General features: G+C 34.8%; 20 protein-coding genes across 25 annotated transcripts; 12 read left to right on the plus strand and 8 right to left on the minus strand.

The window, feature by feature from the left end:
* The first annotated feature begins 3178 nt into the window (after positions 1 to 3178).
* Positions 3179 to 6028, plus strand: LOC105177824 (uncharacterized). The gene is made up of 9 exons (XM_011101080.3): positions 3179 to 3413; positions 3573 to 3757; positions 3873 to 4148; positions 4236 to 4294; positions 4533 to 4569; positions 4662 to 4733; positions 5041 to 5191; positions 5286 to 5441; positions 5520 to 6028. The coding sequence occupies exons 1-9, from the start codon at positions 3228 to 3230 to the stop codon at positions 5889 to 5891; spliced, it is 1494 nt and encodes a 497-aa protein (XP_011099382.1). The 5' UTR covers positions 3179 to 3227; the 3' UTR covers positions 5892 to 6028.
* Positions 6029 to 6899: 871 nt separating this feature from the next.
* On the plus strand, positions 6900 to 11771 carry LOC105177822 (uncharacterized). 3 transcript variants are annotated; one of them, XM_011101078.3, is made up of 3 exons: positions 6900 to 7417; positions 8312 to 8811; positions 10709 to 11771. In XM_011101078.3, exons 1-3 carry the CDS (start codon positions 7336 to 7338, stop codon positions 11567 to 11569), a joined length of 1443 nt encoding a protein of 480 aa, XP_011099380.1. In that variant the 5' UTR covers positions 6900 to 7335; the 3' UTR covers positions 11570 to 11771. The 3 variants fall into 3 exon arrangements, with proteins under 3 accessions (XP_011099380.1, XP_011099381.1, XP_088741432.1); XM_011101079.3 differs by having other exon boundaries at positions 6901 to 7417; positions 8230 to 8811; XM_088885306.1 differs by lacking the exon at positions 6900 to 7417 and having other exon boundaries at positions 8224 to 8811.
* A 3164-nt stretch (positions 11772 to 14935) lies between these two features.
* LOC105177821 (protein SHORT-ROOT-like) lies at positions 14936 to 17281 on the minus strand. The gene has a single exon (XM_011101076.3). The coding sequence runs from the start codon at positions 16737 to 16739 to the stop codon at positions 15219 to 15221; it is 1521 nt and encodes a 506-aa protein (XP_011099378.2). The 5' UTR covers positions 16740 to 17281; the 3' UTR covers positions 14936 to 15218.
* A 3463-nt stretch (positions 17282 to 20744) lies between these two features.
* On the minus strand, positions 20745 to 25680 carry PUB49 (plant U-box 49). Its single transcript, XM_088884823.1, has 11 exons — positions 25312 to 25680; positions 25163 to 25225; positions 24944 to 25047; positions 24188 to 24279; positions 24005 to 24094; positions 23824 to 23899; positions 23370 to 23737; positions 22197 to 22453; positions 21816 to 22104; positions 21224 to 21334; positions 20745 to 21125 (listed from the first exon to the last, which is right to left on the minus strand). Exons 1-11 carry the CDS (start codon positions 25437 to 25439, stop codon positions 20916 to 20918), a joined length of 1788 nt encoding a protein of 595 aa, XP_088740949.1. The 5' UTR covers positions 25440 to 25680; the 3' UTR covers positions 20745 to 20915.
* Positions 25681 to 28134: 2454 nt separating this feature from the next.
* LOC105177819 (uncharacterized) lies at positions 28135 to 30001 on the plus strand. Its single transcript, XM_011101073.3, has 4 exons — positions 28135 to 28434; positions 28823 to 28970; positions 29197 to 29267; positions 29362 to 30001. The coding sequence occupies exons 1-4, from the start codon at positions 28231 to 28233 to the stop codon at positions 29596 to 29598; spliced, it is 660 nt and encodes a 219-aa protein (XP_011099375.1). The 5' UTR covers positions 28135 to 28230; the 3' UTR covers positions 29599 to 30001.
* Positions 30002 to 30374: 373 nt separating this feature from the next.
* APK4 (adenosine-5'-phosphosulfate (APS) kinase 4) lies at positions 30375 to 33020 on the minus strand. Its single transcript, XM_088885301.1, has 8 exons — positions 32822 to 33020; positions 32341 to 32709; positions 32115 to 32255; positions 31615 to 31764; positions 31396 to 31514; positions 31224 to 31308; positions 31090 to 31136; positions 30375 to 30872 (listed from the first exon to the last, which is right to left on the minus strand). The coding sequence occupies exons 2-8, from the start codon at positions 32570 to 32572 to the stop codon at positions 30774 to 30776; spliced, it is 873 nt and encodes a 290-aa protein (XP_088741427.1). The 5' UTR covers positions 32573 to 32709; positions 32822 to 33020; the 3' UTR covers positions 30375 to 30773.
* A 1683-nt stretch (positions 33021 to 34703) lies between these two features.
* Positions 34704 to 36637, plus strand: LOC105177817 (Translation protein SH3-like family protein). The gene is made up of 2 exons (XM_011101071.3): positions 34704 to 35251; positions 36254 to 36637. Exon 1 carries the CDS (start codon positions 34794 to 34796, stop codon positions 35232 to 35234), a length of 441 nt encoding a protein of 146 aa, XP_011099373.1. The 5' UTR covers positions 34704 to 34793; the 3' UTR covers positions 35235 to 35251; positions 36254 to 36637.
* A 1489-nt stretch (positions 36638 to 38126) lies between these two features.
* VDAC2 (voltage dependent anion channel 2) lies at positions 38127 to 41837 on the minus strand. Its single transcript, XM_011101069.3, has 6 exons — positions 41622 to 41837; positions 41465 to 41532; positions 39288 to 39398; positions 39124 to 39210; positions 38833 to 39041; positions 38127 to 38699 (listed from the first exon to the last, which is right to left on the minus strand). Exons 1-6 carry the CDS (start codon positions 41668 to 41670, stop codon positions 38393 to 38395), a joined length of 831 nt encoding a protein of 276 aa, XP_011099371.1. The 5' UTR covers positions 41671 to 41837; the 3' UTR covers positions 38127 to 38392.
* A 1399-nt stretch (positions 41838 to 43236) lies between these two features.
* Positions 43237 to 47991, plus strand: ACA2 (calcium ATPase 2). Its single transcript, XM_011101068.3, has 7 exons — positions 43237 to 43744; positions 44214 to 44268; positions 44357 to 46305; positions 46405 to 46563; positions 46712 to 46883; positions 46962 to 47263; positions 47359 to 47991. The coding sequence occupies exons 1-7, from the start codon at positions 43571 to 43573 to the stop codon at positions 47605 to 47607; spliced, it is 3060 nt and encodes a 1019-aa protein (XP_011099370.1). The 5' UTR covers positions 43237 to 43570; the 3' UTR covers positions 47608 to 47991.
* A 257-nt stretch (positions 47992 to 48248) lies between these two features.
* Positions 48249 to 53493, minus strand: HEB1 (ARM repeat superfamily protein). The gene is made up of 5 exons (XM_011101067.3): positions 52169 to 53493; positions 51551 to 52015; positions 50424 to 51461; positions 49516 to 49678; positions 48249 to 49402 (listed from the first exon to the last, which is right to left on the minus strand). Exons 1-5 carry the CDS (start codon positions 53231 to 53233, stop codon positions 48420 to 48422), a joined length of 3714 nt encoding a protein of 1237 aa, XP_011099369.1. The 5' UTR covers positions 53234 to 53493; the 3' UTR covers positions 48249 to 48419.
* A 1703-nt stretch (positions 53494 to 55196) lies between these two features.
* LOC105177812 (cyclin-D5-1) lies at positions 55197 to 57298 on the minus strand. The gene is made up of 5 exons (XM_011101066.3): positions 56841 to 57298; positions 56659 to 56745; positions 56260 to 56551; positions 56040 to 56173; positions 55197 to 55925 (listed from the first exon to the last, which is right to left on the minus strand). Exons 1-5 carry the CDS (start codon positions 57087 to 57089, stop codon positions 55725 to 55727), a joined length of 963 nt encoding a protein of 320 aa, XP_011099368.1. The 5' UTR covers positions 57090 to 57298; the 3' UTR covers positions 55197 to 55724.
* A 9064-nt stretch (positions 57299 to 66362) lies between these two features.
* On the plus strand, positions 66363 to 68600 carry BT4 (BTB and TAZ domain protein 4). 2 transcript variants are annotated; one of them, XM_020699324.2, is made up of 6 exons: positions 66363 to 66648; positions 66755 to 67012; positions 67126 to 67256; positions 67370 to 67676; positions 67793 to 68106; positions 68197 to 68600. In XM_020699324.2, the coding sequence occupies exons 1-6, from the start codon at positions 66646 to 66648 to the stop codon at positions 68321 to 68323; spliced, it is 1140 nt and encodes a 379-aa protein (XP_020554983.1). In that variant the 5' UTR covers positions 66363 to 66645; the 3' UTR covers positions 68324 to 68600. The 2 variants fall into 2 exon arrangements, with proteins under 2 accessions (XP_020554983.1, XP_011099367.1); XM_011101065.3 differs by having other exon boundaries at positions 66364 to 66648; positions 66752 to 67012.
* A 2735-nt stretch (positions 68601 to 71335) lies between these two features.
* On the minus strand, positions 71336 to 75273 carry FH6 (formin homolog 6). Its single transcript, XM_011101064.3, is given in 5 exon segments — positions 71336 to 72496; positions 72580 to 72821; positions 73222 to 73421; positions 73502 to 73947; positions 73949 to 75273. Coding segments are annotated over 5 exon segments (2676 nt in total). The 5' UTR covers positions 74972 to 75273; the 3' UTR covers positions 71336 to 71731.
* A 6867-nt stretch (positions 75274 to 82140) lies between these two features.
* On the plus strand, positions 82141 to 84293 carry LOC105177809 (O-Glycosyl hydrolases family 17 protein). The gene is made up of 3 exons (XM_011101063.3): positions 82141 to 82605; positions 82704 to 83864; positions 84056 to 84293. The coding sequence occupies exons 1-3, from the start codon at positions 82551 to 82553 to the stop codon at positions 84085 to 84087; spliced, it is 1248 nt and encodes a 415-aa protein (XP_011099365.1). The 5' UTR covers positions 82141 to 82550; the 3' UTR covers positions 84088 to 84293.
* An 82-nt stretch (positions 84294 to 84375) lies between these two features.
* LOC105177808 (uncharacterized) lies at positions 84376 to 87402 on the minus strand. 3 transcript variants are annotated; one of them, XM_020699189.2, is made up of 5 exons: positions 87212 to 87402; positions 85965 to 86074; positions 85806 to 85878; positions 85475 to 85540; positions 84376 to 84761 (listed from the first exon to the last, which is right to left on the minus strand). In XM_020699189.2, the coding sequence occupies exons 2-5, from the start codon at positions 85994 to 85996 to the stop codon at positions 84678 to 84680; spliced, it is 255 nt and encodes an 84-aa protein (XP_020554848.1). In that variant the 5' UTR covers positions 85997 to 86074; positions 87212 to 87402; the 3' UTR covers positions 84376 to 84677. The 3 variants fall into 3 exon arrangements, with proteins under 3 accessions (XP_020554848.1, XP_088741517.1, XP_011099364.1); XM_088885391.1 differs by having other exon boundaries at positions 87171 to 87402; XM_011101062.3 differs by lacking the exon at positions 87212 to 87402 and adding an exon at positions 86332 to 86804.
* A 6416-nt stretch (positions 87403 to 93818) lies between these two features.
* LOC105177807 (phototropic-responsive NPH3 family protein NPY5) lies at positions 93819 to 98777 on the plus strand. The gene is made up of 5 exons (XM_011101060.3): positions 93819 to 94585; positions 95015 to 95585; positions 96189 to 96258; positions 96725 to 97894; positions 98020 to 98777. The coding sequence occupies exons 2-5, from the start codon at positions 95524 to 95526 to the stop codon at positions 98557 to 98559; spliced, it is 1842 nt and encodes a 613-aa protein (XP_011099362.1). The 5' UTR covers positions 93819 to 94585; positions 95015 to 95523; the 3' UTR covers positions 98560 to 98777.
* A 1206-nt stretch (positions 98778 to 99983) lies between these two features.
* On the plus strand, positions 99984 to 105485 carry LOC105177806 (casein kinase II subunit alpha-2). Its single transcript, XM_088885228.1, has 10 exons — positions 99984 to 100379; positions 100471 to 100600; positions 101766 to 101960; positions 102633 to 102790; positions 103615 to 103705; positions 104045 to 104110; positions 104466 to 104548; positions 104634 to 104697; positions 104771 to 104839; positions 105250 to 105485. The coding sequence occupies exons 1-10, from the start codon at positions 100036 to 100038 to the stop codon at positions 105307 to 105309; spliced, it is 1260 nt and encodes a 419-aa protein (XP_088741354.1). The 5' UTR covers positions 99984 to 100035; the 3' UTR covers positions 105310 to 105485.
* An 11443-nt stretch (positions 105486 to 116928) lies between these two features.
* On the plus strand, positions 116929 to 119524 carry LOC105177805 (putative N-acetyltransferase HLS1). The gene is made up of 3 exons (XM_088884422.1): positions 116929 to 117667; positions 117794 to 118017; positions 118438 to 119524. The coding sequence occupies exons 1-3, from the start codon at positions 117479 to 117481 to the stop codon at positions 119300 to 119302; spliced, it is 1278 nt and encodes a 425-aa protein (XP_088740548.1). The 5' UTR covers positions 116929 to 117478; the 3' UTR covers positions 119303 to 119524.
* A 6433-nt stretch (positions 119525 to 125957) lies between these two features.
* LOC105177803 (uncharacterized) lies at positions 125958 to 129650 on the plus strand. The gene is made up of 7 exons (XM_011101054.3): positions 125958 to 126218; positions 126403 to 126546; positions 127255 to 127353; positions 127834 to 127910; positions 128026 to 128134; positions 128251 to 128579; positions 129327 to 129650. Exons 1-7 carry the CDS (start codon positions 126149 to 126151, stop codon positions 129417 to 129419), a joined length of 921 nt encoding a protein of 306 aa, XP_011099356.1. The 5' UTR covers positions 125958 to 126148; the 3' UTR covers positions 129420 to 129650.
* Positions 129651 to 135410: 5760 nt separating this feature from the next.
* LOC105177802 (LOB domain-containing protein 37) lies at positions 135411 to 136742 on the plus strand. Its single transcript, XM_011101053.3, has 2 exons — positions 135411 to 135828; positions 135924 to 136742. The coding sequence occupies exons 1-2, from the start codon at positions 135645 to 135647 to the stop codon at positions 136385 to 136387; spliced, it is 648 nt and encodes a 215-aa protein (XP_011099355.1). The 5' UTR covers positions 135411 to 135644; the 3' UTR covers positions 136388 to 136742.
* Positions 136743 to 140271: the final 3529 nt, after the last annotated feature.

Consider the following 140271-nt stretch of genomic DNA (forward strand, 5'->3'; position numbering starts at 1 on the left):
GTACTGTGTGGCCCACAGCTTTTGCTATTGGGTTTGAGTGTATTCAAATTTCAAAAAATTTTACTTTTTTTTTTACTATTGGCTCAATTATTAAAAATAATTATTTTTTATTAAAAAATATGTAATTGGATTTCTTTGTCAAATCGATTATTATATTTCTGGGTTATTGACAGAGTTTTTTATTTGATGATTTATGTTTTCTATAATTTATTCTACTTTTGTGGTGTTGAAAAGACTGATGTTGCACATTTTATTTAAAATATTGAGGAATAAAAAATTATTAAAATATTTTAATTTTTTGCCATGAGAGAGAGAGTCAATTTTATGGTGTCACGCATATTGATAGAAAAATATCATTTAAAAAAATAAATATCGTTCCAACTTTGCTTTCTCGTTGCGATACTTAAAGATCATTTAAGTTAAAATGTGAAACATCAATTCTTTTTTCAACTTCATATATTTAAATGAGATGGGTAATAGGATAAAAATAGTTGAATTGATCTTATCTTTAATTATAATATATATAGAGGTGAGTAATGAAGAATAATAAATAGGTGTCTTGGGAACCTATTGGGCATTGGCAGCAGCGGCATCTACTTCTTTAGGAATGATAGAAACCAATGAAAATTTGAGGGGCAAAGTAGAATGGCAGAAGACGTGGCCCAACAATTTCTGGAAACTAAGCGTAATCGGATCCTGACTGAATATTTGCAGAAGAGAATACAATATTATACTCTTTATACAATATGGAAAATCCATTGGTAGGTGTTAGGGGACAAATGTTGATTGGAGCCTATAGTAAATATGCGTAACTTAGACCCATTTTTGCAAATTATACTATGATCATATCTGGCCTTTATTTAAGTGAATTAATTATAATTGGACTTTTCAAAAAATAAATGCCGCAAATATTATGGATTATTTTTATTATTTCATAAGCCGAATAACATTTAAGTTTTATAAAAGAAAATTTAGAATTAATATATCAGGACAAGAGCGACATATATATATTAGTTTTAAGTGTATATTTTAAATGATTTTAATGTTTTGAGAACATGCTATATGGGAGTAATGATTTATATGATGAATTTATTAAATAAAATGTAAATAAATGAAGAATCTCATCCATTCAGCATAGAGATGAATCCGCAATTAATAGATATGGGATTTTCTCATTTGGAAGATAGACCTTGCCGAAATAATTTGGAAGACAACTTTCCAAGTATGTACAATCGAGTGATGGCATAGAGTTGTCAATCGTCAAAGCGAGTATGGGTGATTATAAAATTATTGATACAATTGTGTAACAACTTTCTCATTATGATCGAGTCTAATAATGATAGCAAAATTCAACTATTTATAATTGATACATTTCTTTTATGGAAAAGGGTTGTGTTATTTTACGATTTTGGTAATTTTCATTATCTATCCACAAATCTAACAAAAAGAGTCTCGTGCGAAATTTTCAATTCAAATTTAATCGTATGGGTTTGCATTTTACTTATCAATTTGTTATCTCATTATTTATTGTAATTTACAGACTATGAACGAACGAGAAGTACAAAATAATTATGAATATAATTGTCATTCCCATATGATTGTATCAAGTACTAAAAGCCTTTTACAAACATTGGTAAGTTTAAGTAAATTCACTTATACCATCAACTTTGGATCTATATGGTCTCGTTTAGTTTGTGTGAATAAACCAGATAAGATTTTTATTATATATAATCACGCATTTGGTTAGCATTATTACAACATAATATTAACAGCGAGTCCAATCTTATTTTAAAAATTTATAAAATAATTTTTTTTAGTATATACATAATTTAGGAACGATCTTCGGAATGATTGACAAAATCGTTACAACCATAGTATTCCTAATAAATGACAAATCCGTTCCTAAACATATTCCAAAACTAATGACTAAATATTAAATATTCCGTTCCAAACTATAATCGTATAACAGTTACAACACTATATTCTAAATAAAGAAAAAATCATTCCTATGTCTATTCTAAAGTATGGTTCAACTTCAATTCCAAAGACCGTTCCAAAGTACATCATCTTGACACACAACCACTGTGCTAAATTTATGTTAATAGTATTGCAAAAATTGTTTCAAAATAACTAAAAAAAAGTAATCCAAATAAAGAAATTATATTTTTATATGGTCACGTAATTAGTAACTGTCATTGTACCTGTGGTACAAATGCAGGTACAAATTAGGAACAATCTCTCCAAAACCATTCATAATTATTTGTAACATATCTATTAGGACGGAAGAACTCTATTCCATAACCGTTTCAAAAGCTGGTCCAAAGTAATTCATCATTAAAAAGCCGTTCCAATTAATAAAAAAATAATTCTTAAATTCAGTGCAAATTCCGCAATTTTTTGTAGTGATTAATAAAAAGAAAGAAAGAAAAATAATTTATCAATTAATGTAAATTTTAAAAAGTTGAATAAGTTAGTTATTTTATCATGAAGTATATTTTTGACTTCACAAAACATTGATGCGACAGTATCTTTAACTGTTATTTGTGAGTGTTGAAAATTTTTTCTTTTTATATTAATACTGATACTAAGACTAAGGAGTGTCCATAAATGTTTATACCCTCAAGAATTGCCTTTCATACGCGAATTGGTTTTCCCATCACAATTCATATTTCATCTTCTATTACTTTTTATATATGTGATTTGTATAAAATATTTTTTAAAATAAAATTGATCAACGTATTCTTTATGTACGTGTCGTATGTATATAAATTAGAATAAAAAATATAATAGAAATCATAAAGAAAATTCAATTTACTTCAGAAAATCTAATATTTTCCTGTTCAGTGGAGAGATTCTAATCCAGGTTGGATTTGATCGAATTTGAACTAATTATACACTTGTTATATGATTGTGTACAATTAAAAAAAAGTGATTAATTACATAACAAGTATATCACGCTTATTTTATAATTAATTTGATTGGATCAAACTTGATTTGTATAAAATTTTCCAAGCAAAACAAACAAATAGGAGGAGGGAGTGTTGAACCAAAACTAAGAAAAGTTAGTTACAAAAAACAAAGGCCACAAGCTATTCTTACCTTACTTAGCAAGTCAGCGAATTCGTTTTCCACCCTCCCTTTTCCCCAACACGTTCGTCGACTTCCTCGTCTATTATATTACCCATTCCAACAACGTTGAGATCCCACCACACAGCATCACTGAAGCAATGTCTAAATCCAGTGACAACGCCATCCCCTTTGTGCTCCTCCTCGTTTCCATCACTCCATTCACTCAAAACTCCCTAGTCTTCGGATCCACACTCTCAGACCGCATTGCCAGAAGGCCTGATCCATTGCGAAAATTCAAACACTACGGCCGAGATTATGATATTTCCGACAAACATTACTGGGCCGTATGAGTTTGTCGTCATTTCAACTTCTTTCTTGTCCTGTTTTCATCCACAATTAATACTCTATCTAGTCTAGTAGTTATATATGATAATTAATATATGTTTATTGATCATACTCTGTTTTTGTTTTTTCTCTTTCCTTTTTGCCTCCCAAATATCCAGTCTACGGCATTTACAGGAAGTCCTGGTTATGCAGTGGCAGGAGTTTGGTTGCTCTCTGGCTTGGGTTTTGCAGTTTTTGTAATTGTCAAGAATTTAAATGGAAGTGCATCTCCTGTAGTTGATCGTCCGAACTCGTCGAATTTGATAATGTTCTTCCTTATTGTTCTGTTTACTGTTTTTGCCATGTAAGTTCTTGCTCTTGTCCAAACCAGATCGACTGATATCAGTTCAATTACATTACAAGACAACTGTAATGAATTCATCATGTGATTAGTTTTATTTTTTTTTTTGGAATTGTAGAAGTGCTAGCAGTATCATAATTGCAGCAAACCAGAAGTCACTGCAGAGGGCTGAAAAGCTTGAAGATACTCTATTTGGTGCTGGTGACGATACTTCCCAAACCATAGGAAAAGTTAGAGCTACGTTGTGGCGCATGCAAACTTCTCTACTCCCATATGACTCGAAAACATGCGCTCTACTGGATCTGATAGGACATCGGCTGAGAAAAGGATCGTTGAGCATTCACGGTTTTGTGGGAAGTACCAGAAAATCTTGTGACCGAGCTATTCATACATTGTAAGAATGGTTCTTAGTTTCGTTCTAATATGGATCCAGACATGATTTATAACACTTGAGTAATAACATTCCTTGTTTTGTTTCCAGCTACTTGGTGAATCTTGTGGTCGTGTCGGTTAACTTGGTGCTTTTAGTTGCTGGATTAGGTGAGTTTCGTTGTCTAGTTGTCCGTAATATTTGTAATTTAGGTATAGAACATTTTACATGTAGAAAAAAAAAGCTTGATTTTGGACTCGTGAATATGTGGTGTATATATATATGTTAAATTTGAATAAATATTAATTCTCAATGTCTACACTGCCATTTTGATTATCTAGTTTTTTTTCTGACAAACATGTAACAAAAACAACTTGGTTAGACTAATGGATTGCTGCTTTGGCTCAGTTCTGATTGCCTTGCATTATCGTCCTGGTATTATAGTGTAAGTGGGACAAAGTAATAATGTTTTGTGCTTTCCTAGATTTTCCTCCATCAAATTTTGTTCCTTCTTTGATTGCCTTTTCTGTGTCTCAGCTTAATCTTCTCTTGTTGGATTCTGACAACTTTTAGTTGGATTCTAACCGGTCTGGATTTCTTCTTCTACACGTGAGTACCTAGTCTTTGAGGTTAAATGCAATTTACGCCTGTGACATGTGCAATGAGCAAATATTATTATAAAATAAAAATTTGCAAATTTACCTCGTGTATAAAAAAAATGAAGCAAATTACCCCTATCGAAAATACATGAAATAATTTGTTTTATTTTCCAAAACACAAAAGATAATTTGTTATTTTATTCTTTATAGGGATTTCTCATGTCACTGAGGGATAAGTTGCCTTTTCCCCTAGTCTGTCTTAATAAGATTGCTCAACTGTTGATCTGACCAGGTATATGAATTGAATTCATCTACAGTTTTGTTGGGGATACTTGTTCAACTTTGACGAATTACGTGGAAGACCCCCGAAACAATAGCCTTACGGACATGCTTCCTTGTCCAAAATCCGCGGATTCTGACAGAACTTTAGGACAAATTAATCGCAGTGTTCATGATTTCATTGCTGAGGTACTCCAAGAGTTACTTGTCAGAATGATGCAAAACGTTAACTTTCAACACTCCTCCTTGTAACACGTTCTTGTCTCGCTGTCCCCTTCTTCAGATAAATTCAAAAATCCAAGAAGTGCTTGCAAGCATCGAAGGAGACGAGCATCAACCGATCCCAGAAATTTGTGACCCTTTCTCCGCTGCACCAAATTTCAGCTATTCACCTCAAATTTGTCGAAACGATTCCATCCAAGTCAGAAATTTACCAAATGTAGGCCATCAGACAAACTTGATTCTTGCTTCTTACATCAAGAAACACACTCCGACATTGATTCTAACATTTTCGCAGGTTCTTTCAAGATTCATATGTTACGAGGAAAACACTACAGAAAATTGCCAAGCAGACGGTAGATTTCTGCCCGAAGCTGTCTACCCTGTATCTTTAGCTTACTGTCAATCAATTCAGGATTTCATCGACATATACCCTGATATGTCGGGGCTAATGAAATGTTCCGCTGTGAAACAAGCTTTTGCGGACATTGTCCAACGACAATGTAAGCCTATGAGGCGGACAACGAAGATGCTATGGTTGTCGATGTTAGCCTTTTCCATTGTTATGGTGGTTGTGGTGTTGCTGTGGTCTGATAAAACCATTCGGGACAGGAGAAGGTGCTCCGTTAGGTGGTCCATTTTTCATAGACAAGTACATGGGAGTTCATAGTTAAGTTTTGCCAAAATTAATGTTGTAAAGGAAATTCATTGCTGCAAATAAATGTATATATACTTGAAGCCATGATGTCGCAAGACCAGCTTGGTTTAGCATATAAATGAAAAATATGTGACCATAATACTTCAAAATTTTGTGTATTTTCTCAATTAAAATTTTCATTTGGTGGTTTTATTTTGATGAGATGAAAAGAGAATATAGCGGAAAATGGGTTGGGGAAGTGGAAGGAAGCCGGAAGGGGACACTTACCAACTTTATTCTGTGACAGTGTCATGTTTCAACTAATGATTATTGTATTTCAAGATTCCTCTTTTCTTAAAAAGAAAAAGAATATGTTTGCTCGATCTTTGCGAATGATGATTAATTTTGTTGATGGAATGTAAGCAAATGGACAATAATCTTTGTCCTTGTTGTAACACACTACACATAAAAAAAACAAAAACAAAAAATAAGTACATAGTAGTTATTAAATTACACAAACAACTCATGTTATTTATAAATTACAAATATATTTTTTAAAATTATAGTTATAATTACAGATACACTCCTTGTTCAAAAATAAAATGTTACATAAATGCTTTTTCGATACATTTCTCTAACACTCCTTGAACAATATACTTATAATTTTACAAATAATAAAAATTATTTATATAATTAAATTTAATATAAAAATATCGATACAGTTAATCATTATTATTATTACAAAGCAATAAAGTAGAGAAAGCAAAATAGCACCTTTCAAGGACAACCGTGTATTAAAGAAGTTCCCTAAAGTTGAGTAATTTTACAACCTTATATTACTTCCTATATTGAACAATTAGCAAAAAATATTCAAATATCCCATATATGTAAATAATCTGAGTATACATCCTAGAACTTATCAAGACAGGCAGACACGTCTTTGATCAAATCATAACATTTAACCTTATCTTATGCTACCCCTAATTAATCTTGAAATAAAAGCATCACCATTCAGGATTCTGACACCATTTTACTTCAAATTATTACACCCGTCCGTCCTACAATCCCGCAGCTGCTTACTGTCTTTAAGCATCTCAAGTCCAAGGCCTGTCTTCATTAAATAATCAGCTTATAACGAGGGGAAAAAGATTCAATCTTTATTTTTATTTTTCAAGAAAATGCTACATTCAACTACTCTGTACTGTATATATTGTCATCTCTTATGGTAAAAGAGCTGTAGAGAGAGGGGGGGGGAGTGGAGTTGTGTAGGTCTTCCGTCAGTCGCAATCACGATCAATCCAAGATCCAACAAATAATCAAACTCACCTCCAAGTTTCTCTCTTTTACTCATCGACTCCCATCAATATTCTCTTCTTGTGCACGCTTTTCATCAGGAAATCTCAACAGGGTTCTCGTGATTTTTGAGAAGGAGAATTACTAGCTTTTGTTCAAGTAGTTTCAAGTTTTTTTTTCTTTTATGGTGACGAAAATCAAGAGAGCTAACAGCAGCAAACCCATGTCCAGAAATTCTTTTGTGTTTCTAGCAAGGTTCTCTTCAGGTAAGCTTTCTTGAATTTAAGTAGACTTTGTGAAGTTTTACTTTATGCTTCTTCTTTACCCTGTATTTCATTCTGATCTTGCTTGGATTTCTGTTAATGTATCTTATTGGGTCTGACCTTGTGGGATTCCTGGATAGTGTTTTGTTTTGGTGGGGATCTGTTTGTGTTTGTCAATTCGGTGAAATTTATATCTTGAAACTTGCTCGCGAATCGCGATTGGGATTGTTTTTCGTAGTGTTTGAGGTGTGTGTGTGTGTGTTAACCTCTGTCTGAAGCATATGCTTATAGTATGTGGACGTGTTAGGTTGGCACGAATGTTTCTGCTATTACCACTTTAGCAATTCCGTGAAGCTGATATTTACCAGCATAGAATGTGTGAGACATAATTCTTTCCTAGTTGGTGTTGATGTCAATACCTGTTATCTCTATTATCTCTATTATCTTATTTGTCATGTTTAATTGGTAATAGCTATTTGAGACTTTCAAAAGTTACGATTTTCAACTGATCAGATTGCTAAATCAAATTATTTGACCAAAGCGACAAGATTATTTAGAATTATTGCGTTTCAGCTTGGCTATGCACTTTGTGTTGATCCGTTCATTCTTGTATATTTTACAGGCCTTTTAGGTGTGTTTGGAAACTGGTTTTCTCTTTCATCTTATGGACAGAACCAATGGGTTGTAGGATAGGGTTAAATGCTTTGTGTGTCTGCAACTTTTGTCCAGGAAAACATTGAATTATGTTGTAAACAGGATCAGCATTGTCATGACTTTCATTTGGACCTCCATTTGTTGTATGTTTCTAAATGCAGCATTGTCTTGAAGATAGAAAAGGCATCAAAATGAGGATGAGAAACAAATACCGGAAACCAACTACTTTGCATTGCAATGCAGGAAGCAGATGCTCGACTTCTACATTGGTGTGGAGCCTTGTCGTTGTCCTCCTTATGCTTCACTTATACACCTTAATTTCACACACAGATGTACAAAGTAAAGAGATACACAGGGATATGAGCCACCGCATACTATTACGTGAACTAGAAGAGGTTGAGGAGGAAAATATACAAATGCCTCCACCTAGGAAGCGATCTCCACGTGCCGCTAAGAGGAAACCTAGGCGACCCACTACCTTGATTGACGAATTTCTTGATGAGTCTTCCCAAATAAGACATGTGTTCTTTCCTACTATAAAAACGGCTGTGGATCCCATGGTGGATGCTGGCAACGACAGTTTTTACTATTATCCAGGGAGAATATGGCTGGATACTGAAGGAAATCCTATTCAAGCCCACGGGGGTGGTATTCTGTATGATGAGAAATCCAGGACGTACTACTGGTATGGAGAGTATAAAGATGGTCCGACTTACCACGCTCACAAAAAAGGAGCAGCACGGGTAATTTCTGATTCATGATCTATGTTTTAACCCATTCTTGAAACATTCAGAAGTTACGGTATTATTGAATGAATTACACTGTCACTGCTTTTCAGGTTTCATTTTTACTGCAGACTATAAATTAGATAACTCTTTTTCTTTGAGGATGCGTATGCAATGGGGGATTATCCTGCACTTATCCACATCTGCATGTTTTTACCTGAGGGCAAACTGCATAGTGCAATATTAGCTGCTGTCACACTAATTCCTCTGTTCTATGTGTGCCTCACTTGAACATTATGGCCTACTTTCTCCATACTGATTGTCTCAATGCTAGATGCTAGTTTTTCATTCACACTCTAGTTTCTTAGATAAGTATTTCTCCTTTCCTTTGACGTCTCTTGATGAGATTTTTATAACCACCTCTTACAACCTATTTAGTAAGAACTCAAAGAGAAAACTATTTTCAGGCTGCAATGTGTAAGGATTCTTGCATGACTGTTATGAACTCCAGATATATTGATATTATTACTGTTCATCTTGTAGACCCAAACAAGGTGAAAACTAAATAAGATCGGTGGTTCTGCTTGTCATCAGGTATTGATAAGAGTTAATACACCATTGGATATCTTAGTCTGGCCCATAGTGGTTGATAGAGTTTTAAAAGACATAAGACCTTTGTTGGAGGCATTCACTGGATGGCCTGTGAGCTTTCCTTCCCAACATTTTTTAAAATCACTGTATAGCATCTAGAAGATACTGTTCTGCACTTCATAAGCTTTCTGACTTTCCCATGTGTCTGTCAAATCAAGGAGGCGAGTTTGGGTACTGCAATATAGAAAACTGCCTGTTCTGGATATTCCTCACCAGCACCACAGAAGACAAATTGTAGCTCATGAACCTATTGAAGAGGGACCAACCTGGTGTCTTTTGATGCATCATGTCCAAGTTAGTCAGGCTGATAAAACACTAGTCTTTAGATGAAAACACGAAAGCGGGTGAATATTTGGTAGAAGTAGAAGAAGTATTGGACCTAGTTATATGGAGGTTTTGATGGTCAGAAGCACTAGGTTATTCCTTTAGTTGGTAGTTCTAGGTCAGCTGTTCTTTGTTGCTTCCAACAATCTACCTTCTTATTGTCTCAACTTGGAATAGTTCGTTCAAGGTATTATACGAATGTGATCCACTCCAACTTTCAGTTTCAGGTGATGACTTCAGAAATTGTCCAATTAATGATTTCAAATTATCTTGGCATGAGCTACCTAAATAAACACGTTTGGTGGTTGTAAAGATTTGGAGTCTGGACAAGACAAATTGGAATGCCTAGTGAGAGCAATGGTGGATGCAGGACCTAAGCATATGGGGTCCAAACTTATGTTCAGAAAGAAAGGAAAGAGATATTCATCAGAATAATATGGATCTTGGTGGTAAAAGATATGTTTTTTACACAGTTGGAAAATTTTCATTAGAAACACGCATATGAGCAGTGAGGCACAAAAGGCTTGCATTAAAATGGAACAGGTCAACTGGCCTTTCTGCCAAATTAGGTCAATATAGTCTCTTTTCACACTAATATTACATAATAGGATTCAAAGATATGTATATATCAAGTCTTCTTATCCGCTCACTATAGCTTGTTGTGGACTCAAAATTTGTGATTGCCAAATCAAACCAGCAGCTTCTGTTTCAGATATGCTGCACCCAAATAATACCCTATCTTCACAGTTTGTATGCGAAACATGTGTTGGCCGTCAACTATACATCACAAGTATTTGCTTTATAATTGCTTAGTCTTCTGACAGAGAGACATATTCTTATGAACTGTAAAGGGTTCTGCATAGTGGATGCCAACTGAAAAAGGACAGCAACAATGCTAATCCTTTTGTTTCTCTGATAAAACTCATTTTCCTCCGTTCAGGTCGATGTTATTGGTGTTGGTTGTTATTCTTCCAAGGACCTATGGACATGGAAGAACGAGGGTATTGTGCTCGCTGCAGAGGAAAGAAACGAGACCCATGACCTCCACAAGTCTAATGTGCTCGAGAGGCCAAAAGTAATCTATAATGACAGAACTGGAAAATATGTAATGTGGATGCACATCGACGATGCGAACTACACAAAAGCCTCCATCGGTGTAGCTATTAGTGACTCGCCTACCGGTCCCTTCGACTACCTCTACAGTAAACGCCCCCATGGGTTTGAAAGCAGGGACATGACAATCTTTAAAGACGATGATGGTGTTGCTTACCTCGTTTACTCATCTGAGGACAATACCGAACTTCACATCGGCCCACTCGATGAAAATTACCTCGATGTGACACATGTTGCGAGAAGAATCCTTGTGGGACAGCATCGAGAAGCACCGGCTCTATTTAAGCATGAGGGGACATATTACATGATCACCTCCGGATGCACCGGCTGGGCTCCAAATGAGGCTCTTGCACATGCAGCTGAATCCATTATGGGGCCATGGGAGACAATGGGGAACCCCTGCATCGGTGGAAACAAAGTCTTTCGACTGACGACATTCTTTGCTCAGAGCACATTCGTGCTGCCTTTGCCGGGGCTTCCTGGTTTGTTTATTTTCATGGCGGACCGGTGGAATCCTGCTGATCTGAGAGATTCAAGGTATGTATGGTTACCTTTAACGGCGGGAGGAGCTGCCGATCAGCCACTGGATTACAGTTTCGGGTTCCCGTTGTGGTCCAGAGTATCGATATATTGGCATAAGAGATGGAGGCTTCCTGGTGAGTGGAGTGGGATGAAAATGAAATTGTGAAGATTTTGAGAGCTGACTCATTGTAACATAAATCTTTCTTCTTTTGGGGGTTTCCTCTGTTATTCTTTGCACTTTTGTTGTTGCGACATAAGCAGGATACTTTAGGCTTACACAGCTTAGTAGGGATTAGTTGCAAATTGTTCCGACAGTTAAGTTGATGTATTGCTTCGGCCTTCGGCTATGTTAATATGATTCAAGAGTATAGAGCTGGAGTTGGTCTTTTTGCCGGTCCAGTATTAGGCTCATATGACCGGCCCAAATAGAGAAGAAATTTGGGCAAGTTGGACTGATTCGGATGCTAGGCCCAATTTATTCAGTGATTGAACTCTGTTATAACTAAAGCAAAAATATCCAACTCATAAAGTTAACTATTAAATGATAATATTTTTTTTAACAATTAAGAATTTAAATAAAATAATTGTTTAATATTATATCGGAGCGTAAAATATTATTTACAGCCCTGAATTATAGACAACATTCAACATTTTGGATTTAGTTCAACTTTATTTAATTTCATCTTCATTTTCTTACTAACTTTTCCCTTTTTATTTATTCTTTATCTTCTCAACCAACCCACTTCAACTACTCTCATCACCCATCTTTAACTATGTCAATTTCTTTAGGTTTGGTAAGTTTGAGCTAATCAATTGTGAATAATTAATGTTTTGAATGTGATTAGTATACCATTTCAAAAAAAATGAATAATTCTATAAAAATATAATTACATTTATCATTCATGTACTTGACTAAACTATTGTTTGCCTCAGATTTGTATTTTACATAGTAAAGTTGGCTAATTAGTAGTATAGATACACCTCATATTATAAACAAAATATCAATTAGCAATTTTGAAGTTGGACTTAAATGACAATAATTTTGTGTTTTGTGACAATATAATTAGTAGTGATATAAATCGTTAGTGACATATCTATAAAATAAACAAATACGATTACAACAATTATTTATTCTAAATTACAACTACATTTCCTAAAATTTGGTATAATTATGAATATCCTCTCGTTGTTTTGAAAATTACAATACCCTCATCAAATGAAAAATAATTATGCAGCCCCTAGACGGTAAAGTATAAATTATTATATTACTCTTTCTAATTTAAACAAACACATTTGAAAAAATATAAAAAACTGAGGATGGGTAAAATACATGAAGGATATTAGTCCATAAAAATATTTTAAAAATTCAAAATATATTTATATATATACTTATAATTTATATTCCAAAAAGACATTTCGGGCAATTCACCACAGAAATTGGATGGAAACCAAATAAAAACTAACAAATTGAGCTTATTGTTAAACAAAAATAAAAATCGACGGGAATCTATAACTTTCAGAAAATGAAGGCATTTATAATTATATCAAATATTATGAGAGTCGGTTGTAATTTACTCTAAAATAAATGATAATATTATAATTGTCAATTAATTAATTTTTTTTTTGGGGGGGGGGGAGGGGGGGTGGGTGTTTCTATGTTGAAGCAGTGAAGAATGCAATTGTAAAAGGAAAGAAGAAGAAAAAAGCAAGAAATGGGGTTTGGATGTTTTCTTTCAACTTTCCAAAAATTAAAGAAACTTGTCATTAGTCACCATCCATGCCTGAAAGCAAATTGTGTGGGTAGCTTCCGCTTCCACCCAAAGAAAAAGACAATATTAGAAAATACCCCCTATAGAAATGCACCTATTCCATACGCACCCCAAAACAAAAATCTAATCCATTATGCACTCATCACTGTCAAACTCCCACCTGCCCCCCATTTCTAGTACTGTGCAAAACAAACACCCCCTCACTTTGGTAATTTTAGTTCTCGGATTCAATTTGATCAAATTTAAATTAATTATATAGTAAATATATTAATATATAATTTAAAGAAAATGATCAATCACATAACAAGTGTGATACATTTACTCTATAGCTGATTCGATTAGTCAAATTTAATTGTAGCAAAAATATTCTTCTCACTCCTCTAACAAAAAATCAAATGCTTTTTTCTTTTCATAAAATTTAAAAGGAAAAGTGGAAAGTCACCATACCTACATTTTCTATATATATTATTTATTATTTATAGAAAATGAAAAGGGATAGGAAAAAGGTAGTGGAGGAGACAGGCAATTCCCTCTCACCCAAAGATTAAGAAATGTGAGACCCTTAAAAGAAGTTCCCACCATATATAAATATTTTAAGTGGGCCTAAAAGTATTACCCTATTTTTTTCCCCTTAATTTATGATGCAACATCACTATGGAAAAGATTTTTGGTCATGGGCCCATCTCTACTCATCCCTCCAAAAAGTTTCTATTTTTATTTATTTTTTGGATTACATGAATATTGTCTAAAATTAGATTTAATTATATAAATATTTTTTATATATATATATTTTTTTATAAAATTACAGACACATTTTTTATGAAAGTGTTAGTATAATGTATCCAGTGGGTCATGTGTATAAAGTTCTGCCATTAAATAAAGAATATACTTGTAAATTATAATTACAACATTAAGGAATGTACTTGTAATTAAATAAAAAAGACAAAAAATATCAATATAATGTACTTGAACGAACAGCGTGTAAGGATTGATTCACATTATTAAGGTAGCATTAAAAATCAAGTATAGTGTATTTAGATATGAAACAAGTCAAATATAGCTAATCAACTTACTATATGAAAAGATATATATATATATATATATATATATATCAAATTTGGTGGGATTAATTTAATAGTGACTAATTCAAATTGGTAGGGATGATGGGCCAAAAATACGTACTAGTAGACAATATCTATAAAGCGTGTTTGCCACTATGCCCATAATTCCACTAATGACTAAACACCTTTTGATGGATTCCCAAACACCCCCCAACTCCATGGCCGTCCTAAGATTCTATGGTCCCAAACAAGATAACGACCTTTTTTGAAGTTTAACTAAAATCCACAATTTATAACTCTTTTTGTACCTCTTAAGATGATATCATCTCCACATACCTAATACCAACTCCATTAAATTAAATTAGAACATTATTACACTAAATAAGTTACATGTCAAATCAAAAGTACAAACAAACTAAGGAATACATACATATATATATATATGCAATCATGTAGCTATAAAAGAAAAGATGATTTTCATTTCATGAATATGGGTTGTGCTTTTATTTTGTCCTATCACTCTTCCCATTTTGCTTAAAGGGGCACTAGAATTCATCCATCCTACCTTTTGAAATGGACACTTAGATCATTAATTTATGATGTGACAAATATATACATATGTATAATAGTTTTATTTGATAATTGCTCAAATTACGTTGAGATCATTGTTGTAATAAAGAGTGTGTATGTTGACATTGATGATGATCAAGAAAATTGAAAGCCCTTAACAATCTTTGCAATTAGGATGTGAAGATGATGAGAAATTGGTAACAAGATTAATGAGAATTAGTTACTTCATCAATTCTATGCAATCCAAAGGGGGAAAAATAAAAGTGAAAAATTAAAAATTAAAAAGAAAAGCCAATGATACCTTTTCCTATTTTCCTTCAACAAAAACACTTCAACTCCATAGATGACATGCACGTGCCAAAGCCACAAGTCACGTGGGACCCTCCACCATTTTTCTTGGTGGGAGTCTGAGTCATCAAGGCTTCCATGCACTAGCCCACACCACCGGCTGATCCTTCCAGGAAAGGAATATTCCGGCGGAGTCGTCCGAGCACTGTGCCATTGACCACCCCTCTTTGTACCTCCTCAACAGGGCTCGCACATCATCGCACACCTCTTCATTAAAAGGAAAAGGAGTGAACCCGCCGGCATGCAGGCGGTGGGACCATCGTGCGGCTGCCTCCCGCCTCTCAACTGACTCCTGTGGCGGGCACGCCACAAGGTCCACGACGGCGCGTCCGGCTGCCCTCTCCAGCATCAACCGCTCATTGCTTGTTCTCGGAAAGCTCTCATCCAATGCCTCAAAGTAAACCCTAAACCATCTCAAACATTCTTGAAAACCCCTGAGAAATTCAACCCCGTCAACTCCTACATCAAGATCAGCTTCTTCTTCAACAATGGTGACAACCCGAGGTTGCAGTCTTCTGAAAATAGATATAAAAAAATCCCTACGATTACCAGTTGTCGAAACGGAATGTAAGGCCCCAACACAATTGATGGCCAGGGCTTCATCTTCTTTGATGTCCAATTCAGCTAAGTTCAACTCAGATAGATCACCAGCATGGTGTATGACGTTGAACTTAAATGGCACGCCCATGAGCCGCGCAAATTTTTCCATCCTGCTGCCTATCTCTTTCATGACCTTTTGCACCGCCGCGGCGCCACCAGTTGCGCCTCCGAATTTGCTGGCCACCACGGTGGTGAGCCTCAGATGAGGGGTTTCTTCGGTACGCGTGGCGATGGCTTCCAACAAAGTAGGCCACTGCGTGCAGTAAGTGTTGCTGATGTCAATTATATGCAACTTGCTCTCACCATCAAAAGCCTCCATTATTGCACCATTACAAGCAACGTGCCCAAAGGTAGCCCAGGGGCTAACTTCTTGAAATTTCAGCACCATTTTTCTTGTAGACTCGAAAGAACAAGTTTTTTCAGAAGCAGAGATCAGGGTTTGGTAAGTTCGCTCGCCGGAATCCGTCATGCGGCTGAACAAGGCCTGGAGAAAGTAGGAAGCCAACTTCTGATCGATATCCCCATAAGGAGAACTCAGCTCGTTGAGCATCCACATCAGCTGCTGAACCCGTGCACTGTTTCTATCAGCTATAGCTTTTGCCGTCTCCAAGAGAATATCATGAGCCCACTTACTGTTTTGGCCGGAAAGTGAGGCTGCGAATTCCAGGTTCACGTCACGTGCCGGAGAGAAGGAGAACTGATCGGCGGAGGATTGGTCGTAGGCATGGTGGTGAGTTGGGGTGGCGCTGCCGGTGGTGTTGGTGGTGGTGGGAGTAGCGGTGGAAGGCTGGGGGTGGTGGTGGTAAGGATTATAGTGTTTGGAAGAAGAAGAGGAGAAATCTTCATCATCCATGAAAAAATTGAAGCATTCTTCGTCGTCTTGGTGGTAAGGGTTTTGCCTAGAGGATCTAGAGCTGCTGGAAGTTCTGCTGGAGTTGAAGGACTGATCAGTAGATTGGAGGCTGACTAGTCTAAACAAAGTATCCATCTAATCAAAAGACCCACAAACATGAAATAAAAATTCAACCTTTGTGTAAGTGATTCTGATGGAATATTAATATTGTTGGAGTGGTTTTTGTATATATATATATATATATATTTTAAGTGAAGAGATCAGTACGTATGTATGGGTTTGTGATGGAGGTAGGGGAATTGAATTAAGAAGGGGTGGAGGGAGGGGGAGAATCTTGAACTTGGAATTTTGCTAGCTTAGATAAGCTTTTGCTCCTAAAAAGATGATATGGGGAGAGAGAGAGAGAGAGAGAGAGTCTGAATGAGAAAAACTTTGCTTTTCTTTATAGGGAAGATGTGTATGGGGAGCAAGAATGGTGGGGGTGGGGTATACTTTACAAAAATTCTAACAAATTGAAATACAGAAGCAAGATATAAAAGTGGAGTACAAAATCCAACTTGAAGCTAAATGGAAAAAATTGTCTGACAAATTAAAGATGAAGAAAGTGAGGGAAAAAGATATATATGTATATCATGAAAGCAAATGCCTCATCACTACTGTTTTTACCTTTCAATTCCTCTATAGTCGTATCTGTAAATGTATAAATATATACACACATATATTGAAGAGGAAGAGAGAGAAAGAGAGAGGAGTAGGTAGTGGGTGCAGGCGTGAGAAATATATATATATATAATGTGGGGGTTTGGGGAGGTGGGGAATGAGAAAAGCTGCGGCGGGGCGTGCATGAAGATCATGATCAACTCCACCACCACCACCATCACCACCACCACTACCAACATTCCTTGCTCCCCAATCCCTCTCCAAACTCTGCCAACACTTGACTACTTTTTTCCCTTTTTATACTACCTTCCCAAATACCCATACGTACATCCATCCATCCATCCCATCTTCTTCTTAAACTTCTTGCCTTCAAAACATACCATATAATACACTTATACTCATCTCTTCAATCAAGGCCATGCTCCTCATCACTTTTCTCTCCGCCCCATGTATTTATATCGCCCTCCCGTTTATGACCAAGTTAAAGTTGAAAACACTACATTCAAATTTTTAGATCGTTCTTTAATAATCATATAACAGTAGCGGAACTATGTGGTAGAATTAGGAGTAGGAGCCTTTGAAGAGATGGTGTGTTTGTAAGTAAAACGTTGTCATAATGGACAATAATGATTGGAGAAAATTCCATGTTTGGACTGTTGTTGTCTTTTCCGAGAATTGAGTAATATTATTGGGGGAGGGGGTTGGGTGTAGTTTCTATTGCAGACAAAATTGGGGACAGTACGTAGTAGTAATACCATCACAAACGGACACTGCCTCCCAAAATCCAAGAAAAATGAATTCATCATCTGCTCACAACCAAAATTTCATGATCCATTTAGTTTTGGGCAGCAGCAGGGGCTGTCTAGTAAAGTCATTTACATTGCCTGAAAATCATCTCCAGAAATATTCCTTGGAACCTCTGCTGCTGCTCCTTTCCCCACGAATTAAGGGACACATACTGTCTTTCTTCTTTAAGTTGAATTGTTAATATACATGATGAATAGGTGAAGTGATGCGTCATACATGCATCTGAAGTACGTACGATGAACTTTGAGAGAAGTGACATATGATGTGCCCGAAGAATGAAGGCGATCATCAAATTAGAATTGTACAAACACTGTGGGCATGGGATGACAGTTTCTTCAGTTTTTGATGTTTTAATTCACTTGAGGTGAGAGTAGAGATATACCACCCAAGTGAGGGACAGTCTTTCATAAAATTGAATCAATTTAGATATGTGAAATGATTTTACCTCACTTTGATTTGAGTATGTTATGGTGATGGAATCGACATTTGAATAGTAGTTATGATTCACATAGATATTCTACAAACTCATGATAACACCCAAAGAGAACAATTATGTGGTCGCCTCTATTCTGCCTTTGAACTCTCAAAAGAATCAAAAAAAGAAAGGAGAAAAGTAGATCAAATTGGTTGGATTCGAGATCCTGCCCAAGTTCAAATTAATTGTTTAAAAGTTTTCAGCTGAGGTTCTTTCGGTACAGTACATCAATATCATACTTTCACAAAAGAGGTAAGTTTAACAAAATGTCACAAGTTAAATTAACAAAATAAATGGAATTTAACAATTTAAAATTCAAACAATAGTCGTGAATTTATCGATCAGAAAATGTCAACCTTCCAAATATTGGGGCAGGAGCGTGCGACTTCAGGTACCAAATAAAGATATAGAGAAGGAATTATAGCAATTGAATAAGCAGAATAAAGCAAAGATTCCTTTTTTTGCTTTTGTGGAACTGGTCTTAATAATATAATAGCGTATATATTAATCAGCCGGAGGGGGCAAAACGAGCGTATGATACATCAGATGGCCCAAACTTAAAAAAATATTTGTAGAATATTGAGAGGGCAGCATTTAATTTATGTTGATGTTGACTAGGAAATTAAACAAAGCACAATTGATACTAATAAATTGAGGGCTAAAGGTGGTTAAAAACTCTGGTCCAATGTATCCATTGAATAGAAAACTGATAACTTAGTATTGTTCCCTGCAAATCTCTAGTCCTTTGCAATTTTATTGTTTCTTTTTTTTGGGGGGTGGGGGGGGGGGGGTATGATAAACAATCATAATATCCTATTAATTTCATCCATTAAGTCTTTTTGTTTTCCTCTTTTTGGGGTTGTGATGTGGAGGCGGCCCTACCTTAGGTGGGGTGGGAGGATAAAGCTTCCAAGACCTGAGACCTAAAAAGAGGGTTGGACGGACCTAACCCTTTTGCTTTTGTAAAACAAACATCAAAGAAACAAAACATATCATAACTCGGATTCAATTCCCCTGTTTTATGAAAAGGTTTCATGAGAGAGTGCTATCCTACCATCTAAAACCTGTAACTCGTTTCAATTTCGTTTTTTAATAATTAGATGCAATTTCAAGGCAAGAGGGTTTATTCAATCACCACTTTACTGGATAGTAAAGGGACAACCCAATTTCCAATTTCCCTGTCATCGCTAAATATTTGGCTATTCCCCTTTTCTAATTTCTTTCCAACCAAATACAAAGTTTTGCCAGTTTCATCACTGGTCACCCACTACTTAAATGGTCGCTATCCCCCGCTGCTTGACAAAAAATAAGTGGCGTTCACTTTTTCTACCCCCACTTTCCTTCAAGTCCACTTCTAAACAAAGGAAAACCCAATTTCATTTGCATTTTCCATTTCTCTCACTTTTTTCCTTCCACACGGTTCCTGCCAAACCCAAAGTGGGTTTCACCTGCACAGCTTCTCCTTTTTTCCTACTAGAATAGACTCACTTTGTGAGGGGACAATTTCTACTAGTGTGACCCACAATAAACGAGTGGTCACCACTATCAAATGCTTGTATGTATGTCACTCCTGGCCTGCAAAAGACCAGCTACTCAAGACGCCCAGAACAGACACTAAGCAAGACTTTCAATCACTACATAGCATGGCATACAGGTTAATGATTAGTATTGTATCAATCCTGTGCTCACTTCTCTTCCTCACCAAGGGAGCTAAATCACTTTGGCAAGCTCAGGTCATTGCTAGAAGCATAATATTGAAGCGAAGGACCACTAATGATACTCTGAAGTACCAACAAGTTAATGCTAACGGAAAGAATTCCGATAGACCATCTCCTATGTTCAAGCATTATGCTTTTTTAGTATGGGAAAAGTAGATGTTGCATATAGAAAAGACTATAAAGTATGGTCAACGGCAAGTTGCTGCGGAGCCTGCAAAGTAGGATATTGAGTGAACAAACTATGGAGTCCAAGATACTCTAATTGTAGACAGCAATAAGAGTGAAGTAATATGAAAGTGTCCATATACTCACATAACAAGTAGGGTACTAATCCATCTTGCAGTCCAAAAGTAGTATTAGTATTTTACTTTTTTTTTTTTTCTAGAACTTAAAAATTGAAGCACATAGGATGGACAGGTAAGACATAATATTAATGACTGCCAACTCATCTCGGTGACCAGGCAACACTAATGGTAAGAGTTAGTGAACATTCCTCAAATTACGAAAATAAATTGCGGAAGAAATTTGGTCACCCAACAGATGCATATGAGTAAATATACACCAGTCTAACCCAGTAGCTCATTTTCTTACACAGTTCAACTAATCTGTTGATGATATATCTAACAGGAGATACAAAAATAATTGAAAATCTTACCAAGAAGAGAAATCTTTAAGTTCTCCACTGGACACCCCCAATTTTCTTTTCTTCACTACAGATCCAGCCTGTGCATCAATATCAAGACTGGTGGCAGATGCAGCCTGACTAATCCTTGCTTTCAGGTACTTCCCAACACCACCACCAAGAGCAGGAGTCTCTGTTGATCTTGTCACTGGATTGCTGTACCATGAACCAATCTTATCCTGAAAGTATTAAGAAAGCATGTCAAGACAGAAAACAGGTGTAACTTGAACTGCAAAAGAAAGACATAGTAGCAACATCAAGCAGTATCAAAACTAACATTTTCTTCATCCTCAACTTTCTTCTCCTCATTGGTCTTCCCTTCCTCCTCTTCATCAGATTCAGCGTAAGGATTGACATATACTTCTACACTAATAATCTTAATCTCTTCCTGAAAGGGCAACAAAAGAAAAAAGACACAAGTAAAAAACTAAAGCTAGGAAGTAAAATTCCAACGCAAGGTCTAATTCTAAGAGTAACTTAATCACAAACATCATGTGAAATAAGATGGACAGTGTCAGCAAGAAAATCAAAGATGAGATGAAATCAGCATAAAGTAAACCTACGATGCAGTACAAAATGCATTAGACATCCTAACGACTATGGAAATCCTCCATATTGTAGCTCCAGCAAAAGCTCGAGCATGAACTTGATTTCATCATGGTAAGCACCATATTGAAAAGATAAACAGTTAAACACTAACGAATGCAACTTTACCATAAGAACAAATGGAACCGGAGACAAAAAAAGAATAGGTTGGATTGTATTGCATGACGAAAGGGATGATTTGTATATAACGGGATCACCTCTAGGCAAATGGCAGCAAAATAAAGATTGAAGATGCAAAATAGATCAGAGTATAGAATACAAACCAAAGGTCGGTCATCATCATCAACAGGTACTTTCTCCATTGCTGAAAGGGTTGGCAAGCCTCCAACAACCATTCCAAAAACTGTGTGTTTGAAGTTCAAATGATTTGCGGACTTGTACAGGATGAAGAACTGCGAACCATTCGTGTGAGGACCAGAGTTCGCCATACTAACAACACCTCTTCCAGAATGAACTAACTTGGAGTTGAGTTCATCTTTGAAGGGCTTCCCCCAAATCGACTCACCTCCTCTTCCAGTCCCAGTAGGATCTCCACCTTGAATCATGAAGTTTCTGTACATCAGGTGCAACATTACTCAGCATCGAAATCTTAAATTAAAAAGAAAACTCCAACTACTTAGATTTGCCTAAAACAATCAAAATACCTTATATTTCTATGAAAAGCGACTCCGTTATAATAACCACGTTCACAAAGAGTGATGAAGTTTTCACATGTTCGTGGGGTGATGTCACAATGCAGCTCAATGTTCAAATCACCATGCGTCGTTTGCAGCCTGACATAACCTTTCTTCTTGGGATTTTTCTCAACTTTAATATATTCATATTCATTCTTGGTAACAGGATCATAAGAGGTAGAAGTGAAAGATCGTGAAGCAGCACCGGTTGTGAAACGACTTTTAACCTGAAATTTAAAATAAGCAAAGAATCAATGGATGTTCTCAATAAAAACATGGAAAATGAACCTAAACTACTGCACTAGAAAGATGTGAGCAAATCAAAACTAGTGGCAATCTGATCATAGCAAACATTATAGATTAAATAGATTCACAGAAATCAATCAACTTCGGGTTAATTAACATCTGCCGGCTGTCGCTAATGAAGTCAAACCCATGGTATCATAACCACTACTAAAGAATAATACCCTTAACCGCTTAACCAATAATGTATTGATATCTGGACTGACCCTATATAGTCGATAATAATATTTCCCGATTCCTATCGCAAGACTTAGTCAGAGGCCCATTGAAAAAATTTATATGATCAGTCTCTTCCTTTAGATTTTAATATAAAATTTTCCTTTTTTATTTACTAAGCAACATTTAAACATCTTCAAGGTAAGAATGAGGTAGTATTTCTGAAACTTACTTTTATGAGCAAAAGGAAAGCAAAGCTAGCACTTAACTCAGCATTTTTAATTTAAAAGACTGCTTTACATTCTCTCACTGAGTATAGCTTTCAGATTTCTGAACATTTTGCATACATTATAGGAAAGAAAATGAATCACCTAAAAGTTAATAGTGGGAATCCAGACAGCCACTGCATCTAAAGAACCCAATTTCTCTGCAAAGCAGATAAAATCTTTTTGTTCTTTGACAGATTCTAACAGAGAACTAGTTAACATATAAAATTGGCGGCACAAGGCTCATTATGGTTTGGTTAAAACTATACCTCTGCAGCTTAGCGTCCAGGAGGAAAAGTTCTATGAAATTGAGCATCTACATCTTGACTGACTAGACACCAATGGTTTTTAGATACAGTGTTCCAAGAAAAAATTTTATGCAGAAGAAACATACAAATAGAATTCTCAAAGAACTAACCAGCTTCGCATTTACGGGGGCCCTCTCACCAGCCATGTGCATCGCTATGCGAGCAGCAGTTTTTTGACTAGCATCAGCCTTTGCAGCAGCAGCACTTCTTCCATAAACTGCAGCAGACGCAGCATCTACAATACTGAATGTCTGCTTGGGCTTCTCATCACTTTTTGATTCAGCGTCATCCTTGATACGTGATCTTGCAGCTAAAATGGCTGCAAGAGCTGCAGCTCTTTCATTCATAGCCTTGCTCCCACCACCACCATGTAAAGCGATCTCCTTACCTTTTTCAGTTCCCAGCTCCTTAAGCATTTGCTTTATATCCCCAGTAACATTTATGTTATAATACGGGTCAGATTCCATTTTCTTTAGTTCTGTCATATAAGACCAAAATGAATTACAATTGTGAGGCACACACAGAAAGCAGGTCCAAAATATATCAAAAGTACCGCAACTTCACCTTCGTCGTCAACTTTCAAGTTTTTCTTCACATGATCAAAGTCAGTAAGAACCCTGCTATCAAGTGCATTAGGATTCTACAAGGAAAATTCAGAACACATATTAGAGTTACTCAATATTGCTTCTGAAATAGAACTTGGATATCTTAAACTTCAACCTAGAATGGTGAAATGAATTCTTACCTGAATAGTTATAATATCTTCCTTAGTGAAGGGTTCATCAGTGAGAAGCTCCTTCCAGTTCTTAGTTTTAATGTTTAATTCCTTAATTGCCTAAAAAAGCAACAATTCTGATGAATGAAAATAAAAATACACGCGGTTAAGGGAAAGGTATTAAACAACTTAGAAAACGTAAAAGTATTGTACCTCATGACAAAACACATTGCCAGTAGTTTTGACAGCAACTATGTGTGTGAACTCCGTAAAAACCTTATTTAGAACAGGGCAATGATACTCTCCTACAAACAGAAATTTGTGTAGAACTAATTACAACAAATACAGCAACTCAAAGTTTCAGAACCACTGACTGTTAAGAGATCAATGTCAAAAACAATTAAAGGTCCTTAACTACATGCTTTTGTTTCTTCAAGCTATCATTTTACCATCCTGTTCTCTGACACAGCAACAAGAGGTCTATTTACTGGCTTCACTAACCGCTTGCAACCAACTCTTTTTAATGCAAGTTTCATTTGACAGGGAGATCAAGTGCCTTATGTCTAAGCTATACCAATTTGAACTTTTTACAAGTCCCAGATAGAACTTACATGGGCTATTTAGTCGCCTTGCTTAACTAGCTGCAATCATGTCCATTTTCTGTTATATCAATTTGTGCAATTTATGTTGAGCAGTCAAGAGCCTTATGTATAAACTAGAGAAAAAATTGAATGTTTAACTAACCTAGATAAAGTTATAGTCTGTGTACTGCATGCATTTCCCTTTGTCTTTCAGTAACATAGAGTCACCAAGACACTTAAGTTAGAAAAGAGAAACAATTTCATAGACACATAGTTATATAAATAAATATATATACATGTTATATTCATGAGGAACAGAAAGAGAGAGTGCTCCAGTTTAAATTAATATGTCAAATCGTATACCAAGGTTAAAGAACAGATAATTTACCTTCAGAATTCTTGTGGAAAGTGAGTGAAATCAAATCCTCCTGCTTGAGCGGAGCTCCAGTTACTGGATTTCTACCATACTTCCGGATGTATGGAATTATGTGCCTACACGACACGTCGCAGATTCAGCAGAAAATCCATCACCTTCCAGCACCAATCCCAACTCACTTAAAAAGAAAAAAGAATAAAGAACAAAAACTTGCTTGTGGGAAGGACTTACATGATCTCAAATACACTGCCATCTGCAGTGCAAACGGGGACTTCAAAAGGCGTAAACGTGAGACTGCATCAGAAATCAAAAAATCAATTAATAAAAAAAAAAAAATACACGGCACGGGAAAAAAGGAAAGGAAAAAGGGGGATAATTACGCGCAGCAATAGAAGGGGAGGCGTTTGAAAGGGGTGCCAGATTCTTTGGATTTGGCGCCGCCCCACTCCGTCGCCCACTCCGTTTTCGTTATGAACATCCGGTCTTTGCTGTGCTGCTTCTTCCCCATTCCTGCAGCTTACTTGAGTTGTCAGTGAGGTAGAAGTTCGATCGAGACGGACTAGGTTAGGGTTTTGGACGGATTTAAATTTAAATTTCGTTCCGAGAATCCGCTGTAGGCTGAAAGGCGGTGCAGATCACTACAAGTGAAAGTCGCGGCCTTCGACACGGTGGTGTCCGCTGGCCCGTAGATTTTTCTCCAGAGTCCCAATTGGATTCACTTTAAATTACTCTGACCGCTCTGTTTTTAAACTCTTTCAAAATAAAACCCGTTAACCGTACCGTTTGGGTTTATGTCTGGAGTTTTTTGTTTATTTTGTGGGATTTGTGCAATAAAAAGAGAAAAATATAGATAAATAAATACATTTTAGAAATACTGTTTATATTTTAATTTACTTTTTATTATAAAAATAAAATTATTTAAAACAAGTGTTGCATATTTAATTATTCAAATGAATAACTTCAAACTTAAATTGATTGTTTTAATAATAAATTATTTGAATAGATTTAAATAATGTTATATTATAAAGTATTTTTAAAAAATAATATTCCATTCAATTTTAAAAATTTAGAGTTAATATTATTTAAATGGTTAAAATAATATATTTTTTAATGAAAAAAATACACAAAAAAATATGTATAAATTTAAGATGTAAAAAGAGCTCCTCAAATCCATCTTTCATTTTCTCCAATTTCAAAGATCTACAAAATCCCACTATTAACTAATTCAAATTTATGAATTTGAATGCAAATGTTGATAAAAATTGCAGCGAAAATCCTCCTTTTTATTGCTTTAACGAAAGTAAGAAAATTACAATCAAACAAAAATAAATTATTTATAATATTTTAGTAAAAATGTACATTGACAACAAAAGTCAGTTATTTTAAGGCATAATTTTAATAAATATTATTAATTTAAATCAATTATACCATATCGGAAATTAATTATTATAATGTTCTTCTATTCTGCAAGTCAAAATTAATAGTTAAGATAAATTGTTTGTATAAGTTAATTATTCAAATATTTTTCTATTAAAAAAACTCAACAAAATCATCTCAAAAGTAGTGGTGGATTATTTCAATAAATAACATTATTGTTCATTAAAGAAATCTAAAAATTGATTATTGCATGAAAACAAATACTTATTGTTTTCGTGAATAAACGGCAATTTTATTAAATAAAACCAGAGACCAAATTAATATTATATGTCCATAGAATGCCTCGTACATTAACAATTGACAACTTCTACACTTGCATTCACCCTCAACCATTTATTTTTTAACCTGAAGTTAGTATCAATTTGGCAGTTGTTGTAAACATTTGACTCTTAATAACCAATGCCACCAATTCATGATGACGGAATGGTAACCCATAGTCTTCGGAAAAATTAAGAGTGAATTGTACAAGTAAACTACAGCTTCATTACACATCAATCATGATTTGATCACTGATAATCAAGCAAACTCATCTTTCCATTATTCCTTAATTTTATAATTATGTAAGATATGTCATAATGATCAAGAAAAGAAGCTAAATTAAAGGAAAACATAAAAGGAAATCAAATTCTTTCCTTAAGCCACGACAAGAGATCAAGACTATACTTGAGATAATGCAACAAGCAGCGGGAGATGGCCGGAGCAACTGATCGGAAGATGAGAAGAGGACCATCCAATCCGTGCTAAGACATGCTCTATCCAAGCGCTTCCTAACTGTGTGAGAATTTTATCCCAAGTAAACTGAGGTCCGAGAATTCAATATCTAATAAGCTTTTTTTTACTAAAACCCGACTGAAGTTTTGTATTTGCCGCAGTAGGCGAGGAGGTCCCCCTTCTTTATGAGACTGATCTAATATCTCGTTGAAATCACCGGCACAGAGCCATGGTCCTTGAGACTGAACATGTAAAGCCGATAGCAAATTCCATGACGCCTCCCTTTTGCTAGTGTTAGGTTCTCCATAAAAACTCCTAAATATCCACATCATATTCTCATCAATATGAATAGAGACATCAATGTGATTCTTTGAGAAATTTTAAAGTTGAACCTCCATGATTTTATCTCACAATATGACCAAAGCTCCACTTTTTCTGAACTGATTCTACACTAAAACCATACATATTAAGCTTTCATTTCATATTATCAACTTGGCTAGATGAGCACTTGGTTTCCCAAAAAAAACCCAAGGTGGGGCGGTGTTTCCAGATAAAATCACCCAGGGTTCTACCTTGACAGTTTCAGACAAGGAAACTCATAATGGTTGACGGGATTGCTCGGCAGTCTCCGCCATAGTTAATTTTTATAGAGCTTAAACACTACAATTAGTTTCATAACGGTCATTTTTTAACATGTATTTTATCTATTTAATCAATTTCAGATAAATGAAACATATATTTTCTTTTATTATGGATTGACCTGTAAAATATGCATAAAACTCAATTTTAATATGAGCTTACGAATTTCTTATGTTAAAAATATAAAAAGTTCAAATTTATTATGAACATATAATTTGGAATTCAATATTAGTTAATTTATTTTGAACTTTTGATTGATAATTTATTCTAAAATTTTGATGTGAACATTTACCAAGTACTTTATAAAACTTTAAAGGGTTTAAAATAAGAAAGTTGCAGGCTACAGGGACGTTTGGATAAACTTCGGAAACTTCTTGGGGCACAAGTGAAATTTTCTAAAGTTGAAAAGAAAACCTCAATTTGCGGTTGGCCGGAAATGCTATAATGTGCAATTGCTCATGTGGTGGCGCTGTCTAATACGAAGCTAAGCACTACGACTACTCAGCCCGGGAATGGGCCGTAGTGGGAGCAGCAGCAGTAGTGGAGAGGAAGACGGGGACGCTGAGTGGAGGGCCGCCATAGATTCCGTGACGGCCGCCGCCACCTTTAGTAAGCGCGACTCCAACGGCTTTCCGTCGTCTTCCAGCGGCCGTGCAATCCTTGAAGACGAAGAAGAAAATCCCAAACCTCAAAGTATCAAGCATTACCAAATCAAGGTGTCTCTTCTTTCCAAATCTCGGCGAAATGGAAAGAAACAATTGTTAATTTATAAACCCCATTGTTGCTTCATTCTGATTTCAATCACTAAAAAGAGTTCGATATACCTCTTAAACTGGCACTCTGTGGCAAGAATCACTGACCAGTCATATGATTATGCTGAAGTTGCATTTTTCAAATTGATGATGTTTGTTTATGTGTTTGATTTTTGATCCGGTATATTCTGAAGTTTTTCTATACCCATATATCTCAATGATTGCAAACTGTATCACTAATTTGTCACGACGGAAGAAAAAATGCAATCACTGCACACTGTAAACTGCATCACTCTCACCAGTAAGTGACATGCTGTTGGTGACCATTTGTGTATTAACTTGTCGAAGACAGGCACTAAAGTTATTGGACGATTTATTAGACAAGACTATTGAAGTGGTCACAAATACAACTCCTGTTCTGGAGAAAGATCCTGCAGAGAATGATGCTGGAGTTCGACTTTTCAAAGACGCCTCGCCTGGGATAGTGTTTGATCACATAGGTGTGGAGATGTCAACTTATTATAAGCCCTGCAGCCTTCTTTCCGCATAAATTTCAATAAGAACCTCACTGGGCGAATGTTTAAGTATCTTCTCTCTTGCTCAACTTGCACCTTAAGATGTGGTCTTTAGAGTGGAATATTTGTTTGCTTTCCCGTTAGGATTCAAATTTTGTTCCAGTTATTGTTAACTTCTGTTTGATAATAAAAGTTATACTTCTGTTACCAGTTGAGCTTCATGGGCCGAAAAAGAAACCAAAACTTGTTCCAGGTGAAGAGCTAGATGAAAAATCAAAAAAGGTGCTCTTATCTCTGAATTTATCTGACTCCTCAACTTTCTTCTGTGTTTTGACCTCTTGATGAGCCTAAGTAATGTTTCATGAAACTTTTGTAGTTCAGGAAGAAACTTCAATCTGCTGCTGTTGAAGGGGCTGATATAATTGCTGCAGCAAGAGCTGCAAGCCAGAAGTCATTAGCTAAACTTGAAGCTAGAGAAGCAGCTGCTAAGGTGGCAGCAAAAAGAGAGGAAGAACGAGTAGCAGAGCTGAAAAAGATTAGGGGAGAAAGATGGCTTCCTTCTGTAGCCAGACAAATGGGCATAAGCACTCAACGGCATAAACAGAATACTTGAATATGGCCAGCATTCTGCTTATGTTATGCACTGGAGTCCTGTGTGTAGCTAGTTCTTGCCCTATCTCTCTGTACCTGCCCTCTACTAATTTCTGCTTTCATCATGGTGGGATTCCATCTCATGGCTAAATTCAGCTGTACAATGAGCAAAGTCCAGTTCCTTCCTTCAGCCATTCTCCCGCAAAACCTGGCAAAGGATAGGAGTATCATTGAGCTCTGTCGTCTCTCTGAGTCACTTTGTCATAATGGTGCGTTCTTGCAAATTGCGCTTTCAATTACGTTTGTAAGTTGGAATTGCAAACAGACAAATACTTGCATAACAGACACCTTCCCCGCAATGTGGATCTCAATTAGGTGAAAGAGTGAAGCCAAAGGAATTACTAGGAGATCAATATTTTTCACTATACCTGTTAGTTATTTTTTCCATGATAATCAGTCTCATTCTCCAATTTGAGAATGTAGGTTTTCGACATCAGACAACCAAGTTCTGGCCCAAGTTTATCGAAATCCACTTTCCTGATTGGAAAAACTCTACTGAGCCCTATAATTCGTGGGTAGATTTAGAAACTTTTAACCACTAGAAAAGCATAGTTCGGATCAAGGATTGTGCCCATTGATTGTTCTTGATGGCTGTTTGCTGGCAACATAGGTGGATGGTTTGTTGGTTTACTGCTCTTTTAGAATAGAATTGCTTGTAATTGGCAGCAGCCGTGTTCTGTTGCCATTTTAGAGACTGATATGAAATATAAGATACAACACTGAATTGGAATACAAAAGTACAACACAGTAAACATGGTAAAGCTATTATATAAGCACTCTGCTTTAATTTTTATTACAAAATAGAGGCCAAACTACAGATTCATTAACCTTAACATACATAGTAAAAGTACAAGATAATCACATATCAACTAACGACAACAGCCTGATTCATCGATTAAATAAAGTTTTTTCACCAATTAAATTAGCACATTTCACAGAAGTGCACTGAATTATTTCTTGGTGCTTGGTAGTTGATTGATCAATCAACTGCAAGCTCCATGTGACAACAAGCTCACTGATTAATAAAGATAAATGATTTAATTTACAGAAAAAGCCACACAAGGAAACGAGAGGATTACTTATCACGCACCCGGAAGCTTACACCTTAAGTGTCGCGGAGAAGAGCAAACTGCATTTTTAGGCCTCCAGGTAACCTTTTCTTTCTAAGTATGAAATCACAATTTCAGCCAAAGCGTTGGGAGAATCACACGTCTTTTCTCTTTGACAAAGTACTATCTGGGAGATGCAGAAACGGCAAGGAAGATAGCGTTAGATGTAGAAACAGCAAAGAAGACAGCGTTATGAAGTCAAATTGTAAAATACAAGTGTTGCTAGGAAAATGATCAGACATACAGTCTTCTTACAGGGCATCTTAGGTATTACAGATGGTTATCATAACTTTAAATTAAAGAACCTTAAAACCACAAGTGAATAGAAGAGTAGAATTACCAACCTCAGAGTTCAATGGTGGCTCATACGGATCATCAACACCAGTGAATCCTGTGGAAGACACGCAAAACAAATCACCTTCTTGAAAGAAGAATCTGATTTTACAACTCATTTATCAGATGAATTATGCAGACTAACCTTTGATTTTGCCGGCTCGTGCGAGCTTGTATAATCCCTTTGGATCCCTTGTTTCGCACAATTGTAGAGGCACATCCATATATACCTGCATATTATCTATTTGAGAACTTTGCTGTTCCTCACACAAAAAGAAGAAACAGACAGAGTTTAGATTCAGGGCAGAGAGATTAACCTCAATGAAATCTCCTTCAGGCAATAAAGCTCGACAGGCATCACGGTCCTTCCTATACGGTGATATCAAACTCGCAATGCAAATTACTCCAGAATCCGCAAAGAGCTTAGCCACCTCCCCTATATATTATAAAAGAAAAAGGAGTTAAAACTTTAAACTGGCTAGACCAGTTGTTCTGCAAAAAAGAAAAATCAATCCACAATCAAGACAAGAACCAACCGATCCTTCTAATGTTCTCTGCTCGATCCTCAGCTTTAAAACTAAGATCACTGTTGAGACCATGCCTACAGTTATCCCCGTCGAGGATGTAGCTGAGCTTTCCCCTAGCATGCAATGCATGACTTAACGCACATGCCAAAGTGCTCTTTCCTGAAGTAAAACATCAAGAATTTATATGATGGTAAATAAATCATCAGTGTAATGATAGTGTCGTATATCCCTCTTGTTGGTTATTTGAACCACTTCAAACTCCAACAGGGAGTTTGACAGCAGGGTATCAAAGGGTAGCTGTTGTGTCCACAGATAAAGTGACCCTACTAATCGTTGTCTTATTAATTGAGTGCATAATCATGAAGACAACATAGGAAATTGCAACAGCGTATTCATCACTGGTTTATCCTCTTGTCATAATGCAGATGTTAGAACGATCAAGAAAGCATAACAAGACTGAAACCATAACATAATATCAGCTATTAACAGGTGAGGTTTGCTGTACAAACCTGAACCACTGAGTCCTGTAATCCAAATGACACAGCCCGTCTGATTAAGCAACTCCTCCCTGTCGCTCTTTTCTACAGAAGATTTGTGCCAGACAATATTCGACGAATCCCCAACGGTAGTTATCTGAACCTTATGTTTTCCTATTTTAATCCATAAAATGGACAAACTAATTATGAATTCAATCAAAGGAAAAACAGGGCTACAATGATGAAAACAATAACATACCGGAAAAACCGCCAGAATACTTCGTCAGAACATCGCCGCTGGAAGCTTCCATTGCCTTGACCGGCCCCAAAACTCTGGATCTCGCGCCACCACCGCACATGCTCAAATTCTTACCTCCGGTATACAGAACCTCCGCCTTCGCAAACGTCGACTTGGCGGGTAATACCTCGTAGAAGTCCAAATCCGAGAGCTTAGACAAATTCAACATACGGAAATCGCCAACTGCCGTCATTCTTCAATTCCAAAATTTCCAATCACTGAATTAAACAAGGAAAAATCAACCACCCCAAATTTCTCCACTTCGACAACGAAACGCCCGTTAATTTACAGAGACAATGCAGCAAGCAGAACAGCAAATGCCGACGACGTCTGGATTTCAACACAAATTCAAAACCAAGAATACACGCGTAAAACGCAGATAACGTTGTAGCATATCCAGAAGAGAAAGTATTTAGATAACCATGTGGGGGGTTCAACGTACATAGCAATCCAACCTCACGAACATTGCCATTCAAACGAGCGACTCATAAACAGACACACATATATTCACACACATTGAACGTACAATGTGAGTTCTTCTCGACCCAAAAATTTCATATGCGACAAGAATATTGAAAGTAACATGATGTGTAGATTCATTCATGATTATGACAAAATACACATTTGATCAGTCATGTAGTGAAGTTATTTTTTGGAACTTATATCTTAGTGAAAATAAATGGCAATCACCAATTTTGGCATGTGTGTGTGACATTACTCAAAGTTTAGATTGTACAATTTTTATGAAAAAAGGATAAATTCAATAGATTACGTACTTGTGTGATTGAATCTGTTTCAATCAAATTTGTATTATTGGGGGGTCGCACATTGATAATTATTTTGCTTTCAATTTTATTAATATTAATATATTATAATAAATAAAGTTAATTTGCTATTTCCATCTAATTTATAGTTTTTTTTCTGGATTGACTTTCATATACTTTATGAAATATTATTTTAATCGTGATTAAAATTCTCCCATGCATTGCACGGGTCGCACATTAATAATTATAAAACTGGATTTTGCTATAAATTTTATTAATATTAATACATTGTAATTAAATAAAGCTAATTTGATATTATTCATTTAATTTATAATTTTTTTCTGGATTGACTTTCATATACTTTTAAAATATTATTTTAATCATAATTAAATCGGCCCATGTATGACACAGATTGCGCACTAATAATTATAATATAACTGAAGGAGAATATATATATAAAATGGAGGGTGAGCTGTCAACAGCAAACTAATGTGACAATTTGCAATTAATCTCTTTATCATTTCAGTCCATAGCTGATGCATTAATGAGGAGGATTCCACGCCGGTAAACCCTATATATGGTCGATGCTAATGTCAAGAAAATTTCTCTTTTGCCAGAGAAAGGTAAATCAATTGAAAGTTGAAACTCTCGCTTCTGTCTGCCAAAACATCCGTGAGAACTCCGAAGCTTTGCAGTGGACAAAGGAATTTTGCGCTGGCGATATCAGGAAGACATGGGCAAGGAGTGTTCATCTCTAACAATATATAAATAGGCAAGTTTATTTCTTGGGAGGAATCAATAAATAATACTCTTATATTCAGCTGGCAATGGCATGCTGCAATTGCAAGTTTTGGAACATGATGGAGCAGTTGCTGTCTTATTATTTATGTGTAATAATCGATTCTTTTAGTATAATTGCATTTTCTTTCTTTCTTTTACAGTCAGGTGGAATCTGATTTAATATTACGTCTTACTTATTGTTTATAAATTCGAAAAAAAGATGATATTTTTTGATTGAGATAAATTCAAACAATGTAATATACGTAATTGATTGTTGACCATTTTATTCTAACTCGCAACAACTTATTTTAGTAAAATTTTTCAATATGAAAAATCTCCAAACTATGTAAATTTCTACCTATTATGTGAGGTGTTCAACACATATCATAGTTTGTTAGACTGATTCCACAATTTGTAGGGATATATTACTCACTTATTGCTAATGTACAAGTAAAGATTTAGGGAGCATTTAATCTGGGCAATTAGGTTGAATAAGTAAATTAATATAAATTTACCCTTTGTTTACATTCTCATGTATAGTCGGAGTTGGTGTTTACTGTTTTACCTTCAGAATTCAACCCATAGCTTAAACGCTTTTGTAGAAAAGCCCAATCCCCCTCCACCTCTCCTACAAGCCCATATATCCAAACAGATGAAGGCCCAGTTCTGTATCATTTTGGAGTAGCCCGTAGTGTGGATTCCAAGGCCAGGGGTGAAGCCCATAAGAGAAATCAGCCCAAGAATATACAATTGTGTAATCCCACTATATAAACACAAAACCCTAACCCTCTACTCCTCCACTGGCTGCAGCCTCCCCACGCAGACTCTCTAGAGAAACCCGGCGACACCCTCCACACCCCGGCGGCGAAAATGAAGTACAATCCACGCGTCTCCTCCTCCCGGCGCAAGAGCCGGAAGGCGCATTTCACCGCGCCATCTAGCGTCCGACGTGTCCTGATGAGCGCCCCGCTCTCCGGCGACCTCCGGTCCAAGTACAACGTCCGTTCCATGCCTGTGCGCAAGGATGATGAGGTTCAGGTGGTTCGTGGCACATACAAAGGCCGTGAAGGTAAGGTGGTACAGGTCTACCGTAAGAAATGGGTCATCCATATCGAGCGGATCACTCGTGAGAAGGTTAATGGATCCACCGTCAACGTCGGTATTCACCCCTCCAAAGTAGTTATCACCAAGCTCCGCCTTGACAAGGACCGGAAGTCGCTTCTTGACCGCAAGGCGAAAGGACGGGCCGCCGCTGACAAGGACAAGGGGACCAAGTTTACCGCTGAGGACATTATGCAGACCATCGATTGATGGTTCAATTAATTGAGGTTGTTTTGGTACTATTGTTCGGTTATCATCGTTGGATTTTTATTAATGAATGTTGATGAGAGAAGGAGAGAGTAGAACTATGTTATATCATGTTGCTCTTGATGGTACTTTGATTTTGTTTAATTTCAATGCAATGCTGATAGTTATGGTCTTAAATATCTGTTTAAAATGTGGATTTCTTTTTGGTGAACTGATTGTTGCAGGCATATAATTCTTTATATCTGTTATGTGTTTCTCTTTGGTGGTGTCGGTCACTTCTCTGGTTGCACTTCACTGAAATTATTGCATCTTTAATCTCTTGACGTTTGATGCTTGTATTAATTGCACTCTGGCATCTCCTGACTTCTGTGTTCTGTGATTACCTGCCGTAGTAAGTTACGGATGTTCTATGCATGTGGTTCATGAGATGTAATGAACCATCTATTTGTTAACTTATGAAGCTGTGGCGCCTGAAATTAATGTTTGTCAAACGTTTGATTTGATCCCTAGAAGTATATTGGCATGTAAGTGAACAATGAGACCCCTTTCTGATGGTGTTCTCTTTGCTATCTTTATCTCTGCAGAAATCGGATGTATCTCCATTACCTGGAGACAATTGTGTATGGCATGTTTGATGAGTTTGTGCTGTTTGTTTTCTGTGATAATTCTCTATGGTTTCTGTCATTGGGGACTTATGAGCATTGTTTTAGCTCTCCATTTGGCATTGCAGTCACCTAGCATTTTCTAAATCTGTATTTGCTCTAAGCTTTCGCCCATAGTAGTTCAATTGTTGTTCAATCCCTTTGGGTCCACTCTTATATTTATTGAATGATAAAAAGGTCCAAGAATATCTTATATATTGCTAAAATACGTATTTGTGTGTTTTTACTGTCTTGGGTCACCTAATCTCGTTACTTCTCCCAACTTGATGATTTATCTTAGATTAATGGAACTCAATGTTCCACACTATTTTAATTTGGCGTGTCCGATTGAACTACCATTATTAAAAACCACTTGGTCAGGTACCAACTTTGGACTTAGAGGGTGTTCGGATGAGCTCATAAGAGTGATCGATAAGTGCCGCCCACTGGGGAGGATGAAACGGCTCCTAGTTGTAAAGTTGCACTCAGATACTGTATTTTCTGTGCCTAAAACTCAAGAACTCTGTTTCAACAACTGGTATAGTTTCATGCTTCTGGCCCATTGATGTTAATACGGTGACCTTCCTTGCGTTCTAGGGGCCATTGTGGAAGAATGCAAAAATTGTTATAGGCCACCATTTTAGGCTGTTAGCTACAAACGCAATCTTGAGGTTGCTGTTATTTGGACTCCTTGATAACCTGAGTTTGGTTGCATCTTTTATGTTTTGGTGGTTTTCCAATGATCTATGGTACGCTTTCCTCCCATTTATATCTATTATATTCTGCTTGGTAGTCCATAGGTAAAAGAACGGTGTCTGCTCGACCATTATCTAGTTTGGTTTCTATTACATTTTCAATCCATCGTTGGATTTATGGAAAAGAAATTTATATAAAGCCAGGAGAGATTCAAACTCCCTTGACTGGCTGGTTGCCAACTCTACTGGAGACTGGAGTTCATGGTAACAGTTTCCAGATCAATTCGAAGTTAAGAATTTTAAGCCAAATTTAATATGTTTTGGGGAAGAAAATACTTAAACAGCCTTCCCTTTACGGAGGAAAAACAAAGAAAAGAGCAAAAGAAAGGAAAATCCTCCTTAGTTCGAAAAGAGCAAAAGAAGGGAATATCTTCCTTAGTTCGGAGGAAATGGTCACATGGTTTAGTTTCCAGTTGAACTGTAGCTCGCGATTTCTTAAACCTTGCAGATTGAGAATTATTGTCTGGTGCTGTTGGTCGTGATTGTGATTTCATCTCCCATTTAAGTGAGAAAAATAAGATCAAATGAATTTGTTGGGATGAGATTTTTCTTAAAAATTAGGATAAATTACAACGGTCTTACTTTGAGATTTGGTATAATTGTAAATAATTTCTCATTATTTGAAAAATTATAAATATTTTTCGATGTTTGATGAAATTATATAATTGTCAGATGGAAACATGAAATTATCAATTATACTCTTATTGTATTTTTTTTAAAAAAAATTAAAATTGTAAAAATGCGGGTGGATGAAAAATTATAAAAAAAAAAATTCACTCAGTCAATAAAAAAAATTAAAAAAAAAATTATAATTTTTGTCCACAATATTCATAATTATGCTAAGTTTTAAGAAAGGTTATGTAATTTACCGTAAAATTTATTGTCTTGTACTGTTGGTTGTGGTTGTGAATTCATCTCATTTCAATGGGGGAAAAATGAAATAGAATAAAGTTAGTGGGACAATATTTTCATTTTGGTTATATAATTGAATATGAGATAAAAGTATAATGAATTAGTGATTTATAATTGTAATGCGTAAAATGTGTGCGACAAAAAAATATATATAATAATTGTGATGCTGTGATATTTCTTTTCAAAGTAGTAAAATATATTTGAAATTATTTTTCCAGATGAATAAAAGATAGAATACTTCTGACGGACAAGCATGGCCATTGCATCCGAAGCTTTCTCTGCATAATATTTGCATTTTTTTGCGTGAGAAACAAATTGGTCATTCTAGCCAATGCTACAGTCCATGCACTATAAACATTGACTCTTGAAACTCGACAATTGTTATTTTTCAGTGATGTATTTTAATGGAATGTTTTAGTTATCCAAAAATAAAAAAAGGGTCATTCTTGCAAAGACAATGCCAAAGTTCAAACAAGAAAATAGAAATACATTGGAAACATCTTTCTCCTATACATGGGAGACACGTATAGGACGAGAGTGTTTGATGCATAAAACCAATCTTTTGCTCTTGTAGTGTAAACGGAAGCTGCAAAAACATAGAGTTCATTATCACCACAGAACTCCAAAGAATACTCGGTCTGTGTCAAAAAGCCTCAGAACAGGAAAGCAAAGTAGGCACTTGAAAAAATGAGAAAATATCAGTATGTTTCCCCAGGCATCATTGCAAAAGATGTCAATCTCCGGGGTTTGTAAACAGTGTATTTCTGTAACTACTTATTGGTTTCCTTCCATTGCAACCTCAAAATAACACAAGAACTGGAGTTGAACTGCAATATACTTCAGCAAGGTACTGTCAAGGCTTCAGAGCCAGGGAGACACCAAATTTGGGTGTCCGATCCAGGGCCTTGGTGTCAAACTCACTGGATATGGTCACAAGTGACTTTTGAATGACCTCATGCTGCAAAACAGCCCCTAGCGTGCCATGGTTATTAAGCTTCAGTTTCACAAGTGTCAGGTTGTCAATGGCATAAGATCCTCCCACCGTGAATGTATTCTGGTTTGTGGAGAATCTTCGGGTGATCTCTCCCACAGTCGCAGTCCTCTTCAACTGGTCCATGAAGTGTATGTATGATACCTTTAGTGTGTCCCCTTTATCACCCCTACAAGGAAAACAACAAGAAACCGAATTTCCCCTCATCAATTAGGGCAAGAGTACAAACTAAAAAAGAAAATCGGTCACGCCTGTCTCTTTTAAAATTTAGAGTCATCAACATAGGTAATGACAGGACTTACAGAATCACTGAAGCACATGCATCTGGTTTTGTCACAGTGATGCCAGCAGTGTATTTCGTTAATTTTCCAGAAGTTGTCTCATAACCTGCTTCTGCACCCAAAGCAAACGTGGGAGTGCCAAGCGTGACTGAAAAATCAAGTGGAGGAGCATTGTTCAGACCAACGGCCGCAGTGAGGGATGCATGAGGGTGGAAGTATTGAACTTCCAGCTGCATAAGCAAACACAAAACATTTTAGTGAAAGAAGAGCTACTGTAGTTCAAGTAGTTGCAGGAAAAGGGGCTACAGACACCTTGCCAGATTCATAATTGGGATATTTCAGGGTTGCAATGGTCTTTGATGAGGGGACAATATTGGCAACAGTTAGAGTTGCTGATATCTGCAAAAAGAAGAGGGATCAGATAAGTAACAATGGAAAAGGCATGTTCAGTTGTGATAGAAGTTTGAACATCTTACGTTTGATTCTGTGTCAATTTTTAGATCAGCAGAAGTATTCTTGTATACATACTGAACGGCCACATCTCCAGAAGAGTAGCCTCCTTTTTTCACCGTGGTTGTTGTGAGGGCCTACATTTAGGGTACATAAGTATAAAATTTGGAAGTTACACTGTCATACAATTTCCGCGAAGGTCAAATGACGAGAAAATGACAATGTGAAGCAAAATAAACCACCATAATAATTTGATGAAACTGAGCAATCAGAATAAGGATGATAAGTTATTCTGTGAGTTCAAAACTATTAGATAGAGAATTCACACTTCATCTCTGGGTTGGAATACAAATAACTCGATTCAGACATCTAAAAGGACATTAGTGAAAAAGCACAGTTAGCTAAGAATCACAATGCATATATATCGCTAGGATGATAATTGAGCAGAGCTTCACTAAAGTCCAGGCACTGAAGTTCTTACTATGAAAACCTAATTACCTTGACATGCTATTATATCAGCATGCACATCATGCAAGTCACCCGGCTCAAGTATGAGATGTAAGAAAAATCTGGAAAATATGCTATTAGTAGCATCATGGCCCAAATATTAAGATAACATATAATTGGCCCAGTTGTGTTTCCTATTTCACCAATAGACATGGTTTAAAAAGTAAACTGTTCAAAAGAATAACAGACATTATTGCAGATGAGAAAACCCCAAACTCCATAATAAAATAACATGAGGATTACCACAACTAATAAGTAAAAATGCGAGGTGGCATGTTGCCTGCCAAAAAATTAAGGTCTAGCATCTTTAAGTTACTTGACATAAAGATCACAAACTTCATGTAATGCAAAGTTTCTAATTGATAATGGATATAAAGGCAAACTAAATGAAGATTGCCAATTTCCAAATCAAACGGTGTGAATGGAATTGAAGTTATCATTTAAAATTCTTCTTAAAAAAACTCACAAATAAGTTAATGCAGCTAAAACAGATCTTCTACATGATTAGAATATAATTTTCTGAATTACTTATTGGGCTTGTAAACAAGGTAGCAAGTGATATTGGGTAATTGCACCAGCTTATCTGGATTCAAGCAACTATTGTTAAGTTTGTTGCTTTGAAGGCATCCTACAATCTAACAAGAATTAGTCTACATGCTTAGCTCCTCAAAGTCCATAAATCTTAGAATTTTGCATATTACGCAATGTCGATTTCAATACTTAAATTTTAGGGGCACACATTTTCATTATCCAAAAACAAATCCCCTTTACCAAAATATTTTGAGAATTCCCAGTAATTGAAAATTAAAAGAAAAGTTTGTATCTTTCAATCATTACCTTACTATGAAAATATTTTTTTCAATCATTACCCAAGTATATTTCATGTGACACCAAGAACAAGATAAAACTTTCATGAAAAAGAGATCTACAGTACAAACTATAAAGCAAATTTGCTCCAACAATACATCACATTAACCATTTCCACAAACTACAGTTACTACACCAAACAAAATTTCATTCTTCCCACATTTCCCAAGTACAAACCCCAAAAACTCATCCCTCATTTCCCCCTAAAACAACCCAAAATGCTTCCGCGCAGAGCCTTAAACTTTATGCCCTCTCCTAGCCTCAACCCACCAGAGAGGTGGTCATGGATGTTCTGAAGACATTATGTTAAAGACTATAAAGTATGCAAATCTGCAAACCTAGTCCCTGTTCACACACTAAACCTTGGAGATTGCAAGTTAAACCTTTCACTAAACAAAATAAATATTGCAATATCTGTTCGAGATGATGACCAAAACAGGGCAGAGAAAAGTATCAGAGAGCAATATAGATGAAAAAACAAACTCCCAAAATCAAATTCCAATGTTATCTTTGCAATTACCCGGGGAAAAAAATGAAGAGGGCACTCCTTGAAGCTTAAAAACGAAGTCCTTGGTCGGCCAGGAATAAAAGCAAAATAGAGAAATGCCTAAACGCAATCTGCTAAATCCGGTTATTATGAATCCCAATCTTATTTCTCAACTCGTTTAGACTTCACTTTGAGCACATGCTCTACTGAAAAATTCGACCTCACTACACAACATATTATGAGACACGACATGATATACTCATACGAAACGCTGGTACAAATACAAGAACATATTACACTCGTATATATTACAAAAATAATTAAAAAAAGAAGAAGTCTTACCACTCCAGATTCACTGTAGGTGGAGACAGAAAATTTGTGATCAGAAAGATAGTCCTTGGTCAGCAGATCTACAAATCAAAATTAAACATAACCATAAATCTCAGTTAAATTAAAACTGAACCAAAAAATTCAAATGCTGGATCCAAAAATAACCTACCTTTGGCTTTCTTGCCAATATCTGAGAACAGTCCTGGTCCCTTGCTCATGTTATTTTTCGATTTTTTTTTCAAATTCAAAGAGAGTTGTCTGAGAAGTGAGGGCGAATCGAGAAAATCTGCGAAGAGAAAATGGAAAAGAGAGAGAGAGAGGGAGAGAAAATTGAAAATGAAGAAATTGCCTTTTTCGTGGTGAACAGTGAACAGTGAAGACCACCTTTAGGGGAATATTTTGCAATTGACTTGTGATATTCAGGAGATTGTTTGGACCGTCGATTCAAATGTGACGGAGAGATTTTATGATGGATTGGGCCTTTGGGATCTGATGGTGATGGGGCTACTGTTATGGTCACTCTATCACAGGCAGGTCAATATAGATTAGATGTATGTCGTGGAAAAGGCACTCTATATTTATTTGCTAACTTGGTATCAGATTCCTTTTTTAAAAGGTTATAATAATATTAGAAAATTAATTTTAAATTAATCAGTTGGTTTTGTCCACATACCTACTCTTTCAAAATTTTAAAATTAAAATATTCTCCTTTTATTTCAAAATTATGGGTTTTTTCTTAATTAGTTACCAAACTTTAATTAAAATAAAACTTCTAAAGTTTATCTACTTTATATTTTGTAGTGTTACTCCTAAAAATATTAAATTATGATTATTTCAACTGAGATAATATAATTTTTTAAATTATTTTGATAAATAGGATTAAATTATGATTCCTTGTTCAGTTAAAGAAACAAAATTAAATTTATATTAATTTATTTGATATTATTATATATGCTAAATTAATTACAAAAATAAGACATGGATTAGTGAAAACTCTAAATTTAGTTAATAATTTTCATTTGTTTGTAACGGATCATCATAATCGCACAGTTAATAATTTATTCACAAGCTCCATTTGATGTTTAGCATAATTATAAATACTCATAATTGTTTAAAAAATTATCAATATCTTTCTAATTTTAAATATTGTAAAAAAGCTAACTTAATTTGTTAGTCTCTATTAAGTATTCATCTATTTATTGTGGTGAACTAATAAAAAAAACCCTTATGAATTATTATCATTTTAGTTAAGTTTTAGAATTATATTATTTTTTTTGTTTCTTTAAAAAACAAATATACAGGAACGACAAAGTTGATAATTTCATGCTTCCATATAAAATTTATGTAATTTCATCAAATATAGAAAGTATTTATAATTTTTCAAAATAATAAGAAGATATTCGTAATTGTATCGAACCTAGTGAGAGTTTATTGTAATTATCATAATAAAAAATAAAATTATCATTTTAACCAAATAATAAAAATGTTAATCTAACACCACTATTCAATAAAACAACACAAGTTGGACCAATTCAAATATATTCTCAAAATGTGCAAGATTGAAAAACACATTTTCTACTGTTAAAAATAAAAACAAGAAATTCTTGTAATCATATAAAAATGATGATATTAAGGACTGAAGATATTGAAAATTAAGAAGTTAAAAAGGATAATTAAATTGCACATGGAAAATAGAGGGAATTGCGAAGAAAGAAAAAGTTGTAATACAATATTATGTGGACATCTGTCTGTATTTTTGGTAAGTAGAGTATAATAGGAAGGATGAAATGAAGAAGAGGGGAGAGAACATCAAACACCACCCGGCCCCGCACTCTGCGTTCAAACTTCCCACGAAAGAAGGAGGTTAGGACAACCAAGTGAAAGGCTCACTGTTCCGTTACTTTTTTATCTTCCATCACAACGCTTTCTCTTTTTGCAACAATTTCTCCACCAAAATCTTCGGATCAGATGAGTTCAGAAATGACTCTACTCTTTGCCCCTTTCCGGGCTGCTGCTGTAATGGCTTGAAACCGGTGATCTCAAGGGACAGATAACTCTGAGTTTTTCAGTATAGTAATATAGATATCGAGGGGTGTGTGATCGGGGTTGGCGGACAAAATGGAGAGTTTCTTGAGTGATAAATGGGATGTGAAGGCCAAGCATACGTCGGAGGAGGCGTTGCAGCGGTGGAGGGAGCTATGTGGGGTGGTGAAGAACCCCAAGCGCCGCTTCAGATTCACAGCCAATCTGACCAAGCGTTACGAGGCGGCTGCCATGCGCAAAACTAATCAGGTTGTCCCCTGCTTATACTCTGTGTGTGTGTGCGCGCGTGGTTGTTTCAAAATATGAAGTGTCTGAAATGAAGCATTCATTCTTTGATTTTTCTTGTCTGTGACTATATATCCATTTTGTATGGCATATTATGCATTAGATGTCACCTAAATGGTTAGGAAGGAATTTTGCAGCAAGATATCTTGATTGATGAGAGATTTGTGTTGAAAATATTGATATTGAAAATGTCTATGATGAAGAACTATGCAAAAACGTAAAGAAGAAGAAGATGTGATTTCTGTTTCTTATTCAGATGTCTCTTGGCTGTAAGATTCCCCTCTTAGACCTGCTCTGCCTGTTGGACTTTCCTCAAATTTCTCACGGTTGAACCATGGTTTAAACAATGAGATCGAACATTCATTATGGGAATAGTCTTGATGAGAACCAATCTCAAGATGCGGCTGATTGTATTGTATCTTGCATTTTTCAGGAGAAGTTGAGAATTGCCGTCCTTGTTTCAAAGGCTGCATTTCAGTTCATACAAGGTGTGATACTTTATGCACTCTCTTGCTTTCGCTTGTCCAACCCTTTATGTAGAAACTTGGAATAACTCCTGGTGCCAATTCATTGCAGGCATGCAACTAAATGATTACACCGTGCCAGAGGAAGTTCAAGCTGCTGGTTTTCAGATTTGTGCAGATGAATTAGAATCCATAGTCGAAGGTCATGATCTGAAAAAGCTAAAGTTTCATGGAGGGGTCTCGGGTATTGCAGACAAGCTCGTCGCAAACTGCTCTGATGGCCTATCAACCGACAGTGAAGCCCTTAACCGCAGACGTGGGATATATGGGATCAATAAATTCCAAGAAAGTGAACCGCAGAGTTTTTGGACGTTTGTTTGGGAAGCCCTTCACGATATGACTCTCATGATTCTTGGTGCTTGTGCAATTGTCTCTCTGATTGTTGGTATACCAACTGAAGGATGGCCTAAGGGAGCTCATGATGGACTTGGAATTGTTGCCAGTATCTTGCTGGTAGTTTTAGTCACAGCAACAAGCGATTATCGCCAATCCTTACAATTCCGGGATTTGGACAAAGAGAAGAAGAAAATTTCTATTCAGGTTACGAGGAATGGTTACCGGAAAAAGATGTCTATGTATCATCTGCTGCCTGGTGATATCGTACATCTTTCTATAGGCGATCAAGTCCCAGCAGATGGTCTTTTTCTTTCAGGGTTCTCTGTTTTGATTGATGAATCTAGTTTAACTGGAGAAAGTGAGCCAGTGATGATCACTGCTGAAAATCCCTTTCTACTCTCTGGAACTAAGGTCCAAGATGGCTCTTGCAAGATGCTGGTTACCACTGTTGGCATGAGAACTCAATGGGGTAAACTAATGGCAACACTGAGTGAAGGAGGGGATGATGAAACCCCTCTGCAAGTGAAACTGAATGGAGTGGCTACAATCATCGGAAAGATCGGCCTCTTCTTCGCTGTAGTGACTTTTGCTGTCTTAGTTCAGAAAATAATTACTCGCAAATGGCAACAGGGAACAACCACCAAATGGACTGGTGATGATGCTTTAGAATTACTAGAATACTTTGCCATTGCTGTCACAATTGTTGTTGTTGCTGTTCCTGAGGGGCTTCCTCTAGCCGTGACATTAAGTCTTGCATTTGCCATGAAAAAGATGATGAATGATAAAGCCCTTGTTCGCCACTTGGCTGCTTGTGAGACCATGGGATCAGCCACAAACATATGTAGTGACAAAACCGGGACTTTAACAACCAACCGCATGACTGTGGTGAAGTCATGCATTTGCATGAAAGTGAAAGATTTGAACAACCCAGATAATGCTTCTACTTTGGCCTCTGAACTCCCACAGTCCGTTGTTAAGATTCTGCTCCAATCTATTTTCAACAACACGGGTGGAGAAGTTGTGGTCAGAAGACGTGGAAAACACAAGATTCTAGGAACCCCAACTGAGACAGCTATTTTGGAGTTTGGTCTGCTACTCGGTGGGGATTTTCAGGCAGAAAGACAATCATGTAAAGTACTGAAAATCGAGCCATTTAACTCCACAAAGAAGCGAATGGGCGTGGTTTTGGAGCTTCCGGGAGGAGGCGTAAGAGCTCATACCAAAGGTGCTTCCGAGATAGTCTTGGCTGCGTGTGATAAAGTGATCAATTCAGACGGTGAAGTTGTTCCCCTCGAGGAAGCAGCTATGAACCATTTAAATACAACCATTGATCAGCTTGCTAGTGAAGCGCTTAGGACCCTTTGTCTCGCTTATATGGAGCTTGAAAACGGGTTTTCGGCTGATAATGATATTCCTTCCTCTGGATACACCTGTATAGGAATCGTGGGAATCAAAGATCCGGTACGTCCTGGAGTCAGGGAGTCTGTCGCGCTTTGCCAGTCGGCTGGTGTGACCGTCCGGATGGTTACTGGAGACAACATTAATACTGCAAAAGCCATTGCTAGAGAATGTGGGATACTCACGGATGGTGGTATAGCTATAGAAGGTCCAGTTTTTCGCAGCAAGACTTTGGAGGAATTGAATGAGCTGATCCCGAAGATACAGGTATACAATTATTTCTCCATTTTCTCTTAGCTAACCAGGCACAGAACCGACTTGCCACTTGTACATACCATATATAATGGTTTTTTATGCTTCTTTCAGGTGATGGCCCGTTCATCTCCTTTGGACAAGCATACATTGGTAAAGCACTTGAGAACTACATTTGACGAAGTTGTGGCTGTAACTGGTGATGGAACCAATGATGCTCCAGCACTTCATGAAGCAGATATTGGACTTGCAATGGGCATTTCTGGGACTGAGGTAAATTCGTGAGTCTTAGATTTGTATAACATGACTGAATTTTGTCCGTAATTGAATCTTATATCAACCAAGTCTGAAAATATCATGTGCTTCTTAGTACTCATTTTTCCGTGTTGATTAGTGAAAGTTTCTTTGTGATGGAATTCAGGTGGCCAAAGAGAGTGCTGATGTCATAATTCTAGACGACAACTTCTCCACTATTGTGACTGTGGCCAAATGGGGGCGCTCAGTCTATGTAAACATTCAAAAGTTTGTGCAGTTCCAACTGACTGTTAATGTTGTTGCATTGACCGTGAACTTTTATTCAGCTTGTAGGACTGGTAATCGAATAACATGCTTCTGTCGCTAACTTATAATGTCCTTCCCCACATAATGTTTCAAATTACTGGTGCTTTCAGGAAGTGCTCCTCTTACTGCTGTCCAACTTCTGTGGGTCAATATGATTATGGACACACTTGGTGCACTTGCCCTAGCAACAGAGCCTCCAACTGATGAACTGATGAAGAGATCTCCTGTTGGGAGGAAAGGGAACTTCATCAGTGCTGTCATGTGGAGGAATATCTTAGGACAATCCCTGTTTCAGTTCATAGTCATATTGTTCCTTCAGGCATATGGAAAATCATTTTTCAGACTTCATGGCTGCCCCAACTCTGACTTGGTCCTTAACACGATTATTTTCAATACGTTCGTCTTCTGCCAGGTAAATATCTTAGTTATCAATCTCTCATGAATTATTCAATTAATGATGTCAGGACTACTTAGTGGTTGAGCTGAATACTTGTGGTTGTTTCGCAGCTTTTCAATGAAGTGAACTCCCGAGAAATGGAGAAAATAGATGTGCTGGATGGCATACTGGACAACTCTGTCTTTTTGATGGTCGTTGGTTCCACTTTTTTCTTTCAGATAATCATCATTGAATACCTCGGAACATTTGCAAGCACAACTCCACTTACACTATTTCAATGGCTTGTCTGCATATTTATTGGATTCCTAGGAATGCCAATTGCTGTAGCCTTGAAAAAGCATGTCCCTGTGCAAACTTAACTTGAGCTGCTACAAACTCAATGCCTGTTGTTGCCATCCGAGGATGCACTAACTTCCTGCCACGTCATCCTAAACAGACAAAAGATGGAGGATTCAAATCTTGCCACCATCTTCAAAGGCATACACTGCAAGCTTCTGTGTTTCCACTCCAATTTTCACGGAGCGAACGAAGGATCTTTCACGAAAGCAGTAATGGATAGTTAGCACGCACAAGAATCCTTAACTTCATTGAGAACCACAATGATCCTTCATTTGATTTTGTGAAATTCTTAACTTCATTGGCTCATTGGCTCATTGGCATGTGATACTGTTAAGTTATGTCATAGATTGTGTTATAGTGTTCCCGAGATTATTTGTGTGAAAGTAATATCAATAATTGATGCCTAGGTGTGATTTTGAATTTTGATACAAACCTATCTTTTAGGGCCAGGAAGTAGCAAGCACAAACCGTATAGATCTACATTCTTACATAGATATTATTTTCTTAAATATTACTGAAGACCAGAAAACATTTAAAAGTAACAGATGCACTTTGTGCTTTGGTCGTGTTTGTTTATAGGAGTTTGTATACCTGATGCATTGAGTACGAAGATTGCTGCTTCCAGGATGCAGTGAAAACTGAAAATATGGAAGTATAGTAATGAGGAAACGATTTGCCTTGCTTTGATGTCAATGAAACTTATAGCATTAGTATCGCACACAGACACCAGCAATCTGTGAACATTTGCAGTCATAACTTGAATAAGAATAAACTTCTTTGTCTCACCATTTTTTTTTCATTTTTTCCCCATCAACCATATTGCTGGGTTATTTTATTCGTCCTCCATTGAATGCCTTATTTTGTCATAAATAAAAGATGCCCAGACAGGTTCAAGCAGTGCCTTAGCACTGTAAAGCTTTTGTCTGTCACTCTTATTGTTACCTAGCTCTTCAGCCCCTCGCTCCAATTTAGGGTAGATTTCTTCAATAGATGCCAGCATTAGCTTAAGTTCCTTCCATTCTGTGTCTTCAGGCCTGACAAGCTTTACACAGACAAAATGCAGAAGACCCAAGACGACATCAAATTTCTTGCTTTCTAATGCGCTTAGTGAACCAGTTAAGAAAATCGCCCCAACAGCATCTAGTATTTTGTTGTTTGATTTCAAAAGCATAGACATTGTTTCTATTAGTCTCTTGAATGCGGAGAAATCCTTGGCATGCTGATTTCCCTCTGTATCGTCATCTGAGTTTGTATCTCTTTGCTCAGAAAGCTCAACCCTTGCCAAAATATAAAACCATGGGGGGAGGTGGAACGCAGCATTATCAAATGAATCTGAACATACGCCCTTGTCTGGAGTCTGTTTCCCCAAGCAATTAGATCCCAAAGCAAGAATCATATCAGGAATCCATGGCTGAATGACTGTGACAAGGCGAGCTGCATATCCGTACCCCAGAAACTCTTCAACTGAAACAATGAGATTAAAAAGTTCGTTTACAAGACTGTAAGCTCCTGCTTGACATGACGAATCTTCACAAGCTTTAAGCGTTATATTAAGTAACTTGGAGCTATATGTCAAAGAACTTTTCAAACAGATAAATATATCTCTGAGGTCTTCTTCAGTGATTTGCAACTGAGCAATGGAATGTTCCCTTAAATTTGTAATGATGAACTTCACATTTGCTGTTGTAAAATTCAAGCATCTGTCTTGAGAGCAAGTAACAAGATCCATAGCAGTTGCATCAGCAACAAACTTCAGAACTGCAGTTAACATCTTCACCATATTTGATATCCTTAGTTGTTTAGTCAAACTGGTGCCTGTCTTCAAAGTTATCCAAAACTGAGAAGTTAAAGTAACATCTAATTGAAATCTGAAACATAATCATCTCTCAGGGAAAACAAAGCTTACATTCACATCAAGCAAAACATACCAGTTTGACAATCTCCAGTATCTGCGCTGTATCCAGGTGCTATCTTGGTATTGGTACTGTTTAGTGATTCTGAGGGTAAGCTGTCAGACTTATTATTGTTTGCTCTGAATACATTATTTGCACAATGAAGCAGATGGTCCAATGTCAAGTCAGAGATAGATGCCTGCTAATAGGTAACAGGTGAACCCATATTAGCAACAACGAGTATAGTTTCAAGAACCTCCAAATGTATAAATGACAAACTTCTCACTTGCCAGTTACATGGCTAAATAACATAAGCACAAAGCTATTCTTTCTACCATGGAAGATTCTCTTTTACTGTCACCTTTTGATGTCTGTAGATTCATATATAGACCTTAACAAAGTATATCTTAAATTTTCCAGTTCCATCCACTTTCTTCTCCAAATTCCCAATTTCCCTTAAATTTAGCACAAGGTTGTAAGAAGATGCTCCAAAAAGCTATACAAATTGGTTCCTAATGTGTAACATTATCACCCTTCTTGTTCTGCTAGAAATAATTTCTGACTTTCAACTAGACCCAGTCACCAGAAACAAATAACTCACCTGCTACTCCTAGAATTTTGAGTCTTTTTTCTGTTGTCTTCGCTATGCATTAGATTTCCTAATAGCAGCAGTTCTATAAGGTAAGGAAGCTAAACCTCTCATTTAATAGAATATCATAAGTATGATAGTTCATAAAATGAGGGTTACACCATCCTACTTCATCTAAAAACATGAAACAATTTCCCCTTGTTTGATTGAATAATAATGCCTCAAGTAAGATGTGTGCATTGTTTCATAGAACAAGTGAATATAACATCTGAAATAGCACAGCCACATATTAAGCATGTTAAATCACAGCATTCACAATTTTGTTAAAATGACAGTAGATGGAAATGTGGCTCACCTGTGTAGAATCTGTGCTTACATCTGTCTTGATGTTATGAAGACTCATATGCAGAGTAAGAGTCGTGTAAGCAGAAACAGACCATGTGTTCAAATAATCATACTGCAGGCAATAGAGAACACTTGCTTCAGAAATGACCTTCAACGCTGAGTATGCACTTTCTAAATGTCTAGAACCTAACATAGCTTTCCTTGTATTTTCATGCAGAAGTAAGTCCTTTATTTGCCATGATACTCCAACAGCACTTGCATAATCTTCCGTAAACCTATTTTTGTCAATGTTAGATGACCTTTGGCTATTGCAGTGCTTTGACTTTGATGATACTTTTATTGAAGTTTTAGTTCTTCTTATTGCTGAGCCAACATTTTTTTTTCCTAATTCTATACCAAATTTTGCATGACATCCAGAGGCAGCTTTTTGCAAGCACCCAACCAGAACTCCAAACATGTCATCAAACCAACCACATGACAGTATCATCTTGTGGGCAGACCTCACTTCAGCTTGCCTTTCAATAATATCTGATAAACCGCCGAATCTATTAATCAAGCCCATGCAATCTTCAAAAAGGTCACCTACAGCATCCAGAGACATGGTTGAGATAATGTTGCAGATAGAAGATTGAGCACGTGAAGTAGAAGCAACTGTAAAAAGGGTCTTCAGCTTTTCAGCAGACAACTCTTCTCTGAGAGCTGGCTGGAAAGAAGCATCCTTTGCAAGATTAGTACAAAGGTGAGAAGCAGCAACAAGTAAACCCTCAACAGTCTCTTCATCAAGCTTAACGGAAGACATAATCAAATCAGTAAGAACTTTAAAAAGTTTCATAAGAGATCTGAGAGATGCTCCTTCCAATGCTGCAAACTCACAAAATCTTGCTCCCGCTGTAGGAGACCTTTTAATAAGAGTGATCATGCGCTTACATGCTTCTTCCTCCATAACTTTGGAAGGAAAGTAAGATGGTATAAGAAGTTTGGTGATTTTCCTTGCAACAAGCGGTTGGTCATTCGCAAGTGTCGAAACCAATACATCTATGGACACTACCTGAAGGAGCAAACAATCAAGTAAATTAAAAATGAAGATCATAAACAGGGCCGAAATGATAGAGTTCAATGTACAGGTCCAATCTGTACCTTATGGAAGTGAAAATTTCGAATGTCATTCAAGAGTAGAAGGAGATCAGCGACAGCAGCCCGTACTGCCAATGCAGAATCCATAATGAGATTGCCCAATCTAGGCAAGAGCACTTTAAGGACCTCATGAGATTGAGGATTGCCGAGCAAATATATAATACCATTCACTGTGGAAAGTCTGATCTCTGTGCAAGCATCATGAGCCATGTCATCAAAAATTCTGGTAATAATCTTTGTAATGATTGGTGAAGGAATAACTTCCCAAAACAGATAAAGAGTTCGACAGCTGCCTTCTACTGCTACAGCTCTCACGTCTGGGCACTCATCCATGAGTAGTTTATCTAACAGAAAGAATTGCTTTTCCAGGAGCGTATCTTTAGCCTCCTTAGTCGCATCAGGATCCTCTAAAGGAAACAGGTCTAGAAGTAAGTGCAATGCGTTTTGTCGGACATTTGAGTTTGCAACCTGCAGAACAAACAAAATTAAAGATTCAAATTTATAATATTAACGCTGCAGAGTGATACTCCACAATTCATCAAAGCACAAGATTTCTTGCTATGAACAATTAGTATATTCAACTTCTGTCTTCAACAAGATCACAAAAACAGAGCATAGTACCTGAAGTGACCGAAAAATTATCGGCTCTGCAAGACAGAAAATAAGTTTCTCTACTCCATCTGTTGTCCGGTTATTAACAAAACACCCTAAAATCCTTCTAATTGATGCTGCTAGTGTCACCGAGCTGGCGTATATAGCTCCCTCCACCAACCCCTGCAGAAACCCATTCTCAATCTCACACTTGCATTCCCCCTCCACCACCTTCCATGCTCTAAAAATAATTTCACCATAGGCCTCCAACATTGATTTACGCCCAAATGGTACTTGTGATTTTATCATCGCCCAAATTTCCTTCATGAGCTGCACACTGAAACCAAACATAAACGCGATGAATTTCCTACCCTCCTCTGTTTTCAAATACAGAGGAGAAATCACACAGCGAATCAACAAATGCTTTAAGTCCTCAATACTCTCATCCTCAAAATCAAACAGCATAAAAGCTTCTCGAAGCGTATAAACTCTGTGAACATCTACTTTCTTCTTCAAAGTCAATGAGCGTGACAACATAACCGGCAGAGATTGAGAAATTAGAGTTTCTTTCCCTAATAAATCCCCCTTCCACCACTCCTCGCACAAATTAGCTATCTCTGACAGCAAAATCGAATCGGACTCAAACAAAATTAAGTTGTCATGCAACTCTTGCGCGGCCGGCAACAAATCTGAAACGGAGAAGGCACTTTTAGGATGGAACGCGCAGAGGTACAAAATATACGTATAAACCTGGAGCTTCTCGACAATAGACTGTCTTCCATTTTCACGGTGTTGGGTGGAAGAAACCCCATCCTCTTTCTTGTTACGGGAAGATCTTCGTGCACGCTTTGCAGGAGGTGTTATCGGCGACCCGGCGAAGGTAGAGTCGTGGAGATTTTTGTATCGGGAAATGGAGTGTGAAATGGAATTCAGGAGGGCGAGGGGCAGAGAAGAAGTTAGATCAGAGGAAGGTTTAACTGATGTGTTAATTAGGGTTTTGATGGCGGATTTGGAGGATTTGAAAGGCAATTTGGCGGCCGACGAGAGGAACTCTTCGGCGGAGGTCTCCAGTGACGACCGGAGTCTCTTCTCCATTGATAATCTGTCCGATTTCCAGATTACTGCTGAGAATGGCTTGTTTACCGTCGGTTTCAATTCAAGGATTTTGGTTATGATGGGTTCTGGTAACAGCAGAACAGACCAATGGCAGGGCTGGAAAATGCATTTTCATTGGAACAGAATCGGTTTGGAGTCGTCTGTTACGTTGGTAGGTAACAGCCTGGTCCGTGTAAGCATTTTGAATATTTGAATCGCGCTTTGGCGGTCATTTCAGTGTTTTCCTGTGGATTTTTGTTTGGGAATTTTTATTTCCGTTTTTATATTTTAAATATGTAATTGAAAATGAATAAATGATAATACCGAAACGAATTTTTAAACTAAATATTGCAACATTTCCATTTTCATGAATTATTATATATAACTTATAATCAAGGCGGAAAGTTTTTTATAATGAAAAATATTTCATAACTAAAAATAATAATAATAATAAGTACATAAACATTCTAGCAACACAAATATTTTTCAGTCGGTTATCAAAATGATTTTAAAGTCAATTGATTATTTTTTTATAAAAAAAGTCTTCGATTCAAATTTGCGTTTACCTACCCAAAGTTTTAGTTTATTACATTCGACCTCTTCATAAATAAATTCTCGACTAATACCATATTTCTAGCACTTCTCAATTAAAAGAAAAAATAACTGTAATGAAAAAATTATTAAATGTTCCACATACGCATCAAACTGAACAACTTTTAAATCATGTCACAAATTATTTTTGGAGAACATTTATTTTAATCTTAGTAAAAAAAAAAAATACTAAATGTTGCCAAAACTAAACCCTCTTTTGTACAGTTTATGTTAAGAAACAAATAAACCTCGAATATATGTTTCCAAAATAGTTATCAATTCAACAATTAATCAAACCCTTCTAAACACATATATATTTTAATTGAAAAAAATTGCAAGTAACGCCCCTCTTTTATATTGCAAATGAGTAGAATATCCTCATATATATATATAAAAAAAAAAAAAGAAGCAAAATGCGTCTCTATGCCTTCTCAAATGAAGCAAATTACCTACTTGAACAAGGGGTAAATTATTCTATTTTAATAAAACACAGAAAGGTAAATTAGTATATTTTTTATAGAAGTAATTCGTTGATTTGCAAAATCACAGAGAATAAATTGCATTGAACTCTACTTTAATTTGGTATATTATTTAGATAATCTGTTTATGTCATAGAATAAGAGTAAATCCAAACACAACGTTAATGTTATAATCGTTTTCATTTACATCCCAACTCATGAGATCTAAGGATACATATGAGCATTGATGAGAAAGCAAACATCCGCAGGCAAAGTGAGTAGATTAGATATTCTTGAGATTTATATGTAGGTAGCTAGCAGCATATTTGTTGCATGACTTGCACACAATAAGTGATGGATGGACCACAAACTCAGAGCAGAGGAGAGACTACTGCAGAATGCATGAGAGCATGTGTATTTAATGTAAGCTCAAGAATTAAATCCTAGTACATTTACAGACTGGACAAACTGCCACCATGTGATGAACGTATAGCCTTTCTTGTACTTCTCACCCATCAAACCAGAAACTACTCTCAACATTCATATATGTTTTTGAAGTGATCAAGAATATGAAGTAACAACGAGTTGATAATTATGATCAAGAACGAGTTCAATGGGATACGAACGCATGATTATTTTAGATTATGTATATGAGCTTGTTACTTGAGTTCGACATCACTATCTATTGTTACAAGTTGAATTTATGTACGTGCAACGTCCTTTAAGGGATGTTTGGAAAAAAATGTTGAAATTGATTATCAACTTTTGGCTAAAGTTAAGTTCAGTAAAAGTGATTGTTAAACCCCAAACAGAGCACAAATGAATAATAAAAGAACAAGTGCACCAACCATGTAAAGAAAGCTCAAAACTTACCATGCTTTTCTTTCCAATGGGCCAAATGCTACACAGAGATATCACATCAAACAAAAACAATTTCTCATTCCTCATTCCCCATCCACAGCTTTTTAGCTTTTTGAAACACAGAAAGCATCTCAAGAGTCTCTCCATCAGGGATACACAACAGCTCAAAGCAAAAGAATGAAGGATGTTGTGAATAAACAACAATTTCAGGAAAAAGCTACAAGCAGCAGCATTCACAGAGCCAAACACTACTACAAATGAGAATCCCACAGGCTTTAATGGAGTGTATTGGCTCTCACACAATCACCAACTAGCTTTTCTACTTTAGTCAGCTTCTCACTCATCACTTGTAAGCTAAAGCTATGCTTTTCTTTATTTATGCACCTCCCACCTTTCACTATTTGCCTGGTTGTCACCGCCTTAGGCTTTTGCTGAGCCCCTTATCAAGCATAACATGTCTTTGGTGCTTAACTTCCATTAGAGAATTTAATCCAATATTATCTGCAAAGTTCGAAATGTCGCCAGTTGTGCCTTGAGAACTACCGATTAATCTTCTTCATAAAGGACCATACTCGCACTTATTATGATTTATGAATCTTGGGCAAAGGGCAATGCTGATCACCATCAATATAGGATAGTCTTCTTTTCTTGCCAACACTGGATGTGATCGTTGAATCGTCAAGAACGTCAATCAAGCTTGATCGAGTGGACAGTGAATCAGGGTAAATAATCAATCTCGCCGTCTTGGATTTCAACAGACCATAACAGGACAATGCATGCTCCTGGGGAAATGAAGCTAATCAGTTGACAGAGAATAGCTCAATCTTTTGTAATGACCGACTTATTGATGCTATCTAACTTAAAATTGCCGACCATTATAAAGCAAAGGAACTCACTTTTTCCAGGGACCCCCATGATGGGACTGCATTCATCTTAATCTCCAGTCGTTTTCTCGTTAACTGATAATCATAAGCTGCCAAGACTGCTGCTGCTGCAATAATGGATGGCCGATGTTCCACCACATTAATCTCTGCATCAAACAATTGAACAGTTTAGTAACAAGCTTCTTGAATGCATATCCAAGTTAAAACCATCAATACAAATCTGAATTATTACCTTCCATTACTGCCAAGATTAACTCGACTGCTCGTGTTACCAGTTCTTTATGCCTAAATTCCCCACAGAACTTCGCGGTGAAATAGTTCAGATATGCAAAAGGAGTGGCACAGCTCATTTTCCATTCCAAAGTATTCAAGACCAGTAATTCCATCCTCTGGATCACATTTCCTTCAAAATTGTATTCCTCTACATGATATTCGGACAACGCAGGCACTTCACATTCCTCCATTTTTGCAGCCAAAGATAAACACGCCACTGATAGTAATCGAATAGCCCACAACTTCCCGTTCTATCAACATCAAACAACAATCACAAATCACATACTAATAAACAGAATTAGCTGAAAATCCCACCAAAAATCTTGCATCAGAAAGCATATACTTAATTCATACTTACATCAATCGACCTTGTTGAGAAGAACCGATCAAAGTAAATCAGCGACAGATATGCTGTACGAAAGTGAAATCCAAAGAGAGCCCTCGTCTGTCAACACGCACAAAAGCTATTTTAACAACAATAATCAAACAAAAAACTGCAGCACAAAGCTAATCACAAAATCACTCATCAAGACAACTGACTTCAAGAATCCATTTGACGGCGTCCCCACGTGCGCATTTCAACCAGCTTCTTTCACTCTTCTCTGAAGGATTATCGGCAATTGATTGAAAGACGGCCTCCTTCTGGATCAACATCTCAATATACTCAGAATCAGACTCAGAAACAAAACAGAAACCCAAGTTTTCATCTTTGTGATGGTACTGCTCGTTCAAACAGGACTCATCTTCTCTACACAGAAGGCTGGGCAATAAATTTTCAGAATCCTCCATTTCGATTGTTGTTCTTGGCTTCTGCAAAAATCTCGTGGACCCAGTAGAGAAAAGAGTAGTGAGAGGAAAGGATTTGGTCTGAGGGAAAGCTGTATGCAAAGAGATTGAGGATGTCTACTAGATTCTAGGAAGAAAGAATAAGGTGGTAAGCGGAGCGAGGAGTTGAGGTGCGACTTTGGTGCCGCCAAATTCAGCAGATGGTATAGCGCCATTATTATATATCGTGATCTTTTTACCATGGGGGTGGATGGATACGGCTTCCAATTTTGATTGTTGAATATTCATTCATTTTTACGCGACAAGTTTACACTCGAGTAATTTAGCATACATCCAAACGAAGTTATATGCTAAAATAAAATATATGTTGTTTGGAATATAAGTGTAGCAATCACAATGTATTATAGTGTATTTTTCTTATATAAAAAGATATAAACATGCACCAAATAATATAAATCATATTATATCAGCATAATGCAATTCATTTCCATAATATTATTGAATTCTTAACATTTAGTAAGAGTATCTACAGTTTGATAGATCGATTGATCTTTGTTGAAATTAAAATTTTGGTACAAAATGAATATCAAACTAAACTTTTGGTTCAATATTCAAGACGATGATTTTTTATTTGGTTTGAATTTTGATTCTTCATAAATTGAATCGAATTGAATGTGATGTGATTGGACTTGTAATGTTTAGGCCTTAGTTGACATCTAGAATGAAAACTGCAGAAATCATTAGAATTCCAATGCCTAAATTAGTATAAGAATAAAGAAATTGGGAATAGTAAACCAATAAAACAGTCTAAATATACTATAATGATAGTTTTCTCATGAGCAAGTATATTTGAAATGTACCCTTCTCGGTTGAGGGAGTTCTATATTTATATCTAGCTTCTCCTAATTAATGGGATAAGGCAATCTCCTCAAATTCGGGAAAGAGCTATCCATTGGCCGCTAGAATACCCCATTCTTTTGAATCAGGAAGGTCTTCTACGGATAACGTTATTCATTATGGATAAGGTCCTCTGCGGATAAAGGCCTCCCCAGAATCTTCAGGAAAATAGTTGAGGGGATGCCTTCTAGGTTTTACCCCTTATTGGAGGCGCCAAGAGCCTCTATTAAAGCGATCAAATCACACTTGCCCTGTAGAGCACCTTCTTAATGGGGGGGGGAGGGGTGGGTGGGGAGAGGGCGGCCTACAGAGTCTCGTGCATTTGGGCCTAGTCACGGATGGGCTTTCATCCTGAGGATCTCGGGCTTGTGGCTCAGCCTACGTGCTTGAACATTCTTCATTTTCGAGTTGAGTTATTTGGATCTCATCTAGTCCACATATTTATAAAATACTGTGTTTGCAATTAATATTATTAATCTCAATAATGTTATCTAAACCCAACAATTTCCTTTCTTCTTCGCCTTCAAATTGTCGGACTGCTGTCGCTGCTCTGTTGCCTCTATTTCTCACCTCGCGCCTCCGCTGATCCCAGGCCCCTCCCCCTTCTCTTCCCCATCGCAACCCTCTTCCTCCTCCCCCTTCCCTCGTCCTTGCACTGGCGCCGTTGCCACCTCCTCCCTCCCACGGCCGCACCCAAATTCGCCCTCTCCCTCCCCCTTCCCCTCCCCCTTCGCCGCCTCCTCCTCCTTCCATCTAAGTCCAGTCCGCTTCCCCCTAGATCCGCCCTGCCTCTAGTCGCCGCTGTCGCTTAATATATTATTTTTATTTTTATTTACTTAAATTCAAACCATTGATTTAAAATAGATAAAATCCGCATCATTGATTTAGTAGTTAAATTTGAACCTTAGATTGATCAAGATCCAACGATTATTAAATAAAGACATAAACACTATTTCAAATTTTAAATTAAAAATAATAATAATAATAATGGCACGTGTGATACATGAAACGCGTCAAGGAGATATTTTGCTCTATTTCTAATAACACAGGAGATAAATTATTATTATTTTTTTCTTTTCACAAGAAAGTAAATTGCTCGTTTTCTCTAACACAAAAGGATAAAATACATTTAACCCCATTACTATCGTCAATATTTGTAACATGATTATTATTTTTCACAATGAGAAAAACGCAAGTAAATTCGAATGATATTTTATCGTACCGGCCCAATTGATTTCGAGTCGCAAACATTTTGATTGAAATCACAGCAACCAAGTTTTGCAATTTTTAAATTGAATTCATTAAAAAAAGAGAGTTTTGGCTCATAAATGAATTCCGATAACAACCATTAATACCAAGGAAAGGGACCATCTGTTGGTCGTTATACAACAACTAGGGCTCCTCAACGGAGGAGGTCGGTGGGATCTTTTTCAAATAAACTTCATGTATCATGATGTAAGTATTGTGTGCAAACTAATTAAATATTTCTAAAGTCAATTAAAATTTAAAACCCGTTTTATCTTGAAAACCCTACAATGGGATACCAAATTTATGGGCTTTTTTTGGATTTGTATTATCACATTTTTTAAAATAAGATAAAACACACTTAATATTTGTTTTTGTGTTTTTACACCGTATCTGCGTGTTTTTCAACTTTCTATATATAATATATATATTTATATATATACATAATATAAAATAGACATGATTTGACAATAAACATTAATTTTTGTCTTTAAAAAATACAACATTAAATATAAAATATTTATATATATATACATTTTTTATATAAAAATATATGATTTGACAATAAATAGTGATTTTTGTATCCCAAATTCCAACATCATACATACACCACTTATTTTAAAATATTTTAAATTACCGCAAAATACAAATACAAACATATTATCTATTTTCAACACACACTTACTTATCTCTATTTTTCTTCTTTATTTTCTAAATACAAAATAAAACAACTAAAACACAAATCCAAACACAATGATGATTTTTAGCAAAATTTAGGCATGTTACAAAATTACATGGATCAAGTGTTGTTAAAATTTGAAGTGTGGAAAACAGAGTATATTCATGGCAATAAATTGAGAAGGAAAAACTAGGCTTTATTCATCTAAAAACTTTAGTACTTTATTCATCTAAACTCTCAAGTTCTAAAATTACAGAGATGTGAAACTATATATAAATAATAGATTTTTAGCAAAAAAAGAAAACTAACTCACTTTGAACTCTAGTTGGCAACATACTCAACAAAAATTAAATAATGGAGTACTAATAAAACACAAATACTGAGAACAAAATGATAAGTACGAGCAGAACTTGATAAATACAAGCAGAACTTTCAACAAGTATGAAAAAATCAAATAATATAAATCACGTCACGTTATTAACCCAACGTGAATGATTATGATGCAATATTATTTATGTTATTATGTATTTTCGCATCTCGATTCATAAATTTTGTTAAAATTACATGAAAAGTAAAATATCCAAAATTGAAAAATAATTCTAATACAAATTGAATTTGAGCAAATTTAGATTAATTATGTGGTAAGTATACTTACTCGTGAGATTATTGTACAGTTAAAAAATATAAATAATTACATAATAAATATATTACATTTATTTTATGATTGATTTAATTGAATCGAACTAGAGTAGAATAATAGCTTTCTTTCAAAATTAATGTCCTAGTCTTGACAAGTTGGCGGTTGGAGTTCTGGCAGTCAAACAAAGGTGGTTGTCCTACGTAGCCTGTCTAATCACCTTCGGATAATTAATACTGTTAATCCGAAATTTGTTATGCCAAAATCAGAAAAGACAAATGCAATTATATGATAATGTGAATATTCTTGAAGGGTGAGAAGTGAGAACCAATTACAACTGCCTAACGAATGAAAGAAAAGCCAAGCAGCCAGCTATTTCTGGAACTATTTAAGTACCTGATGTTAATTAATTAGTTAATTAATCCACATCTAATCTGTTTTCCGATAAACCCCAAATTCCCGCAAAGGGTTAAACAACAATTTGTGTATATTAAGATTGTAATATGGAGGGGGACGCCAGATCCGAAAACAGGACATGCTTTTTCTTTATTCTAACACAAATATCAATTTTTGTGAGTATCAGAACAAAATCATGTCGTTATTTGAGAGGTATTTTCATCCTGCTCTTTTGATGGATAAGTGCTAGTCCACATTTTGGTCGGTTAGGTCAGAATTCATCTATACTTTTTATGTGATTAGTATATAATTTAAATATTTATTAATCACATTATAAGTGCGTAATATATTTATTATATGATTAATTTAATACAATTAATTTTAATTTGAATAAAAATTTGCATATTGTAAACTTGGAACTGATAGAGATATATTATATTTATAAAAAAAAAAAAAAGAAGGATAAAAGTACCCTCAAAAGAATAGAATGCCACTATAGACTAAGATCCATATTATTCATTTTCAGGTTGGGTGGCAGCCCGATTTGGCGATTCGATGTTTGATTCGTTGATTGCCTAACAACACCAAGTTCAGGAACCTGTTGCTTGGTTCGAACAAGTACGTACATTTGATCCTATAAATATATTTAATCATTTTATTTATTGATATAATATTTATTATTTTCACCCAATCTCGATCTGAATTAAGTTTGAAAAAATCTTGTTAAGAACCATCCGACAAACTTAACCATATTTTCTTTTCTCAAATTCTCAAATTCTCAAATTTTTTGTCGGAATTACTACCTTAAGAGTGAAGTTGATCTCCCATCCGAATCAGACACCAAATACGAAGATTTTTAATGGGGAGAAAAGAATTTAGGCCCACGATATGATGTTATGAAGAAAAAGTAGTGATGAATATTAAAATGTTTGGTTTTAATTTTTGGGATGAATTATTAGTATGATTTTAGAAAATGTGAATATGATGATTGCAGGTGGGTAGGATGGAGCGTCTTGTGTACCACCACAAGGTGGGAATATCATACCAACTACGCTCCTTCTCCATTCCCCAAAATTTTCCGCCCTTTTTTTTCCACCCCTCTATATTCCACCAATTAATTAAAAAAAAAAAAGACTTTTTTTTTCCCACAAAGTGTCCCGACTTAATTGGACTCAAGACTAGTCTCCATTTATTTTCATGATTCAGTTAGTCTGAAAGGATTTGTTCATGATGGGATTAAAAAAAAGAAATTTTTCGCTGAATAAATCGACCTGATACATAGTGAATGCAATGAGTCATTACACCCTTACGCCAACCCATTGAATTGTTATGCTACACCCTCAAAATATTATCAAACTCATTCTTTTCTGATATTTGAAATTCTATCGTGCTATGAATAAGTTTGATATCATGCATTTGAATTCCACTAAACGTGTGGCTATCTTGTGTCACTTGATGTAAATTATTGTAATTTATTTGCCTTGTGATTGATATATTTTACTAATTTTTGAAAATTTTGACATGTAATTCATGGGGCTGAGGATATTTTAAATAAATTTGTATTTATATAAATTGTGAATCATTGAATTAACAGGAGACATTTGAAATTTATGGGGTAAATGTAGGATTTTAGATAGGTTGGAATTGTGGGATGGATTTTGATTTGTGAGGATTGAGTGGGAGTACCTAAAACTGGGGTAGATACCATACTTATGTTGAGTGATGATGCATTGAATGTGGGGGAGGTGGTGCTACTGCTAGCCTAGCTGTTCTCTGAAATTGGGTGTAGTTATGGTGTTTTTTCGAGTAGGGAAGTAATGGACTGCAAGTTGATTTCGTGGGGGAATGAAATGATGCTCAATCCTTCACTTGCTTAGTCCTTTTCTTTCCTTTTTTTTTTCAGAAAAAAATAATAAAATGATTATTTTGTTAGTACGTTATAAAATAATAAATTTATATAAAAGAATGAAGTTCAAATTCGTGATATTTTATAAATTCGTGGAATTTCTACATTAATTGTTAGATTAAGAACTAACAAGTTCAGTCTTTTGTTTTCATTGGGGATCGCTGGAAATGTTTCACTTCTTCTATCCTCACACCTAAATAATATTTTATATATTTTAGCTTTCTTTTTTCGCCCTTTTTGTTGGTATTTGCATATTCAACGCGTATGGTTTCTTTTAAAGAGCAAATAAAGTCATAAGTACCATGTAAAAATCTCGTGGGGTGCAGCTCAATGATTTGTGTATGAAATTTCTGTATAAAAAATTTTGCGTTTGAACCTTGGGTTTGTGCGTATGTATTGGGTGCGTGACGGATAAAAAGAAGAAATACCACAGACAAATATGACACCTACTTTTTCAGGTAGACTTGGACAATTTACAGTCCAAATATGGAATTTGCCATACTTTGCTTAAAAAATTATTAAATAATTCAACGCCTAATGACAAGTGGATCGGAGTTGAGTTGGAATAACCCAATTGGCAAGAATAAAAAAATGGCATGATATATATAGTATACATATTATATTTGAGTTATTAAATTTGCCTATTTGTTGCTGAATATGGATAAAATTTGATAAATTTGCTTAGTAAACTGGCACTGCAAATACAAATAATTGAAGAATGATCCAGCCTGAACATGAACCCACTGCTGAGACTTGTTACTGGGCCGAGGCCTGAATGGCTAACGGGTCAGGTAGGGCGGGCGCTGTCCTTACTCCTCAAAAATTATTGTTATAAGTGTGGGACGATTTTTATTTTTATCAACTCTACTAAACTCGGAACAGATTTTAAGTCTTGTCCTCCACCTATTTAAGTTAATTATTATAAAACATATCTAATTTCTATATAATACATATATTTGTAAAATAAATGATAATTTAACACAATAATAACTTTTTTTTATTTTCAGAAGCCGCCAGTGTCACGGTGCACCCCTTCCTGTATATAGATAGATTGAAAGAATCCATATACAAGATTCAAAGTCTTAAACAAGGAATACTCCCTCCCTTTACAAAAAGAATCAGAAACGAAAACTAAAAAACAAATTATCTAAATGAATAAGCTAAGCTAATCGGCCTTCTGCTCATGTTATCACTTGATCCCTGTTGATTCGACATGCGTGATTAGCAAGGTAGTCTACTGGCTGGTTCCCCTCTCTATAAACATGTGAGGTCATAGGCTTTGAAAAAACAAAACCCATTTTGGAGGCAATCACCAAACACAATAATAACTTGTTAAGTATTTATAACTAATAAAATTAATTTTTAAAAAAGGTGTACTGATTAATTGCAGGAAAAAGTTTTTATCCAATTTTGAACTGGAGGCAAACAAGTTCAAGTCTAACTATATATGGGGTGAGTCTGGTTTTAGGTCCAACCCAACGGCTTCATATCCGTCCCATTATTATTCACAACACTAAATAAATAAAGTCTTGTCATGAATTGCATCATTTTTTAAATTATAAGGGGGTAAATTGTACTTTGTTTTTCTACATGAACTTTTTTGTACTTTTCCATTAACACAGAGGATAAATTATATTTAATATGAAATCAAATAATATTATTTTTTTAAAAAAATAATAAAGTGAAATATTAGAAAAATAACTCAGTGGATAACAGAGATTTTAACGACAACCACGCACAATTTCTTTCTTTCTTAAAAAAAAAAAAAATAAAAAGACAAAGTAGTTAGAACGAGCTGAAAGTTGGAATGGACCTTTCTATTAGTCCATATCGTATTTCAATATATCCAAGTAATAAACACAAACTATTAGTTGACATTTGAATTAAAAATAAAAATCCGCATAAGCTCCACATAATCGCACACTCAGACCCTCAATTATTGATTTGTCTGCAAAAGGAGTTTTCTCAATTCGGAATTAAAAATTAGATTTTTCCCTTATTTTAGTATTTCTTTTTACTAATTCCAAATCTATGAGTTTTAAGTCCTTAACCACTCAAACTAAATTATTTAATCATATAAGTATGAGATTTGGGTGAAGTACTTTATTCACTCATCTATTACTTTACGTGGCCAAAAAGTTCAAGAAAGCTGCTTAATTTCCGTATTAAATCATTATAATTGTTATTATCATAATAACTACTACCATTAACGACATAATTATCATTATTATTACAAATTCAAATGTCCACAAATTTTAATTACCAACAACCCCAATATACTAATTATTAATATTAAATATATATTTAATTAATAATAATTATTAAAATAAATTAATATTTATATATTTATGAAAATTAAATTTACGATCTCTATGCTTTGACAATTAAAATTAGATATCATTGACGACTTATTTTTCTCAAGGACTAAATTAAGTTGATGCAAATTAAAATTCAGAAAGATCATTCACAATTGAATGCCTGTTTTAAATATTCTGACATAGAACTATATTGTGAGATAATTTTAAAAATATGAAATTATGAAGTTGAATTCGTATGAATATTTTTTTAGATAATAGGAGCCCGACAGTTATTGCAGGATATATTACAATATAAATTAATGTTTTAATACAAAAAAAGAAAAATTGAGGTAATGATTGAGTCAAAGGAAGAAGAAAGGAAAGTGCGGAGTCAGCGTAGTCTGCCGAGTACAAGAATCAGATAAGGATACACGGTACGCGTCAGCATCTACATGTGGGTTTATTTATCCTCAATATTGTAAATAAATATAGGTTAATTATATTACACCTGATTTATGATTTATTTGCATAAATTATTTTTTTATTATAATTATAAAAATTATTTTGACAGCTAAAAAATAGAAGTAATTCGTGTAATAATGCTAATATTTTTAGGATGTACGTGTAAATTTTTTAAAAAAAAGAGGTGGCTTGTGTATGTGATATAGATATTTTGACAGGTATATGAGTCATTATTTTAAAGATAGGGGTAATTTTAGATGAATGAGTGTAAATATAACTATTCTATAATTAAATTAATTTTATATAAAATAAATAGTAAATCATCTCTGTGTCTTAAAAGTAAATGAATTTATTGTTTTATATTTTTAGAAATAAAATAATTTATGTTGTTACTTACTAAAAATAAAGAAAAATAAATGATTATTATTTTCATAAAAACCTAAGTTTTTTATTTACAATGTCACGCGTACAGTAGTAATATGGGAGTTACTGTTAGAGTGATATATATAGATGTGAAGAGAGTAAAATACGTACACTGAGTGGGAAATACGTTGGCACGTTTTTTGGGTGGAAAAAACTGAAGGTGTTGGAGCTGACAGAGTTGCACATAATTCTCACATTATTAAAATCTTCGTCGGAGCTGTTTTCACGCCATTGCTTACCTGTCCACCACCCTCACCCACATATACGTCTATAGATATACTATATATACATTCACAACTCCTCAAACTCACCCTCCCCCCTCCGTTTTCTCTCTCTCTCCTTCCCCCCCCTCTCCCCCCCTCCCCCCTCCCTGTCTCTCTCTTGCCTGCACAAGAGAAGAGCCAATCATCCCATTGTTACAAGAACATCATCGTGAATTGTAACATTTTGGGGATTGCTGTGGGATTGGCTGCTCCGGAAAAACGTTGTCGTTCATAGGACGCTCTGTTTGATACCTAACATTGCGAGGGAGGCCATCAGACCAACAGGATTTAGGATTTCAGAATCAACCCAACTCCAGTTTCTCTCCACTTTTCTGCCCTGTTTTTGATTTTGAAATGGTTAGTCACCGTTCATTTTCACGATGTTGTGGAAATCAAGAATTGTTTGCAGAATTTTACAATGACATAGTTTCTAAGACAATATACATTCTTTCTGTTTCAGCAGAATTTGCCTGCACACAAAATGGATAGCAGAAATAAGAAATCTCCCTCGACTTTACCGCTTCCACCTCCATTGTCTCCTGATTTCATAACCAGGTTTCATCAGAAAGGCTTGAAGATGACCGGATCAAATATCAGACTGTGCTGTATCCCTAATGTCACAAATACTTCGTGGGACCGTCTTTTCGATGAAGGTTACAGAGCAGATATTTCCATTTTAACGGATGACGGTGGTGTAATCTACGCGCACGCAAGTATTCTTGTACGTGTTTTGATCTTTTCTTGCAAGAGAGCAACTATGTGTAAATGTTGTTGTCCGAATGCATTTACAGATGTAAGATATTTATGTTCTCTTTCCTGGTTTTCTGATTACAGGGTGTTGCGTCTCCCGTGTTCAAGGCTATGCTCAAGAGAAAAAAGGGCCGAGGCCAGAAACGAACAATCTCCATTCGTGGAGCTCCGGCTGAGGCAGTTCGTGTTTTTGTCCGATTCTTGTACTCTTCCTGGTACTTATAGTTGCTCCTTATATGATCCTTGTTTCTTCCAATGGTTGATAAAGAGTTTTGATGTAATGTTGTTTTGCAACGAACTTTGCTAATTGCAAATTTTACCTTCATAGCTATGCAGATGAAAAGATGAAGGAATTTGCATTGGCTTTATTGGTGCTTTCACACGCATACGCTGTTCCTCAGCTAAAACGACTATGTGAGTGTTGGCTTGAGCACAGGTTGATGACGACAGAGAACGTAATTGATATATTTCAGCTTGCTTTGTTGTGTGATGCTCCTCGGCTCAGCCTCATTTGCCATCGCTTCATCCTGGCAAACCTCAAGGCCGTTTGCGCCTCAGAGGCATGGAAAGACATGAGAGACAGCCACCCCGTCCTTGAAAGGGAAATTCTCGAGTCCGTGATTCATGAAGATGCTGTAAGTACTATATTTCTCTGGCACAAACCTCATGGAGCATATGCCATGCACGAATGATTCATAACACTCTCGGATTTTATCTATCTTAAACCGTTGTGTGGTTCAAATTTCTCCAGAAACAAAAGGAGAAGATGAGGAAGATGAACGAGAACAAAGTCTACATACAGCTGTACGAGGCAATGGAAGCTCTCGTTCACATATGCAGAGACGGTTGTCGAACTATTGGCCCCCATGACAAGGTCTTGAGAGACGATCAGGCTCCTTGTCAATACGCAGCCTGTAAGGGGCTGGAAGCACTCATTCGCCACTTTGCTGGATGTAAGCTGAGAGGTCCCGGAGGCTGCATCCACTGCAAGAGAATGTGGCAAATCTTGGAACTGCACTCCCGGCTTTGTGCACATTCAGATGATTGCAGAGTCCCTTTATGCAGGTGAGTTGAAACTAATATTCTTTGAACAACGTTGGTGTAGGACGAGCGATCTTGTGGTCTTACTGATATTGTAATCATGGCATTTAACAGGAACTTTAGGCAGAAGAGGAGGAAGCAAAGCAAGAAAGAGGACATTAGATGGAGAATTCTGGTGAAGAAAATAGTGAGATCAAAGAGCATAACTGGAGGCCCATACTTTTCACTGGAATCAGCATAATGCAAACGCTGCTTTCTGATTGTAGGAGAGAATACATTATACATCGTATTCCTTTATATTTACTAGTTTGTTAGTACATTAGTAGCTAGAAAGACACAGCAGAAAGATGATTCTTTTCTCTCTCTCTCTCTCTCTCTTTTTTTCTTTTTTTTTTTTTATATATATATATAAATTTGATTGTATTTATATATTTATTTTTTGTTCTGTTCTTACAATGGTCCACAAGAGACATAACGAGGCCTTTGCCTCTCTAATTCCTAAAGATTTTGTTAAGGTACTTAGTTTAGAGCAAGTCTTTTGGGGATCACAGGCGAAATTCGGATCTAGAAATGGCAAGAGATCCAAGTCACAACCGGTAAATCGGTTTCGTGTCGGGTTCGGGTTTATGTACATAATATTCTTTTTTTCTTTTTAATATCAGAATATAATAGTTATAGTATATTATTTTGTATCTAGGTGGGTTCGGGTTTTAGTTTTTGAAAAATTAATAATATATGGTATATATGATAAAGCTTGTCGTGTGTGTATTTCATATGTTTTATGTTTCTATATATGATAAAAATATTCTAGTTTTTGTTTTTTTGGAGAGGGATTAAATATTCTATTTTATTACATGTAGTACATAGTAAATTTATTATATATTTTAGAGTTAATTACAATTAAATTCTATCTAAAAATGCATAATTATATTTTTTTCTCAAAAAAATTTTAAAATTACACTAATACGCTCTTTGAAAATTCATTGTTTACAACTGATCCAATTTCATTATGATTTAGATAAAAAATATTGACATTAATGAAAAAAATTACATAAATTTCTAATTTTACTCCTCATTTAATGTTCTCACGTATAATTTTGTACTTATAAGGAAGAAAATATAATGATATTAATCTCACTATATATATATATATTACATTTATTATTTTATAAGTAAAAAAATATACATAAGACTGTTAAATGAGGGATAAAACAAAAAAATTACGTAGTTATTTTTTTCTAACATCAATATTTCCGTCCAAATCCTAACGAAAGATAATCAGGTGTAAATAAAAAATTTTCGAAAGGATCTAAGTATAATTTCAAAACTTTTTTGAAAAAAAAGTATAATTATGAATTTAATAGGGGGTCTAAGTGTAATTAATTTCTACTACAACTAAATTGACAGTCGTTCTTTTAAAATTATTCCTACTATATTTAAAATTTATCATTTTATCACAAAAGTAGAAATTATGTTAAACAGCTTCGAAGTGGTTTGGTATCCGCAAGTTTGGTGTTGTCGAAGTAAGAAAAATGTTTAGACCTGAATGGGAAGAGAAATTAAGGTTTGTTTTTTTATATTGATTGGGAAATTAGGGTTGCAAATAAAGAGGGGAATTTGGGAGAAATGAGAAAGAGGGTAATTTAGAGATTATGAAATTAGAAAGATTTATCATTACACTTGTATAAAAATTGCGTGAAAGCACCCCCTATTTTTCCTGCTAAGTCTATCCGGTCTTTTCTGGATTTAGGGATAATTTTACTTTTTTTTATTGGAGTTTGGTGTAATTGTACATAGGTTTTTTGTAATTTGAAAAATTACATCTAACACCCTTAATATTTGCTTCCGTCTAACAAATAAATCAATATGTTAGTAAAAATTCACTGAATTTGCTTATATTAGCCAAAGAATTGAATAAAAATGGAGATTTACCCTCAATTGACTGATTGCAGGTCAAATAATTTTTTTTTGACTAAACTGATCTTATAACAATGAAGTTATACCTAATGATATATATTAACGCGTGAGGACGTTCCTGGGAGAAGATTCAAGGAGTCTCTGAAGCGAAATAATAGCCTTTTCTTTTTACCTTTACCAGAATAGACAGCTATTTCGTAAAGCTTATGGTTCCTAACCAACGGTTTTAGCTTGTAGTTCTTATGATGACATGCTAGGTGCTTAAGCAAGAAAATTCCATCGAATCTAGAGAAATTGTGGAAGTAAATAGTTAACTAGGCTGAAGTTTTTCCGGTGCGCTTGTTAACTAATTTGATCCTAGAAAGATTTAATTGACTTACAAAAAATAATACTAAGTTAATTGGGGTTAAATATAATTTGTTTTCTAATTTTTATGTTAATATCAACAAGTTCAGTGAATTTTGACTAATACGGAACTTGTTTGTTAGGCGAAAGTAAACATCATGGGTATTAGATGTAATTTTTTAAAACACAGGTAACCTATGTATAATTACACCAAGACTCAGAGAATTGAGAGTTTAATTATCCCTTAATACATCTATACTAATTAAAAAAAAAGAGGGCTTCATATTCATAAATAATGGTTAATAACACCGTTGCACCAATTTTTTGTAAAGTTAAAAATGCTCTTCAACTAATAAAACTACTAACTTATTCAATTCTCAAATTATATTTAACTAATACATTAGTTTTCTTTTTTTTATTTTTTTAACGTAAAGTGGTGATTTGTATATTTTGCTCTTATTTATAATATATTTTAAACGTAAAAAGTTATTTATTATATACACACAAAAATAACGCGCCACAACCACTAATTTATTAAAAAAAACCTAAAAGCGGTATATCCAGTATTTTTAGGACTAAAAATAAAATTTTGGCCTTGGATAAATGATAACAATCTTGAATGATAATAGCAATCCCAAGATTGATTAACCTATAGGTTTCTTATTTCCACCAATTATTGATTGAAAATTAACCAGCCTCTAACCCTATTCCACATGGATGGAAGGTCTTCTCGACGTGCGGCCAGAATCCATATTCATTCATGATTCATCGGCGTTGTTGCTTCGGTGAGGTGGGCAGTAACCGATTATACATAACACTCCAGACAGTCCTGTGGCAGCGGCATTTCCACATTCATCTGGAGGTCATACTTCTACTTCCCTGTAAATTATGCAACGTCCTTACACTTTTCCTGGGCGTGCTCGCAATCAATTTAACAAGTATAATGTGATACAGAAAGATGAGTGCTTGAACTATAATTGCTATGAAATAATGAATGGACAAAAAGAAAGAATGTTTCCTTATTGAGATAAGTTAAACCCATCTATGATGCCTGGCATCGAACTCTATAAATGTATAAATGGACAAATGCTGTTCGCCTAAGGCTCTAATGTTTAGCAGACAAAATTTAAGCCTTTTTTTTTTTTTGGGGGGGGGGGGGGGGTCATTGCTACATATTGTACTATGATTGTTCAAAATTTCATAACTGCTTGCCGTCGGTAGAGACGTAGTCTGGAGCTGGGCTATGAGAATGTGAGAGTAGGGCTGTACAAGATGATGTTCTTTCCCGCTCCATTAATGTGTCCTATAACAAAATTATAGATAGTCTTTTATTCAGGGCTTCTTACTCGTTCACATGCCAAGATTGCATTTTATAATCATCTGAGATTCAATCTTGGTGCACATTGTATCTGTTGAGCACCGGCAACGACGCAGTTGCTGGCATTCTGAATGATCTCCCAGTGCCCATCGTTGCTCTATCCTGCATCCTCCCGACGTCTTTACAAACATTGTCTAGAATCGAGAGAAAATCCCGTACAATCATGAATATTCGGAACGGATGAGCCTCCTCTTTTGCAGCATCTCCATGGAAATATTCCGTCACCTCTTTCACCATGGACAAAGTTTTTCTTTCTTCAGCTTTAATTCTTGTGATTTCCTCAACAGCCTCCTTAAGAAACTCTTTCATTGAGTCGAAGAATTTACCTTGCGTGCTTTGTTTCTCATATTGCATGACTGATCTCACTTTGTCAAGTCCCATTTCAAGCTTGGAGACGTAGCTACTCAATACATCTGAGTCCATCCCTGCTGCTTTTTTAACATTGCCTAGCTCCTTGCTTAGTCCGGACACAACTTGCAACCCTTGCTTCTTGAATTCCTCTTCTTTAAAGTTGAAATTTGTTTTGTTTGGCAGGATATCAGTTGCAGAATCAGACTGTGCTCCTTCGGACCTGATGATCTCTTGTACCACAAAGTGAAGTAAGGTTGTCTTACCATCAGCCCCTTTTACATCCACTAGTTTTAACAATGTATCCAATTTGAAAGCTCTGGCATCGCCGCGATTAGTGCCATCATTCATGCGGTTTCCTGTCCTTAGAACAGCTTCAAGGAGTTTAAGGAACAGACGACTATTCTTCAATTCTTCACTGGCTTCCTGCATCGCAAAATGAGCTACATGAAAAGAAGATTTTTGTTGAACTTAACACAGTAATAGTGAAATAGAAGAACTGAAAGTACCTCTAGTGTTTGGAAAGACTTTCTCAAGTATGTTATTTCTGTATCAAAATTTGCTCTGTACAGCATAGCTTCCACTCTTTTAAAGGCAAATGGGATATCAAGTATTGCCTTGAGGAACCGTTCCGCTGATCCTAGTTTAGAGCTTTCACCATTGTAGTCTTTGAGTTTGATCTCTTCCTCCTTGGTCGGTGCCATCTTAACTAGAGTCTCCAAAAGCTCTGGACCCAATCCCTCTAGGTTTCCTGCAGCACCATAAAACATTTTCATTGGTGTACAATGATGAATTCTGAACTTCCAGTATTTGAAGTAGTAATTAAGCATTTTAATCTAGGAGTCACAACAGTCCTGGATTCCTATTTCTTATCAAGCACCGTGAAGTGATGATGACATTGCTCCAAAAAGGGATTAAGATGTGCTATATTGTCTGCGCATTGTTTTAGGGGGATCAGGTTCAGGGAGGGGGTTGTTGACAGATGTAATAATGCAACTAGAAATTGTTTGACTCGCCTATGCATATGCCATCAGATTGAGGACAACAATAATACCACATAGTTTATTTCATTCTCACGCCACAAAATAATTTATTGCAAGAACCTGAATCCAGTTTTATAGCTTCAGAATGGAGAAAAGAGTAAACCATACCATCCAAAAGTGCTTCAGAAACCTCTTCTTTAGTCACATTCAGTGCCCGTAACAGTATAGCGATGTTCTGTGATTTCTTTGGATCAAGTACTCTGTTCTCCTGCTCCACAACAGGCAGAGGAGATTTTCTAGTTGCTTCCTTGGGACCTGAATTTGCAGAATTACATCCGAAAAGCGACTCCATGGCATCCTCGTTCAACCTGCGGGGACATGATACATAATCATAGGTTGTACTTGTGCAGCAACGGTTAGTTTCATCAAGAAAGTATGTTTCACTTACTGGAAGGAGCTTGATTTCAGCTGGTCCCAGACTGTGGCTCGGTCTGAGGTGGCTCGTACTTTGTCCCAATGCAAAGGTTTCAGTTTAGGTTTTGATCCATCCCTGTCTTCCGAGTCAGCTTTCTCTGATGAACTGATGCCGTTATTTGCTTCATCAATAGGGCTTGTATTCTCAGTCCCTTGATTTGCTTTCGGGCTAGGAGTCTTTGGTTGTGGGCTTATCGCTTGTTTGGTAAATGGTGGAGGTGTTCGTGTTTCCGCAGCTCCGAATTTTCTTGGAATTGACAGCTGGGTTGGTGGGGGCGGAGGTGGAGGTGGAGGTGGAGGTGGAGGTGGAGGTGGCGGCGGTGGCGGTGGAGGCGGAATTGGAACCTTAGATGTCTGCTGATCATTATTGGTTATTGATCTGAGCCGTGCCATATCTGGTGGTGGAGGGGGGTCCCGGAAATTTCGGCCTTTTAGGAGTATATGATAGTGCTCTGCTGGGCTGCAGCGGCCCCAGGGATGAAGCAGCTGGTGGCGGTGGTGGAGGAGAAGGCGGTATGGATTGCTTTATTGATGGTATTATTACAGGCCTCGTATCAGGAGATGATCCCTGCAGTCGAGATTTTGGTGAAGTTCTCTTGGAATGAGGAACAGAACCACCACCACGATTCTCCGACTTGCTTTGGTTCACCTGGCTGACACTGTTGTTCAAATAGACCTGACGTGAAGCCGGAGACTCATTGCTCATAGAAGACCCTTGTGGTGTGTAGAAATTAGTATCATGGCTCTCATCGTCTGACGACGACATTGGTGGTGGTGAATTTATGCTCGGAGGCGGTGGGGGCTTCGGCAATGGTGGCAGAGGCTGAAGGTCAGGACTCGGTCTATAACGCTCGGATCTTTTGCCGGAATTCAGCTTTCGGTATGGTGAGCCACTGGCGCCATTGGTCTCATTCACTATACTTCTACTCGACGGCTCCACCGTCCCAATGTAGAGGAAAGTGGACGGCGGCATTCTAGATTCGTCGTTCATACGGTGAGAATTTCCACCAACGAGCTTCTGGGACTCATCCGCCTGTTTCACACGGTGCTTGTACAGATAGAACGCCAGCGCCGACACCATTGCCAGGGTCAGAATTGCTGATGTTATTGCAATTGCTACTTTCTTGGTTGAATTGGACGGCCGAGTAGTAACTGTATTTGCCACTGATGTGGTGGCGGCAGCCGGCGCTGGCGGCGGCTGCTGGCCCTGATCCGTGGGTCCATTCGGAAGTTCATGGAAGAATGGCTGGTCTTGACCCGGCAAATCCGGGGCGGCGGGGGGCGGAGGTGGTTCAGATTGGGATGGGGGTGGAGTTGAAGCAGATGGAAATAAAGGTTGGTGCAGAATTCTCCTGTTTTGGTGTTCACCAATGACATCCGCCCCTGCAGTGGATTGGAGGGTGAATGATAGGATCAAGAAAATGGTGATATAATCAGAGTTCATTGTGTTGTTTCCTCGGTAAACTCTCCTCTAATCTTCTTTTCTTTCACCTTATTCATCATCTCTGGTTTTTGCTCCTAAAATTTTCAGTGGTCACCAAGATTGGGAGAGATCGAGAGAGTGTAAAGAAGAAACTTCTCTGACCTGCAAGATCTAGATGCTAGACGCACTTTTCCATATAATAATGTTCCAACTATTTTACAATTTACTAATGAAAAAATGAACAGAAAGAATGCATTTAGTAGTTAATTTTGCTGTGGTACAAAGGAATAGTAGTAAAAGTTTGAGTCACATGGGAATGGGAATGGAGAGGATTGGTTTACTTTATTGATGATGCTTTTGTTTTTTTTTGTTTGATAATTATAAAGGAGAGGGATGATGAGGACGTGGTGCTGGGTCTAAAAGGACCACGTTCTCTTTTCTCTCCCAAATAAAAGAAATTCTATTTCTATATTATATCATCAATACTATATATAAAGAAAAAAGTTTTTTCTCTCATAATATAGTTTAAGATATAAAATATTTTTTATTATATGCACGTAGGAACGACGTATCATCGAGGTTAGTTAATATATAAGAGAAGACTTTTTTATCTCATAAATGACAGATATGATTTCGCGACATCAATTTATCGTTATGTCGATAATACCCCTAAGTTTTTCTTCTTCTTTTTTTCTTTTCAAGAAATGTAATGTGTTAGTCTATGTATATTTTTTTTTATTCATAATATATTGTAAAACATAAATACTATTTAGTATATGCACACAAAGACAACGTGCCACGACGACTAACATAATTAAGTGAATTGGTGTCTCAATTATTTTAGTACGTCAATTTTTTTAATATTTAATATACTTTATTAATTTTCACCCACCAATCTAATTTTTCACTCTCCACTATCACTTAATAGTTATTTTTTTTAATTTCATTCATTTTTTGTCGCTATATTTTTATAAATTTGATATTAATTTATTATTTTATATATACTACATTAAATAATAAATTTTAATAAATATTTTATATTACATGGTATTTATAAAAATTGCAGACGTATAAAATACACTACAAATTACTAGTATTTGATTATGGGTTGGGCAATTTGGCATTTCGTGGTTCCCGAGGCGGATATTTCCCCGTTCTGCTACTTTCCTTTTGGTGCCGTTGAATCTACGGCTACGGTTTTGCTGCCCACTTAGATCGGTCGGCATCTCATTTCATCTTTTTTTCTCTTTCTTTGTTTTTTTGTAGATTTGGGTGATCTGATTTTCTCTTTTACTGTTTATAAATATATTCTTTTCAATGTGTACTTGTCATGAATGTTCAATGCAAAATTTTACTACAAAATTACAATAAAACACCTATATTTTAAGAATTCAATACATCTATAATGATGACAGATTCATTTAATACAATTTCTTTTTCCCTCTCTAACATTACCTTTGATCTTCTTTTTTCAGAATTCAGTTTACAAATTCAATATTTATATTAAATTAAGTACGGACGTAAAATGTAACATAGATTAGTTATATAATTTAAGGGTATAAGGATTTTGAAATAAAATCAAATTTAATTGTATATGTGACAACGAAATATATTTTGTCAAGTCAATCTTTACATCGCCACCCACTTGTCCATCTCTTCTTGCTCATCACTGATGCAGACATATCAAGAAATTAAACCATCTTTTTCTTTAATTTTTACCATAAATTTAACCCCAATCCCTATTCCCAAAAAAAAAGAAAACTGAATATAGAATGGTATGAATGATTAGAGGGATGTAGAAAGGGTATGTTGGGAATTTGGGTTGGAGAAAAGGAGAGATAAGTAAGTAACATTTTTTGCAATTCTTGATTGGCATTGGCATTGATTCATGCAAGTGGAGTGGATGGCATTGCTGAAAAGGACACCTTCTTCCTTTTTCTTTATCACCTTTTCCACTATTCTACCATTTCCAAAAACAAAAATTATACATACCTTTTACAAAATCTAAATATTCTTACTCCTCAGCTACGTACAATTATAATAATAAAATACTCTATACTGTTTCTATTTCTAGTGTAGAATATGTAAAGCTCCATATACATCATGTGTTATTGGATCTTGCATCCACAATTACATATTATTAGGTATATTTGATATGTTTTTACTTAAGTTATTTAATGTCTAAATCAATTAAGATTGACTCTAAAATATAATCAGTACATTAAAATGCTATACCAACACAACACATATGACGACAACATAAAAATAAAGTATTTATAGATGTGTTCCACTTGAACTAGACATGTTAAGGTAGCGTCGATGAAGAGAGGCCGTTGATTTAGGGTTTATCGTAAGACTTGGATATTAGATGATGTCAAGTCGACCCTATTCTGATGGAGCTGATCATACCTACATTAATATTTCAAGAATTCAAAGTAATAGAGATATTAAAGTTGTAGGAAGTTCAGTTTGCCAATTGGGGAAGTTCATACATCATTACAAATTTTAAGACTGACCTATATATGGATAATTTTCAAATCAAATTCTCAAATTTCAGCTCAATAAATACATCCAAACAGAATAAAAATAATAATAAACTATTATAACATAAATATATATTTATATTCGTAGAATTCAAACTCACAAATAATTTTAGTATGAGCCCTCAATCATAATATTTGAGCAATGCCTGATTTGGTATTGATAGTTGTTGAGTGGCAGGATTTTGTTTCATCATCAAATCGGTGGTTGGACTGTGTTAGGTTAATTCATGTTTTCATGCGCCAATGGAAGTTTTCCATTTTTTATTTCTGATGTCGGGTAAATAAATATATTTGTTTTTCTTGAGAAATAGTTTAAATTCTTGTTTTTTTCAGCCTTAATATTTGTTTTAAAAGATAACTTTTTCAAAGAGATGAGGAAAAGAACCAAGTGAGACTTTATGGCTTTTTTAAGATCTATAAGCTATTGTCGGCAATGTTACATGGAGAAATAAATAAATTAAAAATAAAAATACTTCTTCTCTGCAACATGAAACGTTGAAAACAATATCAATATTATGGATCCTTAGACGACAATCAATATCGATATGAAGCAAAAATAGTTAAAAGAAGAGATTCAAATAATTCCCATACGTACATCTCCAAATAATGCAACACAAGGCATAATTAAGATACTATTCATTCGGACATTTTCAAACCTCACTTATGGCTCGTAAATGATATACAACGTATGTCAACATCACTGTACATTTTGTATTAATTTAAGTGAGATTTATATGTCCATGGGACAACCTTTTTTCTTCGTTTCCTCCTATAAATTTTGCCATATTGAGGGACAGCTGGAATACTAGGACATATTTACTACACGGGATAAAGCATCATTAGTAAGGGATTTGTTGAGTAACCACAAAGAATTGTTGCTCTCTCTCTCTCTCTCTCTCTCTCTCTCTCTCTCTCATGATAATCCTTCATGGACAAACATTATTATAATTTTTCTCAGCCAAGCAATTCAATATATTATACATTATATATAGATATAAGAAATAATCAAATAGAATCAAATACTAATACACACACAAAAAAATTTGAAACCTCAACTTTGAAAGGTTAGGGGTGGGAATTGAACGACACTAATGAAGTCTATCTCAGTTGGCCAAGGCGCAAAGCTGAAAACTTATGATAAAAAAATCATGGATTCGAGTCCCATTCAATTGTGGGTATTAGTCTATTTTAATATTAGTTTGTTGGTTGTTATAATTATCAATTAATTATTCAAATTTGGTATTGATAATTATTGTATATTAATTATTCATAATTAAAATTTAAAATGTACTTATAATCGATTTAAAAAAAAAATAAGGAGGGGGGCTATGAGAAGATGTAGTATCTTACATTAACTAATTTGATTGGAGTGTCTAACTGAGAAGGGATTGTCGGTGTTTATTTGTGTGGTTTAGAGAAAGTGATGTCCAAATCAAATGCCTCAAAACTACTCAAAAAAGGGAAAAACAAAGATACGTCTTTGTTTTAAAGCATGATGATAAGTAGTAATACGTAATTTGGTGTCTCATTAATTGTTCTATATTGATATTTTTCAGCTCGCACGTTAAGTATATATCCCTACCTTTGCTTCCATGTCATTGATTCAGATTTCAGGACAATCTTCCCCACCAAACCTCTCTTCCCTGCCCACTCAACCCAGTACATGTCTATAACTGGATTTATAAATTATGATTAATACACAAAATATAACTATATTATAAAATTAAATGTTAGATATTATTTTTTAAACCTACCCATTTTACATGCTTTGATATAATCATCATCATCTTTTGTTAGTATCGTAAAATAATAATAATAAGTTAGAAATTCATCCAAGAATTGCGAGACTATCGTGTAGAAAAAAGACTTATTCATGAAATAATTATAAATTTTGACGAACTTTTAAGTACAGTTCTTAGTGACGTAAATATTTATGGTCCTAATAGTTTAAGAACTAAAAAATATTGAATGGTACGGGTTAATTTTTAAAATTTTCAGTTATTTTAATTATTTTTCTAAGCACCATGTTCAAAATTATTCAAAAAATACACAATGAACAATCAAATCAACAACATAATCTTTTAAGAATGACAGCCCACCAATCAAAATCAATGATTTTAATTATATAATCCCAATAATTGATCTTATATATACTAATCCTTATTCTAATGCTCTCTCATCATGATACACTACATCTTATTGCTTCTCATCCACTCCATCGTTGGTTCGTATCTGCCCAAGTACATATAAACAACACATACGCATAGTCCAATTAACAGTAAGGATAAATTACAAAGAATTTTCATAAGATCTTTTATAATAATATATATTTTTTCGCTATTTAAGAAATTACAAATACTCTATTAAAATTAATAACCTTCTAACAAATACCTTTTATAATGGGCTATTATGAAGGGGTATTTCGTTAGACATGGTAGTAAATTTTAAAAAAATATTTATAATTTTTTTTAAAAACAAAATAATATTTATAATTATAAAAAATATTTAAAAAGTTTGTTATAATGTATCGTAACACTAAAAAAAACAAAGTGAAACGTTAAAACCGACAGGAATCCTAAGATCATAGAATGGGGTAAGTGAAGTGGATCATACGAAAGCATTGATACATTAATTCCAATTAAATCAAGTGGTGATGATCAAAAGACAAAAGTCCAACTCACAAGACAAACATGTCTTTTGAGGAAACTTGTTGGACCCGAAAGGCAAATTAATCATAGAGATGTGGGTGTGTGTGTGTATGTTTCATTCTTGGCTTGCATCTCCCCCCACTCCAAACAATCATTCCTCACCCAATCTTTTGCTCTTTCTTCTTTCACTTGTTTGGATATCAAATGGTTTGGGAGTTGTTGTATGTATGTGGTTATAAATAGAGAGTTGGCGTGGGTTGTTCCCTTGTCCATGTTCTTGAGGGAAAATATGTTTAAGGGACTTTACAAAAATAACCTTTTCGACTTTGAATTTTATTATTAATATACGAGATAATATGGATAGAGCAATGCGGAAAATTGATCTAAATAAATGATATTTTAAAGGGTTTTATGAAGTTTGAAAAAAATATTAGGGTCGTTGAAACAACTATATTTTGATACCCAAAATAGTAGGTTCGACGGGTAAGCTCAGAATTACTTGAATCATAAGGTAAATAAAGGGGCACTAGCGTTACTTGGTGTTGATATCTTGTAATGCATAGACACTCTAAAATGCAGTGTTGGATACGTATCAGATATAGATATGGTTCGGACATGATACAACACATGTTAAACACAACATCCATGCGTCCAAAAAGATAAATAAACTAAAAAAAAAAAAATGTGTCGGATACACCTGTTGGCATATCTGATACATCTTGGACAAGTTTAGTATTTTTTTTTCTTTTAATAATTTCGAAAGGTTGTTCAAAAAATAATTAATTAACTCTCAAATTAATTAAATATTTTGGAATAAAATTACTAAAATTTCAAGAAATGGTATGATTTAACTAAGTTGGATAATGAGAAAATTTTCAGTTGCGTAATTTTAAGAATAAACTGAATATGTATATTTTTTAAACTTTGTGTATTTTGGTTAAGAATTTAGAAAACTGATGAAGTGTTGAAGGAACCACACCGTTACCAAGCAAGACATACTTATTTTATGTTTTATCCTGATATTTTTCATACTGCACATTTTCATTTTATGAGAATTTAAAAATATATAATAAAAATAAATTATACTTGATCTTGTTAGTGTTGAGTTGTGTCCTAAATTCTAAAAAAAAATTCGTATTGTTGTATGTGTTCAAGCATCATAGTTGATATCTATAGTATTTATTAAGATTTATCCCCTTTGAAGTAATCGACTTCCGTGGCTATAATATTGATTGACTAAAATACCCTGCAAAGCCTATTTATTATTTCTTTAACCAAACAAATCTCGCTTTAATCAATTACTTTGTATCCGTCCAATTGAAAATGTATATAGTTTTATTAGTTTTGATGAATTATTTTATTAAAGATTTTAAAGAGAAACAGGTAATTGTGTATGTAGTGTAGTGGTGGGGTCTGGTAATTTAGTTGCAATTAAAACAAACTGGAATTTCAACATAGGAATTAGGACAGGAGTAGAAGGAGAGGAGTAATGAAGTAAAATGTAGATTGTTTCAAGAAAGAAGCAGTGTGAAGATGCTATTGCTATGGTCCAAAAGTGGACAGAATCTACGGAGGGGAGGGCCCACACTACCCCCTGAGTTTACGTGCTTTTTGAATTGGAGGGGGTAGCCGTTAGTTTGTAATTGTGTCCCGTTGGGATGGACTGCTTTTATTTATTTATGTGCATGCAAATACGACGGCGTAGCCAAGACACACATCTCGTTAGTTGTACTGATTCTGGTATCAGAGAGATGACAGCTGGACTCCACACAACAGGTAGCAGCAAATCCCAACAAGGACTTCCCAATGTCCTCCGTGGGCCCCATCACAAGATCCAATTATCTTGGTAATTCTGGGCTGGGCTGTTTTATATGTGTGGGTTGGGCTGTGGGCTTTGATGCTCGCTGTTCCCCAGATATGTCCTTTTGTTGTGTTCTGAACACACAATAACACAGCTCCCAACCAAAACCCCACACAAAGTCTAGTCCTTTTGCATTCTGACACTCTTGCTTTTTTTGAGATTCCTATTCCTCCCCTCTCCTCCTTTATCTTTTTGTTTACCTCCAAACCCATAATTCAGTTAATTACAAGGTTTTCTTTTCTGATTGTTACTTGTGTGCAGTAAAATGAGAAGTGATGCTTAAGTGTGTCAACAATGACCTGTTTAACGCCTTGCTCTGCACTCCATAAAGATTTGCTTTTTACTGTTTTCTGCTTTCTCAATATCAACACCAACACTCTTCACTCTGTAAATATGGCAGAATGAGAGTCAGAGACTGACTACTGAGAGAAGAAACAAGGGAGAGAAAGATAGAGAGAGAGGGTTGTAGCCTTTTTCAGGTCTCACTAAATCACTCCATTCTCTTCTTTTTCTCTATCTTCATTCATTCTTGCTGCCTGAGACTGAGGATGAATATGCTTTGGTTGCTTTCGCTCTTCCATCTCCTACTTCTATATTTAACTGGTAAGAAATATATTAAACAAGTTACTCCCCGCCATTTCAGAAGAAGCATTTTATCATCTAGTGCTAATATTCTGTTCCTTTCTTCTTCTCTACTGCAGCTACAGGTCAAGAATCAGTGGGATTTTTGCCACTCCATGACTCAACTGTGACCCTCCAGAGTTCATCTCAGAATGGGCTGCCTGTGGCCGTTCAAGTGGAAACTGAGCACCTCAAGAATGTCGCAAACAGTGTTCTAATGGCAGAAACTTGGCTCAGAAACCATGTTTTGGCATACTACCCTGCCACCAATGTAACCACAATAGTCGTCGGTCACTCTGTTTTATGCAGCAAAGATCAAGAAGACAAGTTGGGTTTGGTTTTGCCATCAGTCAAGAACATCCACTACTCACTCACTAGGTGGGGTTTGCAGAACGACATTAAGGTTGCTGCTTCTTTCTCTACCGACTGTTTGGACTCAAACTCTCAAGAATCATACAGAGTAGATGTAGCCGAAGCCTACATCAAGCCCCTCCTCAGCGTCTTGCAAGACATAAACTCACCTTATGTCGTGAACCCACCTTCATATATCTACACATTGTCTGATGAAGCCTTGAGTTTGCTCAAATCCCACTCCATATCCATGAAAAACCTCGGAGTTCTTCATCTGAACAGGATCAATGTGGTCATCAGCGCTCCAAGAAGAGAAAAACCCCCCAGCAGAAAGCTCTCTTTCATCGATTTAGATAAAATGATAGATCCATTTCCACCAAGGCCAACCCCTATATCCCCATCTCGCTCCCCTTCTCGTCCTTCCTCTCCAGCTTACGCTGCAGGAAGCCCTCTGCCTCCATTAGTTGGAATAGTTTCTCCTGCTCCTTCACTCCCTCCTGTAGTTAACCCCTTCAGCCCTCCATTTTTACCACCCCTGGCTCCAATGCCCAACCCTGCTAGCCCTCCATTTGGACCCCATTTGCCTCCATGCACTCCATCTGACGGTGGTGGTTCTGCAGGCGCACCGGTCGGGGTTGGGGTGCATAATGGGCTGTGGTGTGTGGCTAAGCCTAGTGTGCCTGCAGAGACTTTGCAAGAGGCATTGGACTATGCCTGTGGAGAAGGTGAAGCTGATTGTGATGCCATTAAGCCGGAGGGGAGTTGCTATTTCCCTGATAGTCTTGTGGCGCATGCTTCTTATGCTTTCAATAGTTATTGGCAGAAGACTAAGAGAAATGGCGGTACCTGTGGCTTTGGAGGCACTGCTATGCTCATCAACTCTGACCCCAGTAAGCATCTGCTTCTTACTTTTGATCAATTTTAATACCATATAATTATTGCAAGTAAATCTAAGTTTCTCTACTCTGACTATTGTTTACAACTATGTTTCTTGTTACTTTTTCCTATCACTTTATTTGCCTTGGATGGTGTAAAGATTAATCAATTTCTAATTTAATGACATGAAATGATATTGTTGCAGGTTATCATCATTGCAGATTCATTCTTACCTAGTGGGGAGTAATTAGAGTGGAAATGGTGATTTCTTGGCTTCTGCTTCTCTGCATATAGAATTAGGACCTTTTGATATCCTCTGGTTTTGCAGTTTGTAGTTCTGAGTATCAGTACCATGATAGAGCTTAGGATTCTGGGAGTTTTATGTATGAGGTAGACAATGATATGCTCTAATTATGTCCTTAATTGAGATCTGTCTCTACTCAGTATTTTTGTTGAGCGCTTATCGCATATGCTTCTGTTTCCTGTATACTTCATCTCAGCCTCGCGGTTCCCTTGGGAATAAAATAAGGACAAATGTATAATATATAAATATACCCATTTCCACAAATATGGAGTACAAGTAATACGTGGTTCCAGTTTTTCTACATCAAAACGTATTAACAAAATAACAATCGGAAGATTAAAGCAAGTTGAGGTTTTGTTTTGTTCAACAAAAACCAATCTTGTTTGATCCGTTAAAAAAATCTCTCCAAGTTTCCGGGAAAAGATTGACCAGTGTAACTTCTACAAAAATTGATCAGTACAACTGATGTGCAAGAATCTATCCATGATCTGTACGGTACTGGGACGTAGCAGTCACAACTTGTTCATGCATGTTCTTCCCTGGTCACAACTAATGCTCCAGCTTGACCAGTTTCCTGGTCCTCTGTTAGGTTGGTGCTACTTTTGTTCTGCAAAAGAGCATGACATGAAAAACACAGTGCGGTAAAATATTCATAGGTAAAATTGTTAGAAATATATGCTGTTAGAATTCATTATGCAATTAGGGAGCAAAACCAGACGTTGAGCCAAGAACTTATAAAGTTTCAAATCTTTTCAATGAACAGACTACAATTTGCAGAAGTTCCAAATTAGGAGCAATGCTTATGCTCCAGACGTGTTGAACAATTTTATGTATTATTCTCCTCACCCAGTGCATATAACTGTAGGCATACTCTTTTGCCAGTACAATCTCAAGAATGCCGCATCAGAAGACATAGTTTAACAGGTAAGCCAAATTTTGATTAAGAAAACACCCTTGGTGTATATAAGTACATGAACTGAAATAACATTGATATTCTTGAAAACACCAAAACAGGGTTCAGAAACTTAAGATGCATGCGGTAACTGAACCGGAATCAATAGGCAAAGAAGCAACAACTACAAGAAAGCAAGCGCCAAAAGATTCTTGCTCAACCAGTGCAATTGTTGATATTTACTCAAAAAACAGAGGAAAAAAACAAGTTCATGTATGCTTGTAGTACAATCTCTTAACATCAAAAGCAATTCAAAATGTAAACCTTCTCACAGATTCTAATAATCGAGATTCAACAATTAGATGCATATAAAAGTATACCATGAGAAGTTGGAATACCATTTCGGAGGAATGAGGGACGAGGCATACCTTGTCGATCAAACCTTGAGCTTCCATAAACTCATAATACTTGCGCATAAGCAGTTCCTCCTCTACCTACAATCCCCACACTTATTCACTCGTCCACCTCCAACAAAAACATAATACCCCACAACCTCTACTGACGTAATTACATCACATTAAACATAGTATTGGGGCATCTAACATAAAAAACTTGAAAGCGACTCACTCCAATTCTCCCCAAGTTTTCATGAACTTGAATTCAAAGGTTTCAATCTACACCACCTTAACTTCTATGTAGCACCACAACAAATAATCTTAAGGAAACGCGAAAACTTTAAACAATGATCAAAATGAGAACCTGAAGTTTGTGCAGTTCATGAGACATGGACCTATATGCATCCATTAGAAGCTCGTTCTGCTTCTCCAAATGCCTGCCCAACAACCCCATTTTACACGTAAGAATTCCAGCATATATCCACTTACATCCAATAGCATATAGAGGCAAAAGAAGACTTACTTGAGCATATCTCCAGAGTGCTTAGGATCCATCACGCAACAGACGATGATAATTTAACAAGCTACAAGAGAATGATGATAAAGCAAAATTCTTGGTTTGTAGCAGAACCCCTGATAATAGAAAAAGAACTTATTCAAAAATCCTGCTTTTGTAACAGAAGACTATAAAGAAAAGAAGTAGAGATTACAAAAACAAAGATGAGAAATATTATAATTAATCTGGAGAACCCATGATCCCCAAACCCCCAAACGGATAATTGATGTTCCAAAATCGTATTCAAATTACTTGTAGATTCAATTCTCCTACTCCTACACCTAAATCAGAAGTAAAATCTGAATTAAATTGCACATCCACTCAAATATTTCACCTTTCCTCCGCCGAGGTGGATAGACTCCACGGCGTGAAGACCGCCGGACGAATACTGAGAGGGAAAGAGAGAGAGGTGGTGGGCTGGGGATCGAAAAAGTGTATACTGGATATTGACCTATCGTACCTTTGCCTCAAAAGAAGGTGGAAGCCCAAAGACAGCCCAGATCCATGCATTCAAATGGGTACGGGTACGGCCCATTCTGAATTTATTTTTCCTATTTTTGAGTATTTTCCACATATCAAGTTTTGGTGATAATGGGCATTTTGAATCCTTTTGCTTTATTTTTCTCTTCTACTCTACCTTTCTTTCAAATAAATCATACCTCCAATATAAAATATCAATACTAACACCAAACTAATTAACATATCAATTATTATCATTCAATTATTTATAATCAATCAATAACTATTATACATTACACAAACAATTAAAATCAAAATAAATCTTCATATATAAATGAAATTTGAATCGATGACCTTATAATCATCAAGTATCATTTTATAAAGAAATGAATTAAATTAGAACTCGTTAAAACTTCTACCCAATCATTCTTTTCTCTCCTTTTATCATTACTATTTACTTAGAGGGATAGGATAAAATAATAAAAAATGCATAAAATAATCTTACTTTTTACTTATATTGATAAAACAAGATACTAACAATTATTTTCTATAAATAACTAGAATAAAATGGCCTACGCGTATAAAATGAATTCAAAGAGTAGTATAGATACTAAACGTATCTAAGTAAATGGTACGCATGTGTATGTGTGTGTGATCAATAAACCCAAAATATTATTAAGTTGTTAGAAATTGAAAGATCTAATCACGATTCACCGGTTTCAACTTTGAGGACGCGTCCACAACAACATACATACTTGAGCAATTTCAGCTCAATTCCACATCCGAGACCCGCAGACACTGAGTGAGAGATAGCTTCGCTGTGGCTCTGCTTCTTGGCCCAATTTCTTCGTGTTTGTGTCTATGCGTGAGTTTGGCGGTAAAGGTGGTGGTGTCGCGACGGCAAAGGCTGCCGACTACTGGAAACTGCTGCTGCATTTTAGGCTTCGCCGTTTTTGTTGCTAGAAAGTATTCTGTTTACTTCCCACACATCTGGGCCTGATGGGATTGTATATCCCACTGGGCCAACTCGGAATTATTCTCAAGCTCTTATTCCATATTATCATGGGCTACATAGGTTAAGTTTGGGCTAGTTTAATTGCACAAAACGTGTAATTGGGCCCATTATATTGGGATATTTAGCCCAATTCACACACCTCAACTCCTGTTTTTATTTTTATTTTTTTTAATTTTCCCCGTTAATATTGCATTTGGATTTATAAATTTGAATTGTGCATTTCAAATTTTTAAAACAAACTATATGAATTTGTTTGAATAATTCTTAGATTAAATAATTTTAAATCCTTCAATCTTAGTTGAGATTGTTTTATGAAATCCAAATACATGTTAAAAGAAAAAAAGAAGAAGAAAGGATAGAATTGTATGAATCTAAAAAGATGAGATAACATGGAATGGTGGGGCTGAAATGAGTGTGATGTGGGGTAAATCATGACCATAGATCTGGAAAAGATTATTTCTAGATTTTGAGTTGTTGATAGGAGAATAGGAGAATATCTCAGCTTTTAATTTTTTGTTTTATTATGATAATAAATAAGAAGATGCAGTGAAGGAATTCCTAAATAAGTTGTAGATATTTTGGTCTTGAAAAATGAAAACAAAAAAGATGCATCCCCACCAATACTTGTTTCACTTTCTAAAAGAATCTAACATCTCTCCTCTTCCCTTTGTCTTAAAGTCTCTTCTTCTCCACTTGGACAACAATATTCCTTTTTCCTTTTCTTTTCTCTTCTCTCTATTTTTGTTTTTTAGAATATAAATAATATGAATCACATCATATTCATATAAAAATAAAGGCTAAACTACAATGATCTCCCCCGAGATTTGACATAATTATAAATATTCTTTTATTATTTAAAAAATTACAAATACTTTCCTAATGTTTGATGAAATTATGTAGTCTTTGGATGGATGTATGAAATTATCAATTTTGCCCTTACGGTATTTTTTTATGTTTATTTAATTAAAAATTTATAAAAAAATCAAATAGGATAGATGAAAAAAATTTAAAATTATAAGAAAATTATCCACTTAGTCCATAAAAAAAATAAAATTATTATTTTTAATCCACAAGGGCATTTGGTCAGTTCACCATAAAAAATGCATGTTGGGAACCTTGACTCCTCTATATTCGAAATATGCCTCTCTAGGAGCATTACGATCTGCAACTCAAATGGTCCCTTATGAAGTCTCTATTGGTCTCATTCTTATTGTGCGCCTTGTGAGCGCGTTTGGATCCGCGAAGGCAATCGCTCGGCTGATCCCCTAATCCAGGGGATATTAATAATTTTTCAAACAATTGGGAGGTATTTGTAATTATGCCAAATATCAGGGGAGATTGTTGTAATTTACCCAAAAATAAATTTTATAATTAACGACGTAGATTATCAAATATGTTTTTTGTTTGCTATTTTATGTAATAATTGGACAAATCTAGTTCGAACTCGGCTTTGCCACCTATAAATTACACAAGTAATGTGTAATACAAAGAGAACAATTAATTATGTCATAAATACAATATTATTGATGATAAATTATATTTTGTCGTTTGAATTATGCATAAACATTTGTCTTGTGATTATACGCTCTGTCATCTGAATATTTAATACTCTAACCAATTATGTATCAAGTGCAATAGACTTGTATATGATTATTATACAATTAAAAAAAAAATTGTTCAATCACATAACAAATATACTACACTTACTCTATAATTAATTTAATTTTATCGAATCTGATTTAAATAAGATTTTGCGAATCTCTTGCATTGCATTGCACGTGGTGTTAACAATGGTTGTGAGAGTGATCCATCAGTTGAACAACAAAAGGATTCAGCATATCTTGGTATATTCCTTCAGACAATGTCAAACGACATTTTCTGATCATCAAATTTATTATTTGGAGATTTTGTCCATTTCAGAAATGAATTCTTTGTCTGTCCTTTTGATTTTTGTTTCCTTTTATAATAATGATATTAGTAGATGCGGAACCCAAACACGCACGCTTGCAATTGTCGTGTTTTACTGCATTTTAAAGTATTATCCTGCTATTTTTTGTAAACAGCCTGATTTACTTATTTTAGATCCTACAGTTAAAAAAAGAATTACTGGATTACTGCCCCACCGTCGTTCGGGCAAGACCTGGTAAAGCAAACCTTTTATATAATTTGGTCCAAGAATTTGAACAAATCCGTCAAATATTTATTTTTAACGAGTTGTTATAATTGAATTTCATTATACACTTAATGAGTATAAATATAATTTTTTAATTTAACAAGAACACATTAGTAAAATTTGAAATAATTTATTAACCATTCATTTTTAACAATCTGTTATAATTGAATTTCAGAATATACAGAGTGGGCGTAAAAATATATATTTTTTTAATTTAACAAGAATTAACGCAGAGAGAGGGATGAGATGAGAGGGAGTTGCACGTGGGAGATGTTGAAAGGTTGGTCAAAGTCCACATAGAGAACCAAACACAAGTGACTTTGAAATTGACTCATTTTCTTGAAATCGACAATTAGCTACGCACCGCGCGGCCGGTAAGATATTTGATATTAATGTCTTGAACCTTACATGAACCCCTACCCAATTCTTGTCAATTGTATAACGATTTATTCCAAATTATGACACCGTTTTCACCATGCAAACTTAAATTTTTACTACAAAAAATTTACCATTATAATCCCAGATTTGAGAATAAATTAACATTTTGTCCCATTATTTGTCAACTGTTTCCACATTCAAAATAATTCGAAGAAATCGTGTTGGAAGGTTTTTTTAATACACACATGCCCGTCGCAAATATACACACTCAGATTTAAATCTAAGATTTTCAGTAAAAAAATCTTGGACTCAGGTCGATTGGCTGTTTTTAAGGACAATCGTGTTAGAAGGGTTCGAATCGTAGCTGTCTCGCTGAGCTTGATTATTTCTTTGATCGTTGATTTACATTTACGTATCGATGCAATATTAATTTTTAATTTCTTTTTTGTCTTAAAATAGTTTTAAAAGTTAAATCAAACGACAACTAGCTTTCCAAAAAATATATGTACTTGTTCCTGAATCCTGTCTGAATATATAATATTTAGTTATTTATTTTATTTTTATTTTTCCAGAAAACTATATAATTCTGTAAGTAGCTAGACAAATAATATTTTAAGTCAAACTCTTAGCAGGTATTAACAAAATTAAAATTAATAAAAAAAGACAAATCGACAAATAATTCTCGTGAGGGTATCTTCAGAAGATCATTGCAAATATAAGTGAGATTAATTTATAGAAAGCAGACAGAAATGGTTGGAATTGGGGAAAAAAAGAAAAAAATTAGCAGCAGGTGAATTGAACTGATTCTTGAGAATCTTTTCACACTCGCGCAGTATATTTAATTAACTCCAGCCACACATTATTAGGGAGATGTGCGGACAGGAGAGGAGTTGGCAAAATTTAACTTTTCATCCAATAACTATAAGTGTGTTGTATTTTTTTGTCTTATATCTTTTGAAGTTTTGATTCTTTTGACACATACAATAATTTTAGTTCTACATGTATTTTATTAAAATATATTTAGTTCTGTAATTTATAAAAATTGATACTTTTAGTCATGTTTTTATCAGAATAAAAAATAATTGTCAGAAAAAACTGCATGGTGCTGACTCGCGAAAGATGCTAATATTGTAGGAAATAGAATAAAAATGTATTTTTTCACAAGAATTCCACACATTTTCAAACCACCGTTCCAGCTTTCCCTTCCCATTTGAAACTCTAATCTTTCACCCAAATCCACCAATTCTCGTCCCATTATGAATTGAAACAAAATTTGTCTAATTCACTTTCACCCCACACTTAATTCGTCTTGAAAGTGTTGTTTTTCACTCAAAAAAGGAGGCTAGTGAGTGATAAGTAACCAAAAATATTTAAAAATTCTTTAATTGCAACTGGGGATCACTTGTTCGATTGAGGACATATTGGACAAATGATAATTTAGAAAGAAGGTTTCATTCATGTGAAAATTACGGGATTAACCAATGATTTTGTTTCTATAATTTGTATTGGTGTTTGTGTAATCATTTGGAGGTTTGGGGAAATTAGGGTTGAAATGAGGAATCGAGGCAGGGCTCATAAATTAAAAGGTCGGGTAGTGTTTAGTAATTAACGCGTGAAAACACACGTCTTTTCTCTATTGCCATATCTTACTCGCAGGCAAAACAGGACTAAAAGTGTCAATTTTTATAAATTACAGAACTAAATGTGTTTTAATAAAATACGTATAGGACTAAAATTATTGTGTCAATAGTTACAGGACTGGATGTGTTAAAAATATCAAAATTACAGGACTAAATATATTTATTTAAAAAATAAAAGAAGAAAAGTGCAACACACCTATAGTTACAGAACGAAAGGTGAAATTTTGCCGAGGAGAATATTAATAAATTAATAATAAGTTCATTGAAGGTAAATATTAATTTTTATTTAGTTTTTTTTTATTAATATTAATAAATTTTATGAATTTTAACTAATAGAGGGATCTGTTTACTAGATTGCTGCAAACTTCAAAGGTATTAAATATAAATTTTCAAATCACATAAAATTTACGCATAATTATACCAAATTTAAAAAACGGAGAGTATAATCATCCCTTATTGTTATATAAAACTAAATCTTTTGTGGAATTTGAGCATGGCACCATAACCATGGGGTCCAAGGAGTTTCAAAATTTACTTTTAAATGATAAATATTATGTTTGTAGTTAATTTTTTTGGCTATGTTTATCAATTAATATACATATTGTTAATTATGTGTTTTTTGATTTAATTGCTGTCGATTTTTTCCAATTACATTTTAGTCATTGGTGATATTACGGCGATAGAACAATATTAACTAGAGAAAAATGCAACGCTGTGATATGGAGTATGTGCACAATATCTTTGTGAAAAAAATTGACCTAGTATATGCCGACTCTTTGAAGTTTGTTGTAGTTATATGTAAACTACTTATAGTTTGAGAAATTATATTTAATGCCCCCAACAATTATTTCTGTCTAACACAAATTACAAGAAAAATAAGAACTTAGCAACAAAAATTATTTAGTGACAATTTTACTATTGTCACAAATTATATATATTTGGTAATAAAAATTTATTTGTCACGGTAATGAATTTTAAAATTTAGTAGAATAATTATTTTGTAGAAATTATAATTAGCAAGAATTAGTGATAAAATATGCCCAATAAATTATGACTATGAATAATTATTGACACGTGTATATGGCAACCTAATGATAATAAGTTATTATTGTTATTGTAGATGTGTCACTAATTATCTATAATAACAACTTTATACACAATTCTTATTATTAAAAATTATATTGTGACAAGATCAAAATTGTTGGCAATCAATACGTATTTTTTGTGATAACATTAAAATTATTACTTGATATCTTGTCATTAATATTATATTTTTTTATAGTGATATAAATTCTTTCATTAGTTAAAATTCATTATTATTGTTGATATTAATAAAAAAATTAAATGAAATGTTATATTTATGAATGTCAAATAAATGTTTTTTTAACAAAACTATCCTTATTTATGTTTGAATTATATCATCAACCTCCGATAGTTGGATGAGAAAAATTAATAATGAATGACTTGATCTTTTTGTAAAAGTAGAAATGATTAACGATAAAATTTGTAAAAAGTCTTAGAAACCACTTCAATACTCAGAGTCGGAGATAATTAAACTTCTTATATTCATTTCCACTTGTCGCAATAATGTCCTTCAACTTTTTCTTTTTCTTTTTCTTCTTGATGGTTAGAATCTCATTCCACTTAATACATTATGATTTCGTTTTGTGAAATTATATAGTGACAAGAATCATTACCTACGTACTCACTAAATCAATAATGTTGTTGAAAAGTATTATCTCAAAGAGTTTGAAGAAGATGAAGCCCTTCATGGTATAAATATTGCAAGAATCCCATCAAAATTATTTGTAATGACCGGCGGAAGTCCAACTGTTGTACACCGGAATAGTGTTGTCTTAAAAGTTGAAATTATTAACATGGTTATTAAACAAGCAATGATGATAATGGACATTAGCACACTACAATTAAGCAAGACCAGCACATAAAAGTGGGATTCTGATTGAGGATTTGAGTACAAACTCCAAAGTAAGCAGTCATGAGTGGCCCATGTGATCCCCCCCTATGATTCTTGTATTACTCGACGAATTTCAGCAGCAAAAATGTGATCTTTACAATCATATTTCTTCACTATAAAAGTCTGGGTAGGAGTTGGATGCCATTATTATCGAAGTACGAGAGAAAAAGATGGATGGGTCATTTTCTACTCAAGAAAAGAAAAAATAAAAAGAGAGAGAGAAAACTAAAAATTTCAAAGCAGAAAAAGAAAAAGATGAAGGGTTGCATGTATTGTATATGATGAAGGGGGGCAACAGTGTCAGCTTGGCGTGCCTAAAACTGTAGACTTTTTATATTTATTGATTGAAAAAGATTGAGGGGTCCAGCAGTGGGCTTGAGAGAAAAAGGAGCCAACCCACTTTACAGTTACAGCTGAAATGCTGAAAGAAAAAGAAAAAGAAAAAAAAAGGGATGCTGCTGATTTCCAAGATTAAAATAGTGTTTGAATCACTTTTAGCAATATTATTTAGATTTGTGTGAGAAAATTGTCATTTTGATTCCTGGTATAAAAAGTAGTGTAGGAGAGGAAAAAAGGGGAGCGGTGGTGGGGGCGGTGGTGCTGATTCTCAAGGGATAGAGTGTGGGAACATTCTCAGATTGGCTTTTTGCGAGAACATAATGTTGCTATGGTGGCTGGCAAAGATTAGGGACAAGTTTACTTTTTGATGGTTTGATTTTTTTCTTTTGTTGGGCTGATCTTTTTCTGGTTTAGTGTGGTGGGGTTTCTCTTGTATTTGTTCTTCAAAGTCATAGAATTTGGGTAGTGTTCTTACACTGTTTTGCTCCCTGTTGAGTGTTGATTCTTTCTTTATACGGAGAAGGGGTTTGGCTGATTCGATTGCCGTGATTTGCATGGGAGTTGGGTCTTCAAATCTTTAATCTTGGATGAGTTGTGAAGAATACCAAGGTTCGAGTTTCTTACTTCTTCTGCTTTTCTCTTCTGATGAGACATGGCTTTATTATAACTCATGCTTATGAGTTTGAGTATGCATGTAACCTTCATGGTATTTTGATTAAGATTTGCTGTCTGTCTGCATTTGGCTTCTGCTTAATCTTTTGCGAGTACAGAACGGGTTGTTAGTTTTATTGCGGGTTACTGCTGTTTTTGTTTTTCTTGGTTTTGGTACTTTATATCATGTGGTGTATTGGTGTGCATGCATTGTTTTGGGAAATTCAGTTTCTGCCATTTCAGAGAACAAATATTTTGGTTCCAGTGCCGTCTTGTTCATATATGTGGATTGCGTTTTCAGTATCTTCCAAAACGAGATGATGCTCCTTGTCTGCAATTTTAGTGGTGTTCCGCCACTCATACCGAGATTCATGTTGGCTTTGACAGGTCTCTCCAACTTTCATTGGTGAAAGAAAATCTTGTTGAGGAATGTGGATTCTTGGGCTTGGTTCCTGAAATAGAACGCAAGAAATCATGCTGAGTTTGGAAGAAAGCTACTAGTTTGGAAGATAAAATAAATACTAGAGGGTGGGTGATGCCAGTAAGGTGCAAGTGGGGGAGGCTCTGTTCTTGAGATTGTATTAAGCTTTTCTTTTCTTTTAGTTGATTCACAGTTTGTTGGCTGTGTCTCTGAGCTAACTCTTGATGACCCGGGTTCTTGGACTCTGCTGACAAGCTAGTTATCCTCTTCATGTGGTCTCTTCCCTTACAACTTCATCCTCCGTCTTGAATCTTTGAGAGTTAGCGTGTAGGTATTCTGTTTTAGCTTACGGGCGTCGGCTCTTCCAACTTCCTTTTTTGGTGTGAGAATCGTTGAACTGGTAACTGCGGTGATTGACGTAAAGAGGTGATAAGGTTTGAGATCTTGGAGGTGAAAAGATCATTTTCCAGCCAAGATGAAGTTTATGAAGCTTGGATCCAAGCCTGATCAGTTTCAGACTGAAGGGGAAAATATCAGGTCATTGCTAACTGTTTTTAAGTCCTTCTAGTCTCGTGTCTGTTCGGAATGAAGCAGATTTTGTGACGTTGCTCTGCTCAAATGAGCTGATATTTTCCTTTCCCAAAAAAAAAAGAGCTAATATTTTATCATGGGCTCTTGCTTGCATTTTAGTTTATTACTCAATGAATGCATGATCAGCATCTTATGTCCTAACCTATTGTTTTGATATATTGCTATCCGAGTCTCTGTCCCTATATTCACTAACAGTTGCATTGAGCCAAAACATATGGCCAATCTTCTCTTTTCATCATTTTACCTCTGTGCTTACGGCTTGCGACCTGTAAGGTTTCATGGTGATAACCCTGGCGTGTATATTTACATATACATGCATAATGGATATGCCTACCATCACGAATTTTAATTGAATTCTTCCTCTATTTTCTCCTAAAAAATAGGGTCCTACCAGAAATAAGGAGATAATTTCTTTTTCTGGTGATTCTTTTGCATGTTTTCATCCAAGTTTATACTAGCATTCACTTTCTTCTGCATCGAAGTTCAATGTGTAAATATGTGGATATGAAGTTAACTACAAATGTGACTGGTAAATCATCTTTATTTCAGGTATGTAGCAGCAGAGTTGGCAACTGACATGGTCATTAGCGTTGGGGATGTCAAATTTTATCTGCACAAGGTATAGTCTATTTATGCTCACCATTATGCTTCCTGGTACCAAAAAGGCGAAAACAACATTTTGTTAAGCCGTCTTAAAAACATGCAGCCACCCATATTCGCTTGGTCTTGCATGCTGCCGATTGTCACTAAAAATCATTGAATCTAAATTCGGTGTGCTTTCACATGCATCATTCTGTTGATGGCAACTGTGCAATTTAACAACGTCCATGTCAGCTCAAATTTATCGAGATTGCATGTTGCTTTGAACTCTCATAGATTTCTGCTTGTACATCAACCCAAATAAAGTAGAAACACAAGATGCACAGAAAAGTATGCTCAAGATACCAACTTGCTTCGTGTAAGATGAGTAATCTGTAGTACCGAAATTAAAAAAAAATCACTCATTTGTGCTTGTGGATTCCACTCTGTGTACAGTCTCTTGACAGTGTATTTCTGTCTGCTAACAGAAGTTCATCTCTTTGTAGTTTCCACTTTTGTCCAAGAGTTCTCACCTTCAGAAGCTTGTCGCCAGTGCAAGTGATGAAAACGAGGAGATTCGCATCCATGATATTCCAGGTGGACCTGCTGCATTTGAGATATGTGCCAAGTTCTGCTATGGCATCGTGGTGACACTCAATGCGTATAATGTGGTAGCAGCCCGTTGTGCAGCAGAGTATCTTGAAATGTACGAGACTGTTGATAAGGGAAATCTCATATACAAAATTGACGTCTTTCTTACGTCCTGCATTTTCCGGAGCTGGAAGGACTCCATAATTGTGCTTCAGACTACAAAAGCTCTTCTTCCCTGGTCAGAGGAGTTGAAGGTTGTTAGCCGCTGCCTAGATTCAATAGCTTCTAAAGCCTCAACTGATCCTTCAAAAGTTGACTGGTCATACACCTACAATCGTAAGAAGCTCCCATCTGAGAATGGGCACGATCCCCTCTGGAATGCTGTGAAGAAACAACAAACAGTGCCGAAAGACTGGTGGGTAGAAGACCTCTGCGAACTTCAGATTGATTTATATAAACGGGTTATCACAACAATACAAGCTAAAGGAAGAATTTCTGCTGATGTTATTGGAGACTCATTAAAAGCATATGCTTTAAGAAGGATTCCAGGTTTTATCAAAGGCACTATAAAGGGAGGCGATATTCTGAAGTACCAGTTCTTGGTTGATACCATCACATCATTGCTGCCAACAGAGAAAAATTCTGTACCTTGTAGTTTTTTGCTCAAATTACTGCAGGCATCCTTCTTGTTAGAATGCGGCGAGGAGGGAAGAGTGGAGCTAATGCAAAAAATTGCACAACAACTTGGGGAGGCAACCATCGCTGATCTTCTGATGCGTTCTCCAACTGGTGAAACAACTCTGTATAACATAGATATAGTACAGGACTTGGTCCAGCAGTTTGTGATGCAAGCACATAGCTCTCAGAATGACAGTTCTGACGATCCTGAGTTCCAAGTGATGTACAGTGGGTTCACTTCAGATTCCAAAATTAAGGTGGCTAGATTGGTTGATGCTTATCTGGCTGAAGCTGCTCGAGATTCCTCATTACCTTTATCCAGATTCGTTGCTCTCGCGGATATGGTTTCTAGCTTTCCAAGATCAACTCATGACGGACTCTACCGTGCTATTGACATGTATCTCAAGGTTCATATCTGGATTCCCATTCGTTATTGATATTCTCTTACTTTTGGGATCTCGTCTTTCTGCTTTCATGTCGTAGAGGAAGTATTTGATATTCTTACACTCACTGCATTCTGTCCTCTTTATAGATACACCCAGGGATGACTAAGAGCGAGAAAAAGAGAATTTGCCGGCTAATGGATTGCAGGAAGCTATCAGGCGAAGCGTGTGCGCACGCAGTGCAAAACGAGAGGCTCCCATTGCGGGTTGTTGTGCAGGTTCTCTTCTTTGAGCAAGCCAGAGCAGCCGCAACAGTGGATAGTGGCAGCATCCCTGATTTACCCGGCTCCGTTAGGGCTTTGCTGCCAGGAGGATCCTATGGTAGCTCCAGATCAGCAACCACCAACACAGATGAGGACTTAGACCGTGACCAGATATCCGAGGAACTGAAGACATTGAAGGGAGAGCTTGCTTCTCTGAAGCTGACAAACAAAGGCAGCACCAACGACACCAAATTGACCACAGAAAAGATCGATGCTAACAAAGTGAAAACAATCTTCTCGCGACTCTGGTTGAGCAAAGACAGAGGAGGGGAGAACAGCAGCTCGGACACCTCGGAGAGCCCTACATCTACCGCAGAAGAAACAAGGTCCACCCCTTCAGGAAGTAGGAGACATTTCTCATCTTGAAACCAAGATTGTACCTTGTATTTTGCTTAGGGTGATAGAAAGCAAAAGGCCACAAAATCAGATGATTTTTCGTGCAGAAATTTTGGTTTCTGGTGCTGGTGGGAAAATGTAGGTTTAGTTTTATTCTATAGTAACCTTAACAACAACAACTAGTTCTAGGCTTCTTCCTTTTTCCTCAGCTGCAGTGATTCTGAATCGCATCATTGTTTCTTGTCCAACTCCACGCTCATCTATCACTCTCATTTTCAGGATAATCATAACTCAGTTTATAATATCTAGTGGATTTTTGTACAAGTCCAAGTCCAACATTCCTACAAAAAGTTATATCTCATCTAATGTTTTTAATTCATTCATTGCACATCCGGTTGGAAGAAATTTTTTTAGTAAATTATATCAACGTACCTTGATATTTTTAATTATAATATATATTTATATATATATCGTAAAATTATAAGTAAACTCTTTGAGAAAGTGTTGATGTAATTTAATTTAGTAGATATATTTGAAACTTTTTGTCTTTAAGAAAGTGTTAATATAAAGGGATAATCACACTTCTCTCCCTTATTTGTATTTGTTTAACAAATAAGTTCATTCGTTAATCAAAATTCACTAAATTTACTGATATTTATATTTGATTGACTTAAAACTAACTTGTTACAAGTCAAACAATTTTTTCAGACTAAACTATCATTATAATGGTGAAGATATACCTCCTTATATGTATTAATGCGTAAAGATGTATAAGAATTATTTGGTTATAAAAAGATTTATTTGATTTACTATAAGTCAAATAATAAGTGAATTGGAAGTAAATATAATTTTTTTTCTAATTCTTTTGTTAATTATCAGTAAATTAGGTGAATTTGGACTGACGGAGGGACTTATTTGTTAGACGAAAGTAAAATCCAGAGGTGCTATATGTAATTTTTTAAACTATAGAAATCTACGTGTAATTACACCAAATCTCAAGAAAGGAGAGTATAATTATTCCTAATATTAATTACAAATAATTTTTGAAGGCGTATTTATAACTTTTCAAATAATAATAAAATAATCTAATATTAGTATTAGGAGAAGTCCAAGTAATATACTTACAAATTTTACTTCATGTCATTCTTGTTTATCATCCTTAAAAATTTAAAATAATAGCTTTGATTATCCTTGAAAAAAAAAAAAAGTAATAGTTATAAAGTTTCAAAATAATTATGCTCGAAGTCTCGCAATTTGAGAATGTACCCCCAAATCTTTAAGATATTACTTTTTAGTCCCATAATAAACCATGTCCGGGATATTTCCTGATTTTTTCTACAACCGAAGACTAAAAATATTAAAAGAAGAGGACCAGAAAAGGAAAAATTAGTCCAGGGACGACGTCGTTTCAGGGAGAAAAAGGGGGGTTCCATTTGGATTCTATGTAGCAATCAGAAGAAGTGAAGAATAAAGGCAATAATAGTAAGCAACAACCCTTAACATTTCATGGTAAGGCCTTTCCAATTCATCGTCTCTCGCCACCACCGTCTCTCCTCCGCCGCCGCTCCCCTCCGCCACGTCGCTTCCCGACCCCCACTTTCATTCACGCAACAACAACAGCAACAAGAACAACAGGTTAACCTCTATCGACAAAAAGAAAAGCCAAAGCCACCGCAGTTATCCTCCATCACCGTCAGCCCAGCCGTCTCCTTTGCTGAAACCATGGCCCAGAAGATCGGGAAAGCCATTCGGCGCCCCGGTGCCCCGTCGAAGGCGCGGGTCTACCCCGACGTTAATGTCATCCGCCCTAAGGAGTACTGGGACTACGAGTCTCTCACTGTTCAATGGGGGTACTTAATTTGGATGTTCCTTTAAATGATTGTTCTTAGATTTTGCGTTTTCTTGTTCGATTTGATCATGGGCTTTGATTGGTTTCGTCAGGGAGCAGGATGATTATGAGGTGGTGAGGAAGGTGGGTAGGGGCAAGTACAGCGAGGTTTTTGAGGGGGTTCACACCACCGACAACGAGAAGTGCATCATCAAAATTCTTAAACCTGTCAAGAAGAAGAAGGTCCGTCATTTTTCCTGAACTTTATGCTTCATTTTTCTTTAATTTGATTAAATGTGATGTTTACAAATGTTATATACGAGGTAACCTAAAGGTGAGTGGCCTGTTTCGGGACGCATTCTCTAAGCTCTTTCTTCATTAGTGGATGAAATCGGAATAAAACTTAAGAAATACAGAATAAGATACTTTCTTCTATAATTTGCTATATTGAAAATTTTATGTACCTTTATTCTCAGTGCGCTTTGTACTTTTTGATGCACATGGATGCTCGTGTCTGAATATGAATGCTTGGCCTGAAACAGATTATTGGTTTTAATTTCAGGAAGAGATTTCATAGTTAGAAAGGAAGCAATAACAGAAAGTGCATGTCTTTCTTGCTGCCTTTTCTAGTAAACCACTTTGGTGCCTTTTTAATATTTAATCCTGTACAAGGGTTGTAAATTGAAGGCTGAGAGGACAATGATAGAAATTAAAGATTTTCCCCTGATGTATCTGTATCTCTTTTCATTCTCAGTTGTACAGTTAAGTGTTGAATTGTTGTGGATTTTGCTTAATCTTTTTTCTTTGCTTTGTATCCGCCGTACTCCTTTGGTCTTTTGATCTATCTGGAACAAAAGACTAACTTCCTGAAAGCCAAACTGGTCGCTTACAGCATGTTTCTTAATTGGAAGAACTTTTAGCTTCTATGTTTTATCTTAGTACGAAGATAGATAGCAGCATCTCATATTGTACTTTCAGCATCAAGAGTGCTACTTATGTACTTCAATGTGCAGCCATATTTCTTCTAGATGGCCCTTAGATAGTTAGGGTAGCGACATGAAATCTTACTGGTGGTTTCATGGACATTATTTTGTGGCTCTCAGCACTCTTTCCATCTGTGTCGGAGAGGATGCCCATCTTGCTCGCCCCGTGTGTCTTAGAGTTTAAACAGGGCCTTACTGAAGATTGGAGGCCTTAAACCCAGAATTGTTGAGAGCTAACCTACAGTGAGACCATTCAATCTTTGTTAACAAAATAAGCAGACCATTCTTGTTATCTTTGATTAGTTTTGACTAATTTCTTCTTCAGATTCAATTAATTTCTGGTGAAGTATTATATACTTGTCATGCCAATATGGAAGTTGTAACTAGTGTAGGACTTGTGATTAATCATTCCATCATTTTTGCAGATCAAGAGGGAGATTAAGATTTTACAGAATCTCTGTGGCGGGCCAAATATTGTGAAGTTGCTTGACATCGTAAGGGATCAACAATCGAAGACTCCAAGTCTTATATTTGAATATGTGAACAATACAGACTTTAAAGTGCTGTATCCCACACTTTCGGATTTTGACATTAGATATTACATCTATGAACTCTTAAAGGCAAGTCTCATTTTTTTTCCTGCATTCACATTTTTTGACATGAATCTTTTTCGAATGCCTTGTTTTCTGTGCCTTGTTGATAAGTCATAGAATGACATTGATAGATCATTTGATGTAGAACTCAGAAGGATACATGTTTATTAGGGGCAAAACTTTGACTATAGCTGGCCTGGTTGACTTATTTGTATCTAGGCATGCATTCAATATAAACATTAAAAAGTCAAATTAGGAAGCCCTGGTTTCTGTTTCTGACTGGGAAGTGGAGCAAGAATAAGCAAGATTTCTCAGTTAGGATTTTGTGAACAACTATTATGAAGTGTTTCTGTTGTTATTCTATGAAATAAGCTCTAAACCAACATGTTGGTGGTATGGCCAGAGCTTGAATTCTGGGCATGTGTGGTTGTGTAAGAATTCACTACATAGATTTAGGTTTGATTCTAAGTAAGCTTGTTTACTGACTCACCTCTTGCTTTGCTTATACTGATTTGCTGGTTGTTTAATGTCAACCTAATTTGGTTTCATTGTTTGTCATAATTTAGTTAACTTTTGTGCCTCCATCCCAACAATTAACCCAGACCTCCAGTTGGTGGCCCTATCTGGCTTTTACTCAGATGATGTGTGTTATGATTTATAATAGTAAAATTAAATTTATCCTTTGACCCTTACATGTAGGCTTTAGATTATTGCCATTCTCAAGGTATCATGCATCGGGATGTGAAGCCCCACAATGTCATGATAGATCACGAGCAGCGTAAACTTCGTCTAATAGATTGGGGACTTGCAGAGTTCTACCATCCTGGGAAAGAGTACAATGTTCGTGTTGCTTCTAGGTTTGCCATCTTTCCTCCATTTTTGCTGTATTTTGTGGTATCTTACTTTTTTTATTATAGTTTCTATCTGATTCAAGTACTCCTATTAACTTGGTGATAGGGATGACCTGAGCTGGACCAACCCTTGTGGGGTTGGGTTTTGAGGTCGTAAATGGGCCTTGGGTTTCAGTCTTCATACCTGGACCTCACCTGTTAAACATGCGAGTATTAGTTCATTTTTTAGGCATTTATCCATGTGATTTATGGAGGTCTGCAGGTTTTCAGAATGAAATATGTTAAAACAAAATAAGACTTTTTAATAACACTAGGAACTAAATTGATCATCAAATCTTTGTTGAGCTATCGAGTGGTTGTTGTTTTACAGTCATATGATGTAGTATGAAAGTCAAAATTTTGTTTATATAGTAGTTTGCTACTTCTCTTGGTAGGTGGCTTAAAAGAGAGCACTTAGAGCAGTAACAATATGTAAATTAGTTGGATCTGGTAAACATTTCCCCGAAGAAGCATCACAACATTTTAGGCTGCAAGTATGTAAATTTGGCTCTGCGTTGGATTTCTAAAATTGCTATTGCAGTACAGCTGATCTTCAAGTGTCAAATTTGGCTTATTGGCTATAATTTTTTGCAGCTAGTTTATTGATGATAAATATCTTCTTTTAAATTCTGGCTTCTAATGTTTATTTTATGTATATTGCTTCTTGACAAAACATCTTAGGCAATGCATATGAGCATGAATAGCCTCTGTTGTCTGAACTGAGGTGATCTTATTGTATGTAGCTGTGTATAAGCTGTTTCACTTTCAATTTTCATACATGCCTTCTGCAGATACTTTAAGGGCCCTGAACTTCTTGTTGATTTGCAAGACTATGATTACTCCTTGGACTTGTGGAGTCTGGGCTGTATGTTTGCTGGAATGGTATGCATTTCCTTCTACTCCCTCCCTCAATATTATGTTCTACTACACATGCGAACTTTTCCAGATTTGTTTAGTATGAATTACAAATGAACCTGGACATATCATTTGGTGGTGGTCCTCTCTTGTGAAGCTGCTATCAACTGTCACCCTGTTGGATGATAGAATCCTGGAGTTTTTTCTCAGATCTGTGGGTGACAGATGATGGGGGGAGTTTAAAAACTTATACTTATATATCCTCGCTAACCCCCATCCTGATCCACTCTCCAACCCACCACCAAAGGTTATGCCAAGTTCTACTTCCATGTTGATACTCATATCGAGGGCTTGTGTGCTATGCAGATATTCCGCAAGGAGCCATTCTTTTATGGGCATGATAATTATGATCAACTAGTCAAGATTGCAAAGGTATAAACTGGAACAGGCCTCTACTAATAATTGCATTCGTTTGTGGATCCTTGAATTGTTATTTTGTAAACAAGGTTGCAGAAGCACACAGAACAAGTGACTTTTCAAGTTATGTTGGTTGCACTTCTGTGAGAGTTAATAATTCGTGCTCTCTGTCTTAATCTTTTATGGGTACACCCTGAAAACTTTAAATGGCATGCTAAGTTGCTAACCTTCTTTTCTGCATTTGCATAAGTACCAATATGAGCCTAAATGCATGTCTCATGCCACTTCAAGTTTAATTTTCCAGAATGAAGTAGGAGCAAAAATTCTTGATAATCTAATATAATAAAGCTGGTGATATAATGAATGCCAGGTATTGGGGACGGATGAGTTGAACGCATATTTGAACAAGTACCGATTGGAATTGGACCATAATCTTGCTGCCCTTGTTGGAAGGTTTAACCATATAGTACTTTTACCTTTTCTCTGTTAATGTTGGTTTGCAACCAGATAAGAACCTCTTTTTGGTGGGTCAATGTAGGCATAGCAGGAAACCATGGACCAAGTTCATCAATGCTGATAATCAACATTTGGCTGTTCCTGAGGTAAGAAAGCAGAGACACTACTGACAACCTAAGAATCATGTAACTGATAATGTATTTTTCTTTTCTTCTCAAGGCGATTGATTTTGTTGACAAATTGTTGCGATATGATCACCAAGAAAGGCCAACCGCAAAGGAGGCAATGGTATGTTCCCATCCTCTACTCACTTTCTATATGACATAGTTATAGCTAATACTTTTGGATTCTAAAGATTGTGAGAAATCCTGTTTGAAACTTCCTAATTAGGAATTGGGTCTGGCAGTCTGTAAAGTGCAAACTGTATCTTTCAAACTGAGTCAACTCTGGAATTCTTGTTTGTAATCACTGTAATTCTTGTAGAAAACATCAGTTATGTTTTCATCAGGTCAAAACAGTTGGGAAAATTACGTCGAAGCTATACTTTTTTCTCTCAATACCCAATTATAGCTTAAAATGTCAAGCGGGTGCATACGTTTTAGCTACAAGTTCAATGTACCTTGAGTTTCGGCTGTTCTAATGCTTAATCTGATCCATTTTACCGTCTTCCTTCTGAGTAACGGTTGGGGTTCATGCAGGCCCATCCATATTTCTTTCCCATTAGGAATGCAGAAAGCCGCCGTGCTCGTGGCCAATAATAAGGGGAGTCAGATGCCTTCAAGTCTTGGTGTCTAATTTTTCTTTCTTCTGTAGTATGCCTGTACTGATCGCTATACAGTTGATTGATTTCATATTGTTTCTTGTTCTTACCATCTGATTCTATGTCACAATTTTCCTAGACTTAATTCATTTGTACTTTTGTGTGGGTCCAAAATGTTTGATTTCTTGAAATCAAGATTTGTCACTGCTAATAATCGGCAGCAGAAAAAAGGCTTCTTTTTTTCTTGGTTCTTACGCAATTTAGAATTATCAAAGCTATGACATTCTTCTGGCTGATATTGAAGTAGTTGATGAAATTCTATTATCGACCACCTTTGTTTTTCTTAATTGTTATGCTACAAATATCTTGCTTTTCCCAAGTCTTGTGTTGCATTCGGATTAAATGATTTAAAATTATGGATCTTAAATTTTTAATAACAATTTTTTTTGAATTTGTTTGATGAATTTAAATTTAAAGTATTTTTAATTTCTTTTATTCTAATTTTAAATTATTTTTTGCTGAATATCGATGGATTCAACTATTTTACAAAATAATGTTATTTGGAATTATTTTTTTAAATTCAAATTCATCAATTTTAAATGCATTGAGCCATAATTCCTTGGCTTGATCCTTCAAAGGTATCATCCATGCAATATTTCATTCTTAGGTATTAGAATCGAAATCTATTATGTGTGGTGTGTGAATGTGCACGTGCAGAAACGTAGTCTCTTTGAAAACGGACAACAGAATAGAAATCGAGGAAATTAGAGTAGAGATGTTGGAATTATTAGGGTTTATTAGTATGATACTCCTTCATTCTACCGACACTCTCAAAACGTCAAACTAAGGATGTAACTCTTCACACCTATGCGGAGAAAAGCGACGCCAACATATTGTCTGTCAGACTTGAATTGAAGATTAGCTAGCATGGGCTCCTACTTAAATTGAAGAAGTATGTTCGTGAGCGTGTAATATAAATGTTTATTAATTTATTATTTTTTCTTTTACAATTCTTCTTTTTTAATATTTAAATTAAGTTGATTTTAAATAAAAAATAACAAATAATTTCTTACGAAAACTGTGCAAGTTATTGGTAAAAATTGTAGATATTAAGCTGTATTTTAATTAAACCCTGATTTAAGTTTTTTTTCTACTTTTGATTTTACTTTTAGACACTCAACATAAACTAGTGCCTATTTTCAACTTTTTTTTTTTTTATACACAATGTATTCTCAGTATAAAAGCAAAACATTGCAAACACCCACCGATTTGTGATCATTGTAATTTTGATAGAGCAGTTTTGGTCTTATAGTTGCAGAATTCCAGGCATGTTTTTTGGCATGAATTATAGTCTGCTGTAATTATAAGTTATACGAGAAAACCAATTATACTTTGGAGTGAGAAAGTGCCGAAATCATTTTTATTTGCCTTCCCATCTCTGTCATTTCTCAATCCATAAACACTTACTTGAAAAGCTGCACATAGAAGGCGGTTATAATTATCGCCAAGACAACAACAGTTTTACATAGTTATCCAACTCTGGTTTAGGACAAATCTTCAGTAATCATTTCTCCACCACATCTATTTGAAATTATCTTAAACTCTGTCTAGATGGAGCATCTCAAATTTTATGGATTTTCTTAATTTTTCATTTGATTGAGGTTTTGAATTCGAGTTTCACTCTTATGTACTCCTTTCGCTTTTAAAATAGTTTGAAATTGACAACTGAAATAAAAAAAAAATAAAGGAAGAAAAATTCGAATTTGAGAAGAAGAGGAAAGGAAAACAGAGGAAAAGAGGATAGATGAGTGATCGGGTTGAAAGATGAGTGATGATAGAGACATGTCACTGAGGAAGCCTTGCCCAGTCCCAGTCACACTCTCAGTGCCCACTCTTTGAATTAAACACCTTCTCCCCTGCCCAATTATTACAGCTTCAGATTATGTGTGGGGTCCTTTTGTCTATCTATATATTATATAAATGTAATATTAATTTTATTTTTCTAACAAAAAAAACCCACGTAACAACTATATAATTAATTATTTAGTAGAAAAATTAAAATGCATGAAGTCCAAGAAGAAGATTCTGAACCACCTCAGGAATCCGACATTGTTTCAACCCCTGACCCTGTTGAAGTGCAGAAGACTTGACCGATCACCAACCCCCAAGAAAGAAATAAAACTAATTTTCAACTTGCCTTCGGTCCCAAAGTGAACGTCCAAACATGAACCTTAAAACATGAGTGAAGTGCTTCCTTGTCTCCTCCTCATCCCGCTTATCATCAGTAACAACCTGCATTTGTTAAGGACCATGTTTGACTAGAACCCTAAAAATGCTCGACTAACTACGAAGCCCGTCATGCCTACCTTGTCTAATTAATTATCAACCTGACACTGTCCAACTCTATGTATGACCTGCTGTTAACGTGATCACAACATTGATTAATTAATATTTTTGTTTGCATGGAAGAATTGCCAGGTTCATTTTCACATCATTAATTGAAGTTTGGGCAGGTCCAATTAGGAGCATCTGATCTGGTTATATATATGCTTTTTAAGCATGTTTTTCATGATCTCGTGTATCATTACATCAATGTGTCAAACTTATATCAGTTTTTCCAATTCACAATGACATGTCATTCCAATTCCCTGGATTTTTGGATACTACTGCACAAACAAGGCATGAAAGTGGAGACATATATATATATATATATATATATTGTGCATATATAATACGAGTACGACAGAACGAGGGCCGCATTATGACTATGTTTACATGTTTTGTCCTCTCTAAACTAAGTTCTTTCAACATTATTTAATTTTTCAAGCTCGAACGTTCAAAGCTGCATCATCTGGAACGGCAATATGATTTCTTGGCACGGCAATATGCTAGTTCCAGACAAGTCATAAAGATACAAATGATGATTTCTTGGCACGTAAGTGCTTAACTGTGATAAATTCGTTTAGAAATGTCTCCACAAATTCTTACCAACGATCAAGATTGATCACATCTCCTACTTCTGCATGTGACCACTGTTCGGACAACATATTTGCGCTCCACTATTAACGTGGCTTAAATCGCACGACTTATATATTTTCACAATTCTATATATAAACATCTCCCGACACGATCTAAATTAGAGATGCTAGCTATATATGTCGTATGCGTGTACTGTAGTTAGGTACGTACGTTCTTGTTAGGTGTTATGTTAAAAGGGTCGTCGTCAAAGCATCAATAATATATATATAAATGATGTAAGAAAGAAACAAAGGTCTTGGTCTTGTGTAGTCAGTTCTCTAATCTTCGGGCAGATATGGAATCAGTTGTTGCCGGGTGGGTCAAACTGACATTGGTGACAACCAACCAAACCAACAAGTGGCGAATCGCCGGATTCATGCATGCCCCCCATATATATATATCTACCCTGTAATAATTTCTCCAAGCACTATGAATTAAGTATGGTGATTAGTTCAATTGTTGTCCCAATTAACTATAATAATCTCCCATGCAATATGCATCATTCCTCGAGCCACACACCCGGTCAACCTGTTCAAACCTTTGCTTTCCAACGGCCTCACACAAAACATCCTTTTTGTTTATTTTTTTTTACAACTAAATGCTTTGTTTAGTTTTATTTTAATTTTTCTTGGTATTTAATTGCTAATCCTGCAACCACAATCTTTAAAATACTATATCCTAATATACAGGGCAAAAATGTAATTTAGTCGTTGCTTACGTGGCTACTGGACTGCTTGGATGCTTGATCAGCAAAACCCTAATTTTATCTATGTGAACAACTTCCTACAGGTTAGATAAATCTGGCCATCGATGCAAAAATTAGTGAAATATGGTACAACTTAGTTTTTATATATTTTTTTTCGATCTTCGAAAAATATATCGAGAAAAACACTTTAAAAATAAAATGAAACAAAATCCACGATTCCAGCTGCTAAATAATTGTCCAAGTACGCAATTAGCAACATCATCGTAGACAAGATCCTTTTCTTAAACAAAAACCACCATTCATTCCAAATTCTTGTCTACCAAATTTTTTGCCCTAAATTCTCTCTATGGTAATAAAAATAATTGTGGGTGTGAGTTGGCATGTAGTGAGGAAGAAGAAGAAGAGGGGAACATAGGGTTGCAGGATATGAGGGGTTAATGTTTGAGAGGGGGCCTACAAATGTTGTCGTGCTTGGTGTTAATTATTCATTCGAATATGATTGGGTGGAAAAGCACGTACGGATTAAGAGATAGGTAACGGAAAGGGAACAAGATCCCCGCCCTTATCAACCCGAGGCTTTTGTCTACCTATTTCTCTCTAATTCTTACAACCAAAGAAAATTAAAAAAAAAGAAAAGAAAAAAGATACCACTTGTCTCTAATATTTGTTATTTTCTTTCATTTGATTTTTTTTTTAATAAAATCATATACCTAATGAAGACTTACCAAACTCTCCGACTATTGTGTCTAGTCCTGCGTTCTATTGTATTTGCTTTGGCTCGATTTTAGTTAAGTAGTACCATTTATAACAAGAAATTGTCTCTAATAATGTGTTTAAACATGCACAGTCAATGTGTGTATATAATTTTTTTCAAATTTATAAAAATATAGCTTAAATAATTTTAGATATTTTTCTATATCTTTTTAGATAATAAAAGAAATAGTTATAGAAAATAAAAAAAAATCGAGAATTGGTGATAGTAAAAAAAAAAAAAAAAGTCCAGATAGTTTTATGATGAGATAAATATTTAATAAAGAGAGTAAATTAATAATAGATCTATATTTCATATATAATAAATGGGAGTATATATTTAATGAGGATGGTGATGATGTGATTCCTACGTAATCTTGAAACCCGACAATCAGCAGATGTCGTCCTCTCTTCGTTTTACTCAAATATTGTATTACAGCCAGGTGATGGTGATGACCTAATCTCCATAAAAATTTTAAGTTAAGAATTGGTTTATATATATATAATTAATTCACCTGTTATTTCATAATTAATAATTCTTAATCAACCATCCCATTAACTGATCAACCATAAATATCAAACAGCCGAAAGATCCAAACCATTGCACTAATATTTAATGATGAATTAATAATACTTTCTCGTTTCAACATCCTCGTCCTTACATGCATCTATACTATTCCACATTCTTAATCGAGATATTTCTTCTAACTCACTCGCAAACACATTCTATCTCATATTTTTTTTATGTCAGAGACAGTTCATTACATCATTATTCATATTAAAGTATAAAAAATTAATCATTACATCAACATAACTACAAATTAATTAGTACATGGAAAAGCTATATTAACAAAGAAGATAAGTATTATTATAAAATTAGACATATTTTCATATTTATAACAGTTTTTAGTTGAGATATTTTTTTTATTTAATATAATTAGATTTTGATCTTTCCATTTGAACGAAACTTCACTGTCAGACTCTATCGTATTCATCATGTATGAAACTTCAGTTCCTCATTTGTGATGTATTTAAAATCTGTATATGATTGAAAATTTGTTGGACTCATCAAATATATATGACACTTAATAAAAGGTAGCATCAAAGTGGTAAAAGAGAGAATGGTGTGGACCACATTGCTTAATGGCAAAGTTCATTAATCTTAAAAAATATGAAAGAAACCCTCTCTTGTCCAATACTGATCGATCATCATCCCATTACACATATCATTACACAATAAAAGTTGATTTGCAGACATAATCATGAGAAATGAAGAAACCTCCGCTACGGACAACTGAAATCCACCAACACAATGATACTAACACTCATGATTTCTCATGTGGTTGCCATCCTTGTCACCAACATATATACATACATACATAATAACACTCATATATATATATATATATATATATGGTCATTAATTACTTCAATTATTGTTAATGTAATTGTATTCTTTCAACATCCATCTTCATTGATCAATGTCACTGTCATTTCTTTTCTTTTATATTGTGGGCATGTCTATTAATTATGTATGTATGTATTTAGTGATCAAATTTTATTAATGAATGCAGCATGAAAAATGACATCTAGCTATGTCGTGTCCTATGTTAATTGAATAATTACCTGGAAAAGCATTTCGGGCTGAGCCAAGTGCGCCCATGGAAGAGTAATGGAAGTTGTCTCTAGTGGTAATGACTCACTATCAGATTCATCATCTTGTAATGGATCAGAAGGTTCATTATAAGTGCAACCACTTGTCTGTGTGGGTTCACATCTTGTTCATATCTGGCTATTAATCTATTTTCTAATAATTATTAGTTAGATTAACTATATTTTTTATACTATAACTTAATTATTTGATATTTTCTTTCTTTAATTTTTTCATATATATAGCATTTTTAATCATTTTATAAATTAAAAAAATATAAGACCAAAAATGTTATATATCCTTGAAAGTTAATGAACAAAAATGATGTCAGAATTGGACCAATATAGTAATAATAGTTCCAATATTAAAATATCATGTGAGAGGCACATGCATTTTTCCAATAAGAAGGGTGAATTTCGATGAATTGGAATTTAAAAAGATGCAGGAACGAAATACTATTCTAAAAAGTTAAAGGACAAAAACTCCATATAAACTAAGTTAGGGGATTAAAAATACATTTAAACAATTACTTTGTTTGCTGTATTAATTAATTATAAATATTTAATCTATTATTTATTAATAGTTAAAATTCATAATGGAATCATAATCAATATACATATAACTGAATCACTTACTAGTACATTGAATTTGTTTTGCCATAATATGAAAAACAGCTGGTGCTGATTAATAATTTCTAATCATTACAAACCTAATTCATTAAATGTTTATTTTATAACTAATATTATATTTTTTGAACTAGGTGCTTATGTGATATGATACTGAGCCAATCAATTGAGAGTACAACGTGTGAGGATTAATTTGTGTAAGAAACATTATGTATTGATGATTGATGCTATGATCAAGAATATGTACATATATAGTTTTTTAAAAGAATATATGCAAAAAGTACAAAAAATTATATTACATATTACTAGAAAAATATAATTTAAATAAACTAACATTGGGCACGAACAGGATTTGAACCTAATACATTAAAAATATATGTTATATTTTAGACACTTTAATTGTAAACCATGAAGTTAATTTAAGAGCAAAATGCTTTTTTAGTCCCTACTAAAATAAGGGTAGAATTTATTTTGGTATCATAAATATGACAGATGTCGGATTTAGTTCTAAAAAACTCATAATCATGTATTTTTAGTCCTAAAAAAATATGTGCATTGTGATTTTGGAACTAAAAAGATATTATTTGAAACTAAAAAGGCATTCTGATCTTGGGACTCAAAATGTGTGATTTTGAATTTTTTGGGACTTAAAGCATCATTTACCATAGTTGTAATACCAAAAAAAAATTACCCTTATTTTATGGGACTACAAAAATATTTACCCCTTAATTCAATGTATGGTATCTAACCATGATATGAAAAATTGTTTATTTACTGTGCATAGATCAGAAAAATTCAGTTGGTCTATTTTTAAATTTATTATTTTTTAGTAGATATATGTTTTACAATTTGATCAGTTCAATATCTTTGGATTCAATGACAATTTCAGTTGAAGCGTTTGACCAAATATTGTCAAGAAAATTAAAATTTTAAGTAAACATTAAAAAAAAGAGAGCTATATGGAACTAATAAAAACAAATTGAGTTTTCGCTACACTATAAATGACTACGACTATAAAGTATAGTTAATAAAATCAAAGCAAAAATTAAAATTTTTATCACAATTAATTAATAATTAGTATAATTTTTAGCCATAATTAAAACATTTGTCATGGTTTTAACCATGGCTAATATTTTGGTCACACTTTTAGAAACAACGGCTAATAGCCATTGCAAAGCTGTAGTTGATTTATACTTACCATAATTTTTATCTTTTGACTATAATAATTAAGTGTAGCGAAAAATAATATTTTTTCTAGTGAAAATAATGGCATAAACCCGGATTTATGCGATTTCCCACAATACGCTTTCTAATTATTCGTTTATCTCATACAATTTATCCTTAGAAATACACCTAGAATTTTCAGTTTAATATCAAGGCAATATTTAAATTTCTCGGCTACTTAAAACGCTATCCAAATTGAAATAAAATTCTTATTTATAAATAAGCTTTAAATTAAAATTAAAACTAACAATAATAAAAAAAAAATTGGGTATTATACTAATGATGTCTTAGCGTAATATATAGTTAGAGTTAAATCTGAGGTCTCATTAATAAATTTGAAGTCATGATCATGACAGTATTACAAAATATGATATTAGCAAAATATTAAGTATATCACTACAAATATATATTAAGTGATAACAATTCTTATATCGCGATATAATTATTAATAATAAAAATTGTGTATAAAATTATCACTAAATACAATTAGTGATACATCTATAATGACAACTCAACAACACCACAATATAGTAATAACTTTATTTGTTGTCACTCGGTCGTCACTATACATATATAGTGATAATTTTGTGCATATTTTTGCCACTAATTCTTGTTATTATAATTTTTATAATAATTATTAAAATTATAAATTTATTATTGTGACAAAATAAACATTCTTGTCACTAAACATATAATCTGTGAAAATATTAAAATTGTCACTCTTTTTTGTTTGTCATTAATTTTTTATTTTTTGTATTACGGGTTTGAATCCTACAGGACGTGTAGGTATTTATTTCACTTTTTATGTTAATTATTTTAATTTTTTATTTTTACTAATCATATTAATATATTGATTGAATGAGCTCTTACATAATGTATCGAAATGAACTATTATAATTTATTTATTATTATTAATAAAAAAACGAGTATTCTAAATATTAACTGATAATGGGGAAGGCACCTCCCAATTGAAAAAAAAGATTAAAGGAAAATAAAAATGGAGAATTAATGAGTGATGATTGTGGTGGGAATAGGAAAGTCCATGATACATAATGGTGTGGGGGCGTAGCAGCGAATGAGGTTCACTCATCCCCACCCTAAAAGCCCTTAATCATTGAACAGTTTTGACAATGATTAGGTATTTTCAGCAACTGCCCACCTCATCACTACAACCTATTAAATATGTCTCCATTAACAATTCCTTCCCCTTTCCCTTTCACTCCTCGCTCATCAAATATTTTACTAGAATTAAGTTTCATCCATTCAATTTCATTATAAATTTATATTAAATATGATATATCTAATTAATTATTTTTATAACAATTACTTACACAATATATATAATATATTTATCATAAAATTAATTTATATTTTGCCAAAATTTAGAATAAAATTAATTATATTCCGGATCAATATTAAAGAGTTAAATCCGTCGTAACAAATATAACTAAGAGATAAATTGAAAAGAATGTCCCTGATTTATAACTTAATTATTTTTAAATTAAATTAATTCAAATAAAAAATTATAAATAAATTCTTATATGATCAAAATACTATCAAAAGAATTGGTTGAAATTTTAAACTAGGCTGATTATCTATTTACTATTTGTTTTAAGTGATAACGATGGACTAATTATTATTATTTTTGAATAAATTGATAACGAATCATCTATATTAAAATATCTATATCTAATAACTATCGATAACTATTATATCATATACTAATTATTAATATTAAATAATTATAACTAATCAATAATTACTATTAAAATAGAATGTTAACTACAGTACTTACTATTAAAACAAAATAACATTCTACACACTTCACCAATTGAGTTAAGTTTTATTAACAATGATCTATTTACTATTATCGAGGAACTTAATTATATGGTTTCAGTCTCCAAGATAATGAGATGATTGGTAAAGCTGATGCCTCATAATCAAAAAGTTATAAGTTCAAATGTGGGTGTTTGTCTACTTTGATAGTAGTTTATTATTTTTTGTCCTGTTTAAATGTATTCATTGATACATTGAATTAATTTTTAAATCTGAATTATATTAAATAATATTATGAAAAAAAATATGATCCAAACATTTTATTTTAATAGTTTATAAATCAGTCTCCTAAAATATCTTTTATAAGATCTTTGTTTATAAACTTATCTACAGAATATTTGAATTCATTATTATAATAAAAACAGAGATTATGTCAAAAATACATATATATTTTTAATTGGTAGTGATGTGTACATAATATTTGATGCAGCATCAAAAATCAAACAGTGGATAATAACTTGAAGAATTATGATTAATATATGAAGGGCTGATTAAGAGAGAGAGACGCAAAAATTGTAGGATATAAAGAAGCAGTTGTTGGAAGTCGCTGTCATGTCGTGATCTAATTATGATAATTACATGTAGTTAGATAAATTCAATTTCAAAATATGGTGATCGGGATGGTTTTGGAACATCTAACTGAAACCACTCAAACTGTTGCTGAGTTTCTACATCTCAGAAATAATTCGGTAGAGTCGTCATAAAATAAACCCGACTTTCATTTTATTTTTATTTTTTTAAATAATGGTTTAAAAACCATAGATTGAAAATCTTAAGGGCTGAATAGAGCAGATATTAATCCTGGCCGTCCCTACACACCATATGTTTATAATTTCTTTTTAAATAAAATATATGATATATCACGTTAAATGAAATAGAAGATGCAATATGATTTAGAATATAAGATTCAGTCCATTCATTAAAGATGTCGACAACGACATAATTGATTTCTCTCCTCAAGTGTGTGATCTATCAGCCTGTTAGGTTAAATAAAAAGACGCATTTGCAAGTTACTTAACAGAGCATCAGAATTATATATAAGTCTTTTTTTTTTTTTCTTAAATAAGTTTGAGATTATAGGTTTGAATCTCACTGGACCTGCGGATATTTATTTCACTTTATGTGAATTGATTGTAATTAATTTATTTCTTAGTGGTTAATTATATTGATATTAAATCGAATTGATGTATTATTTAATTGCTCAATTTTTTGAAATTAAAAATATATAATGTAATCATATAATCTATATAAAAAAAGGAGTACTTGACATTACTTTTAAATTTTGGTTTGTAACCGATAACTAACTATACATTATCAAAATTTGAAAGAATTATGAAACAGTGTTGAAGGAATTAAGGAAGCAGATAGTGAGATAGCTAAAAATTACCAAAACTTTATTATTCAGTGATAACTAACATAATCAGAATCAAACACCCTCCGCCTCCTATTTATACAGAAAAGCAGCAAGTAGAATTTTGCAATAGCCATAGCCGCAAATTCTTGTTCCACCTCTTTTGTATCTTTCTCCTGACATAGGAATTAAGGATCAAAACTGATTTTCCAATTCTCAACGGGGAGCTATAAATTTTCAAAGGAAGGAGATGTTGGACCACTGGATCGTCCCTCTGTTCCCGTCTCCTTTGTGATGATTAACAATAATTTATGTAACGTATAGAATGAGCAGCAGTTGGTATGGAGTGGAAAGAGAGATGGAAATAGAATAGACAGAGACTTGTTCAGTAATTAATAATATTAAAACTAGTAGTGTTTGAGCTAGGCAAGTGAGGGTTTGGATTTATGTGGGATGGTGGTTTGGAAGGAAGTGAGGCATTCTAAGCCAGATAAATTTCAGTTGTTGTTAATGGATTTTATGAGTGCAGAACAATAATTGTAGAGCACACCAAATAGTTTTTTGCTTTATATTTTAATTTGGTTGCAAGAATTGTCAAGTATAAAAAGGGCAGCAAATGAAGCACTTTCCTCGCTCACAAAAGTAGAAAACGATCGGAGTTGTTCTCACAAAAATACCAGCCTCAAACCAACAAACACCGCTCTCGCTCCTTTTCTTGTTTTTTTACTTGTATTTCTCTACATCTTCTTTCTTTCTCTCTGTCTGTGGCCCTTTTCAGCTTCAAATCCTTTTCTGTTCGCTGCTCTTCCTTTTGTTACTTCAAAAACACGTTATTTTAGGGCCTGGAATTCCGCAGCCTGGGAAAAGCTGCTACTTTTAGCCTACCCTCACCCGCCCTATATATATATCACTACTTGATGATCATGTTATCCTCAGCGAGCTAACCAACTACCACAACTGACTATCTTTATATGCACTTGCCTGTATAGATAGATAGAGGAGAGAATGGTGGTGGAGGGCGGCGTGGTGGCGGTGGTGTTGGTTAGAGAATATGATGCGGATAAAGACAGGACGGCGGTGGAGGAAGTGGAGAATAAGTGTGAGGTTGGGCCCAGTGGCGAACTCTCCCTGTACACCGATCTCTTAGGTGACCCCATTTGCCGGGTCCGCAATTCCCCTGCATATCTCATGCTGGTTAGTTCATCAAGAAAAATCGGCCTTATTCTCTCTCTTTCTCTCTCTCTCTCTCTCTCTATATATATATATATAGCTGTTGTGTTGTTGCTAACATGGTGTGATTGAATTATACGTGTGTTTCAGGTGGCGGAGATGGTGGTGTTGGGCGGCGGAGGGGACGAAGAGAGGAGAGAAATAGTTGGGATGATTAGGGGTTGCATCAAAACCGCTACATGCGGCACAAAGCTCTCAAGAAATGGCAAAAACTGCACTGTCAAACCGAAAACCCCTCAACTTCAACCCGTACCCCTCCCAATCTATACCAAGCTTGCGTATATCTTAGGCCTTCGTGTCTCTCCATCTCACAGGTACTACAACAGCTTCAATTCCCTGTTCCATATATATATATATATATGTATATATAAACCCTCCATATTTTCATACTGAAAACGAAGCCTTGTCATATTTGCATATGGAATTCAAGAACGATCAAGTGGTTTCCAAAAATGGATTTTTCGGGAGACCCTTTTGCTAGACCACCTAATTATTACCTTGCCTCCCATTTTTTTCATTTTTTTATTCCTTCCATCCTCTGTTCACACTAAAAATATATATAAACTGAGAACTTATGTTTCTATATGCGTGACATATATTCTTTCTTAAATCTTCTTGATTCTTGTAGGGTCAATTTGTCTTTTCTTTTTTCAAATGAAGGGGGAAAAAAAGAAAAGAAAAGAGGAAATATACTTTTGTCTTAGTTTAAGATTCTTGTTTTTGACGTTTTGCAGGAGAATGGGAATTGGATTGAAGCTTGTGCGTAGAATGGAGGAATGGTTTCGAGAAAATGGAGCTGAATATTCTTACATGGCTACGGAAAATGACAACCAAGCATCCGTTAAACTCTTTACTCAAAAATGTGGTTATTCCAAGTTCCGTACCCCGTCCATTCTAGTCCAGCCCGTTTTCGCCCACCGGCTCAGGCTCGATAAACGTTTCACGATCATCAAACTCGGCCACGCGGACGCCGAGACCCTATACCGCCGCAGGTTTTCCTCCACCGAGTTCTTCCCGCGCGACATTGACGCGGTGCTGAACAACAAATTGAACCTGGGCACTTTCCTCGCCGTGATGAAGGGATCGTACGACGCGGACACCTGGCCTGGCGCGGACGAGTTTCTGGCGAGTCAGCCCGAGTCGTGGGCCGTGCTCAGTGTGTGGAACTCCAAGGACGTATTCAGACTCGAGGTCCGTGGCGCTTCGCGCTTGAGGAAAGCGCTTGCTAAGACCACGCGGATGCTGGACCGGGCGGTTCCATGGCTACATCTCCCGTCGGCGCCGGAGGTTTTCAGGCCGTTCGGGTTTCACTTTCTGTATGGGCTGGGCGGGGAAGGCCCAAACGCTGTGAAGATGATCAAGGCCTTATGCGGGCTTGCCCATAACCTGGCCATGGAGCGAGGGTGCGGAGTGGTGGCGACAGAGGTGGCAAGCCGGGAGCCGCTGAGATTAGGAATCCCCCATTGGAAAAGCCTATCGTGCGCTGAGGATCTGTGGTGCATTAAGCGGTTAGGGAAAGACTACAGCGACGGGTCTGTCGGTGACTGGACAAAGTCACCACCTGGTCTGTCCATTTTTGTCGATCCCAGAGAGTTCTGAGTCCTAACATCTAGTGTCTTGTTTTTAGGCTAAAAAAGAATCTAATTTAGCATAAAAATAAAAATAGATGTCCCTTTTTATTTTATTTTTTAAATAACTTTTAACTTACAGCACAATGGAAGGGTTGAGAAGATATGGATGAACTTTTGTTGTGTAGTTTTGTAAAAAGGGAATATCCCTGTCTTCTTTTCTTTTCTTTAATAAAAATAGTTAAAATAATAATGGAATATTTGCTCTTTCTTTGCTAATTTGTTCTTGAAAAGATCCACTTAGAATGTGAAGTGGGATTACCTGTTGTGTTATGGCCATCTTTTTAGTAATATAGTGTAAAGAGTGACATATCATTATCATCATCATCATATATATAAAGCCCAGATGTGGACATATACGAATATGTGATTCCAGGTATATACCTGAAAACATATGTGTTGGCAATCTTTATTGTTTTTTATGACATATATTGGACAAACACAGGGGCCCCGCCATGAAATTGTGAACGCCAGAAACCTTGTTTTTGGGTCGGACAAATGTACCAACTTGATCAAACACTAATCTTATTACTATTTATATATCTTACTCTATTACCATATCATCATGTCTACCTATATTATTATGTGTATACAAGGAGGACATGAGAGAAAGAAAGAAGGATTGTGTTTTTTTCTAGTACATATGTCTAACTTTTAATAATAGAAAGATAGATGAGTTGAGCTCGTCTTATACGTATTACAACTATGAGGATAAAGCTGATGCGAAATATTTTTTTTGTCAAAAGTAATTGAGATATTACTCAATTTGATTATTATAATCTTGCAGACATTGTATCAGATATTATGAATTAATCATCGTCGAACCATAACATATACACCTAGAAACAATAGCGTAGCTTTACGTCTACAACGAACTTTGAACTGTCGCAAAAAGGAACAAACCAATGATTTACACACAACGTGTAATTTTGGGTGTGTACGTGTATGTTGGATGTATGAAAAAAAAAAAAAGAATTTTAAACGATCGTTATTGATTATTGTTGATGGTGAAAATAAGATAGATATATATATATGGGGGAGGATAGGCATAATTCATAACCATATGATGATTGATATTTTGATAGTGAAAGAAGGAAGGAGGAGTTGGAGGGTTGATTTTGGAAGAGACAAGAAAGTAAAGGCCATACTTCTTTTGAAGGCGTCTACTGCTGCTTGTGCTAAAAAGGCAGTGAAAGGCGCAGGTGAAAACTATTTTACTTTGTTATTTCCTTCACCTGCCTAACTACTCCCATTTCTAGATATGTACATTTTGACCAAGACTACTATCAATACTCCATTATTATTAACACAATTACGTTCTTCTTTAAATAATTTAATCGAAAAGGCATAGGGTCCATGTTTCGATTAAGTGGTAAGTTTGAAATTTTACAACCGACTACAGATTATAGGTTTCGATGAACATGTGTATCAGTAATTTCTTGTATTTTCTTGAATGTATGTTTTGATTTGAAATTATTAATTATGTTTTGAATAATGTTAAAAATTATTTCATTAATATTAAATTATATCAGACTACATAAATTATGATTAAAGTAATGATTTGGTGTGTAAATAGTTAATCTTAATTTCCCTGTTATTAGGGAGCTAGATAAATTGTTTTATTTGTGGTTAGTGATGATTTTACGTGGAGTAGGAAGAGAGTTTTGAAACTGAAAATGCGCAGAGAAAGCGTCATATATATATAATGTGTGATATATAGAATGATGGGATAGTTGAAGAGGCAAACTGAAAGTGAATGGGATTAATTGTTGTGTTGATGAGACAGAACAAATGCGAGCGCGACCACCAGATGACGTTAGTCGTGCAAACTTTCGATTCTTGTCTGAATTTCGTTTGACTAACCTCAAATTCTTTTATGTGTTGTTCTATCTTGCTATGATTGCTCAATTATAGCATCAGAACATGATTGGGTGAGTTTGCATTTCACATTTCACCAAGTTATATTACAAGTTATATTGCATTGTAAATTATAATGTCATCAAACATTACGTGGATATTAGTAGATTAATTTTTAAATGACGAAAAAACATTTATAATTTTATTAAATATGAATTAAGTTGTGGAATAATATATGCATGCGGACAAAGGTGGGTTGAGTAGGAGCGGAGTGGGGGAAATGGAAATGGTGGTCACTGCTTTGATTTGTTGCAGTTGCCCCTCTTTGATGTTTCACTACTCCAGCGCCGCTTACTATTGGATAGTCAGACGTACTTGACATTTCAGAATTCACATTCTGTTCATTTCGACCTTCAAATAGCTTCCACCACTCACTTCTCTTTAACTCTTTTTTATAATTATTATGCTCCATAACCTAATGCCAATATGATCATACGCAAGAGTAGTCCTGTACGTATGTTGCAATTATAAGGTGTGTCCCCATGTGCCCAATCCACCCCTTGTTGCCCAAGCACTTCCTTGTAGTTGCACGGCAACATGGGTTTCCAGTTCCTGCATGCTTATCTAAAAGCACACAACCCTTATTAGAGGATTTCTCCATAGTTGCTACTTTTTTCTGAATAGCTATTAGAGGATAAACAAAATTTTTGTAAATCTTAGAAGAACTCCACCCTTCATCCTAAGTACGTAATTATATATTTTTATGTATTAAAAATATTAGTTAGTAATTAGATGTCTATAATGTTGCGAAAATCAATCTTATTTTTTTGGACAAAATGCTGGTTAGGTCCATTAAATAGATATCGTAATAATTTTGTGTCATTTAATTATTTTCCACTTAACATAGTTAGTTTTATATATATATAAAACTCATAGTAAAAATAATTTTGCTGTTAATGCTTTTTAATGGTATGACGCACATGACTGTCGCTGGTTGTTTTTGGAGGGAAATTCATAAAATTAATCCCATCTTAAAAAGATAATATTAATTCAAATTTTTGAACCTTCTCTCCTCTCTCTTGTACCCTTCTCTTCCATCTGAGTGCCTCTTTTGCATCTCAGATTCTATTTCTTTTTCTCTCCTCTCACCTTTATCCACTTCTACTCTATTATTTACTATTCACATTATTGTACTATATTCTTTGATTCATTTATCACTATTTCAATAAATAAAAAATAATAATTTCATATAGAATTAATATAGTTTTATATCTTACAGAAATAAATAGAGACGCTCGTATTCATATGTTTATATGATTGAAAAGCTGACTCAAAGAACAAAACCCTTTTGTGCCTCAGCTTATGCCCAATATATTGCCCAAGCCCAAATCAATACTCATTACTCTCATCATTTCAGATCAGCCCATATGCCCGGATCATCTCTTCCTTTTTATTACAATGGGGTGGGGAAAAATCTGAGTTCGAACCCGTTGGACCCTTCTTTCATTGAAAAAAGATGATGTCAATACCACCAAATGTTGATAGTCAAACAATTAGTTCAAGCGGTTTACATTTTTAAGATTCCCTACCCTAATAAACTCTGGCTTAGGAAATTTGCAAGTTTATGAACGCTCGATTCCTACTTCAATCACTTAGTGCCATCTATACAAAACTTATATGTTTCTCGTATTGCTGATAATGACAAAAAATCCATCAAAATACAAACAAGTCGTTGACTCAACACCAACTCGTCGCAACATATATTACCCTCTTCGACGAGGGCATGTGCTGGAGAAATAGAGAAGGCCACACACTCTCATTTGTTCTGGACTTGGTTCCGACGAACATCGATTTAAGCATCAAGGACTATAACTAAAATTCACCGGACAACCCTTTGGCTATGAACTGTGAGTACATGTCGTCAAATTAGACATAAGGTCGAATTAACTAGAAAGTTGCAAGCTCTTGGACGACCTGTTAGATGTCCAATCAATTTCAGATGTATCTTTCAGGACATGTTGCTTGTACTAACTAATTTAGGAACATAGATTAAGTAGTATCGCTATCAGTAACGAATATTGATATGGGTACATCTTGGAAATGTTGTATCAAGTCATTTCCATAGTATAAGGTTTAATGCAATTTATTTCATTGTGATATTATAACAAATTATTTTTTATGGAAAAAAAATAATTTATTTCCCTGTATTTTTTAAAATAAAATAATTTATCCCATGTCTCGAAAGATAAATTGCTTCATTTTAGAAAATATAGAGGGGTATATTACCAATTTTTTTCATAAGGAAGTAATTTGCATACGTGAAATATCATATAGACGTAAATTTCATTTTCCCCCATAGTATAGGTGTAATTTTGAGACAAATTTTGGATCTGTTTTATTATTTCAAGATCAGTACAATTTGGTCTTAGTGTACTCTAAGCCCTAATATATATGTATGAATTTACAATGATTCTTCATTCATTTTGATGTGTATGGTTCACGTAAAATAATACAATTAGAGAAAATCTATAATTAGTGGCCCCATGCTTCAAGTACAACTTTTACAACCCTGATATTATTACTATCTTGATTTATATTTATCTTACAACAAATCTAACTCGAGCCTCAAAGGACTAATATTAAGACTTTGACAATCTTTATAATGGAGAGAAAATAGTCGTATCTTACTTTTAAATATATTTAATTAATATAATTATGTAATATCCTCATACTCTCTATTCGCAATATCAGCACAGGATATCACAACAAGCATGACATAGGATATTCTCCGCTATCCGGGATACACCGGTATCCTACGCGCCATAGTACCTAATTTAATTCGTTTATTTTTCATATCACATCATCAATCATGTCATCATCAATTACATTATTATAAATCATTGACTATGTTCTCAACTGGATAAGCATCATCTTTTATTTCAATTTGCAATAGCAATATCACTAACTTCATCATTCTATTCTCTATAATAATTACTTAGTAATAATTTCTCATTTCGATTTTATGCAACAATTAATTATACGATCACATAATCATACAACTCTCACATCCATATATTACAAGCACATATGACACATAGTAACAATTCCATCGATATTAAGGTTATCCAATAAATAATTCATAATTAATTATATAAACAACCAATATACAACATCCACGTATGTAAATATAAATCCAAGTTCACGATCAAATATAAGAAACTAATATATATAATATATAATACTAAACATATGAATATATATAAATCCAATTAGCTATGCTTACCTAAAATCCTAAAATGCTTCAATTAACACAAGGGACTACTCAATCCTCTATTTTGTCGTCACATCCTATAATAGAGTGTTATATGTATAATCAAATATATATATATATATAATATTATAAACTCTAAATAAAATATTATATAATGTTCGTACATTTTCCATCAATCTCTTAATATTTCACTTATATTAAAATCCACCCCTATTCCATTTTCTCTTAAATAACTACACTTCCTAAGCTTTCCATATATATATTTAATTAATCAACTAACTCGTAAGACTTCATTTAATCAAACCCCTTATTATTTATTACTACTAATTTGAATATTATCTCTAAATTATCTTACCATTAAAACCCCCATTTTCCTTTCTGATAACATAATAGTTCTTAAATATAATTTTTGGACATTTCTATGAATTTTCTATCAATTTATCATTACTATATAATTTAATTAAACAATAATACATAGAACTACGTATTTGGTTAATCATTCCAATAAAATTGTGCAAATTAACTATATTAAAGATTAAATCTAATAAATCTAATATTTCAATTAATCAAAACTATCGTTTTTATATCAAGTGTGATATTTAATTCGACACTAATTTAAATAGTCAAACTCGTAAAATACTCTGATTAAATAGTACAACACTCAATATAAACTATATATAGTAAATAAACTAATTAAATAAATATAATTATATAAATTAAAATATAAATTATTACCTCCGCTGCGCATCAACTGAAGGAGGAAAAGGAAATTGTAATAGTTGTATTTAAATTATGGTTTATATATATATATATATATGTATATCATGGTGGTGGGGCGATGGGTGATGGCGCACCCTCCAATTCATTATTTCCTTTTTCTTTTTTTTTTAATTTAATTTGAACTTTTTTCAAAATATCCCTTATATCTTTTTTAATTTTCTTAATTAATATAATTCACTCTCAAATATTATAACAAATTTCAAATTAATTCATTCAAATTTTATTCTATCCTAATTTTTATGTTAATTTATTTATATTTAAATATAAATAATTATCAATTAATTTCTCAATTATGTGAAAATTTATACGAACATCACATCTTTGCCCTTCATTCAGTTTTTCTTCTATTAACTAACAACATAAAAAGTAATTTTGTTAATTATTCTAAATATATTGTCATTTTTGCATAAAAATATGTACAAAATTAAAAACATTCACTTAACACTTTTTTAAAATAAAAAGTGAAAATTAAAAAAAATAAATAAAAAGACAAAAAAATGGGTGTAAAGTGTAATGTTTTGGTAGAAAAATAGATGAAGTCTGGATTCGGGGCAAGCAGTAGGGGACCCGTATTCCCAGAGGGTCCATCACGTGGAAGCCGTGGGCGTGGGTGTGCGGGCGGGTCAAAGTCTTGAAAGGGACAAAACCAGAAACATGAAAAAGCGGGAAACTTCGAACCACAATGTATGCAGCCACCACCAACATATTGTCTACCTAATAATACAATACCAAACCTCCAGGGCAGGCAGGCTCCATCATTTTCAATTTCAATTTCAATTTCCTAGGGTTTAATTCAATTCCATACACACATATACACATCATTCCTCTCTCTCTCTATCCCTCCTCCTCTCTCACTATATTTATATATATATATACACCCACATTAGACATATATTGAATCGCTCTGAAATGGAAGCTGTTAGGGCTACCTCTGCTTGGGTCGCCTCTCACTCCTCCCATGTCACTGTCGACTCCTCAGGTTTTTTCACATTGCCGCCCTGATTCTTTCCTTTTCTCTTTTTCGGGCTTCTAGGTGTGAATTCTATGTTAAATTAGTCTAGAATTGTGTTAGTTTAAGCAATGCTCTGTTTTTCGGGTACCTGAAAGGTTTCTATTATTTTGTATGTTTGGAAGTGGAATTAAATGGTGGTATACCTTAACAGGCATTGAAAAAGTGGCGGAAAGAATGAAAGATTCTATACCGAAGGTGGAGTGGGATTTCGAAGGAATTCATTATTTCGATGATGGTCCTCTCACTGTCCAGTATCTGTTTGTGTTGGATGCATTGAATTTCTGCTTCTGGCCGGGTATTACGACATGTTTTGCTCAGTTGTTATGAGCATGAATTTTTCCAACTCTTGTTTATCTATCTCAAGCATACAAACTTGGGAAATTGACCATATGATTATCAGGTCACTTGAATTGATTCAAATGTAAATATATCAGCCATTGAGTAGGAAAGATATGCACGGGACAATTCGTTGGTATAATAAGGAGTGCTATGTTTTAAAATATGTTAGGCCACTAAGTTGCACATTTGCTGAAACATAAATGACTACATGGGTTGTTCGGGCGCATGCATAGAGTTTGGTGCTTGTTTCCCACATTTGCAATTATCGGGGACCAAAGTGCAAAAACGCGGTGCTTCCTTTTATTCTAAACATCAGATTTCATATTTTGTTTCAGTCTTCTGGCTTTTTACAATCTTTACTGGCTTGTTCTTGGCACTCACACATTTGTTTATGAACTAACCACATGAAGAAAATTATGCTAAAAAATATTGTACTGCAGAGTAATGTTTCTCATATCCTGTGGTTGTGATGGTAATTCTGTCACTTGACTGATAATCCCCTCATTTTGTTATATATACATGAAAACATCTGATTTTTAAAGTTAGTTCTGCCTGTCTGTGCTTCTCTGAGTGGTCAATTTAATACAGTTTAAGGGATACGGCATTGATATGAATTCTTCGTCACTACGAAAATAAACATTTTTCTTGAATTTTTCGATGTCAGATAAAGAGATGACTTATGATCATCTGGCCGCGGGATTGAAGGAAGCTCTTCAGAATGACAAGTCTGCTTTTGATGCCGATCGCCTGCAGAAGTATACTGGTAAAAATTTCATCTTGTGCAACAGATTTTTTGATACTTTTATCTTACCTAATTATCTTAACCATGTTGCATCAAGAGCTTTTTTCTGTCAATGTATCACAAATGCATATGCCAAAAGAGGATTAAGATTTAATTGTTCACAAGTATTGTTTCGTCCTGTTTGAATTTCACCTTGTTAAATATAAATCTTTTTCAGCAGATGGGTTGGTTCATATTGTAGAGCGAATATCTCTTACTTTATATGACCTGCATGTTATTTTTTATTTTCATCTTATTTAGGGGCAAAATGAATTTGGAAAAATTGTAGTTGCTCGAAATGAATCTTAGGGTGTTCTTGAGAATTACAATGCTTTCTTTAGATCTTGCATGAGTAATTATTCAGTTTCGCTGATCTAACACGTATCTAAAAGTGCAATACATATTGTTTCACTGATAAAATTTTCATTCATCCACTAATTACGTTGAGGTCCTGGTCAACAGGTCCTGAACTACGAAAACTGCTAAAATGGCCAAGGCCATTACCTTTGGAGGAGGAACGGGTGCGCTTAATGCATGAGGTGCAAGTTTTTAACTATGCCACTCCTAAAATTTTGCTTAACTTTGAGCGTTTTTTCACTTTGTTTACTTTCAATTTTATCGTTAACCTACTTATTTTGTGACATAATTGTATAGGTTGGATTTGAGCTGGAGAGATCTTTTGATGGGAAAGCATCCAAACTTGTAGAATCCTGCGAGAAATCAGCTGCAAAGCTTGTGGCACTCATCACGAGTCACTTTCCTGGTAAATTAATGCAGTACTTTAATCCGGTTCAGAACCATCCATATAATCTGTTTCCCTTGACATTTTAATATACTGGAACTGCAAAATGAAATAAAAAGTTGTTCACAATGTTGCAGGATTCCGGGACCACACAGTATACAAAGGTCACCAGATCTTCTTGTATAAAAGAGCTCAGATATTTGCTGCAGATTTATGGGGGGCATTCAAGGGTCAGGGATATGGTGAATTCAATGATATAGAATCAGTGACAATGTTTGCAGACTACATTGTTCCTGCAGTTCTTCAGCAACTTGGAGTACTAAAGTTTAGTCCTTCCCTGGCCGATATGATTGAATCTAATAGAGAAATCAGCTCAGGAAGTGAGGAGGAAGTAGAACTCAGAGCGTGCTCGGTACATGCTGTGGAGGAAATAAGGGAGCTGATCCGTAGAAAATCAGGGAAGCAGGTCATCTTATATTGCTTTATATTGCAATGATCTGTCTATTATATTAAGGCATGTCTATTAAAGTATGACGGGTACAATTTTTTATGTCTGTTTAATGTTTATTATAGTTATCCTGATTCAATATATGTGCCTTCTTTACATTCACAATTACAGTTTCCATGTTTCAATTGGTGAAAGATAACTTGGAAAGAGGCAGCAAATCTTTTATCCCATCTTAAAATAATTGTTCAAAAATTTATTATCGACAATTTATTTCTCTCCTATTAATTGAAGGACATGCCTTTAACGTTGTGTCTTTAGCTTTTCTTATAATAATATTGTCAAGTGATTCTGGTACAAGGGTATAATTGTCACTAGACTACTGTTCTAAATGAGCATCTCTTTTAGGCATGTCAGTATATTTCTTTTTATACTCATATCATGTTCCAGAACAAAACCCGGCGTCTTCATGTAACAATCTCTGTCAAGTCATTAAGACGGTGATGAAAAATCATATCCACACTGTTTTCAGCTTGTGGATAGTTGGTAAAGTTTGCTGTAAAATATTTTACAGCTAACATATTAGATTGATATCCTACATATTTGATTTGTCAACTTTTAGTTGAAGTTATATTCTACTGATCCAGTTGATGTTGTGAGACATCCTTGTTTTTCTTGAATGTGCTTTTCCATTTAGGTTTCCATATCATATGTTTTATGCCTTTTCCTTTGGAAAAAAACCATTGAGGCAGGTTTTTTTTGGACCAGGTATTGAGTGTGGAGTTGGATCTCTGGTTATGGGCTTTTGGGGTTCAGTGTGCTTCTCTCCAACATCATCGCACACTCTCCATATATTATTGAGTGGTCCTTAGATAGGAGTTGACGGAAAGAATATTCTGAAGTTTCTGAGGTAAATTCACTGTGTCAAGTTTGTCGATCACAGGTTTTAGTAATTTTGTAAAATAGTTTGCTCATGTCTAGTTGCTTAAAACTGAGGTACTTATCCATGGATTGTCTCCCTTTTCCTTTGACTGATTCTAATAGAAACATCAGCTTATTGTATAGATGGACAGTCTGATATTTACTTCCTTATTTTCCTTTGCCTTCTATCTTCCAAGTTGGATCTCAAAGGCTCTGTCCCGACTTTAAAAGGTGGGAAAACCACCTTATGACTATTGATAAAATGCAGGAGTCATGATGATGGCCAACTCGAGATTAGTAAAGATGCAAGCAGAATATGAAACACATCTGCATCCCTTTTCTTTGGTGCACATAAGCATCACTAGGAGTTCGTTTTGTTATTATGCGACTTCGTGCACTATTAATCTCCTACTGTGAGTTCTACTTATCTCCACATAACATGCTTAGCAACTGATGTCATTATACGTTTAACTCCCCAGCTCCTGGTTGATATATACTCATGTTATGACAAGAGTAGGCATATAGTTTATCAATGTCAGTAAAAATATGTTGCCTTTCCCTGTCATAAATTGCTATATCTAGAAGACAAGGCATGGTTAAGATTAAGTTGGTCAGTGTAGCTAGCTAGTTTTATAAACAGTCTTGGTTGTAAGTCGCGAATCAGACCGTTCTCATACAAGATACTGTATATTCTACAGCTAGGGATAAGAAATATTGTGAGCTCAAAATTCTGGTTAGACACACGAAACAAAAAGCTGAGATAGATTAAGAAAGTATTAGGGATTCCACGTTTAGAACTTAGTTATACATTGAACACGAAAGCAAAATGCCTGAGAAACTCACAAAAGACATATCTGGACGCTTGATGTCTTCAGTGTTGCTGCTTCTGTAGAGAAGAAGCTTTTGTTCTTCTGTGCATCCACAGGTATGACTACTCCCGCGCCATAAAACCCATTCCAGCCTAATCGGTATGCAGGATCAAGTGTTCAGTTTGGTCTGACAGGGTAAAAGAGCACTGAAATGTACTTCATTCTCTCTTTCTCTCTGAAATGGAAAAGTTAACCCACACTCCCAAAAGTTTCTTCTTTACTTGATTGCGTTCTCTCTTTTCCTTGGACGAGATGTTTGATACTGACCTCTTGTGGTATTCTATCAATCAGAAACCAAATAAGAAAATGTCTCTATGCTTTGTGTATTTCCCAACGTCCACTCTGGGTTGTCGCCACGCTCTTTGCTTGTCACATCCGACTTTGGTGTATTATATTGATTGGAGAGTAACGTAACCATTAAGCAAGATTTCTCACTAATTCAAGAATAATGACCAAGAACCTATCATACATTACTTTGATTTGATTGAATTATTCACTGATGGCATATAACTAATTTAGGAAAAAATGTCTAATCCAGATCAGGTCACGCCAAATCAGTGATATTACAAATAAAATACTGCACATATTAGTTTATGTCATTCGCCCATCGCATAACAAATATAAAGCACTGATTATTATATATGAATTTGGATTCCTTATAGTTTGTATTAATAATAGCTTTCGGCACTTGCATCATTTCAGTCGGGAAATCCTTTTGGGACGTTAATGATTATACATGAGGCCCTCGTCCTCATCTTTGTCCTCGTCCTCGTGGACGCCCCCTTCAAATATAAAAGTCCGGATCTTGAGAATAAAATGGAAAAGCATCATCATAATTCATTTCTTTGGTTTGTACTAGTAATGCAGAAATTATTGCTTTGTTTGCTTGGGCAAAGGGTTAGATTGTTACGGGCGTGCCCCATGGATAGCTTTTCATGGTGTCAAATGAATGGATGTGACGACTTTAATGGAGAAGGCATATAAGTTGTGTTTGCCTGAGTCTAGAAACGTCAAAAAGATGTGTGTTCGTTTTGGCAATGCATTCACCCACCCCTCTCTGTCTGTATTTATGTAAAATTACGAATTATTACATATCTTTGCACTGTCGAATCATTATTTTTTGTTATAGTTGTTGGTATGGTATTAACATAAAATATGACTTGTAAAAGTAAACCGTAATTCCAATCGCATTTTCTCTGGTACAACGAGGTTTATGATCTTTTTCTGGGTTGATATACTTGCTTGGTTTGTGAAGTACCCGTATGCATTTTGTGAGGGATTTCAGTGTCTTAAATGGTTTTAGACAATGCTCAATCTATTCTACTTTATATGTATGCTGTCTTAAAGTTTTATACGCAAACAAGACTCTGACTTGTTAAGAGTTAAAATTTAGGGATTTATTTTGTTGTCGACCTACAATATATATATATATATATATATATGCTATACATGTTTGGCTTAAATGCTATTTACTTCTTGTAATATAAAAAATGAACAAAAATACCTCTGTGATATAAAAAATAAGCAAAAAATCCCTTATAAAAAAATTAGCAAGTTATTTCTGTATTTTAAAAAATAAAGCAAATTACACTCTATCTATACCGTTATTAGAGAGGTAATTTGCTTCATTTATCAAAATAAAAAAAAATAATTTGCTACAAAAATTTCACATGAAACTTTTTTCTTATTATCACATGGAGATAAATGACATTTTATGCTTACATTGTCTTGCAAATTACAGGCGTATACCTAATTTAAGGTCGAGAACGAAGGCATGGTCCACTTTAAGGTCGTGAAGCATTGACATAGTGACCCCAAACCCATTAACCTCTTGCGCCCAAAGGTCGCTATTGTGCTACTTAATGCCCAAATTAATATGATGGTGCTGACTTCCCAACACAAAATAATACTACAAACCTATATAATATTAGTCATAAGATATTAAGCAGTAGTTTAAAAGTTGTTACAAAAAATATATAAGTCGTAATAATTTTGATCTTATTATTATATAATTATTAGTAATAAAAATTGTGCATTAAGTTGTTACCGTAGATAATTGTGTTCGATATTATTGTCATTAGGTTGTCACTGTACATGCATCACTAGTTATTACTTGTGACAATTTATTTCGTCATTAATTCTTGCTAATTAAATTTTTATAAGATACTTATCACTATTAAAATGTTAAGATTTATTATTGGGACAAAATAAAATTTTTTGTCATTAAATATATACAATTAGTAACACTATTGAAATTGTCACTCAAAAATTTTTCCCCTAATATTCTATTTTCTTGTTGTGAATGAGAGTTGGTTTAGGATAATATCTAGCAAATTCTACATTTTTTCTTTTTTCAATTTCCAAGTATTTTTCTTTCCATCATCAATAGCTTTTTTTAGCATTATATCGATTCAACCAATATATTAATATACTAAAAATAAAAAATTAAAAATTGAAATTACTCTCGACTTAATCAATACATCTATATATATGTAAATAAATTATAACAACTCACAAAATTAAGATAAATACACACATAAAGTGGGATAAATTGCCCACAAGTTTAGTAGGACTCGATTTATATTTTAAAACTTATGCATTTTCCTTCATTTGATAAAATTCAATGAAAAAAATACATATTATAATAAATTCAATTAAAGAAAAATATCTCATTTTCTGTAAATTTTATATATAGACATCCAACTTTTAAAATAAACTACTAATTAAAAACTCAAATAAATTAGCTTGCAATTAGTATATAAATTAAGGTCAATAACGAATTTGGGGTTTACATGTGTTCAGAGTAAGTTCGCACAAGTGTTCATATCAAATTTAGATCTCGTACATTTTGATGAATTGATTCAAGATAAAAATATAAAAATTATTCTTTCAATTTTGATTGGCTCAATTGAATCAAAGTATATTGAAATATAAATTCTTAACAAATAAATTTATATCAAAATTTACGGTGTTCAAACTCAACAAAAATAAGTCGAAGCTACTAAGCCGTGGTGACATGTATAAGTTATTATACAAAAAGACGACAAGTTACAACACGCATACGACAAATCGAAAGTTTTAAGACCATGAAGAAGAGGTTACAGGATTTGTAGGAGGGGTTATTGCAATCTATGAAGATCCATGTCTCCACTATCCAGTCAATTCGTATTGCCGGTGGCTTTACATGTTTCAATTTTCATACAATTTCGTACAGTAGAACTGTGGAGGATAAGGACGCCACGTCCGCCCTAGCCAATAGGAAAACGACCTTCCCGCCTGTCGTTTCCTCACCCGGCTTGAAAATACGGTACTATAGTCCGAAACGGGAATCACAGTAATTAAATAAGTACTTGCAGTAATTTTTTTATTTTTACTATTGTACGTAATATTGTAAGTTAAACCCGTCAAAAAAAAAAATAAAAGTGATTGAAAAAAAAAAATGGAAATTTGTGTGTTTAGAAACATATCTTAATATTAATAATTTTATCAATATGTTGCATGAGTTGGGAGCTGCTATTAAGTTTTGACTCGAATCAATTTAATTTAAACAGTTGAAAAATATAAGCTGCAAATTAAAAGTATTGTCACTTTAGTCGAACTCGTAAGTAGTCCTCTTAGCCGTAATTTGCTGCCTTCTATCCCATTTACGGGGTACAATCCTTTTTATCTATCTTCTATTATTATTTTTATTTTTTAGAGCAACAGTTGGGAGACCCACACCACATGCATAATAGAAGTCCAAACCATAGTTTGATACAAGGGATGGCCTTTCAGAGCATGTACGGTTATTTATCTGTTCTCCACATTACACCTGAAAATCAATGTGAAGATGCAGCACTGTCTCAGACAAGCCTTCATCAACTCTTTTATTTCTCATGTTTTATCATTCTTTAAACCAAAAATAATACACAATTCATCATTTATTTTCTCAATCTTTTAACATCCATATTAAAAAAAGAAGCTAAACTAAGACCATTGCAGGATGTCGAGAAGACTAGAAAGGTTTAGATGCTATTCTTAATTTATCTCCGACTTGTTTGGACATGCATGCATGTCTGTCAAATGAAATTAATTTGAGTATACTTTGCATGATCATGTAATTACAACTATAAATGTATATGTGCATGTATGTGTACAATAGTGCCAACTTTGTAGTTTACAATTTTATTGTTATGTTGATCAATAAATACTATTAAAATAAATCTCTTACATTGATAAAATTCATGACCTCTTAAGTATAAATAATGAGAACTGAATTTGATCAATTAATTTGGAAGTGATTGACACTTTTAGGAGGTGAATTGTAGGCCACCCACCCACCCAATTAGAAAATCATAGGGTAAGAGTGAGAGAAAATGAAACATGATTAATATGGGATTCGTGAAAACATGAACTTCAGTTGCAAGAGTAATTTATTATGGATCTCTAACTTTATGACATCACAAAGCTATTCGCTTATTCTAAGTGGTAGTAGAGATTGCTATAAAGTTGCCACTTTGTACATTGTGGAGTGCAACACTTTTTATCTAGTTTCAAAGTTTTATTGGTCATAAGATGGAAATTTTTCATGATTGATTTGCCACTATGCATTACTAGTGAGACCGTAACTTTTTCCATGCCATAAACTTATTCAACAATTATAACATATGTAATTATATTATTTATTATACAATTATTTAAGTATAGAAAGAAATTAACCATCAAAAAGCATAATGATATTATAAAATAAAATATAAATATCATGGTATGATCTTATAATTTATTAGAAAAATATTAATTTGGATGGTGTATATATGGAAAAAATAAAATGAGAGTGATAGCCTATCAACTCTCAATATCCACAAAGCCAGAATCCAACGGTTGTGGAACGACCATCCGCGGAAACACGGAGCCGCTTTCGCCCAATACTTTGGAATCTGACACACACCACACACATCGAAAAAACACACACATCCATCCACCCACCCAACCACCCACCCACCACTTCCTCCTCACAACTAACCCAACTCTAGTTAACTACTCTAAACTTCAACCCCACTCTTCCTCTTCTCCAATTCTCCACTTCTTCTTTATATGTCCACCCTTCTTTCATCTTTCCAACCCTATTTCTCTCTCTCTCTCTCTCTCTCTCTCTTGTTTCTTAGAGCCAAAACGGCTTGCTAATCTCTGTATTTTTAATTCCTACTTCAGCGTCTTCACTGTGAAATCCCTCAAAGTATCTTTATGCTCTGGTAGATAATTTAACAAGAGAAAATTTTGCTTGATTCATAAGATAAAAGAGTACAAATTAAGAGAAATGAGCTGCAATGGTTGCCGGATTCTTCGAAAGGGTTGTAGCGAAACCTGTATTCTAAGGCCCTGTTTGCAGTGGATTGAAAGCGCCGAAGCACAAGGCCACGCCACTGTCTTCGTGGCCAAGTTCTTCGGCCGTGCTGGTCTGATGTCCTTCATCTCCGCCGTCCCGGAAAATCAGAGACCTGGTAAATCTTCTACTACATTAATGAGCATCCCATTTAGTTTACTCACCAGTAGATTGATGATCTGAACTGAAACAAACACGCGCTTGTGTCTGCAGCTCTTTTCCAGTCCCTGTTGTTTGAAGCCGCGGGAAGAACAGTCAACCCCGTGAACGGGGCGGTGGGGCTTCTGTGGACCGGAAACTGGCACGTCTGCCAGGCGGCCGTGGAGACTGTCCTCCGGGGCGGCGCGTTGAAGCCAATCCCGGAGTTTATGGGGGGTGAATCGGAGCCCGATGACGCTTCCGAGTGCACGGACATGTTCAAACTCCAAGATCCTAGCCTCAGTCCACGGCCCAAGGTGCAGAAACGCCGTCGGTTCCCCGATGAGCCAGCAAAGGTGATGCAGTTAGCTGACCTTGATCTCAGCTTGACGCCGGGTTTCCAAGGCAAGAAAATGAGCCCGTCGGCCGCAAAGCGGCGACTAGGGAGCCCATCAATGAATTCCGAAGAATCTCTGATGACAACTTGTGGAGATCATCATCCAGCTACTGAGATCAAGCTTCTCAACTTGTTTAATTAAGTAAGCCAGGAGAAAAAGCTGTAAAAATTGCTGTTATCAGCTTTAGCTTTTGCTTCCTTTTTTTTTTTTTTTTTCTTTTATAGTTTTAATTTTAATTTTGCCTTTATAGAAAGGCTTCTCTATTTTTATTTTTTGGAATTCCCCGGAATCGTACTCCGGCGAGGTTTTGTCGATCGTTGGCACAAGATTTCCCTCATTTTCTTCTTGAATATGAGAAGGAGGGGAAAATGAAAGTTCTGCCGATGGATTGTTTCCTTTGTTCTTCATTTGTGTAATTTTTCTCTCACCATTAATATTAGCGTCTAATCACTGTTGGACTTGAATAATCAAAACTTCCTGTTAACGCCTTTTCCTACTTTCTTGGCGTTGCTATTATGTATTCAATTAATGCATGGAACTACGAATTTGGAGAATTAATTATAACAGCATTGAAAATTCTAATTCAAATTGAATTTGATTAGATTAGAATTAATTATATAATAAGTAAAATAACAAATATAATTAATGTATAATTAAAAAAATAACCAGTATGTATGATATAATCATCAACCTTTTATCTTGTTTTTTTAATAATTTTGAGGGCAGACTATTTGGACTTCATATGGTTTGACAGATAATTTTATTGCAGCTAGCATCATCTATAAGTTATTACGTCAGGGATCGACCTATCATTCTCTATTTTCCACAATGACTTCCATTATTGGCTTACCGCATGAAAATGCTGCTACTATTTTCTTCTAAGAAAAAGGTACTATTTTTAATAATCAAGTTGATGAGGAAGAAGTGTACCTGATCAGCATTATCAAACTGAATTACCACCACCCCCCCTCTTTTTTTGTTTTTTGTGTTTAGTCGATTGGTCATGTACCCCTATCAATATATATACTCATCAAAATTATAAATTGGGATTATTATTTTTTTACAGTTTTTTTTAAGTCAAAGTGATTAAATTATTTTTTTGAATAAATCAATTATAATTATTGCTATAAAATATTTATATTTACAGCAATTCACAATTATATCAATCATATACCAAATTTTAATATCTGATAATTGAATCTAATCAACAAATACTATTATAGTAGACGAACATGCTACACATCAGTGGAAAGAAGCAGTAATCTCATAATAGATGTTGGAATCCAATGAGATTGGAAAGTTTGGGTGAATTTCCAGGGAGTTTGGGCGGGGTGTGAAATTTTGACTAACTACACTACAAATCTACACTACTCCTTAGACGATGATCTAAGAAATGCGTGGCAGAGGGAAAATACAGTCGTTTTACCCACCCACCCATTCAAACTTATCCAAAGAACAACACAACTATTGGCTACTTCTTCATTCAATTTTAAAATTTTGGTAATGGGTTAGGAAACACATATACTTGGGATTGTGTCTACACTACGACACTGCCTTCGGCCTTTAATAATGGGACCTTTCGGCGGACACAACAGCTTATTTTTGGGGGAGAGGGAGAGAGAGAGAATCGTGCAGTGCATTGGCTTTTGGAGGTTGCAAAGAGGCACATATTAATCTTGAAATTACCCATGTATATATGTAATTAAATTATAGAGATCTAATTCTGGAGCTACAGTCCAAATTATTTTATGTTTGAACGTCTGTACATTATCACCATAATATTCACAGATATTTGATTTAGATTATTTTATTTGGTATAAATCTAATTCGAAAATTTGATAAATTATTCCCTAGATCCAATATTTAGTCATAAGATTAGACCATTTGAGGAAATTGAACCTAAGAATAACACATTCCATAGTTATGAGCACAACATTTTACTGTTAAAATATTAATTTTAAATATTTTTTTTATATAAATTAAATATTTAGATAATGTGGTCATCTAATATAATGTTAGAGTCCGACAAATAAAAAAATTTAAGATTGAATCTTATATTAATACCATTTATAAAAAAATCACATAAAATTTTTATATGTAGACACTACGTATCAAAATTATAATATTAAATTTTTAATAATTATATTTTTAAATGAGATGATCGTCTAATATTTATGATAATGCTTAATAACGGTGTTATTACTATTATCATTGCATTAAAACACAAACGATTATATGTTGGACGTTTCCCGGTCCGTCCAAAATAAGCCTGTAATTTCCTTTTCTATAAGCAATAAAAAAAGTTTGCACATTAGAAGCAATGACGGCAAGTTGGTACGGTCCACGTCGACGTCAGTCATTTATGTATGGAAAAAGAAAATAAAAGTCATTATTTATTAATAAAATTATTGGTAGTGAAGTGGGGGAATTTAATTCTGTGTATGCAAATGCAATGCAACCTGTACCCTCGACTCTTGAGAAGCTTTATCAATCGTTCCTATCTTTGAGGGTCTATGCATGTGGGTCCCCTATTCGTCTTTTCTTGCTACACTATTTAATAATTTCAAACTTGGAAAAATCGGTTCATGACGTGGACCCGATTTTTCTAGTGGCTCCTCCAGGAAGAGGGGTGCGCCCCGCCGCATCCTAGGTGGTCCCGCCACTATCGAACCACTGAACCGGCCTCTTTCTCGAATTTCTGGCTGCGGTTTATTACCAGAGTGGTCCGGAATTGAGGTGACCCGTTTTCAGTTTGATGTATGCACTATGCAAACAGTGGCTTGAGAATGATAGGCATGGGACTGTTCGGGTTCAAGTAAGTGTTTGCTTATAATTATCGTAATGTTGTTTGAAAAATTATAAATATTTTTTAAAATTATTAAATATTTAATAAATATTTTTCTTTAATGAACTGTCATACAAAAATATTCATAATTAATTATAATTTAAGATAATTATTAAGAGAGGTGGTTGTAATTTATGGAGAATCTTTTTGTATGGTTTTATATGATTAAATAATTAGATTGGGGAAAGATATGGTGAGAAGTGAAAGAAACAGGGACACATGGATATGAATAATTGAGGGGCCCAGCGCAATTGGAATAGTAGTCGTATACTTTTTCTTACATATGTACTCAAATGAAGACAAAGGAGGAGGGAGAAAGGGTGACGCCTATTTCATCACTCCTATTCTTTTCATTGAACTTGGACTCCCACAGACAGTTTTCCAAGTTTCTTGGTGCACATCCATATGCACATATATACCCTCTCTACTTTAATTATTTCCTCTTCTCATTATTAAATAAAAAATATACTTGCAATAATTATATTCTATTAAGCGATTCCCAAATAGTGGGGCACACAATTATTATCCAAAATATATATTCTTTTTTTATAAAATTACATTTAAATAAGTTCAACTTTTATTACTTTTTAACGAGTAGAATAAATTCCAAAAAAATTACATAATTATATATAAGAATAATAATTATAATTGTCCATCATACATACGTACAATTTTAAATTTAAATTATTGATTCAAATTAAATAAAATGAAGATTAGTGATATTTGAAGTCAATTTGATTCCAATGGAGGGGTAACGAAGCATGCGTTCACCTATCCAGCCTATGTTGAAAACAGTAACATTTGTGATTTCTCCCTCGTTTAAAATGGATATTTGTGCTCAAGAATGCACCTTTTTTTTTTTATTATTATCTAGTCATGATAAGTATTTCAATTCGCCAGATTTATAAATTCTCCAGAGATTTCATACAATAGATATATAATTATTTGGATAAATTACATTGAGATTTTATGAAATTTGATATAATCACAATACTCCGTATTGTTTGAAAAACTATCAATACATTTGATATATGACATAATTATATAATTATCGAATGATGAAGTAAAAATATCGACTTTCCGCTAGCTGAAATTTTAAAATTAAAAAAAAATATATAATGTTGAACGGATGATATTATATAAAAATAAAATATAAAATCTAATGTTGGAGGGAAGTTAT

The sequence above is a fragment of the Sesamum indicum genome, linkage group LG9 (genome assembly GCF_026168435.1).
Source record: "Sesamum indicum cultivar Baizhima isolate 11 linkage group LG9, ASM2616843v1, whole genome shotgun sequence".
Classification (NCBI taxonomy): Eukaryota; Viridiplantae; Streptophyta; class Magnoliopsida; order Lamiales; family Pedaliaceae; genus Sesamum; species Sesamum indicum.

Excerpts from the sequence above, each read along its gene's own strand:
- APK4 (XM_088885301.1), bottom strand. The coding sequence starts at position 32,572 with ATGACGGCAGTTGGCGATTTCCGTATGTTGAATTTGTCTAAGCTCTCG. Across the intron at positions 31,765-32,114 it reads TACAGGACTCAGTGGTTCAG|GAAAGAGCACTTTGGCATGT; the intron begins GTTTGTACAGCA and ends GTTTTACTTCAG. Across the intron at positions 31,515-31,614 it reads AGAGAACATTAGAAGGATCG|GGGAGGTGGCTAAGCTCTTT; the intron begins GTTGGTTCTTGT and ends TATAATATATAG.
- BT4 (XM_011101065.3), top strand. Across the intron at positions 67,677-67,792 it reads CCGTGATTCATGAAGATGCT|AAACAAAAGGAGAAGATGAG; the intron begins GTAAGTACTATA and ends AAATTTCTCCAG. Across the intron at positions 68,107-68,196 it reads TGCAGAGTCCCTTTATGCAG|GAACTTTAGGCAGAAGAGGA; the intron begins GTGAGTTGAAAC and ends GGCATTTAACAG.
- LOC105177822 (XM_088885306.1), top strand. The coding sequence starts at position 8,224 with ATGCAGCATTGTCTTGAAGATAGAAAAGGCATCAAAATGAGGATGAGA. Across the intron at positions 8,812-10,708 it reads ACAAAAAAGGAGCAGCACGG|GTCGATGTTATTGGTGTTGG; the intron begins GTAATTTCTGAT and ends TCCTCCGTTCAG.
- LOC105177802 (XM_011101053.3), top strand. The coding sequence starts at position 135,645 with ATGAGCTGCAATGGTTGCCGGATTCTTCGAAAGGGTTGTAGCGAAACC. Across the intron at positions 135,829-135,923 it reads CCCGGAAAATCAGAGACCTG|CTCTTTTCCAGTCCCTGTTG; the intron begins GTAAATCTTCTA and ends TTGTGTCTGCAG.
- LOC105177805 (XM_088884422.1), top strand. The coding sequence starts at position 117,479 with ATGGTGGTGGAGGGCGGCGTGGTGGCGGTGGTGTTGGTTAGAGAATAT. Across the intron at positions 117,668-117,793 it reads CCCCTGCATATCTCATGCTG|GTGGCGGAGATGGTGGTGTT; the intron begins GTTAGTTCATCA and ends CGTGTGTTTCAG. Across the intron at positions 118,018-118,437 it reads CGTGTCTCTCCATCTCACAG|GAGAATGGGAATTGGATTGA; the intron begins GTACTACAACAG and ends GACGTTTTGCAG.
- LOC105177808 (XM_020699189.2), bottom strand. The coding sequence starts at position 85,996 with ATGGATCCTAAGCACTCTGGAGATATGCTCAA. Across the intron at positions 85,879-85,964 it reads CACTCTGGAGATATGCTCAA|GCATTTGGAGAAGCAGAACG; the intron begins GTAAGTCTTCTT and ends GTTGTTGGGCAG. Across the intron at positions 84,762-85,474 it reads CTCAAGGTTTGATCGACAAG|AACAAAAGTAGCACCAACCT; the intron begins GTATGCCTCGTC and ends GCTCTTTTGCAG.
- LOC105177812 (XM_011101066.3), bottom strand. The coding sequence starts at position 57,089 with ATGGAGGATTCTGAAAATTTATTGCCCAGCCTTCTGTGTAGAGAAGAT. Across the intron at positions 56,746-56,840 it reads CCGTCAAATGGATTCTTGAA|ACGAGGGCTCTCTTTGGATT; the intron begins GTCAGTTGTCTT and ends GCGTGTTGACAG. Across the intron at positions 55,926-56,039 it reads CATGGGGGTCCCTGGAAAAA|GAGCATGCATTGTCCTGTTA; the intron begins GTGAGTTCCTTT and ends TCATTTCCCCAG.
- ACA2 (XM_011101068.3), top strand. The coding sequence starts at position 43,571 with ATGGAGAGTTTCTTGAGTGATAAATGGGATGTGAAGGCCAAGCATACG. Across the intron at positions 43,745-44,213 it reads CCATGCGCAAAACTAATCAG|GAGAAGTTGAGAATTGCCGT; the intron begins GTTGTCCCCTGC and ends TGCATTTTTCAG. Across the intron at positions 47,264-47,358 it reads ATACGTTCGTCTTCTGCCAG|CTTTTCAATGAAGTGAACTC; the intron begins GTAAATATCTTA and ends GTTGTTTCGCAG.
- LOC105177803 (XM_011101054.3), top strand. The coding sequence starts at position 126,149 with ATGGAAGCTGTTAGGGCTACCTCTGCTTGGGTCGCCTCTCACTCCTCC. Across the intron at positions 126,547-127,254 it reads GAATTTCTGCTTCTGGCCGG|ATAAAGAGATGACTTATGAT; the intron begins GTATTACGACAT and ends TTTCGATGTCAG. Across the intron at positions 127,354-127,833 it reads TCGCCTGCAGAAGTATACTG|GTCCTGAACTACGAAAACTG; the intron begins GTAAAAATTTCA and ends CCTGGTCAACAG.
- LOC105177824 (XM_011101080.3), top strand. The coding sequence starts at position 3,228 with ATGTCTAAATCCAGTGACAACGCCATCCCCTTTGTGCTCCTCCTCGTT. Across the intron at positions 3,758-3,872 it reads CTGTTTACTGTTTTTGCCAT|AAGTGCTAGCAGTATCATAA; the intron begins GTAAGTTCTTGC and ends TTGGAATTGTAG. Across the intron at positions 5,442-5,519 it reads AAGTCAGAAATTTACCAAAT|GTTCTTTCAAGATTCATATG; the intron begins GTAGGCCATCAG and ends ACATTTTCGCAG.
- LOC105177821 (XM_011101076.3), bottom strand. The coding sequence starts at position 16,739 with ATGGATACTTTGTTTAGACTAGTCAGCCTCCAATCTACTGATCAGTCC.
- LOC105177819 (XM_011101073.3), top strand. The coding sequence starts at position 28,231 with ATGGGCCGTAGTGGGAGCAGCAGCAGTAGTGGAGAGGAAGACGGGGAC. Across the intron at positions 28,971-29,196 it reads GATAGTGTTTGATCACATAG|TTGAGCTTCATGGGCCGAAA; the intron begins GTGTGGAGATGT and ends TTCTGTTACCAG. Across the intron at positions 29,268-29,361 it reads TAGATGAAAAATCAAAAAAG|TTCAGGAAGAAACTTCAATC; the intron begins GTGCTCTTATCT and ends AAACTTTTGTAG.
- LOC105177806 (XM_088885228.1), top strand. The coding sequence starts at position 100,036 with ATGGTAAGGCCTTTCCAATTCATCGTCTCTCGCCACCACCGTCTCTCC. Across the intron at positions 102,791-103,614 it reads AATGTTCGTGTTGCTTCTAG|ATACTTTAAGGGCCCTGAAC; the intron begins GTTTGCCATCTT and ends TGCCTTCTGCAG. Across the intron at positions 103,706-104,044 it reads GCTGTATGTTTGCTGGAATG|ATATTCCGCAAGGAGCCATT; the intron begins GTATGCATTTCC and ends TGTGCTATGCAG.
- LOC105177817 (XM_011101071.3), top strand. The coding sequence starts at position 34,794 with ATGAAGTACAATCCACGCGTCTCCTCCTCCCGGCGCAAGAGCCGGAAG.
- VDAC2 (XM_011101069.3), bottom strand. The coding sequence starts at position 41,670 with ATGAGCAAGGGACCAGGACTGTTCTCAGATATTGGCAAGAAAGCCAAA. Across the intron at positions 39,399-41,464 it reads CCTACAGTGAATCTGGAGTG|GCCCTCACAACAACCACGGT; the intron begins GTAAGACTTCTT and ends CCCTAAATGTAG. Across the intron at positions 39,042-39,123 it reads CCAATTATGAATCTGGCAAG|CTGGAAGTTCAATACTTCCA; the intron begins GTGTCTGTAGCC and ends TTGCTTATGCAG.
- LOC105177807 (XM_011101060.3), top strand. The coding sequence starts at position 95,524 with ATGAAGTTTATGAAGCTTGGATCCAAGCCTGATCAGTTTCAGACTGAA. Across the intron at positions 95,586-96,188 it reads ACTGAAGGGGAAAATATCAG|GTATGTAGCAGCAGAGTTGG; the intron begins GTCATTGCTAAC and ends TCTTTATTTCAG. Across the intron at positions 96,259-96,724 it reads TCAAATTTTATCTGCACAAG|TTTCCACTTTTGTCCAAGAG; the intron begins GTATAGTCTATT and ends ATCTCTTTGTAG.
- PUB49 (XM_088884823.1), bottom strand. The coding sequence starts at position 25,439 with ATGGGGAAGAAGCAGCACAGCAAAGACCGGATGTTCATAACGAAAACG. Across the intron at positions 22,454-23,369 it reads CCCCCGTAAATGCGAAGCTG|GTTAAAAGTCGTTTCACAAC; the intron begins GTTAGTTCTTTG and ends TTTAAATTTCAG. Across the intron at positions 21,335-21,815 it reads ATGATGATGACCGACCTTTG|GAAGAGATTAAGATTATTAG; the intron begins GTTTGTATTCTA and ends TTGCCCTTTCAG.
- HEB1 (XM_011101067.3), bottom strand. The coding sequence starts at position 53,233 with ATGGAGAAGAGACTCCGGTCGTCACTGGAGACCTCCGCCGAAGAGTTC. Across the intron at positions 49,679-50,423 it reads TAAGCACAGATTCTACACAG|GCATCTATCTCTGACTTGAC; the intron begins GTGAGCCACATT and ends ACCTATTAGCAG. Across the intron at positions 49,403-49,515 it reads TACTGGAGATTGTCAAACTG|GCACCAGTTTGACTAAACAA; the intron begins GTATGTTTTGCT and ends CTTTGAAGACAG.
- LOC105177809 (XM_011101063.3), top strand. The coding sequence starts at position 82,551 with ATGAATATGCTTTGGTTGCTTTCGCTCTTCCATCTCCTACTTCTATAT. Across the intron at positions 82,606-82,703 it reads CCTACTTCTATATTTAACTG|CTACAGGTCAAGAATCAGTG; the intron begins GTAAGAAATATA and ends TCTCTACTGCAG. Across the intron at positions 83,865-84,055 it reads GCTCATCAACTCTGACCCCA|GTTATCATCATTGCAGATTC; the intron begins GTAAGCATCTGC and ends ATATTGTTGCAG.